This window comes from Motacilla alba, chromosome 9, assembly GCF_015832195.1.
Source record: "Motacilla alba alba isolate MOTALB_02 chromosome 9, Motacilla_alba_V1.0_pri, whole genome shotgun sequence".
Taxonomy (NCBI): domain Eukaryota; kingdom Metazoa; phylum Chordata; class Aves; order Passeriformes; family Motacillidae; genus Motacilla; species Motacilla alba.
In genome coordinates, this window is record NC_052024.1 from 22,254,305 (window position 1) to 22,397,210 (window position 142,906).

The following is a 142,906-nucleotide window of genomic DNA, read 5'->3' on the forward strand; positions in this document are numbered from 1 at the left end:
ATTGTTGAACTGACAGATCATTATACGAAATTTAACAAAGCAGTCATTCCACACAGGTTTCATTAAAACTTTATGTGCTAAGAACTGAGTTTATTACGGGGTGGGCGAGGACAGGGTATTAAGAGATTCATCAGGTCACTTGAGGAAATCATTTCTCTGTCTGCTAAGAATAAAGAAATTAATATCCAAATCAAACAAGATTGCAATTTGGGGCCTTTCTACTTACCATTTTTTCCTCTGTCTATAAAATGAAAGGTATTGGTCCCCATCACAGCCTAATGGGCTTCAGATCTTTTATGGCAAATGCATTCCTCATAAAGCCCATGAAAAATTATCTCTGTGCTATTTCAGAGGAACGACATATTTTACATGGTGTCGGCCTTCCCATTATAAACACTATTTTTCAGATCTTTACAACCTGCCCATAAAAATGTGCTTCTGACAAGAAATTCAGCAGTGTGTCCCCAGCTCTGCAAGAAAGAAATCTTTTTTTCCAACTTTATCTAATTTTGACTAGCAATTTTCTCTTTGAATTGGGTAAACACAGGGTGGGCATCAGTCTCAACCCTCACATCTTTTTTTTTGTCCCATTGGATTCCTCCCTGCATGTCCATGAAATCTGTAGAAACTGGGCAGAATCCAGCTCATCCTGAGGTCTGATTAACGACAGAAACAATCCCAATTATTCTCACTGCTGTAGGCCAGCAGAGGCCCCGTTGTTCTGGGCACCACAGAAAGTCAGGAAAACAGAGTTTGCTCCAGAGGGTTTGTGCTCTAATTGAACAGAGCAGACAGACAAAGAGTAGGAAGAAATGAAATAATATTATCCCTCCTCCTTTTATACAGAAATAACTGAGATGCTCAGACCATGAAATCCTGGCACTGTGGGAGCAGAAATTCTGTTCCTGTGCCCAGGGTCAGCATTCACACAGGATTCCCAGCCACTGGCTTTGTTAAGACCAGACTGGATGAACAATCTGGCTTTAAAGTCTGCAATTACTGGCTGAGTTTCTGAGCTGACATTTTCTAATCGTTGTTAAAGGATGCTTGAAAGAAATTTCTCCATGATAACATTTTTCTGATTCAGGGATAAATCAGTTTGTTGACATAATTTTATGTTCTTTATGTAAAATCCTTTGGTTTTTTTGGTGTTAGCTTGATACAAATTGGTGATATCAAACTATTAGGTCCATGCCACCTGTATAATCAGACTTAAACATGGAACATCACTTCAGCACCAGCAGAAAGCTAACTTTCATTGATCTTACCTGGCTTGAACATTTCCAGGAATCCAGGGCATTCATGTTGGATGAGTCAGTGAGAAAGAGAGAATTTCTTGGGGCATTTCAGTGGTGTGGTGTGCATGGCCCTGGAAAAGGATGCACAGATGCTGATCTGTGCCTCGGCAGGCAAGCAGCACGCTCGCTCACACCAGCTGGTTGTTTGGCTGAGTTACCCAGGCAACACTTTCCTTTCTGTCCTGCCCATTCAGGATTCCAGGAAAGTATTGGATTCCCGCTTGGAGAGCATTCCCAGGGAAAAGCCAAGGGCAACAGAACGCAGCCTTGGGTGGGAGGAGAGCAGAGTCAGTGAAACATTTCATCGGGGTCACCAGACAAAAAGGAACCAACAACTGGCTGCATCAATAATTAAAGTGAACACTAGATGTGCCTGCTTTTCTGAGGTGTTACAAACCCGAGGATTCCAAGGGGCTTGGGGGGGCTGTAACCAAGCAACAAGGACTGAAATTTGGTTCTCTCTTCTGGGAAAACAACGGGCTTGCAAGTCGTAATGACAATGCCTGGCACTCAAGAGTGAGCCCTTCCTTGGTTTAATAGTCTTTGGATGAAGCTATAAGAAAAGATGATTATGGAATGAAGAAAGCATTTTTATTTGGTTTAGGAGAGGCCTGTTACAGTATCAAATCTGCCTTTTTCCAAACAAAATGAAAGTCAACATTTTCTGGGTGAACCTGACCCTGAAGAAAGACTGCAAAAAAGTAACATCTCAAGATTTTCTTTCTCAAAACTTTCTTTTCAAAAGAAATAATGGACATAATTCACTGGCTCTTCATTTGCCTGTATGAAAAAGAAAATACGACTGTATCCCAAGTGGAGTTGGTGGCACACAACACTCCTGGTTGATGATTTCTCCCATTATTTACCTCACTGAAATGAGGTCTATTTTCCCTTTCACCTTAAAACATGGCTTTTGTATGGAATGAGGTCGTTGCATCCCTGACCCACAGATGCACATGAGATCCTGATTAACCCTGTAGCCCCAGGAGCAAAGCCACGGAGTTCAGCTGGAGCAGAACCCAACCTGGGTGTGAATGTGGAAAAACCCCAAAGGGAGCTGCCAGGCCTCCCCAGAGGGAATGAGCCTCACTCAGCCACGGGCTGGGGCTCGCTGGAGCCCAGGCACAAACTGCCACCCATTTTCATGAGCTCCCTGTCACTCTCCGCTTCCCCAGCTGCCCCTGCTGCCCAATCCTCAAAATTAAAAACACCTTACCCAAAGCTGCCAGAACAAACAAACCGGGCACTTGGTGGAGCCACCCAGGGGTGGAACCTGCAGCGTGAGGTCAGTCCCATTCCCTCCATCCACATCCTCACCACGGATCTCATGTCTCATCTTTTCATGGGTTAATTGTTCGTAATTCCCCGTGGAGTACAAGATTCATTAAGCACTTCCTAATTTATCAAACATGAGTCTCATCAGGTAATTTTAATCATATGGAAATCATTCTAAATTCATTTTGATAGACAATTTCCTGTTGCAGCCCAGTAAGCCTCCTTTTCCCCTGTGTGGTTGGAAGCAGCATCTCTGGTTATTCTCCTCTAACTTCCACCACCATTGCAGATGCCATTGCACTTCCATCATTTTCTTGTATTTATTTGAAACTGCTGCCAGCTGCTAAAGAGTTATGCTTCCTTTTTTTTCATTTTTTTTCTTTTTTTTTTTTTTTTTTTTTGAATTGATTACCTGAAATATATTGAAAAAAATCTGTTTATTTCATCCATCAAACCCCTGCCTTCCTGAAAATCAGATCTTGCAAATGTGGGAATACCTGGGAGTCACCAGAGCACTTCTTTATTAAAGTGGCTTCGCCAGGTTGTCAGATAGGAGATATTTGAGACAAATAGACATAATCTCTTTAAGAATGGGATGGGAAAATAATTGTATTGCTGGACCAAGGAGGTAAAAATTACCCAGATCTGCAGGAGCTTAGAAAGGAGGGAAAAAACAGGAAAAAATGGAAAACCAATGCAGTTGAATGACAAACATAACTCAGTTGCTTAGAATTCAGAGCTCCCTGAGAACTCTGAACTTGTATTTACAGGCAGAACTTGCTCCTGACATCTCCCATTTTTTTATCCCTATTATTTCCCCGAGTCTTATTGCCAAAAAAATTAAGTTCAAACGAATGCCTGGTTATTCACTGTCTGCAAGGATAACAAAGATGTTCTCCAGCTGAAAGCAGCCAGCAGGTCCTCCTGTGATGGTGGGGAAAAGAGGAGAGGAGCACGATGAGAAGAATCAAGTGTTTTTATTAAAGGTGTTGTGTTCATGCAGCTTTTGTCAGGAAATCCAAATAATTTACTCCCACTTGCTTTCATTTGGAGCAAAAGGCAGCCTTGTGTTACATGAAAAAAAGAATGAGCCTTGCTTCTCTCCAGTGCTTCTTTTCTGGGCAGGAGACAGACAGGCTGTGGCTGTCCACAATCCCTGCATTTAAAGCGAGGAGCTGGCACGGCCTGCCAGAAGAGATTAAATGCAATGAAAATGTGTTCCTGCTCAAAGTCAGGGACTGCATTTGCTGTTCCACATCCTTGTGTCCTCAGGGCTACACCACCTTCTCCTCCCAGCAGGGCAGGGGGAGCTGAGCCACTCCTGGATGGTTTTACACCGCTTTGTCCTGCAGCTGAGGGGCTCTACGTCCTGAGCAGGCATTTCTCAGCTGCAGGCACTTTCCATCCACAAGGCACAGCTGGGAATCTCCGTGTTAAATCAGGTCTGCTGGCTTCAGTGCAGAAGATATTCTGGACTTGGATACATCCAAAAGCCAAGGAGATCTTGGAGCATCTTCCCCTGCAGGGTTCACCTTGCCTGTGCTGGCTGTGCACAGGGTGCTGCACTGCAGAGCTGCTGCTGGGGCTCCCAGAGCCCAGCCTGGAGCCCCTGGGAAGGGCAGGGCTCCCTCCACGTGCACCAGCTTTTCCTGGGATTCAGTCACAGCCCAGTGAAGGCAAACCAAGGGCTGGAAGGGGAAGGACTCCAGCCAGTGCCTCACTCTGCTTCAGCTCCTTTCAGCCCCAAATCCCCTCTGCAGACAAAGCTCTGTTTTCCAGAGGTCATTCCCCACCTCACATTTTTGCTTTAACAGGGACGAGGTGATAGGAGAAGCAGCTTTTCTTTAAGGGAAAAGAAAAGGGATTAAAGCCCATACACTTCACATCCCTCCTGATCTTTGGACTTCAAGTCCACTGCTGGCCTAGAGGGGCTCTGAAGGTGCTGTTAAACTATTTTATGTCACAATATTCTCCAGCCACAGCCTGCCAGGTCACTGAACCAGTCTCAACCATTAACCACACCATCTTTCAGCTGTTTCACTTTGCTGCCAGCTCCATGCTGTACTCCCAGTTGGGAAATTAGGATTTTCTTTCTGCCTTGCACTGGGGGAAGAAGAGAGCCCTGTCTTCTTTTATTAAATGACTGAGTGACCAGGTGCTCTTTTCTTGATTAGGGCAGTTTAATAGTTCTGCTGATACCTGTACTTCAAAGTCTCCTTTCAGCCCTCATATTTTTTTTTTTTTCTTGCAGTTGAGTTGTGAAAGATCAGCAGCTGAGCTTCAGTCGTGTTCCTCCTCATTTTTCATGCTGCCTTCACTGCTTTGGAGAGCTGCTGAATACAAAATGAAGCTGCAAGAGCCTGTTTGCTCCACAGCCAGCAAGGCATGAAGCCCTTTTTTCTCCAGCTGTGGAGTAGAGCCAGAGCATTGCTAACACAGTCACTGGGGATGTGACTCAAAGGGTGACATTTCCTACTCTGCTCTGTGACACCAGATGATGAATGCTCACAGCAAAACACGGGGCTGGTTTAAATAAACAAAATTAAATCTATTTCTGTGATTACAGGAATCGTGTTACATCTCTGAGGGAGCATCAGCTGCTGCTCCCAAGTGCTGCAGATTTGTCAGCTCGTTTAGAAATGCTCTGGTTGTTCACTGGATTTTCCTGCTGCATAAATCCATTGGCACTTTGGCCCGAGCAGGGCAGTGGGTGATTTGGCCAGTGGGTGATTTGGCCAGTGGGTGATTTGGCCAGCAGGCTGATGCTCTGCACATCAGCCTTAATCTTGTTTTACACTCAGCAATTTACAGCATCATATTGTTCCCATTTTCAGCATTAGAGAGACATCATGGGAGTGTAGGAGAGCAGGGACCTCAGCCCAGAGCCAACGCTGAGGGGATTCTCCCATTCCTGATTCTCCCATTCCTGATTCTCCCACTCCTGGATTCTCCCACTCCTGGATTCTCCCACTCCTGATTCTCCCACTCCTGATTCTCCCATTCCTGATTCTCCCACTCCTGGATTCTCCCACTCCTGATTCTCCCATTCCTGATTCTCCCACTCCTGGATTCTCCCATTCCTGGATTCTCCCATTCCTGATTCTTCCATTTCTGTATTCTTCCACTCCTGGGTTCTCCCACTCCTGGGTTCTCCCATTCCTGGATTCTTACACCTCTGGATTCTCCCACTCCTGGGTTCTCCCATTCCTGGATTCTCCCATTCCTGGATTCTCCCATTTCTGGATTCTCCCAGTACTGGATTCTTCCATTTCTGGATTCTCCCACTCCTGGGTTCTCCCACTCCTGGATTTTCCCATTTCTGAATTCTCCCACTCCTGGATTCTCCCACTCTTGGGTTCTCCCATTCCTGCCACCAGGGCATCAGTCCCCCTCCCTGTTCCATGCTGTTTTCTGGGGAATGGGTGCCTTGGGATGCAGCCAAAGGGGCAGAGCAGAGCCCAGCTGTGAGCCCTGGCACTGCCCCAGCTGTGCCCTGGGGCCAAACCCCACAGCCAGCCCCCCTCCCCTCTGCAGTGCCTGCCAGGGGAAGGAAAGGCAGGCAGGCAAAGCCTGGATTGTGCCAAATTCCAGGCAGGGGTTGCAGGGGCTGGGGGAGGATGGAATTGGAGCCATCCTCACAGCAGAGGCTGAGCCAGCCCCTCCCTGGACTCCCAGATGTGCCCAGCTGGGAAAAAAAGCATTTCCCTTTCCCCAGTGAAGCAAAATTTTACCAGCAAGGTGCTGGTTCAGCTCTGAGATTGAGACCAGGAATAAATTCTGATTTTATCTGCTCTGCCAGCTGTGCTGGGGAGGGATGAGCCTTGGTCTGTGCAGGTTTAGATAGTGTTACAGCACTGAAGTCACCGTGGCTGTGACACACAAAGCACGAGGCTGTCACAGATACCCCTGGGTTTATCAGATGGTGTCTGCAGATGCCTGTGCTGAATGTGAGCACACTTGCAAAATTAATACTCTTTGTAGAGAAGCCCTGAGAAATCAGGCAGGCTTTGCAGCACTGAGGGAGATAGAAATGTAAAAGAACCTTTCCACTCGAAAACCTTTCCTGGGAAAGCAGCAAAGGCTCTGATCAGCCTTGCTCCTGAATGCTGTTCAGATTATCATGCTTGCCATGAAGGGTGGAAAAACAGGCTGCCAGCTGGTTAATGGCCCTTCTGAAAAATAGCCTTCTATGTTGCTTTTTGGAAGCCACTTCTCATGGAACTATCAAAATATAATCTCTGTGCTCTTGTCACCCACAGGAGGAAGCATATTTTAAGCAAGTGTTATCAAGGCTAAGAGAGCCTGAATTAACTTGTGCTCAAGACACTTAGTGCACTGCCAATAAATCTACCAGAAAGTTGTTCTATCAGGAAAATACAGGGTAATACCAAAGCAATTCCATCAGGAGAGCTCTGCCAGCTCCTCCCACAGGGGCTGTGGCTCCTCTTCAGGGCTCCCAGTGCTGCCAGTGGCCGGGGAGCTTTGCCACTGCCCCAGAGTCAAACCCTGGTATCCCTTTATTCCCCCAGGGCCCTCTGCCTCCGTCTGTCTGCTCCCAGTAACCTGCTGGGTTCCCTGTGCAGTGGGGGCAGGCAGAGGAATTGGCTGCCATCAGTTTCAGGAGGCCAGAATTCCTCATTTCACTTGGGGCACTGAAGGAGAGGAACCCAGCCAAGGGAGAGACTGAGAAAGGGAGGGGGGAAAGAACCTTTTCTTATTCCCTCACAGGCATCCCACACCAAGGAAAAGCCCTCCAGCCTCTAAAGCAAGAGGCACAGAGTGGCTTCATTATGTTGAATTAACTCATGGTTTCATGCAGTAATAGCTTAGGTTTTGCTCACTTTTAATAGCAAAATAATAACAGGATTTGTGGTTCCCATAATGCATCCACATTTAATGAGCACACGTGTACTCAGACAAAATGCAATTTTCTAAATTCTACATCTTGCAGGCATACAGTCTTCACCTTTTTTTTTTTTTTTCCTGTGGAAACACTGTGATTAGAAGCTCATTTCATATTTCCAGGTAAGTGTCCTAAAGTAATTTTTGCAAATTGGACAAAATTTTTCTAGTCACAAAAACCCCCAGGAGTGTCAGTTCCCAGCCAGTTCTTTGAGCTCAGGCTTCAGGGCATGGCCTGAGAGAAACCTGCACAGGCTCCAGAGCTGCCTGAAGTCATGGCAATCCTTTCATGATGGACCCCGAAGGGTTTGGAACAGGCTGCAGATGACAATGGAGCTTTTTCTGGTGATGCTCTTTGCTCTGACACTGCAAGATTGTCTGCTCAGTTGAAGCATTTAAGGTTCTGGAAGCAGACATTGCCTAATTCCTGCTCAGAGCTCACTGCATCTCTCCTCAGGATGATGTGCTGGATGTGCTCACCGGAGCTGCTGGCATCCCTGCCTTTCTCCAAGGCTGACACAAGGCTGTTCTGCTCAGGTTCCAAACCCTGTCCCACCTGTGTTCAGACTCAAAAGCTCAGTAATTAAAGAGCTCACCTCCTCAGAACACTTTTATCCATAAGTATATGCACGTTAAATGTGGAATGACACTGGAAAATAAATGAATTTAATCACTCCAGTCAGCCTGGTCACCTCGCTCCCTGTGGAACTGCAGCAGTGAGGCTGGCTCTAAAACACTGGGGTAATTCACAAATGATTTCTGATCAAAAAATCTGGAGTGAGCTTATAAACTGGAGCACACTTCCTCTGATTTTCTTTTTGTACAGACCAAGGAGAAAATTCTGTGAAGGAAAAATCAATGCAGACAGATAAAAACCAGGCAGCAGCAGCAGAGCTGGCCTCTTTTACCTCTCTGGATTTTGCTGAGGGCTTTAATAGAATCACAGAATCTCAGAATGGTTTGGGTTGGAGCAGACCTTGAAGCTGAGCTCGTTGCAGGTGTCCTGCCAAAAGCAGCTCAGCTGATGAAGACACATCCCTGCTTTGGAGCTGGCAGAGAGCTTTACACAGTCCTGCTCCTGCAAATGACAGACTGCCACTGCCCACCGCTGATCCCGGGCTGCAGCCTCACCCAAGGAGAGCATTCCCCAGCACAGACAAAGAATTTTGAGACCAATATTTGTCTTGTAATAAACTCCAGAAATGTTATTATTCCTATGTTAAGCTTTGCTGACTTTTTGGCTGTTGCCTTTAGAAACGTGCATTTAAAAAATACAGTGACAAAAGCCCCAAATAAACAGACTTGTGCCACACTGCTGGTGACCAGTGAGATTTGGCATTGCCCAGAGCATGATCCTTGCAGGTCTTAGGGCAATCTTCCTGATATCTTTAATTTCTTATCAAGTTTTAAGATATTTCATTCACTCTGTTCAGGCAAAATTGTCGCCCAATTATCACCTGCAAGGATTCCAGTTTTGGTTCAAGACATGACTTTTAACAAACAGTAAATAGAGTGAAAAACTGTGACTGGCTCCAAACTCTTTTGGTAGCATTAGAATATTTGAAGGAAAGGTTGAAGCTCATCTTTTTCCAGGGGCAATTCCAATCCCTTAATGAGAACACTAAAAACATGATTTAGACACAACCCAGATTTCCTCTGTACCTTTTCCCTTCCGTACTTAAAAGCCTTTCTACACAAACACAGAACAGTTTTTCCGTAGGAATTTTCCCTCAGTTTGTCCAAAAAGATCACTCTTCCCCAGGGAGGGTGTGTGTTTATGAGAGGCAGTAAAACACCTTGTTACCAGCAAAGCCTGGGTCCTATCTGAGACATCATTCCTGTTGTGATTCAGTGAAAAGATAAAAACCCAGGCAATGGGCTCAATTCCTGAGCTGCGGGAACAATTCCAATTCTTTCCTCAGCCAGCTCCTAGCAGACCCAGAGTTTTCCAATCAATATCTGTATCTGGGCTCACACATTTATCTTTTCCACCTTTCTCCACGAGCTGCCTGCCAGGGTGACCCCCTGAGCCTGGCATCCCTGGCAGCCCAGCCCCGAGCGCTGCCCTGTGCTGCTGTCTGTGAACTGCAATTCCAGCTGCACTGCCATCCCTCACTCCTGCCCAGCTTTCCGTGCAGCTTGCCTCATGCCCACAGCAACCGGCCCATTTCTTGGGCTTCTAATTAGTGCTGTAAAATGAAAATCTTCCTGTGGATGCTGTTGGAAGGCAGCGCCGTCTACAAGGGATGTCATTTGAGAAGCCCCTGTGGAGGGGGCCACAGACACCGAGTGTTAATGAGTTTCCAAGCATCCCCCATGTGCATTGAGGATGGTTTCTCATGTGGAACTTCGTTTCACAGCCCCTCAGCCTGCCCAGCTGGAAGCCCCAGAAGCTGCTGGAGCAGCTACCAGAGGTCCCAGCGAGCATCCGTCTGCCTGGAGCCCTGAACCTGCAGCAGCCTGATCCAAACCCTCCGGAAATCCAGACAGTTGTCCCAGCTAAACCAGCCCAGAGCCCCTCCCCAGCTGTGCCAGGGGATGCAGAGCAGCTCAGGAGGGAAGGCAGCTCCTTGTCTGAGTTAGCAAGGCACTGCTTTCCTCCTGCCTGCCCCTGGGGCTTGCGGCTGCCTCATCATCTCTCTCTAATCCATATTCCTGTTTTCCACTGCAGGGACAAGCTTTGCCCAATAAAAGGGACAGGAGCAACTCAAGAACGAGCTTGTAAACACCATTTGTTATTTTAGGGGCAATATGGTCTCCTCTCCAGGCAGGGAGAAGCTGTGACAGTGGTGGGACCTCACTGTGCCAGGGAATCTGCTCGGGCTCTGTAAGGCAGAGAGGGAAGGGGGAAATTTAGGAGACAACCAAAAGAGAACAGCACATCAATGAGTCAATCCCAGTTATTTCCCTCTTGTAGAAAAGAAATTGTGGGTCCTGTCACAGGAGTGGCTCTCTGAAATAACCCCAGCACAGCTCTGGGGCTGTCCATGGGGACAGGTTAAAGAACAACCCATTCCTGCCACTTCACTCCAAGCACACGAGGCATCATGCAGGACCAACATTCCCCTGGGAGCAATGAACTCCCTCCAGCAATCCCTCACCAAGATCAGAGTGAGGATTGCAGCACCAAGCAGGTATTTGGGGGGTTGTTCCTCCCGTCTGTGATTATTAATCCCAGGAACTGGGGCTAATGATGCTCCAAACTCAGCATCTCTCATTACCTGTGCTGAGATCTACCTGTGCCTGAGCTCTGACCAGGATATCCAGCTTTGCAACACTCCCACAGGATTCCTGTCAAGAGGAAAGTCCTTCTCAGCTCCTTAGGATAGAGTGACATCTTGTGGTTTCTTCTTTTGTCCACCACTGACAAATAAAAATTAGCCAAAAGAGCCTTGAATTAAGTTTGGGTTTGTCTCTGGTGTAACACCAAGATCTTATTTCTCTGAGGAATCCCATGTCCTTGAACAAAAGTTCACTCTGCCACTATCAAGGCTTGTGGAAAGAGAATGAAAATTCGTGCTTGGAACAGCAACAGACCCATTCTAACTCACACAAATTGGAAAATTTTGGTTGAATGCAGACTCTACAAACGCCCTCAGGTGCTCAAGGTTACACACAAGTGAGATCCCAGCAGCCAAATAAACCCATTTTCAGTAGTAGCACCGCTGCTGAAGGGATTCTTGGGGAAAACCTTTCCAAGAGCAGCTCTGGAAAGCATTCCCACCTGGGCTCCGGGATGTGTGCAAGGAAGAGAAGAGGATCCCATCAGGCAGCTCAATTCCAGCTGCACCCGGCAGGACCTCAGCACTGTCACACCTGGGTCACCCCATCAGCACAATGACAGAAGGGGCAGTGATTTGTTTGCTGATAGAGCCTCCAACACAAAACAGTTTTCAATTGAAGGCTACACACCTAAACTCATAGATGAGCTACAACTGACAAATTCCCCCTGCCAAAAAAAAAGATGCCAAAAAAAGACAAAATGATTTTGCTAGTTTTGTGGTGAAAATGCAGTGGCACCTTTGAAAGGAACATTATACAAATTCTGGAGTAAAAACCATCATGGAACAGCATCCATATACCTATGAACTGGCAACAATACTTATGATATTATTACTACTGCAAACTGTGGAAATAAATCAATTCAGGTTGTTGCAAACCAGGCAATTCTCAATTTTCAAGAAACAGAAAAAAGGTTATTTTGCATCTGTAAGGCCTGGGAGAGCAGCAAGTGAAATCACAAGTGTTTGCATTTCTGCTCCTGCTGGTTCTCCTGTGTGCTCACTCAGGCAATCCTGGGAATTTGATTTGGAGTTTGGGATTCTGCATCATTCCATTGTAGTTTTGCTCAATCCAGCTGCAGGGGCATTCAGTGCATTTGCCTGATATCCTCTATAAACCCTTCTGCCTGGCAGCTGTCCTTCCAAAATTCAAAGTTTTAGCTGCAATCTGTTTCCAGCCCTTCCCTTAGTAAGGAATATTTATGTTGCAAGGAACTGATGCAGAGAAAAGGCAAAATTGGTCAGGAAGAACTTGTGATGGACTGAAAATAAACACGACTGAAGGTTCCTCATGTCTTTCTCAGAGTGAACACCACAAAAATAGCCTGAAAAAATGTTAAAAATGTTCAAAAGCTTAAAAACCAGTTTCCCCCAAGATAACCTACAGGAGATCCTCAGTGACTTTTACAGACATGAGGGGATGTCCACAGAGTTACTTAAATGTGAACCAGCCCTTGTGTAACCCACACCAAAGCTCATTTTACCTGCAGTCAGGCAGCCCTTGGTAAAATTAGCCCCTGCTCCTTCTGAGCAGCACTCCCCTTTCCCTCCCCAGCATAACACTTTCAGCTACACAAAGCTAAAATTACCATTTTCATCTAAATTTGAATACAAAAGCTGCCTTGCCAAGTCCAGGCTACAAGACCAGCAAGGTAATAAGCACCAGCAACACACTTAGGAACCCCATTTGTGGAACAGTTCAAGGGGGCAGGGCTGGAAATGTGTTCAAAAGCCCTTTCTTCCAAGGGAGCATTCCCAGCCTGCACTGAGAACATCCCTCATGTCCTGCAGGAGCTGCAGAGTGAACCACGTGTCAGATTTTGGAAGTTCTCCTTGCATCAATAACTTAGGGAGCAGTATCTGCTGTTCTGAAGTGAGTGATGGCCAGGGAAGCCTGTAACTGCACTTCAGCCAAAATGCATTTGTTCCCAAAGAATTCCAAAGGGAAAAGTCCTATTGACTGAGAAAAACCCATTTATTATCCAAAGGTTTGTATTTATGATCTGTTTCAAAGGAGCTCCTCCCTCCTTTTCTCCTGTTCTCTCTCACCTTTTTAATAACCTCTGTTCTTTTTGTATTTTGCACAATGAGGGAGGAAATAATGATGGATCTCTCTGCTGACAGTGGGTACTGCTCCTCCTCTTCCAAATGGAAACAGCAACTAATTCCCCTGCTACTATTTCCCTGTGCTAGGTGTCATCCTCCTCTCTGTCAGCCTGTTCTCAAGGATAAGTTAGGAAATGAAAAGGATGATGTTGTTCCTTTAGATATTTATTTATGAACCGAACATTTTTAGACACTTAAGTCGGGGTTTGGTTTTCTTTTTGAGAAAGAACATTCTAGAGCCCTGAAATGAGATATCGAAGAGTAGAACTGCTGTGGGGGGGAGAAAAAATATGTCCACACAAATGGCATTACTAGTGAACTCCTTTACTTCAGTCACACACAGAGCTTTCTACACTGACAGGTCTCAAATATTCATGCGGTCGGGTTTATTGGCATCAGCACTCAGGGGGTCAGTGGCAGCCACATGCAGGAGCATCCAGAAAGCAGCACTTGAGAATCACGTGGGAGAGTTCACACAAAGTCTACCACAGGCAAGAATCAGATCCACTGGGCTCAGCTGGCTCCGTTTTCTCTGCTGGAGCAGCGCATCACAGGCTGTGATGTCCCTGCTCTGCCAGGGACAGGGTGAGATCACAGTGTCCACGTGTGCTTCCTCAGCTCTAGAGATGCCCACCAAGCTTTGCCACTGGCATTGCTCAGAGCTGCACACGTCCTGCTGCTGGCTCACTGATCAAGTCAGTCTTTGGACTGTAAAAAAATTACAAATAATGGATTTGCAGTTTTCTGCTTTACAACTCACTAGAACAAGAAACAATTGTTGACATGTACACAACTTTATTTTAAGGACACGGCAATCACAATGACAGAAACAGAACCATTACTTTAATACTGTAAGCTTTCCTCTGGGAACTGACTTGCACACAGTTAGATCCAAAAGCGTTTTGAAACAGTGTCTTGGGGGAAAACACAGCAAACCTTAAATATATTAACTTCAAACTTTATGTGCTTATCTCCTCCTTTTGGTAGCTGGTGGCAGTTAAAGCTTGTCAAAGTCGTGGCCACTGGAATTCATTGCCTCGGGGTGCATTACCCTTCCCATGAACAACACGGTGCCTGTGGAGAAAGGGAAAGGAGGGAAGGAGGGAAAGGTGTCAGAAGCAGGAGAAGCTGAGGATTTAAGATGATGAATGCCAACAATAACCTCTAGAGCCGTGCTGTGTGATTGTTGTAGGAACAAATGTCTCGGAAGGTGGTACAGGGAATGGCTCAGGAGCCCTGGGTGAAGACAGCAACCAAACCTGAGCAGCCGGGCTTGTCTGGAGAGGAAGGGCAGCCAACAGGATTTCTTCAAAAGGTTTCCAACCCCAGATTTCTGGATTAGTAACAAGCCTTGAGGCTTCAGCTACAGTTGTTGGCAGCTCCTCTTTCTACATGCAACAAGGGTTCTGCAATTTTAAGAACTGTCCCAAAGTGACCAAGTTCCACTCTGTCCTGATTTGAACTTTTCTTTTGGGGGAGATTTTTGGATGTTCAGTAGCAATAAAGGCCAGATACCCTCCTCCAGATATATTTTCTGTCTAATGTGTGTACAACAGTAATAATATCTAATTTTATTATGGTTAAAAAAACCCCTAAGAGTTGGTATCCTGCCTTGCTGGCCTGCTTTCAGCTGGGATGGAGTTTGTGGGAATGAAGTGACTCTCCCTAAGCAGACCCATAAAAACCCTGTGGGTGCACAGCAATGTTTTATCACCCAGTCACATCCACATCATTACAGCAAATTACAAATACCAGACTCAGGAATTACTTAATCCTTGCCCCTTTTGCTGGCGAGTGCTGCTTTCATCCCTCACCTGCCACAGAGCACTTGGAGAGCACAACAGAATTATTCCCAGCTCCATTATGCAAATCATTTGGTACTGGGAACATATTTCACTGGGCTGACTGCAGCCGAGCTCTCAGGGAGTGCAATGATTATGGATACTCAGGGCAGTAACACTCTGTTCTCACAACAGAAATGGGGAATTTTTCTTTTCTCTAAGTGTTTTTCAGGGTTGTGTCAGATGTTGGTGTTTTATCTGGAGAAAGATTCAGGGCCATGGAAAAGGTGAGTCTTTCAATATTGGGTATTTTAAAACAAACTAAGGGAAATTCACAATACAAGCCCAGTCCATTGGTCAAAACATGCAATCTTCCTTTGGCTGCTTGAGGATGTGCTGTGAAAAACTCCGAGAAGTCTGCAATATTCTCACCTGTTCTTCTATTTCTGACCAAAAAGAAGAAGGGATGGTCCACTATGACCTGGGGATAGAGCACTGCCATTCTGCTGATGGCAATCATTCCTAGAGGAAACAGAACACAGGCAACTCGTCAAACAGCTCTGCCCCTTCTCCTGCTCTTCTTCAGCTCTGTGCAGCCCCTGAAGTCCCACACTCAACACCAAAACCAGCAGGAGAATATTCACTGAAAAGGAAAGAGACCTGCAGAGTAATTGCCTATTCTGGCTTTAAGAATGATTAACAATGCAGAGTGCTGCAATTCCCCAGGCTGAGGGAGCAGCATATAAATTTTAAGATGCAGAAGCTTCAGAGGAGTTGAGAGTCCTGCTCACCCACAGAGAAGTTCACTGCATTAACCAGCTCTGCTGACCTGTTTTACACAGTGGAGAGGGAAAGGGAACCCTTAATAACCAGGGAAAATGCAAAAATTAACTGGGCTGATCCTGCAGCTTTTGGATGGTGTTTTTAAATATTGCAGAGCTGAAGGTGAAATTGACTGTGAATCAGGCAGAATTTGGCCCTTTGTTATTTTTATTTGGAGGTGCATGGATTTCTCCAGGATGTTATTACTAATTCCTAGTGTTTCATTTACTTCTAAACTTTCACTCCACTGTTCATAAAGACTAGAGCATGTCCATGGAGAGAGCTTGGAACAATTTAACCCAGACTTGGCAAGTAATTCTTCCTTTCCTCAAAGACTGGCAAAGAAGAGGCAACTAGAAATCATCTAATGATAAAAATGAGCAACAAATACAACTTATATTCATGTGACAATCTGTAAACCAAGCACCAGCCCCAGCATTGACAGGGGCCAGCTCTGGTTGTGCATTCAACACTTCCCATCTTGTTTTTCTGGATATGAGCTTGTTAAAATGCAGCTGCCACCCTCATCTCCTTCTAACTCTCCTGGATCAAATCCCTCTGACCATCTCAATTAGCAGGTGAAAAATGATGAATGTTCAAGTTCCACGAAGGAGACATAAATTGCAGTCTGTACTCTCCTGACAATCAGAAAACAGAGAAGAGGTTTTTTCACAGGATGCTCAAAGCTCTTGGTAAAACATGTTACAAAAATGCCAACACTTCTGATTTTCAGAATTCTCCTCTGCAAGCAGCACACTTGCTATGCTGTGTCTCCATGCTGCTATTTGGCTTTCCTGGCTGTACAGCAAATCAGTTGTAAAAAATTAATTAGCACAGAATAGCCAGACATTTGATTTAATTCTGCTTTTCAGTCAGGTACCTGAGGCGGCAGCAGCTTCTGATCCTTCCTCATTAACTTCTAGAAATGCCTTGTGAAATGCCTTTGCAAGGTAAAGTTCCTTGTTATCTGCAGAGGAAAGGGGAACACATTTCAAGTGGCTCAACAATAAGATTGAAGCATTTAAAGAACCCACCCCAAATGCTGCCAAAACCCCAACACCATTATCCACCTTCTGCAGCAGGCAGGGAAGGAGAAGAGCTTTCTTGCATTAAAACACCTTCTGCCAATACCTATTAACAGCACCATTTACCTCACTCAGATCTGTAGTGCTCTCCTACACCTTGGATATTAAAATACTCGGGACTGCCCAGAGCCCAGTACAGCAGAGAGGGTAAAAACAGCCCTTGGACACAAGATTTTAAACACAATTAGTGGGGAAAAAGATTATGACATTATAGGCAAATACTAGACACAAAAAAATTCATTTATGCACTAGGTACAACACAGGCTTCCTCCAGGAAAATGAGGTCTTTTCTTTCTTCTTCTATTATATTTTTACAAGGAGCTGAAGGGAAATATTTACTGCAAGAACCACCACAGAGCTAGCTTTTTTCAATCTTGTTTCTGTTCCATCCTTCTCTGTCAGTATTTTAATTTCAGTCCCAGCCTGCTCCTGCTGAAGTCAGTGAATGTCTCACAGGTTTTTGTGGGATGCTGAAGGATCAGCTCTATTGGAACACTCAGTAGCTGTAATACCAAAGCAAGCCAAAGGCAGGAGGAGCAGCAGCTGGAAAAGTCTTTCCCCAGCAGAGCTCATTTGCTGCTCTGTACACTCAGCACTGAATTAAACCTCCCAGTTCAGCTGCTGCACTTCAATCACACCAACAAAAGCCCCAAATCATCCCCTCAGGGACTGTGTGCAGTAAAACACAGACAAGGCTGCTAAAACTGGTACCAGGTCTAGATTTCAGTCCCAAGCCTTCACCAAGGCTGCCCTGAGAGCTGGGATTGAGTTTCCACCCTGTTCCTTTAAAACATGGCACATGCAGCACCCACTTGTCTTTAACATGAAGCAAAAAATCTTAAATCCAAATACATTTTTATGTTCAATAAAACACAATAAGGGGGGAAACACCCACTTAACCTAATCATGTATTTCAATCACCTCTTCATTACTGCAGCACTGAAGCCTGTTCCTGTGCCCTGTAATACTCACAGAAATATTCCACATATTTTTTGCTCCCAGTGCTTTATTTTGCATAGTTTGGTGGTGCTTTGGTGGTGCTGATGGAACTCCAGGGTGTATTCCTGATGAGAAATAGCACCTCAGAAGGCTGGTCTCCAGCTGGTGGGCTCAGAGCCCCTAATTCTGGGAGCACAAACACTGCTAACATTTGCCATCAGGTATAAAAGGCGAATGCTTGGGAGAGCTTTCAGGATGTGAGTATTAAACCCAACATTTTAAGTTGACAGGAACACAAAAGTGCCACTGCAGACGAGACCAGTACACCCAGTTAGCCCAGCCCACTGCACCAGCTATGGAATTGCTGCTTCACAAGAAGGTACAAAAAGCCCTGTAAATGAAAACTGCAGCAAAGAGAAAAGAGAAAAATATCCTCTCAGCCAGCATGTGCCTTGTAGCCTAACCCAAGTTTCTATCCACAGAGTGCCTTTATTCAGTGCAGTACAGAGTGCTCTGATGGCTCTGGAGCAATTTCATTTTTTCAGTCCTGCCAGTCTCAAGGAACATCCAGCAAAGATCCCTGTGGTTAAGTTTTCCATCAGAGAAGCACTTTCTATTTGTTTTCCATTTGTTGCCTTTCACTTCATTGGATATCTTTGTCCTTGGATGATGAAAAGAGCAATTCCACATCCCAAATTACCTTCTCTAGATTCTTCTCTTTATATTGCTACTATCACATCCTTCTCATTCATCTCTCCCTGCAGTGAATGAATCTATTTTCCTGTGAAAGCATAATGTTGTTCCTGAGAGTTCAGGCAGCCTTTCCTTTGCTCCAGGCTGGGACTGTCCCATCCCTGCCTCCAATGCTCCCTTCTCCTCAGGATTATCCACTTTCCCTCATGGCTTTCACAGGGGACAAGGTGGGGCTCTCCTGAGCATCTCCCATCACTTCATTCCTCTCCAGGAGCCTCTCTGAACGTGGATTTCCATAAGAAAATGTGGATTTCCTGACTTGGTTGTGAACAGCTCAGGGAAGTCCCCTGGGGATTTGGTGCCAAAGTTTCAGCTTTGTGCAGGAAGGCTGACCCCTGGGGAGTGGGAGGGAGCTGGAGCTGCCCCCTAATGAGCACGACTCTGCTGGCACCACACTTCATTTGTCACTATCTCCATATGTCTGCAAACTCCCACTCAGCTGCCAACTGGCTGCTCTGCAAATCTCATTTTTAAAAAATACCATGTGGGTTTATTGGCTCTCCTTGCTTAGGCTGTCCCAGAAAAAATTATATGGATGTCAGTCAAGACTTCCAAGAGTTATTTACTGGACTGATGCTCTTCTAACTACTTCATATTGTGGAAGGAAGTCACTGAGATCCCTTCATTGCTCACCCAGGTCACCTTGCATACAAAGCAGCTGCTTTTAAGGCTCTATAAAACAGCCAGAAATATTATAACCATCTGAAGGAGAAGGGGAGTTTTAGCATTGAAATGAGTTCAATGCTAAGTCTTCAGTGGTGTTAAAACACTCAAGCAGCAAATTTATGTGATGTGATAAAGCCACAATGGTAACATCTCAAACAGCAGAGGCTGTTTCAAGATTATTTTGGACACCTGATGGAATCAGACGCAAGTAAATTCTGTCAGTCTTTTCTGAGAGTCAGAATGCAGGAGAGCTGACAGCCCAGCGGGAATGTCCTCCCACTCACCTGTGGCAATTGTCAAAGAACCTAATTTCTGCCAGGGAGTAACATTTGCAAAGTGCAACTGCATTAACACCTTCCCTCTGGCTGCTCAGAACCCAGACACTCCAGAGGGGAAAGCTGCTCCTTCTGGGTCCATCTTGCAGATTGAGGGGAAACAGCAAAAAAAAATCTGAATATTGAAAAATAATCCTGCAATGTGGTTTATATCCACTAAAGCCACAGCGAATTTCGCTGAGCTCACCAATCTGCCTGCAGCTGATGACAGGATTTGGGTTGCTGCTGAAATTGCAGGAGACTTTTCCTGGCAGCAATGCCAGAGCAACAGGACAGCAGGGGGAGAGGATTTGTAAATGCAACCAAATTTCTCAAGAATCTCTTTAGATTCAATTTGATTTATAGCTTCCAGTTAAAGATTTTGTTGAAATATCTGCATTTAAGACCTCATGAAGTGCCAGATTTTCCAGAGGGGTGACCCTGAGATGCACATGAACTTCCAACTGCCATTTCCTGATGTCCCATTCAGGTGTCTGTAAAAGTCAGCTTTAAACAATTTGTCTTCATGACTTATTTTCCTTTCCTCCATCCGTATTTTAAAAGGATGAAAATTAGAAAGAAGGAAAGTATTCTGCATTTTAACTGCTTAAAACTCCATTTAGACAGCATCAGCTGTGGGGTTTTCATTAGGAACATTACTTCAAAACCAATTTTTCATTCCTAATTTACAAATAACCTTTTCGTACCCAGGTGGAACAACCTATTTTCAGGGAAAAGCAGGAAAGCTACAGCAAAACTCCTGAATTTTCTCTACACACTGCTCTACACTTAAATAACAAGCAAATCTTTAAATGGCAGAGGAGTTAATTCAGTCAGGCAGAACATGGTGTTTATTTTGTACAGTACAATTGTCAGAATACAAAGCTTTAAATAAATCATTCGTCACATGGATTAAGACACAAGCACGTGATTCCTTGTGCCAACCTCTTGATAAGTAGATGTCCCTGAACTATAAATGAATTTTACATGGAAATAAATAAAAGCCAGGTGCTGCCTTTGTGGTTCCCTGTGCATTTTCCATTCTCCTTGGAGCTTTCTCTCAAGTAAATAATTTCCTATAAATAGACCAGAATTTAGAGGGAAGCTGATTTTTCTTTGAGCTGGCAGAGAAATTGAAGGTGCTTTTCCTCAGAAAAATGCTATTTCTTTGAAAAAGGAGGCTTTTCATTTATTTCAACTCTTTTCATATTAGCTGAAGCCAGTTTCCCCCAGTTTCACTGGTGGCAAACCAGTGGAATAAGCTACATGACAGACTATAAAGAATATTTCAAACTTAGCAAAAAGGAAAGGCTATGAACATCACAAACATTCCTCTGTGAATGAGGGAGGAATGTTTGCATTATGAGCAGTGCTTTAAGGCACACAGGTGTGACTGTCCCAGGGTCAGACAGTGGGGAACAGGGATTTCCCACCAGCCAAGGACCTGCTGGATGGCTGGGGAACAATACATGGAGCTAAAAAACCCAAAAATCACACAGCTGCCACTTCAACACAGAGCAGCTGTGGCTGCCCCTGGATCCCTGGCAGTGTCCAGCCCAGGCTGGACAGGGCTGGGAGCAGCCTGGGACAGTGGAAGTTGTCCCTGCCACGGCAGGGGGGTGGAATGAGATGTTCTTAAAGTCTCTTCCAAACCAAACCATGCTGTGACTCCCTCAACAGCTTTAGGAGGTATTAAAAGCATAAATATCTCACTTCCACGTGGATTTTTAAAGGTATTGGATATTTCAACTTCTGTTGAATGCAGGTGGCATTGGTGACTAAATTGCTTTCACCTCCAAACTCTTCCTTCCTGTGCTGCTTCCAGGGATCTGGGGAGAGGAATTAATTGTGCCACAGCTCAGTGCTCCTCATGTTGGGAACAACGAGCACTGGAGACACAGAGTGACCCCCCTGGGGTGTGAATCCCACCTGCCACCCAGGCACTGCAGCCAATCTGCCACCCAGGCACTGCTCCAATCTGCATCTGCCCCTTGCAGGGGATCACACTTTGTCTCCATCTCTAATGAGACCCAGTTCCGAAACACTCAGAGTGAACTTTCCCAGGTGAAAAACGCATTTCCTCATCTACCTTGAGAGACAAGACAAGAAGTTCTTACCAGACATGGCAGTGAGGTCAGCACTGCTGCTGAACAGCTCTGTAATTCCCAGACCTCTCCAGACATCCTTCAGATCAATTTCCTGTTCCACTGTGAACCTGGAGAATGGAAGAGAACATTACAAAAAAGCCAGATGTAAGCACTACTTACTGTTATTAGAAGATTAAATTTTCTAGGTGAAAACACCAAGATAAATAATGCAAAGTAGGAGATCCACTGCTAGTGACACCTTCCAAAAAATGCTTATAAACAAATGAGTTTACTCACAGCTGGATTTTTTCCTAATACAGAAGCAATCAAAAATATGCTAATAGCATGTGCAGCCCCCTGCCCATAAAACTGCAGAGCAAAATTATGCAGCAGCTAATGGAAATGCTTACTTTTTACACAAGAGGTTTTCTCTAAAACCTGAAATTTAATTGTGCAGATACCAGAACGGAATATCAAATGAGGCAAAGGACAGCAGAACTTCCCAGAGAGCTGCTGGCAAAGAAGGAGTAAGATACATACTCCATTTTCACTTTGGTAATATAAGAAAGATCAGCTATGAATATGAATAGAAAGCATTGCTGATTCAGCTTCTAATTAGTGTGGCGACACAATTGTAATTGGGTTTTGATTGTGAGTAAAGAGAAGGGAAAACAAATGGTTGTTAGTGGAAATGCACTGAGTGTAACCTGGCAAAAGCCCTGCTAGTGTGCTGGAAGGACAAACTGACATCTGTCCTGAGGGCCACATTCTGGGCAACCTGGGAGAGTGGAAAACAAGCAAAAGCTTGTTCCATTCACAAGCTGATTTTCAAACATTGTAAAAGCTATGCCTGGTGTCAGTAGAACAACAACAAAAAAAGACCTTTATGCATGGCCAGACTGAGACTGGACAGCTGGAGAAACACAGAAACATGGCAGAAAAATATGAGTGATGGCAGCCCCGAGCAGAAAATAGCAGATGTGTGCAGGCTGAGACAGGAGTGACTGCAGTGCTTGTGAGGGGTGAGTTCTGGGGGCTCTGGAGAACGAGCAAGAACGATCAGTGATTTACAGTGTGCTGGCTGGAGCTGCCCAACACAAAGCATGGTCTGTAGGAGGCTGCTCTGGTTTGTTCTGGTTCCTGCAGCCACTGAGTCAGAGCCAGCCACAGCTCAGTCCTTGGTGATGGGGCACAGAAGTGCTAGAAACAAATAAATGTGCTTCTGGGCAATCTCCTTCTTTGGGAATGAACTCCCCAGCTCCATGGAAGAACAACTTGTTCTTTCCTAGTGAGAGCCTGGCCCAGAGCTGTGGGCAGGGCACAGCTGATGGAGAGCTGAGATGTCCAACACCTTGGCACGCACCAGCCTTGGCAGCTTGGAAAAGAATCATCTGGACATCAAACAGAGCTGGATAAGAGTCAAGGGGATCTTCCTCACTTACACAGACCTGAAAAAAATCCAGTACATAATCTACTTTCATAATGAACTTAGAAATGCCACTAGAAGCCAAAAATCTGTGTGGAATGGATATCATCCAGAATTATCATTATCCAGAGAATAATTTTAGGACTTAAAATAAGATCTGGAGATAGCTCAGCACTGATAAATCACTGGTGGCATCAGCAGTGTCCATGCACTCTGTCCAGACCAATTCCAGGGCACGCATGGAATAAAACCACAGGAACTGATTCTTGTGGTTTTACTGCCTTGAAAGTTCTCAAAAGAATCACGAAAATTGTGAGAATCACAAAAAGAGACCAACAAAACTTCAAGTACCAAAGAAGCTTCTCATGGTGCTCTGGCAGATCCTGCATCAGTTACTGTGGTAACAAGTCTACAAGTTGCTCATTTAATCAAATTTCCCTGACTTTTAGGCTCCAAAACTAAAACCACTTTTACTCTCACAACACACTTGTAAAACATGTCTACAACTGCTTTAGAGACTTTGGTAAAAACCTTAAAAAAGATGAGTTGAGACTTGATTCCCAATGCTAGAGTTAGTTCAGCCCAGTCCAGAGGTCCTGTCCGTGCACATTTCCACAGAAAATAAACTCAGAAATATTTCCTTCTATGTTATATTTACATTGAAACGTTTTGAAAACCACTTCCAACTGCACCTACTTTACAGAGAATGCAAATGATTGTTAAAATACTTTTTATATAAGTTTCAGAGCTGTCTGTTTCCCTTTGTGGTTTTTATTTCACCCCAATATTAAATGCATCAAGCTTTCAATATGATTTAGGTAGGAGCCAGCACTGTGGTATTTGCAAGGAATATCAGGATAAGAAAGCAGCAAGTAAAGTCTGCATGGAAGGCAAACTTTGAGGTAAAAAATAAGAAAAATAACTGCAAAAAACATCTTTTTTCCAAGTGCAGAGAAACAGAGTAAGACAGAAATGGAAATCAGGTGGGTTTAAGTCTCTGGACCATTGGACAGCAAACGCCCATCTGCTCAGAGATGCAACTGACCCAGAAAGCAGCTGTGGCACAGGATGCTCCTGCACTCTGAGCAAGGGGGAGCCTTGGGAGAGGTTCAGGGAAGAGACAAACCTGGAAGGGCTCAGTGAGCATGGATCTGAGGAAAGGAAAAGCAAACAGATGGGTTGTAACAGCAAGGAATGCCTGGGGAAAGGACAGCAGAGCCACTGGAGATGGAGGCTCCATCCCTGCCTGGAAGCTCTGGGAAGGAAAACCCTGAGCAGCTGGAGTGAGGGGCTGCCCAGCATCTTGAGAGGTGAGTTCCTGCTTTTTGTGACCAGCAAAACACACCAAAAAAACCACATCAGCTGGACAAATATCAAATGATCCCTCTATAAAAACAAACCTCATGACTTCCCTTCTTGGAGTTTTGTCTTGTGGTAAAATCCCACTCCAAAGAGATCTCCCCTCTTTCCTCACATGCTCTGAAAAGCAGGCAGAGTTACAGATCAATTATTAATGAGATTTCCAATATTTCAGCTGACATCAGGACCAGCCTTTTCTCAAAAGTAACAGGGCAGCTTCCACAGTCTGAAATTTAATTCCAGGCTCTGCAGTTCGACATAAACATTCAGCAGGAGTTACCCCTCAGTCAGATCTGGATTTCTGTGCACTCCTTACAGACAGTGAGGATGATATTCAAAAATCAAAGCTGACAACCTAGAGCACAGAACTGACACTCCAGCTCATCTCCCAGACTTTGGGAATGTTGAGCTCCACCACACTACCCCTGACACTTGGTTATTTGCACTGTTTGCTGCATATCATGAACCAGATGGCCATTTTTGATTTCCCCCACCATCTTTTAGGTGCTCCTGGTGCTAAAAATACTCTGAAAAACTGATTTAAGTACTTCAGTATCAAAAATCATGGAACACTAGCAAGTGAGAGGTTTAAAAACCACAAAGGGAAATCTGAGAAACAGACACTGAAGAGAAGATTAGGGAGAGAAACCAGCAAGTCTCTGGAGATTTTAGCAGAGAATCAGGACATTTTAATGAAATTTAAAACTTGCAAAAGCATTAGAATAAAATGATGCATTTATGTCACTGACATTCTGTAGTTAAGCATTAACATTCCACATCAGGCCATCTATCTTTCTCCTATTTTACAGCCTTTTAAGAAAGAAAAAAAGATGTGTTCATCCTCTATGGTGTCATGCAACCCTTAAAACACAGAATTTTCTGTGATTTTTAGGTGCTCAAGAGCCAAGGAGGATGAAGGTACAGGGTCTACTCATCCAGAAGGGAACTGCAGCCTGCAGTGATTCATCCCAAATGCCATCATTTCATAAATTCCTGAGGGTTCTGAGTGAGCCAAAGCAAGACAATTCCAGGTTTTCAGATTGGTTCTAAGGGATGAAATCCTGCAGGACAGGCAGAGAAAGGGCTGCAGTGCCTGACATCAATATTCCTGCTGGTGATGCCTTGTGCAGGCTGCCCTGGAGCAGGGGCTGGGCAGAGCTCCAGAATAAAGCAGGGATTTATTCAAAGCATCTCCTCCATGGATCCACCTTGGGCAGCACAAGAGCCCAGCCAGGGCTGCCCCCAAGAGGAACCCAAATGGTCCCAAAATGCACGAGCGCTCCCGGGGTCTCTGCCTTGGCTCAGCTCTGCTCCATTTGCACCTTGCAGTTCATTGTCCAGTTCCAGCTTTAGCCCAGGCACTCCCACCCTGCTTGTTTTTCTCTCTGCAGCCCACGCTGTTTGTGCTCCTGGGCTGAGCTTTGGATCATTTGTCCTTGGTGCCCAGCTGGAGCAGGAATTGTTTTGTCTCCCTGCTCTGTGCAGAGCTCAGCATCCCCTGATGTGAAGCTCAGCCCCACACACTAAAGCAGCACAGAACCTGAAGCATTAAAAAAAGCCAAAACCTGAGGCATCACTTGGAGAACAGGCCCTGGGGACTGAGGCACTGCTGGCACCCTGGCTCCAGTGCCAGCTGCTATCAGTTCCAGCATCCTGGCTGGAATTTCAGCCAGCTTGTCCCCAGGTGCTAGGAGCAGCCTCCAGGATTTAATACGCTGAAAACAAACAAGCAAGAGAACAAAAAAAACCCCCACTAACAGCAAAACCAGGCAAAAAAAACCCCGTTCAGCTGCAGGAGAAGCAAATGCTGCTGGACCCAGGTTGTGGGTTTTTCTCTGGGAAGATCTTTTCTTCCAGGGCTGGATGGGATTGTGTTCCAGGGGAGTTTTGTTCCTCTTCTGTGGTTGTGTCTCAAGGACAACCAGCACTGGCTCATTCCTCATCAAAAGGGGACTTGAGACAGCAGGTTAAAAAGTAAAACCAGAAAGCTCAAGGATTTTTTCTTCATTTTGGTTTGGATTTTTATTGGGTTTTGTGGGGCGGTTTTAGTGCTTGCTGTTTTTTTCTTTTAAAGAAAACAACCTTCAGCTACCACCACTTATCATTTTGGCACCATCTAAAGATTTTAAAGCTATTTTAAAGGTACAAAAACGCAAGAAGGTTGTTCCAGAGATTCAGGCACACTGGAACAATCCTGAAGAAGGGATCTGCAAACTGTAGCACCACTATTAGGCACCAGTTCCTCCCATGCTCTTCAAGTAATTTATGTTGGAAAGACAGCTTTGTAAATTAGATTCATGGTCTGTTTCACTCCTATGCAAAAAGTGGATTAAAATGTTGATCATTTTAGTCTGGGTTAAGCTGGAAACAATGATTTGGAAATGAAAATGAGGAAGTATAATTTAACCATTCTGTACAAATCTCTCCTTTGCCATTAAGAGGAATAATACACAATTTCATTTGCACACAGATAATGCAGACAGAAATTGCAAAGCTGTGATTAACTCTGCTTTGGCAAGTCATTCAGTCCCATTACAAATGTATAAGTTTAAAAAATGTTCACTTTATAATTGGGTAGCATCTCTCAAGATATAAAAATTTAATTTTATTCCAGTGCTGCTTTCAATTTCTCAGTGGACAGAGCCTGGAGGCCACATTTCATAACATGCCTTTCTGAGTCACAGCATCAAATATTTATGAAGTGTTTATTTAGAGCATTGACAAAATCCTGTAGATCACCTCTGAATCCCTAATGGAAATCCAACACCTTGGGAGCATGCAATTAATTTCTGGATTTTTGGTAAGGAGACTGCAGGATTCCTACACAATTCCAAACTCAGGATGGTTATCTTCTGTAATCTGAAAACACTGAAGGTGATTAGCACGTGTTTGCCTCTGTATAGCCTGAATTTGCAGGTGTTTATCCCATTTGGGGTTCTTGGATAACAACCAAGCAGTCTGAAGGCAGAATAAATAAGGACTTTTTATGATCACACAAACCCCAGGCCTCAAATTCCCATGTGAGAACCTGGCTCCAGAGAACCCTGGAGTGTCTGCAAACAAAACCCCAAATCACCAATGAAAATTGAATCCAAGTCATAAACATAATTAATTATGTTTTCAATGTCATTCATGTGTTTAGACACCCAAGATACTTCAATATGGAAACTGGGTTTTACACATTTTCTCCATATTCAATGGAGGAGTTCCATAATCTGCTGTGGACCTCCCACTCCAGAAATTCTTGGAGAGAAGATGCCCAACTTCAGCACTTGGTGCACAGGCTGCTGTCCCAGGTACAGAAGGAAAGCTTAAGGATAGAAGAATCCTCAGATTTCTCTTCTCATTCACACCTAGGTTTGCTCAGGCCTTCAGGAAAAGCAGCCTAAGTGAAAAATCCCCTCCCATGTGTCTTAGTGGACTTTCTGAGGCCTCTGGGACCTGAGGCTCCAGGAGAAAACAAACAAGAAACAAATCCCAGGAACAGAGTGCAGCAGGTTCAGTCTGTATGAAACCTGCAATGCAGCTCTTTGCTGCTCCTCCTGCTTCTCTAAAGGAACTGGGGCTTAAAATCAGAGAGAAACTCTTACTATGGGGACTGAAAAACAGCCCCAGAATGCTGCTGGACCCTCAGCACTCTGCCTTTAAGCTCTACAGAGAAGTGGATTCCATCTCAATTTGGGATCAGGGCATGCTGACAGCACCAGTCCATCTCAGCCTGATTTATCCTGGCTGGCCTTGTTTATTGTGCTCAGCTCCTGGACAGTGGTCTCTGCTCTGGAAAGGGAGCTGATGGACTGCAGGGAGCCTGAACCTGTGAAATGGAACAAGCTCAGCTCTCCGAGTCACCTGAAGTCAAAGAACTGTTTTAATGATTTAAGGATTCACTCGAGTTTATTTTTTTCTGCAGCCACGTACCCACTGCACAGCGCCACAAAAATAGAAGTGGAAGTGATTCCTTTCAGAGATGGGCTCTATTGTTACATAAACACTTCCATGAAATCATCATGAATCACTTGAAGGGCAGTGTGATCCAGCTGTACATTATTAGTGACATTTAGTAGTAAACAACTCTGCTACCAAGCCTGGCAGGGCACAGGCATGAGAAATAGCTGAAGGTGGATGAAGCAGGATTCCAGGAAAGATCCAAATGGTGTATGTGGGCAAATCTGCCCTGAGCACACAGCCTGTGTCTGCAAATGGAATGACAAATTTCAGCCCTGCTGGTACTGGTGTCTTGTTATTCTTTGTTGCTCTAAGGAGGAAAAGCAGCACTTCTTACAGCTGGGAAAAAACCAACCCAAAATTGACTGGAATTACCCCTCAACACTCAACCATTGGTATCTGCACAGACACACACCACTAGAACTCCTGAAAATAGCAGCACATGGAAACCCAATTAGCACCTAAATGAAACATTTGGTAGTTGAGGCTTCCAATATTTCTGTGGCTCCTGTCTACATGGAACTTATCCATAATGAGTTCTGCACTACTGTGAGCATCATTCCGGGTGATATACTCCTAATGAGGGAACTTTCCTTCCTGAAGAGCTCTCCTCTTTCTGAAAGGGATGCAACTGCATTTTGAGGGAAGAAACCCTCACCCTGCACTGCATCCCCAGGCCCTGCTGGCAAAGCCACCCTCCTGTGGCTGCTGCATCACTCCAGGCTTGAGCAGGACAGACCAAGTGTTCCCTACTCTGCTCCTCCGTCAACGGGGATGCAATTCCCCCTTCCATGACAGGGAGCACGCTCTCACCTTGGCAAATACACTTCCACTTTTTGCTTCTTCACAGAGTTAGCCCATTCATTGATCAAGGAGGCCTTGACCAGCGGCTCCAGGGTGGCCAGGGGAACCTCCTGCCTGGAAAGGACAATCATCATGCTGATCTCATCCCCCTCGTAGGGGATTTCCAGGACCTGGTAGATCCCTCCTGCTTCGTTGGAGCCATCACTGAACTCTCCTAGAGGAGGAAAACAACAAAAACCCTATTAGAACTATTTCTTTTGTCTTTAGTGTATTTACTAGAGACTGGAACTAAAAATGACCCTCTTTATTCTATATAAAATTTTATATAAAATTGGGTTCTTCATCACAGAACTTCAGGCTTACATTAGATTTCTTAAAGAATACAAGCTCAAGCTATCACACAGTTTGTAGATAATCACAGCTCTGGGACATAACTTTCAGTGGTTAGGCAGAGAAGAGCCTAAAATTTAATGCTGCTGAGACTTTCAGGGGAACGGGCAGAGTTTTTTATTCAGGAGAGAGCATTTTTCAGTGATGAGATTGAGCAAAATGCTGCCAGACATTGTAGAACCCTCTTGGAGCTCAAGCTCCAACTAAAAATGACCATTAGTTCTGCAGTTGAAAGAACCTCTATTATACCAGTCCAACAGTAAAGAGCAAACATTACTCATTTGAATGTTGAGCACAGCACAAGAAAAATATTTTTGTGATAAGCAGGACTAGCTCAAGAATTGCAAAGAACTTCAATCCAATGGATAAACATTCTGAAATCCATCCTGCGGCACCAAGCAAGTCATTATAAATGTTGCTACAAGTTATAATACACACATTAGGGGAAAAAAACAAACTCTGAGCCTCTTCTTTGGACAAACAGCACATTAAAAATTCTAGGTGGAAGAAGAGACAACAATACAAGTGGATATTACTGCAACAAACCCATTAAGTGAAGATTTAGTAGCTCTAAATTGCTGAAGGTCTAACTCACCGTAGTAGAACTCTCCCTGTTGGTACATCATTGGAATTTGCACTTCACTTTCATCATCTTTAGTAAAAGAAAAAGTTCTGGTATTTTCAGGCCTGAACTGTGACTTCCAGTTGCCTTTAAAGTAGATTGCGTTGATGAGAGCCAAATGAGTTAGAGCACCAAAGTCTCTTGAAGACACAAAATCTTTGATCATACCTAAAAAGAAACCCAGCTGTCAGTCTGCATGTCAAAGTGAGCATTAAATCCAAACTTAAGGCAGCTTGAAAAATGCAAGAAAATAAAAAGCAGTGTTAACGTGTAATTTCCAATTCAGATGTTTCATTAAATCTCCAATTAAAGTGCCAGTGTTTTGTAAACCTAAATCACAGTGTAGGTGTGTAAACCCTTCCATCAAATACGTGTTAGGCAACTGTTTCTTGATCACTACTAAATATACCCTACAAGGAAGCCACGAGGAGAAAGGGTCACGTTTGGAATGTTTACCCTGCTGCTATGAAACAGTTCAGCACTTCCATCTTAAGGTTAGAACTTGTACAAACTTTGGTTCCAATCCAAAGAAGCACTTAAATGGGTGCTTGATTTAAAGGGGCTAAGTGCACCCATTGCAGCTTCACCTGGGCCAGTTCTGAAGGAGCTTCAGTGATCTTCTGTTGAATTCAAAGCCTAATTCAAGGACTAAGCACCACAAATCCACATAAATTCCCAGCATTTGTTCCAGTGGCACTAGCTCTTGAAAAGCAAAAGAGGAAAACCATCTAGCATCTGCTCTATTCAGGGGAGGTGCAGCAGCTGAGCATGGCAGCTGCTTTGCTCCTACTCCTGAATAAGTCATTTACATCAGAATGCAGTCTGGTACCTGCTGCAGCTCATCTCAACCGCCTTGCATTTCACCAAAATCATTCCCACTTTGGTAAACTGGGTGCACTGACCAGATCTGTCACTGCTCTTCAGGAATTACAGCCTCCTTCAGATTGCTTTCTGGCTCACTTCTATTTTTAGCTGACATTGCAATGCAAAGTGTTTATTTTAACACATTCCTCCATCTGATTATTACTCCTTAATCCATGGTTTAAAAAACAAATTAATTCTGCTTTCTGGAGCATATGATCCTGACTAACTGGTGTGAAATTTGTGTATCCCAGGGCTGGATTTCTTCCGGGTTGCTGTTTGTACTTCATTTTATCTCGAATGTTCTAAGGAGGGAGGTGTGACCAATACTCACTTGGAGTTGGAAAAAAAAACAAAAGGAAAACATTTCCAGATTTCTATTTGGTACTCATATTTCTTTATGTTTTTTTCAGCCACATCTTGTTAATACATTAACGAAATGTTCAGAATTTTCCTGCCCAGAGGAACCTTTGATGGTTCCGTTTTCTGCTCTGAGCCTCCCAACATGCTCAACAGGCTGGAACTGAAAGCTGGCTGTGCTGTGCCCCTTTTCCAAGGGGGAAATCAGAGAAAAGGGAACCAGCTGAGGGACTGGAACCACCCCAACCTGACACCAAGAGCCCCCCAGCTGCCCTGGTGGGCCCTGCTTTTCCTTTTCCCTCAGACAGACACCACATCTGTGGAAACCCTCTGCAATCTGCTGCATCACTTCCACCCTGCTATTTCTGCAGCCTGAGAGAAAGGGCAGTTTGTCAGGAACAGAATGGCTGCTGTGTTCCCTTGGAACAAACCAGACCCTTTTCAAAAGGGAATAAAAGCATTACAGAAGGTTCTTTTCCACTTTGGAGCTGTGCTTTTCCAAAAGGAATTATGGATTCTTAAGTGCTCAGACTTCATGGGGATGTGTTAATTCCTTCCAGGTGATTCCAATCCCTTCAAATTCCCAGTGGTACAACTGTGTCAGAGCCAGACCTTCCTGAATTACTCCCAAAATATCAACCTTCAGATGGGCCAGAGGAACCAGAATGAGAACATGCTTTGATCCCTGCACCAGGAGACTCCCAGATATGGGGACTCTGCATGGATCCAGGAAATGCCACCTCTCTGGGAGCTGCCAAGCCAAGCAGCATCCTGCAGCTCTCAATGTGCATATTTACAACAGTAATTTTGTGCTTAACTCCCCTGCTGCAAATTTGTGTTGTGAAAATGTTGACAGCGTTCCTAAAATCAACTACCCTCTCAACATGCTATCTCGTTTCCTCACACTGCAAAATATTACATTACACACTCTGATTTTGTGGTTCAAAATTAGCTTTTTATTCCCCACTATTCTATTTCCCAGTACCTTGTGAGCATGAGCTCCTCAGAGGAGGAGTGATACTCCACACACGCAAAGCACGAGCCAATAACCGCTCTGCAGACAACTTTTCTGCCATTAGCAATAATACTTATGTAAAAAAAAAAATTAAAATACTATTAAAATGCCTATCATTAAAACAGTCTCATTCAATAAATGTTACAGATGGTAAGACCAGAGAAAATATTCAAATAGCTGCCACATGATTAACAATGACTAATATTACTTATGACAGATCATTCCTACACAGGAAAAAACCAGAAATACTAGAATTCTTCTCCTGGTAGGAGATATTTCAGTCTCAGACAGAACAGATAAAAGCCAAAGCACCAACCCAACACCACTGCACAAGTCTGGAAGCAGAAACACTTCCTGCAGGAAGCGCACAAAAGGATCACATGCACTTACTATTTGTGTGATTCTCCACCCATTTATTGATCTGAGTAGCAACAGCTGCACTTTGGCTGAAATCTACATTCTCTACTTCAGCTTTAAAGTATTTTTTCACCAGCTGCAGGAATTTGTCACTGACGTGGAAGCCATTCTGCACGTAGAGGGAGTTGGCGATGTCCAGCACGTAGTGACTTTCTTCAGCAGTTGCCATGTCAGAAAGCTCCTTCAGGAAGGCAAACTCTTCACCTGGGGAAGGAAAAAAACACCTTCAGGGGTTCAGAAAGGAAAATTATTCCATGGCTTTTCTGCTGAAGTTCACCAAAATGTTTTATGCAAAGGAAAGCCATCTTTATTAAACAAACTTGTTTCTAAATCTACACACACCTTCAGATCTGAAGGAGTAATCTCCAAGATCAATTACTTAGAGCCTGTTTTTATTGCTAGCTATAATTAGTCTAATTATCGAGACATTTGAGTCCCACTAGAAGCAAAGCTATCAATGGAAATCTTTTCTACACCAGAAGAGCAATTAAAAAAAATTCTTCTTACATGTTCCATTTCTAAATCTTGCCACCAGAAAGTCTTAACAGAACTTTTGTTCCATCTTAAATGCCAGTTGTTTAAGGAAAAATAAACTTCAAGTCTTGAAACTAAGGACCTGCACCGCCTCTTCTATGCCAAAGAATTTCCCAGGATCCTTAGTGGGGCAGTACAGAATCCTTGGCAGGTAATGAGGAATCCTGAACAGGATTAAAGCAGTCTGCTTTAAAATAGGAAGCTTGTACTGCTGCATGAAGGTGAAATTTTTAATTTAAAACCCTACAAAATAAACCTTAAAACTGATGGCAATGATGTATTTCAAGCAGAAATCATGGGAACACTTTCACTGAATGCCATTCATATCCCAGAATAGTGAGCAGCCCAGAAAAAATCAACTGCACAACTCCCTCCATTACAGGTAAGGGATAACTGATTATTGTTTTAGAGACAAAATGTAGAACTCAGTTGGAGCTGCAGCCTCCAAAAAGAGGCACCAGCTCTGCAGTGGCTCTGACAAACACAGTTTGATGTCTGCGTTCAGAAATTCCTCCCCAAAATCCTTTCACTGAAGACTCCGAAGTCCAGCCCATTGCACGAGTAAGAAATTTCATTCAGGTTTCAAAGCAGTTCCTTGGATTTCAATAGAAGCAATTTTGCTGGAACTACTGCTTTCCTTACCAGCTCCCACTATAATCTCTCAAAAGGATGTTCCTAAAAATCTTCTCTTTCCAGAGGCCAAGGCAAGTTTATTTTGGAGCAGAAGCCAAGGTGAGCTGCACCTGTTGAAGGTTCAGGTACCCCAGCCAGGGTTTTATGTCAGCACCTCTCAGCTCGTGCAGAACTCACACTTTTGAGCCTGCCCACCAAAAAAGCAGTGATTTATAACCCATGGACATCAGCAGGCTGTTTGCCACCCTTGCTCCTGTTTCTCTAAGACAAAAAGTAAGACGTGATGAGAAGGGCTCACCGTTTTTCAGGCTGTCAAACCCCATGGAGTGCCGGATTTCCTTCAGGGTGGTCCCATGGGCTCCCAGCTCCACCATGCCCATGGCTATGGCAATGCTCAGGGGGGAGAACAGGATGTTCTCATCCTCCCTGCTGCCTCGCAGCTGGTTGTAAACGTTCACAGACAGCTCAGCAATGGTTTCATCAGGAAAATTGGTCTTGAAGGCTTCGCTTTGCAAAGCAAGCAGAGACAGCAGTCCAAGGAAATACATGACTTGAGATTTTAAGGTCTGCAAGATAAAGTTGAGACAAAATAAGATGGTTGGATAATAAAAAATTCAACTTGAGAGAAAGAAGAGTAGTCAACCTGTTAATCTTAAATCTGTGGGGGAAGAAAATCCCTAGAGTTCAATGCACAATGCAGTTACTTGGAGGAGACACTATTAAAAGAGAAGTAATGATGTATTTTCACATAAAAATAACCTCCTCCCTTATGTAATGGCATGTTTGTGAAATCTTCCAGCCCCAGACCAACAAAACACTCACAGCTTCTACAGAAAAGACCCCAAAGACAGCAACCCCTTCCCTCCTTCCCTTTGGAACTGTGGCTGTTTAGCAGTGCTGACCTGGAACTGGTTTGTGTTTCTGCACTTTTCCACAAGAAGACCCAGAAATCTGCTATTTCTTTTATTTGACATTCTAGTAAGATGTAACTTATTTATCTAAGTCCCTTTAAGTCCCCAACAGGTAAAACTGTTTCAAACACTGTGAGAGAGCTCCCTGACACCCGTGACATAGTTACTGTTCCGTGATGTTGCTCAGTTGCAAAACATGTGGCAAGCAGCCAAAAATTCTTTGAAAGAAAAAAACAAAAATCAATCATGCCTTAGTTACCAAATAAACCCCCTTTTGATAGTAAATAACAGTGAGAAGTTGGGTAGCTCTGCTAGCTGGGAGTCAACCCCCACTCAGAGGATAAAGGTACTGTACAGTGAGGAAGTTCCACCAGTGGGAGCAAGGAAGGAAACTAAATTTAAAAAGGGTGATGCTTCTGACTAATCCATCCCCCAAGCTCTGCTGAAATGCTCTGGGGTAAGCAACAGTTCTCACTCTACCCCAGTTTAGCTCACGCAACTACTGATAGTAGAATTCCAGCTCCTGGAGCAGGGAATGTGTAACTCCATCCTTCCATTTTTATTTTCCTTTAAACTCCGTGCTACCTTGGCATGAGACCCACTACTGCTGCAAGCCTTGGGTGAGAAACAGCAACCAGCAGAGCTCTCGTTTCAACTCCTTCCCTCTGCCACTCTGTCTCCAAGGCAGAGCAGAGCAAATCCTCCTGGAGCAGGGGCTTGGACAGGACAAGGCTCAGAGCTTTATCCACAAGTGTTTACAAGCTGCTGTGCCAGGCTGCAGGGCTCGGCAGCACATCCCAGATTTGTGCGAATGCTGCTGCTCCACGGAATCAATTTGCATGCAGGCAGCCCAAGTGCCTCTCCTTATGCTTCCCAGCAATCCTGGGGCTGCATTACCAGGTTTTATAGACATGGCACCAAGTGAGCTTTATACAACATTTATATTCTGCATTTCATCTTCAAAGGCCTATGTAGCATTATCTAATTCACTCACACGGCACTGAATGATCCATAATTTAAGTGTTATTACTCGCATTTTATAGCTGAGAAAATACAAAGAACAACAGGGTACACACACGTGCCTTGGCAGCCACTGGTGCCAGCACTAGTTAAGATTCCTCCTGTCCCCCAGCCTCCATCAGCCTTTTGTTCAGTCCTGAGCTGAGAAAATTGAAGAGATGAACCAGTGCAGCAACCCCACATGGTTCAGGGGAAAAGGAGAGTCTTGCCTCTCCCTTGCCTCTGCCCCTCATCTCCTTTCCACATATGTAAGAAATTTTCCCTTCCTAAATTTCCAATAAATTATTTATGGCGGCATCACTTCACTTCTGTGGATTACTTGATCAATCTTCCTCTGATTGTTAGTAAGATAGCAAAAATGTCCACTGAAGGCTCTTATCCTATTTAGGAGCAGCACAGAAAAGTCATAGAAGCCTAAAGCACCAGCTTTAATCCTTCTGCCTGCATGTTCCAGAGCACTGACAGAGCTACCCAGCAGTGCTGCCCAGTGCAAAACACCAGTCTGACCATCATTATTTATTTCAGAAACTCTGAGACACTATTTATAACCCCAAACATTATCAACACGCCACAAACTTCCCCAACAAAACTGCTTCATAGCAGTACATTTTTTTTAACCTACCCATTTATAAATCATTGACTTAAGGATATTAAGGTTTCTACTATAGAAAATAACTGGATTTCTCTGTGATCATGGGCATTGTAGATTTCTTTATTTAAAAGCCCTGGAGCATACCTCTGCCAGTGTTACATAAGAGTTGAGCCAGCACATCACCACGATAGACGGAGCCCAGGTATTATTCTCTTATCCTAAAAGCTGCACAAGGCAAGAAAAGCTTAACGAAGCTCCAGCACACAGGTCTATCGTGGCACCAAGAACAGTACTCAGGAAATAGATAAGCAGGAGCTCATCTTGCTTTTGTCGAGGATGAGCCCAAATTTGGGAGCTCTCCCACCCTAATCTATACAAACAAGTTGCGCAGCTCAGTGTGGATGCAATTACACAGAGAGCTGAAGCTTTCCACTCCTGGATCAAGAGCAGCTTGAGCTCACTTGGAGACCTGACGTGGTTAAAACAGATGTGAAATAATCTGCAATTTTCAGAAAGGGAAGTTCCCCAGCCTTGCAGTTGCAGAGGCAGCTGCTCAGCACTCCATCACTGATCTCTGTCCTATGTACTACTGCCAGACAGGCTGAAATAATTGCACAGGGGAAGGAGGGGAGAAATTTATACATCTTAATTAAGTGTTTAACATGCAGGTCAGACTGTCTGAAAGCTAATAAAATATTTGTTATTAGACAATGCTGGAACCCCAACATTAGATACAAATCAAAATCATATTTCTTTCTGTCCACTCACCAAAAGCTCCTCATGTGAAATAATTACACTATATTACTTTTCATTATTTAGTTGGACAGAAAATAAAGTACATAGATGGAGACAAATAAAATTTATACTGAAATGCTCTTAAAAAGACACAGTACCAGACTTATGTTTTTAACTACAAGCCAAATCCCACTGATGGCAACACAAGAGGCTGAACTGTGCAGAATGGAAGTTCCCAGTAGGAATGAATTAAACCCAAACAATTTCGATTTCCTCCCCTGCCCTTCCACATCATTTCAGCCTAGAGAACTTCTAATGAAGTTCACAGTGAAGTTCCCCATACAGACACCAAGGGGAAAGGAAGATAGGGAGGTCGGAGTGAACACATGGATGCAGGCAGAGAATTTTTCAGCTCCTTGGCTGGCAATGCTCTCCAAAGTGAAAATGAAAACACAAATGAATGAGTTCAATGCAAGGAAAGGTGCTTTAAAGCAAACTAAAGATCTGTGGGTGCTGGTCAGTGGGGAGGAGGCTGTAAAACACCACAGATCAATCCTTGCCAGCCAGTGTGAAAATGGTCTCATCTCATCCATCAAACAGGAAATGTCCATGGTAAATTCCTCAGTTCAATTCCTCTCACACTTCTGGCTCGTGCTCACACTGCTCTGCTGACAACTGGGAATCCAGCTCTTGATTATCATTCCAGCCAGAGCAGTTCCTGCTCCTCTGATCCTGCCTCACTGCAGGCTGGGTTACTTTGGGGTCTGTGCTTCCTCAGGCAGGAGGGCTGTGTCCCACCAAGAGCTGGGACTGATTCAGGAGCAGCAACTTCTCAGCATCCCCCTCCAGTCAGAGCCCAGAGCACCCTGGATTGTCACTGCAGCAGCACTGAGAGCATCTTTAAATTGCCTGGACCCTACTCACAACCACACTTCAAGTGAAGGAAATGAAGCTGAACATTATGTAATGCACATCCAGGAACTTAAACAGTCCCTGGGAGTATCATCAAAATTTGACTCAGTCTTTTCTGTCTTCCTCAGACATCCCCAGTACAGTCTGTCACTGCTGATCTGCATCAATGCAATCTGGTTAAATAATCCTGCAGCAGAGGCAAAGGAGTCAATGTCCCCGCTGAACAATGTTTAAAAATCAACAATCATCAGCTTCACATGTTACTGTGTACATTTTGCTTTCAGTGGCTAAACATAAGAATAAAAAAAAAAGCTGTCAAAAATGCTTGGGCTCCTCAGCCACACAGTTATTAAGGCCAAAGGTGTGAATTTCTTATTTGAGGGTGCCTCAGACAGATTCTGAGTTTTGCTCGATTTCATCAATTGATGAATGAACACCTCTCTCCTACCAGGCAATCAAGGAATCAGTGCAAACAAATTCTTGCCGCAGCCTCTTCTTGAAAAACAGTTGTGTATCACAAATCCTCACTTGCTACAGAGGTTTGTCAGAGCATATCAGTTTTGCTCTGGCTTGCAGCTGTTCTCAGGGGAAAAAAAAGCAGTGATGGAACACTCAAACAAACAAGATTCCTGATATCCGTCCTTCAGCAGGTACTGGCGCTGAAGTCACACCTGGTTCAATTCCCAGCAAACTTTTTTTATTCAGCATTTCAGAAAACACCTGGAAAGATATCACCAGTCCGAAACTCAGCCCAGCACATTTCCCCAAGTGGCCACAACCAGCTCAGGTCTGCTGCTTGCCTGCCCAGATGTGCTCCTGTGCATGGGCACAAGGGACACCCATCCTTGTGATGGCTGAAGAAAAACATTCATCTGATAAATACAGGACTGCTTCTCCAGCTCTTGTCTTTCCCCAGCATAAGGCTGGGATGACTAAGAGGAAGCAGAACAAATTCGCCCCCTCACACCCACAAACTCTGAACTATTCGGTTCCAGTAAAATGCAGAAGGGGCAGGAGCTCTCTGTAAGCTGAGATATTTTGAGATAGCCTATCAACAAACTCCAACTGAGTTCACAGACATGAGGTACCACGGATTTTGAAACAGCGAGACCTGGACTCGGCGTAGGAAGGTGCCAAAAATTCAATTAAGGGTTGAATTCTAGTACCTTGTACTTGTCAGACAGGTTGAAAAAAATGGGTTATAATTTCCTTTTCTTTTACACCTTTACAGAGGGTTTTATAAAGAAACTAATTTATGGCTTTAAAAACCTACAAAATAAAGCTGTGATACATTGCCTTGGTTCCTCAGCACACAGAGACTAAACTAAGATTAGTTGCCTTCAATATTACTCTTGGCTACCTGCAAGCTAAACACCAAAGGTGTGGGAAGTACAAATGAGAAAAACTGCTGATTCCTGATCAGTGTGTTAAAAAAAAAAACCCTGGGAGGAAAACAAGTGTGGTAACAGCACTGATTACATTGTCTCCTGTAAAGAGCAGCTGCAGGAGCAGACAGAAGTCTGGCAGAACAATTTGATAAAGCAACAGACGGATTTGCTCAGGGACAAGACCTGCTGGGTCAGGGGAAAAACCCACTGTGGATCCAGGCAGGAACTGGGGGATTCTCCTTCTCCCCAAACCCAACCCGAACAGTGCCATGCTCGTGGCAGGTGGATCATGGAAGGATGTGAGTTTGGTGGAATTCAGCCCCTAGTGCTTTGCCAGTTAAATATGACAATTGCTGCAGGCACCTTCACTCTGAATGATTTCTTGTTGGCAATCACACCTACCAATAAATACCAGAGAGAGGCACCAGCTAACCAATAACACCAGTTTAGAGAATGAACAGGGCTTAGACAATGAACCCAACTTCCCCTCACAAAGAACCCCCTGAGCCCCAGCCCAGCACAGGGGATGCAGGAGCAGTTGGTGAGATCCTCAGCTGTTCTCCAGACCAGGAATGGTTGTCATGGCTACCCTGAAGGATGTGCAGAGGAGCCTCCCAGAGATGTCCATGATTTGCTCCCAGCTAGTTCAGGCTTGCCTCAGGCCCTACAACAACAGGAGAACGTGGCTGCTGCCACAAACCTCAAGCTGCTCACAAACCCACCTGATCCACTGCAGAACAACACAAGAATGGCCTTTTCAGTCCCTTCTGCTTCGTCCAGCAATACAAGATTTTCATTTGAAGATTGGGCAAAAATTGCACCTCCAGCCAGTACTACTGGAGCAAAAGCATTCTCCCCTCCAGAACGTTGTGGTTTTACCACAGCAAACTCCCACAGAAGTAATGTGAGACCTGCTCCCATCAGCTGCTCCCTGTGTTCATCTCCCTTCTCCTCCCCAGCGCTCAGCCCCTCTCTCCCTCCAGCACAGGAACTGGGAAATAAAGCTCAAACCTGAGCTGGCTCCACCTGAGAAATAATTTCTTTTCCACAGTCAGGACAGCAGTGCAGGGGATCAAACATCCTGCTGGGATCCAGCAGGGCTCACCCAGCTCCCTGGGATGTGTGGGGCTGCACACAGAGCCTGCCTGGAGGCAGCAAATCAAACACCAATCCTCACAGCACATACACCACTCAGGAGGTGTTACTGCTTAGAACCAGCAGAACAGAGCCAGGGAAACGGGAAAATAACTAAACAGCCATTAAATGCTTCAAGCTACAACTGAACAGATAATCAACTGGCTATTGAGGGCAGTGCAGGCAGCACATGAAGGGATCTACAAAGGACTTTGGGGATCAGTAGTGCAGTCCCTGGAAGAGGTGACAAGCCTGGGAAATTCCACATTCCTTGGACAGCAGGCAGGCACATCGCTGCTCTCTGTGACATGTGTTCCATTTAGCCAGCAAGGCAGCTCCTTCATGGTAGGGGATGTACGTACATTTTCTGTGCTGCAAAAAAATGTTTATCCCTAAAAAATGTTTACCCTTAGCCTATGTGAGCATCTGACCTTGTCAAGCAGAGACTCTACAGACACATGTGGAACCGCTGAGCTTGTTGGGATCAGTTTGTCTCAGTGCAATGACATCTCTATCTCAAGCTGCACAAACATTTATTAATAAGTTAAGGGATTTTGTCACCATCTGTCAATTATGGTGTCATTGCCCTCTGGAGCAGGAAACCTTGAGGTTAATTTCATTAGAGAGCAGCACAATAATGATATAGGAAATAGTGGGGCATTTAAATCTCCAGCATAGAGTGACTAAGACAAGGAACAGTCATTCCATAGGAAGTGTTTGGACCACACTAAAACCTTGCTCTCCAACACACAGCCAAGTCATGCCCTTCAGGATTTAGTCCTGTTTTTTTAAGTGACCCCCATGGCACCAGGAGCACTGGGAAAACCTGAAAGGCAAATGCTACACTGAAAAATTTCATATTGACAATTTCTTTTCCATTGAATCCCAAATGTTTTTAAACTTTCATGGAGCTTGGCACTGACTCACTAACCTGCTGAGGCAATTATGCAAGCCAAAGTTGTCTTAATTGCGCTTCCTCAAGCATATTCCCTCAGCTCTAATTAAAAAATAAAAAGAGATGCTGAGAAGCCATGTCCAAAATACTTAAATTTGAATAGCCTAAAGCGAACATCTAAATACATGTCTAGACAATTAAAAAAGGTGGTCTTGTTTCCAAATCTACTGCTCTAAGGCCTGCAATTGGGAGGACTCATATGCAATTTCTCTGTTTGTTTCTTCCGTCTAGGAGAAACAAATTTTTAGAAATATTTGGCAGAATGCCTTATTTTTTGACAGCTCCAGTGTGCCCCACAAAGTAAGAGCTATAAATAAGAAAACACAAAACCCACAAGCTCTGTGAAGGAGAAAATTTGAAGCATTATGGAACTTGGGGATTCTAAAAGGTTCCGAACTGGGGGTGTGCCTGTGGCTCATCTGACAAAGTCAACGCAGACTGACTGGGGAGAGCTTCAAGCTTGAGACTGAAATACTACACAGGATCTGCCTCCAGCAGTCCAAAAGGGGGTTTACCTGGCAAGCTCCACAGAATTATCTTAGTTAGGCACAGCCTGTTTGGTTTTGGTGGTTTCAGCACCCATTTCTGTCCCGGGAGGGCTGTCAGTCCTGCACAGCTCTCTGCACGAGGTCTCTCTCGGGGACATTGGTCTGCTGGTGAAGATGCTGAGCTGACTGCTGGAAGGAGGGACAATGCCCAGACACAGGAGGGGAAAGTGGCTCTCAGAGGCTCTCCAGAACCAATTCTGACACACTCTACTGTCGCCCTGATTTTTTAAGATTTTTTAAAGCTTTTTGATGTTTACATTCTTGTAACAAACTTTCTCACACAATGTCTGTAAATAACTTATTGTTTTGCATTCTTTTCTGGAGGAGGAGAAATTTGATGGACTGTTGGTTTGTCCGGTGTCATTGGAGAGGTGGCACTGTCACCCTCCAATCCACTGTCACTTCTGGAAAGCTATAAATGCTGGAGTCAGAAAATAAACTTCCCCTTTTTTTCTTCACCCTGAGAACAGCAGCGAGCGTGTCATTTTGTGTCCTATAGTGACACCCTACCTCTGCAATGGCTTGACTTTTCAGTGAAGGCCAATGCAGTACTCCACTCAGGGTGCAACCATGCAGGGAAGATACCCCAAATGAGACAGCAGCATTCCTTTTCCTCCCTCAGATTTCCTTAGGGCTATCTGGGAAAGGAAGGGTGAGATCTAATTCTGTAATAGTCTCTTTCCATCAGAAGCAGCAGAGATAGAACACTGCAATCAGTTATTTTAGACACAAGAACAACTTCTTGCCTGCTCTTGCACGTACCACAAATTTCCTGACTTACAGTAAGTCCCATTTCTCTTATTTTCCTGTGAAACTCAGCTGATCATCAAGCTCCCACTATAATTTAATTAAAAGGGCAGTAGCTAAGTTTCACCATATGCAACTGCCAGATGCAATCACTGCAGTTGGAGTCTAAAGGCGAGATCCCTGCATGTACTGGAGCGTAGTTGTATAAGTGATGAAAGCTGTCACTTATGTCACAGATATTGCTGTAATGCATGGTGATATTACAGCTTCAGCAGCACCAAAATATATTAATAATACATCCTGTGGAAGCATTTACAGCAAGTGAGTTTGGAATGCAGGGTTTCAAGCATTTTTCTTGCAACTCCCTATTTATACATAAAGTCACTTCAGATACATTACATTAGTCTGTGTACTTTGCCTGGCATTATACAAGCTCTCACAGCCAATTTTAAACCTTCCAAAGTAGGAGGACTAAAAGACACAACTAATTAAGGAGAAACAAAAACAGAACAGGAACCCTTCACTACTTAGGGTTGCTGGAACAGAGAACACTGCAGGAGAAGTAACTAGAAATTGTGCATCTCTGGAGGAGATTTTGCTGAATGTCTTTTAAAAGCCCATCAACCAACTCAGGAAAGTTTTCAAATATCTTTAAAAAACACAATGAACAATGACAATCTTTAAATCATCCCAGAATAACTAAACAGAAAAAGCACACGGTGTGAAACACCATTTCAAAAGATCAAAGTAGAAGTTAATTCTTCCTTACCTTGTCCAGCTCCCTTCACAAGGATTTCAGAAGAAAAGAGATCAGGCTATGCTATAGCTATGTCAAGATGATGAAGAAAGTTAATTAAAATGCATCAGGATTTCAGAAGAGGAGTCTGTCAGTGCATGAACTGAAAGCAAGTGTGACATACAAACCAGCTTGTTTTCCTACAAAATAATATTGGCTGCAGCCTTGCAATCAACACTGGGCTCCATTTACATTTAGGTAACGTCCCTCTTGCCAGGAGAGTTATTATTCACTTCTCTTAACACTTCTGAGATCAGAATTACTTTCTTACAGTACAGTAATAAGGCAGAGATTGCTTTAGAAAAAAAAAAAACCAAAACAATTAACCCCAGCATTCAAAGTAGATGTTCTACCCTGATTAATTACCAGCAGCAATTCCTCATCACCAGGACTGCTGTTTACAATGCACAGACACCATTCCTCCAGCGCTGCTCGGCCGCATGCTCCCCTTCTCCACGGCAAACTCAGGATTGCAGCAGGCACTGCTGAGCTTCCAGCCAGCCCCAGGCACTCCTGGGAGCAGCTGCACACCTCAGAGAACCAGTGCTGGCAGCCCCAGTGCTGAGAGCAGCACCAGCTCAGAGCTGACCCCCAGCAGCCCTGGCAGCAGTGCCCGGGACGTGGCCACCAGCTGACAGAGCTGTGCTGGCACAGCCAGGAGCCAGGCAGGGCCTGGGAAAGCCCAGGTTTAAAACCAGCTGAAAGAGCTCTCTTGGCATGGCCAGGAGCCAGGCAGGGCCTAGGAAAGCCCAGGTTTAAAACCAGCTGAAAGAGCTGTCTTGGCATGGCCAGGAGCCAGGCAGGACCTAGGAAAGCCCAGGTTTAAAACCAGCTGACAGAGCTGTCTTGGCATGGCCAGGAGCCAGGCAGGGCCTAGGAAAGCCCAGGTTTAAAACCAGCTGAAAGAGCTCTCTTGGCATGGCCAGGAGCCAGGCAGGGCCTAGGAAAGCCCAGGTTTAAAACCAGCTGAAAGAGCTGTCTTCACAGAATAATGAGGTTGGAAGAGACCTCTAAGATCAAGTCTAACACCTCAACTAGGCTACAGCACCAAGTGCCATGTCCAGTCTTTTTTTAAACACATCCAGTGATGGTGATTCTACCACCTCTCTGGGAACACAATTCCAGTACTTTACTATTCTTTTGGTGAAATTTTTTTTCTAATTTCCAACCTATACCTTCCTAGACATAGCTTAAGACTGTGTCTGTCTTGGCATGGCTGGGGGGCAGACAGGGCCTAGGAAAGCCCAGGTTTAAAACCAGCTGAAAGAGCTGTCTTGGCATGGCCAGGAGCCAGGCAGGACCTAGGAAAGCCCAGGTTTAAAACCAGCTGACAGAGCTGTCTTGGCATGGCCAGGAGCCAGGCAGGACCTAGGAAAGCCCAGGTTTAAAACCAGCTGAAAGAGCTGTCTTGGCACAGCCAGGAGCCAGGCAGGACCTAGGAAAGCCCAGGTTTAAAACCAGCTGAAAGAGCTGTCTTGGCAAGCAATCCCAGCCTGACCAGCAGAGCCACAGCTGGGGCACAAAATGAGAATGGAAAAAGGCTCTAAAGCTGGTCTAGCACAAAGTCTTCCGAGACAAAAGGGTGAGAAAGAAGAGTCACTCAGAGGGGGTTCAGCTCTGAACCAGCAAAATGAACTCACTGAGCAAGGACATTTCAGCAAAATCAGTAACTGAGGGAAAAATTCAGCATTAAGCCTCTCCAAATATTTCTCTAACATAGCAGAATAACATCTGTTACAAAGTACAGATTTTTTTTTTCTAAAAACAACAGAATAATCTCGATGCCAAATTCAGCCAGTAGCAGGATTTTTTCATTCTGTATTTTTCACAGTGGAAAACCTCAACAAGGCATTCCATAAGAATTTCTTTTTGATCTGAAGGATGTTGATCACTGATCTTCCCAAAGGAGTGAGAAGCATGGGAATTCCACATGGAGAAGAGAATTAAACTCTTCTTTCCTCCCACCCTAAGGCCATTTTCAATTCTTGCCTCTCTGCATCACTGCTATTTACTTGGCTGGTATTTTTCATATACTCTCAAATATTCTCAATTGTCTCCCTTATCTCCATGGTTTCTACAACTCCACAACTCTGGTTTTATATTGCTTGCACGTGAGAGCAGCTCTGCAAATATCTAAAAAAAAGCAAGAAACCAGGACATCTGCCCACTACAGACAAGACTCCAGACACCAATACAGACAAGTCAGATCTAGGCAGGAGGAATGAACCACCCAGTATGGCACAGTGGCCAGAAATGCCACTAAAATCCTCATGCTTTTATCTCCACATCATCATTCATGTCCTTCCTCCCTCCTGTTTCTTCACAAGCATCCATGAACTTACCAACTCAAGGAAAAAACCCAAAAGCCAACAAATGGGACAGGAGCAGCCTCATGCTGCTCCAAGTGGGAGAGCTGGCAGGGCATGAAAACAAGAAGTAAGCTTGGTGCCCTGCATGTGTTTCTGAATTGCTCAGAGAGAATATCTGGAACAGCAGCAGCTTTAAGGGATAAACTGGAAAGTTAGAAACAGAAAGGCAGGGAGGAAAAACTACTTCCTGCAGTTCAGGCAACAGAAGATACACAACCACAAAATAGTTTTCTCAATCAGAGTAAAAAAACAAGCCTCATTTTACTGGGGGGAATAAAATAGTCACAGTTTTGTTCTGATAGTTTCATTTATCCTGGCCTTGGAGGCTTGTGGCTATTGACACATCACTCTTGGCCCACCATGGACAAAACAGCTCAGTTCAGAGTCCAGCACTCAAGCTGTGCCTGGAAGGTGGAATCTGGCCTTGGAGCTCACTTCTGTGCTCACTGTTCAAGCCTCATTGGTTTGTGTTTATGGGAACTGACGCTGCTCCAAGTACCCACTCCACGATGAGCCATTTAAACACCACATGCAGGGAGCTGAATTTGTCTTAATCCTGCTTATTCTCCCACACAGAGGAGTTTGCATCACGTTAGACCCGACTGTAAATGCTGCAGCAATTCCCATGAACAAGAGCAATCACAAAGCACTGGAGGAACAGACCACTTGTGCTGTGCTCTGCTGGCTCACATCTCCACACCCTCCCTGAGGCTCCAGGAACACGCTCGTGCTGGGCTGTTCTGAGGATGTCTGGGGCTTTTTTTTTTTTTTTTGGTTGGGTGGTTTTGTTTTGGTTTTGTTTTCCATTCAGATTTTTATAATATGAAGGCTCCAATACCTTAAAGAAAGGAATGGAATAATTTCCAACACCCAGAATGAAAACTGAAGGTTGAAACCTCATTGTCTCCCCTCCCCAAACCAAACTGCCTGTTTTCCAGCAAGTCTCAGATGTTTTCTTATGGCAAGTTCATATGAATCCAACCTTGTGCTAGAAAGACTCTGACACTACTCCCAGCTTTTTTATGACGAGCTATGATTCATGTGCATCCAGTATTTTCCATTGGTGGGTAACATACACACTTATTTCAAATGAGGTTAATCTTTTTAATTAGCGTGGCTTTCAGAACTAAGTAGGTCAACCTGAATTCTTGTGACTATATATAAGAGCCTAAATTTCAAGCTTTACATGGGTTATCTGATTTTTATGTCTAAATTAAGTAGTCAAATAGGCAAGGTGGACAGCTGCACCTCAAAGCAAGGAATTCAGACCCAGTTTGTGCCAAGCATATATGGCAATATGGTCACAGAAGAAAAAATATTTTAATTTTCAGTCAGTCTGCCTCAGCACCAAACTCATTAGGCAACAAGCAGGCAGAACATTGTCACTCTGATTTTCTAAGACTTTGCTAAGCCTTCTGATGTTTGCATTCTTGTAACAAACTTTTTCACACACAGTTCTGTAAACAACTTATGTTTTGCATTCTTTCATGGAGGAGGAGAGAACTGATGGACTCTTGGTCTGTCCAGTGTCATTGGAGAGGTGGCACTGTCACCCTCCAATCCACTGTCACTTTTGGAAAACTATAAATGTTAGAGTCAGAAAAATAAAGGTCCCTCTTTTTTGTTCACCTGGAGAGCAGCAGTGTCCGTGTCGTCTTTTCGTGTCGTATTACGACAGAACACCTTGCCTCACACAGACCTCCTAGAGCTGGGGCAGCTGGATGTGAGCAGTGCCCAAATGACACACATTTCTGTAGTTAGTCACCACAGGACAGTTATTCCACTGGATCCAAATACACCCCCAGGTGTAAATGGGCAACAGCTCATCCCTAACTGCACCAACTCTGCTAGTCCTCGAGGCAGCACACAGAGATCAGCTGGGCACCTTGTGGACTGCAGCACAGCCACGTCTCTCTCATCAAAGTTTATCACTGAGACACACGAGACACTAAAATTACAGCTGGCCCACTTCAGAGCGTGGAATCATCCACCTGAAGTTACTTACAGGTTGATTTCTTCTTTGTTCAAATTCATCCATGGTAGAATATACAGAATTGTACTACCTTGAAGTGAAGAACAACACTGAGCTTTGTTGTTTGAAGCAGTGAAGTGCCTGGGTAGAGGTGACAGCAGCTCCACCGGATCAAGTGTCCAAAGCTGTGGGACATTCAGTGCCATGAATTTCTGCACTTAAAGAGCAACCAGCTGAGACATCAGTGCTTGTTCCCATAAAAATACAGGGAAGCCAACAGCAGAAGACATCCAGCCTTCACCAGGAGCCATCTCTTTTCCATCTCCCAAAGCCCACAGTAACCAAGGCTGCTAATAATGGAGCAGTAGTTCACTACATTTTTCCCCCCAGTGCTACATTAAAAAGCTTGACTTTAAACAGTCCAGTCTTCACCACACAGAGCTGTAATATTTGTGTGCTTACTGTGGCTCCCAAATACAACATCAGTGATGTCAGACACGGCCATGCACTTGCCCAGGCAAGACTCAAGTTTATGTCTCTATAGAGCCAGAAATTAATAGCCTAACACTTGTTTTCCCACGATTCAGATGTTTTCAGGAATTGTTACAATGTACTAGGAGGAGCAATGAAAGGCCAAGTAAAATAATGGATTAAGAAAACTCTTAGTACAGCAAGACTTGAAAACACACTTATCACAGCTGTAATTACAAGCCTGAATGGCCACAGCTGATCCCTAACCTCAAACACTTTTGCACTCCCATTCAGCAAGTTTGCATTAGGAAAAAATCTTTACTGGGGCCTTATTAAACAAACATTTCCTTGTTCTCATTTTAAAGGTCCTACTCGTTTAACCTGTCTCATACAGAAAGAGTCAAACCATGACATTACAAAATTGGAGCTAAACTACCTCAAAGTCCTCAGGTTGTTCAGATTTTCAGAGGTCTTTTTGCTGAATTGTTTCAGGGAGAGAAATATTTACCTTCTATTTGACACTGGCAACTCCCCACTCACTCCCTCCAGGAACTGCTGAGATTACTTTATCCAGAAATCCAGACTAGAAATTTTCCTCTGTAATGTACTGATCAAACTGGGGATTTTGCAGCATATTTATTTGGTTTATGATACTGTCAAAGAGGTCACGGTGGTTATTGTGGGGAAAAAAGCTTACATTTGGCAGGCACTCAAGCAGTGCTTTCAAAAATCAGGAGTATTCCCTATTCCTAAGGAATTTTCCCCAAGGATTGACTGTGACACAGCCTGGCTGCAAATTCTTTAGGGCGGGTGTTTATTTTTTAATTGGACTAACAATGATGCCAGCTGAGGTAGCCAAGTATGAAATTAATATGGATTTAAAAGCTCAAACTTGGCCAGTTTGGGAATGTTTTATTTCAGTCCCTCTCTTTGATATCAATCACGGAGGGAGAAGAAAAAAAGCCATTAAAATATTGTTCTGATTGTGTATGCACAGTGGATGGGACAAACCGAGTTTCAAACTGTAGAAACAATACACCAGGCTCAAACAATAGAATTTTGCTGGCAAACACAAGAAAGCTCTGGAGGAGGTTGCCTCGGGGGGTCTCTACCCATAGCCACTACACGCCATGGTTTTGGGTCAACAATTCTGGAATTCTTGGCCAAAGCAGGGTTCAAAGCTCTGTTCTGTGTCAGGGGTGGCAACACAGGAATCATCCCAGGTTTAGGAGTTTTATCGCTGGCATAGAAACCTCCTCAGGACCCCGGTTCTGTTCACTGTGCAGCTCTGATTTTATTCAAAAAACCTGAAGAATTAGAATTATTTCCCCTTGGCTTAAACGAATGCGACAAAAATAATTTGAGCTGCTCAGAAAATGTTGTGTGTTTAGCTGCTTGATCCGTAAGTGGAAAAAAGCTAATTACACAACCCATTTAGGCATTTAATGTCCCAGGGCCAAGTCACTCTGTGGCCACAGAAAACATTAATAAACATGGCTTATCTCACTTTATGAAAGTTGTGATTACCATTTTTCAATAACTGCAGCTATCAGCAGCATTTCACCTCTCCTGCCTCATGAAACTGAACCCAAACAGCAAAACCTATTTGAATTCAGCTCAAATGCGAATTTATTGGGAGCGTGGTTCTCTTTTTGCTCCTGTGTAAAATGTCAAAATTCAGGGCTGGGTTTCTCAAAGTGCAGCACATCAGGGCTCAGCTGGGAACAAACAGGAGCAGCCAAGCACATGAGATCAAATAAGCCTCTATTTTGATGCCTAAATGGGAAATAAATATTCAAGGGTAAAAAAAAAAAAAAAAAAGAGAATAACAAAATAAGCCTGCCTGCTCATTTTCAGAATTGTTACATTTTAAATCTATCTGCAGAAATGGTCCACTTTGCATTTCAGCTACAGAACACACAAGAAATATTTAGGAAATTTCCTCAATGGAATAAAAATCATCTTAGTACCATGTAGTTATAGTCCAAATCCCATTAGCAACAATGGAAAGACTTTATAATATTCTGCATATATTACATTATTACATAATATATATATATGCTTTAAGTCATATATGGGTTTTTGATATCCCACTTTTGAAATGTCACCAAGCTGTTGGCTCCCATTCAACACCAACCAACTGCCTCTTCCTTCCTCTGAAGGCAGACAAAATAATTGTAAAATTGGGAGCAAACCCTCATATTTCAATCATGAGTGAAAGTGAAGAGATTCCCAGGTAGAAAACAAAATGAGTAACTTTTCATGCCCCAGAGGCATAGAGGTTACAGTATAATGTAGCATATAGGTGAGCTTTATGAATCATGTGATAAATTATCTTCAAATGTACACATTCCAACTATATATATATGTGTGTTAAAAAAAAATATATATATACACATCACCAGCCTTTTATATGCCCAGTTTGATACAAAACATGCTGGGTAATACAGGAAGTTCTAAATATCAACTTACCTTGCAATCCCTGTCTGCATTATCAATTATGACAGGAATTTTTAAAGCATTTTTACCACATTAAAGCCACTGCTAAGACCACCATGCCAGCTCCTTTTCCTAGAAACTCCCAAAACTTCGAGTGGCTCATCCAATGTGTGCACACAAGATTAGCTCAAGGTTAAGTCTTATGATTTTAAAAGTTTTTCAGATCAAAAATATTCAGATTTTTATCAAACTCAAGAAGGAGATCCCATTCCCACAGGAACCTTAATCTCAGGTGAACCCATTCCAGAATCCACATTGCTCAGGCCTAGAAATAGTCCAAAGCAAATGAAAAAAAAAAATTAAAAAAAAAGGAACTAACAAGAAAAAAATAAGCAATTTCCCTAAGCATTTCCATAGCTTGCATAAAGACATCAATTACCATAGCTTGTCTTCTAAATTAATGATTCACAGTGATGGATTATTCATGCAAGTCGGCCAGCTGAACATTATACTTTGACTCTGGGGAGAAAGTATAGCATGTCTTAATTAACTAGATTTTGTATATGCCAAAAGATACCCAGGAAAACTTTATTTCTCTAGTCAAGCAGGTAAAATGTGAGCAAACAGAACCGATGGTAATCAAAATATGCAAAAACCTTCCACAGTCTCAGAATCCACATTTTAAGTGAACTAGCAAGAGCACACAGCCTCAAGTGAGCTCTGTAAAATAGATCCAAATTGCCATTTTGTTGAATGAACTGACTTTAGATCTGCTCCATTTAAGCGTGAAAAAGATGGAAATTTCACATTAATATGCTGCTTCCTGTCTCAGCACAAGCTTGCAAGGCTCCAGTGATGGCACAATTTCTTGTTTCTAAAGGATATCAAGTATTTTCTTGACTGAAACGCAACCCAACACTGAAATTTTCTATGAGTGAATGACAGGTTATTATTCCAAGTATTTTCCAAATGAATGCTGTGTTCTAATGGCCTCCTTGAAAATACATAACATTTATGTGCAAGTCCATTGATGCTATTTGTTACTTTGATCAGGATGGTGCAAAATACCCTTACAATTTCAACAATATCTGGGATTTGCACTTATTGGCTTTCAAAGTGTTCTTCCATCATGGTATTGAAAGATTTACAAAATAAAAATGGGAATGCCATGATAAATGTTGCAATTTATCCTTCAAGTAAGTAATAGGAACGATCCAGTGTCTCTAAAAATCTATACCAGGCTGCTCTGAGCCAGCAAAGATCACCAAGCCTGATGAATGAGATGCCCAGCCAGTTGCTTACATGGCTTGTATAGACTGAGGTTGTTAAATCACAGTCAAATACACCTTCATCTCAAACAAATTAACCCCAGATGCTTCACAGCCATTATGAGTAGGAAGAGTCAGTTTTCATTTTATACTGGAGAAACGTAGGTTAAGTGAAGATTAAGTGACTTTTCCACTACCAAAAGATGTAAAAACAAGGAATTTTTTTCCCCTTTTCCATTAAAACAACCCTATCCATTGGTGTTACCTTCTCTGAGCTCCTGGGATAATCCTAGAGCCTCTGAAAGCAAAAAAATTAATTTTGTCCTTGCTCTCTCAGTGCTTCAGCAATATTCCCAGGGATTCTTCCAAAGCCCTACACTTCCTAAGGAATTAAGAAATAACTCCAGGATAGGAGAGTTACATGGATAAGGATTAGGAAAGGATGGTGCAAATCAATTTATTTGGTCTCTGCCAATGCTGAGATGACAAATAGTGGGAACACATTTCCACACCTCTGTATCCACAGGGTCTTCACTAAAGGCAACAAAGATCCCGATGAGACCCAGCTCCTTGTAACAATTCTTAGATGCAGATTTGAATTTCTGCTGCTTTTCCTCCCTTCCAAATACAAGATGTCCTCTTGTTCTTCTTGGGAAATATGCTTCCATCACTTCAAGAACTTGTCTGCATTGTGACTGAGTGAAAGCTCGTCCCCTTGCAGCTAAAGGGTATTTTGCTGTCACTTCATATATGGGGACCTGCTATCTGTTATGTCAAATCCACAAGTGCACTGTGTTTTAATATTGCATGCACATTTTCCTCCCTCACATTTCTTCTGTATGATAAACTACTAATGGCATTCTTTGCTTCATGCATATCATCCCCTCAAAATAGATCTACTTACAGTCAATTTGATTCTTACTCACTGTCATGGGTATCTTATCTGCCCTGCTGCTCCATATCCCCTGTAATTAAATATTTCTGCTCGCTTTTTTTCTGATATTTGTTTTCCTTGGTATCTTCCCCTATATCTAATTTCCTGCTTTCTTTAGTATTTTAAGAGGCACGGTAGGAAAAACAGATGGGAACTGTCAGCTAGAGATGATGCCAAGTAGCTTCTGAGCAAGCGGAGACTCCAACAGCTCCAAAATCCCCGTGGGGTTTGGTGACACCAGGACATTGCCTGTGCCTCAGAGACGTGGGGAGGACAAATCCAAGGCACTGTCCTGCAGCCAACTCAGAGCAAGCAGAGCTGGAGCCTGCAGGGACCGCACAGGTGACAGTGAACTGGGGAGCTGCACAGGACTGCAGGAAGAACAGCCATGAACAGTGACAGCCACGAAGCACCACAAACACAGCTCTGAGTCCTGGGGCAGCGGCAGAAAGTGGGGGATGAAAGCAGCAGGGATTTGTGAGCACAGCCTGCAGGAGCACAGAGCACTGTGGGCACAGCAGAGCATGGAAGGGCAGACCCCTGGGACAGGCCTGGCTATGGAGGGAGGAGGAGGAAGCAGATCGAGAAGGAAGGGCCAGCTCAGATGCAGAGAATGACCCGGGGCAAAGGCAGAGGAGCCCTCCCAGGCTTTCACTATCACCACTTGGGGACAACACATAATCCCAATCTGTCACACTTAAATCAGCATTACTGCAGGATGGAAATGAGATCACAGCAACCACAGACCGGAGCAGTGCTGAATTAAAGGGTTCAGCTCTGAAGCTCCCAAGTTTCATTTCCAACTGCTGCATGCTGCTCTTCCTAGTCCTTGGCTCTCTTCTCTCCAGGTTCTCAGACCCTGCTGTCCTCTTCTTCCCTGCTCCCCAGCCTGCAGATCCCCCCTACAGCTCCCTTGGACACACACAGCCAGCAGAGCAGATGTGCTGATGAATCCTGTGACTGCACTAATCACAACCAGAGTCCCTTGGCACGGAAAAAAGAAGCTGCTCCATAGCACATGCAGTCATGAAACAAGATCTTGTTTGTCACTCTAGACCAAGGAGGTGTAGCAGGCACATTAAGCATTAATCTAAAACTCTTCTGTCATCTTCAACTCAAACTCAAGCTTTGTCAAGTGTCATCTGAACCCTTATTTTAGAAGTGTGGAGTCAGCTTTGGCTTTTTAGTTTGTTTTTTTTTTTTTTAAATCAAAATCCCACCCTCTGCCTGTAATGTTACTGTGAATAAACAATGTTACTTTAGGTTTTTATTTACCATATGCAATTGCACATGTTTTAAAGATAAAATAGAATTACTACAGTGTTTTAAAAGTCCATATCCATTTTAATAAGAGACTAGTTTATTCCTCTTTAGTACTTGTAAGAGTCATTAGACATCTTTCGACTCCCACTAATTACTTTGTTTTTGGCAGACATTAGTGTTTCCTCCTCCTGCTTTTTTGAATAAATCTGAAATTAACAAGTCAATAAACTGACATATTTACAGTAAAAATAACTCGGCTCCCCTGTCTTCTTCCTCCCACTTCTCATATCTCTTAGCAGATGAAAAGGTCATCATTCACCTACAGGCTTTACACACACTGGTGGGGACTTGGGCACTTTCCCTTTGCATCAACCTCATCTCACGTTGAAGACCTGATATTACAGAAGCTGTTCCTGTCATCGTAGGTTTTGATTAATTACTTTAAATAGTTTAGAAACTGGAGCAAATGCTTCTTTTGAGAAAAAGATAGCTGAGAGAGAAAACATGAGTTGCTTCAGTGAACTCCAATTGCTGTGTGAAGTACACAGTCATTAAATGCTCCAGGAGCTGCTTTAATTTAAACGTGGGGGGGAAAAAAGCATTGGAAAAGGGCAGTTTTGGTGTAGCAATTAAAAAATGATGCCTTAAATCCTTAGACCTTTCTTTCCAACTTACATAACTGAGACGTAGGGGGGAAACTAGGGCAGCAAACATCACCTCAGACATGGAGACAGTCCCCAAACCCTGGCACTTTGCTGCTGTGCCAGGGAAGGAGGCAATCTCCAGTGGCTGAGTGATGCTGAGGAGTTCCGACAGGCTGTCTTTGGCAAAGTACCCACGCTCTTAACACTACCTTGACATGCCAAGGGCAGTTAAAAAAATCACAGTGAGAAGTAGATGTCCAAGTCCTCCAGTTCACTTCAAACTTCCGCAGGAGAATCAAGGCTGGAATGGAACTGCTGCTCAAACAGTACCAGATGTAAAATGCAACTGGTGAGCAGGGTTTGGGTGTTCTGTCTTACTGCAAAGGGAATTGTCAGAGCAGAATTCTCAGAACTGCAAAAGCAAAACGAAGCCTTTAGTGTGTTATGCAGAACGGTTGAAAAGGAAATGAGAGTTCTCTCTTCTGAGATGAAGAAATTCCCCCAAACCTACTGCACACACCGAAACATGCATGACAAAATTAGAAGAAAGGAAAAGCACAGGAACTGCAGCTCTTCCACAGTCTGGGGAGATCACTGCTGGCCAACAAGTGCTTGGTTACATCTGACACCCCCCTGCACACATGGCACAGCTTCCGTTTGGATTGGGACAGAACAGATCTTTCCAGAAGCAGCACATTGCCCATCGAGCCATCAAGCCATCACGGGGCTGGAACTGTCAGACTCACACGGCAGAGCAGGAACAGAGAGCATTATTAAGCAATTATTTCTTTAGTTGTAATGATGAAAGACTTCAGGGCTGAAGTACACAAAGTTCATAAATTAGTGCAATTTATAATCAGCCTATAAATTGGAAATTAGTTGGTTAAAACTAAATACAACCACATTGCTTTAACTTTCTTCTTCTAGACAGTAAATTACTTGTCATTATTGATTCTTCCTGAAAGAAGAGTCTCAAGGTCTGCAAAAATATTTCTCAAAAATTATCATAATATTTAAACACTGAACTAAACCAAAATTCCTTTACAACACACGAGGTCAAATCTCATTAACCCAAAAGCCATACACACATTTAACTCATTAGCTTGTATGAATAAGAAATTTCCTCTTTTCCCATCTCACAGCTCCAGCTGCTCTGCAATGACTCCAAAAGCCCAAAAAGGACATGGATAACTCACACAGCTTTTATCCCATTAGCCACGGTCTGCAGTTCTCATAATCATTAGCTTTGAAGTGTATTAAACAAACCAGAACACGACCTAAGAGCTGATATTTTAATCACACCACATAAGAACAATTCTTTATCACAGATACTTCATTAAGGCCACCAAACGAGATGCTATTGAGAACCACCCAAGCCACGAGCAGGCAAGGAACTATTCTCACATTACTTTATAGCTACAGACCTTCTCCAACACAACCTTCCTAGTGACTGCACTGAGGTATTTACACCTGAAATAAACACATTCTTAATGGGATCAATACATCTGTACATCCCTGTCATTTTGTACTGCTTCAAACGCCAAGTACAGAGGGAAAATAAGGACCAAAAACTTCCCCGTTATTACTGAACTGTGGGATTAATTTTTTTGTCTTGAAGTGGTTACAGCTTTATGTCCAGGACTATTTCACAAAGAAGTTGACAGAAAATGTGTCCTCCTCACAATTCAATAATTCAAGACTCAGAAAGTACTTCCCTCCCTCCTGCAGGAATACACGGTATGTTATTTCCCCCACCTCTACGTTCTGCTAATGTTTAATCATCCAGCTCACAAGACACCAATTAAACCCAAAAAATTTTAAGGGATTCCTCAATTAAACTACTCTGTTTTTCTCATAGATACAAAGTATGTATATATTCGTAAAGACACATTTATCACTAATTACAGCTGACTATACAGACATCTTTCCCTACCATCTGCCCATTATATTGTATCAGAGACATGCAAGCGATATAAAATAGAGAAAACCAAACATTAACTTTGGAAACCAAGCTTACACACCAATTTTTAACGTTATTTTGAACATACAGCTTAATTCAGATAAGGACAGCCTGAAGACTCAGTACAGGACAGATGTACCCAATACTAATTCAGCCTGTGCTTTACACAGACAGAATAATGTATTGCCCACACAGAACAAATTGCTAGAAATTATTTTAAAAGGTATTCAGACACGCCAACAATGTGTCTTCACTGATGATGAGCAGCCCAAAAAACAAATTTGAAATTTTGAGAAGTAAAGCATTAATTGCAAAAGCCTTTAAAGAGCAGGGAGTAGTCAGCTCTTGCTGTGAAGAATTCTACCAGCACTAACCCATTTTCATCGCTACGTGCTGTGATACACAAGGTTATAAACTGAACTAAGCTACACATAAATACAACATTTACATCAACAGAACAAATTTCAAGAGAGTTGTTACAACAATAGTGCTCCTAGAACTGTTCACCCCTGAATGTGAAAGGAGACGACTGACACGTTCATGAATAACTTTCATCTACATGTGAGCAAATCTCTGACAATGGCAGCTGAAGAGACAAACTCAAAGCAAATTTTAAAATCCCAACTCAAATTGGACTAGAGGATGTGAAAATACAGGACAGGCAGTCTCATGAAGTCAAATTTTGGAGCTCATGACTGCCTTTAACAGGAAACTTTACACTGCCACAAGCCTTCACATTGCATTACATCTTAGGCTGCTCTGTGTAATTCTGTAGACAACCCACACCTTAATAAAAAAAAAACCAAAACATCACCCTTTTCTGCTCCCTCCCTTCCCTTGGCAATTATTCCTCATCACACTCAACCAAGCCAGAGTAATTCTAAAAAATACAATGGATGTAAAACAACAAAGTGTGGATCTGGTCCAAGCCTCACGGTCCAACACCAAGAACTCCAACCAAATCCTGACAGAATCTGGAAAAGTATCACAAAATTGATGGAAGAGGTAACTATCTGAAGTTTTAGCAGCTCTACGACTGCAGCTTTGTAGCTTTATTTAAAGCCTACTACTTTCACTCAGAGGATAAAATACTATTAAGCAGAGATTTGGCTCAATCTGTGCTACAACATTTTACTAAACACTCTCCCCTACACAGAAGGGCACAATTTTCCGTTAGACTAATCACCAGATCACATCAGAAATAAGGGGAAAATTGAAGAACCTGAGCTCAAAGGTGATTAACAGTACAAAACTCATACACATGATGCAGGTTTTAAGCAGCTCTTTAATACCAAGATGCGTAGAGTAGTTGATATGTGAGAGATCTGATTAAAACAAAACAAGGTGGTGTCAGAAGGAGAAAATTCACCCGTGTAACAATCCAGGTACCTTTTTTCCTATTTTTCCCCCCAGCCAGTGCCCTTGCTCATCCCGAAGGAGATGTGGATGGGTGACACACAGGGACACCTGCACATCGTCTCTCTGCTCCTACAGGCACCCAGCTCTTCCCACCCTGCCAGCAGCACTGCAAGAAGTTACAGCCAATGTCTGACAAGTTTAATGCTTCATTCCCATGCTCACATTGGGGAATTCGTGTGCCTTGCCATTAGGTAGAAGCGATCAGCATTTTTAAAAAGCGAGCGTTAACAGCGACACATCAGAAATGCAAATTCGGACCTGGAACTGAGTTCATGCTTTAATATTAATATCAAATTGTAACCGCTGAGCTCTTCCTACGATGTAATTCGGAACTCCAAACCTCAAAGCTTACTGGGCGCAGAAGCACCCCGATAAATAATGCTTAAGTTTAGTTCTTTCAATGGCCAACACTCGGGGCGCACAGCCGCTCTGCGGCGCGCCCAGCGAGCCGCCAGGACGGGGCTGCCACAGGCGGGAGAAGCCCCTCAGAGGCGGGCTCTGGAAGCCCAGCTGCGGGCTGGGAAGGGTCGGGACGGCCGCAGGGACCCGCGGGACACCGCGGTTGGGTTCTGGGGCGCGGCACCGCCTCGCCGCCTTCGCCCGAGCACAACTCCGCCGAAGGAAGCGCTCCCGCCGGGGCGCGGGCTGGGCTCCGCGGGGCCGGACGGACAGCGCGTCCCTCCCTGGCCGCCCGCAGGAGCCGAGCGAGCACCGGAGGGGCTCCTGGGCTTGCCTGCCGCTTATCCCACGTCGGAGGAGCGGCTCTGATCCCGAACGCCTCCTCTCCCGCCGCAGCGGGCGCAGCCCGTCCCTCCCTGCCTCCCTCCGGCGCTGAGGGAACGCCGGCGACCCCCGCACGGGCAGCGGCTCCCCGCACCGCCGCTACTCCGCGCGGAGCTCCGCTCGGTGGAAGAAACAAGCCGGAGCCGCCCGGTTTATCTGGTCACACAGCCCCGCGAAGGGACGGGCGCACTCACCGGCACTCCCGCCGCCGCCTCCCCGCCCGCTGCCCGGCGGTGCTGCCGCCGCTCCGCGCTCCGCCGCGGCTCTGCCGTGCAGAGCTGTGCTCGGCTCCTCCGAGCCCCGCTCCGCCCGGCCGCTGTCCCCGCCCCGGCCCGCCCCGCCGAGCGCTCCCGCCCCCGCTCCGCTCGGCATTGTGGGGCTTGTGGTCGCGGAGGGCGGACTACGAGCCCCAGGGCCCCGCGCGCGGTTCCGGACAACGCCTGGTGTGTGGTAACACCGCGGATCTTCCTCCTCCTCCTCCTCCTCCTCCTCCTGCTGCTGCTCCTCCTGCTCCTCGCGGGCGCTTCCGGCGCGGCGGCGGCGGCGGCGAAGCCCCTCGGGAGCGGCGGGGGCTCGGCGGGCCGGGGCAGGTGAGGTGCCGAGCCCTGCCCTGCCCGGCTCTGGCGGGTTGGACGCGGGCCCCGCCGCGCTCTCCGCGGCTGCGAGAGGGGCGGCCGGGCTGAGGAAGCGGCTGAGGGCGGCCTCGCCGTGCGGGGAAGGTGCGCGGGGTGTCCCTTCCCCTCCCGGCCGGGCGGTGACCTCCTTCCTCCGGCCCTGAGGCAGCGCCCTGGGCTCGTCCTTCCCCCCGCCCTTCCCGCGGCCGCGGGGTTGGGGCCTGGCCCCGCTGCGGGGCTCCCGGCCTGGTGCTGGTTCGCTCGGCCCGGGCCCGGCAGGCGCAGGCCCGGATGTGTTTTATTTTAGTGTGTATTATTTTTAGCTCGTCCTCTCGGAGCGGAGCGCTGTCAGGTGGCTGCGGCGGGCAGGGAGAAAGGGCGCCTCGGCTCCTTCCCCCTTCCTGCGCCAGGGGAGGCGTAGGTTGAAGGTTAGGGAGGAATTATTCGCAGAAAGGGTGATCGGACATCGGAATGGGCTGCCCTGGGAGGTGGTGGAGTCACCGTTCCTGGAGGTGTTTAGGGAGAGGCTGGACGTGGCATTCGGTGCCACGGTCTGGTTGACAAGGTGGTGTTTGTTCAAAGGTCGGACTCGATGATCTTGGATGTCTTTTGCAGCCTGATTGATCCTGGGGTTCCTTCTCCTCTCCCCTGGGGACTGAGCAGTCAGGGCAGGTGTTCAGGGCTGGGGTGTCCCATTAAGTTGCTCACTGAACTGGTGAGTTGGGTTGGTGTTTTTCCTGTAGCTCACACATGCTGGGTGGCTGAAACCTTCTGCTGTTCCTGTTATCAGAGGAATTAATTCTCCTCCGGTATTTGTTTGCACCTTGGAATGTGTTTTTGTCCCTTTGGAGCTGTGTCATACCTATTTGTGTTTGGTGAAGTAATGGCTTCACTTTCACATTCCCAAAGAGGTGAAAAAGAAAGAGAAACGGGGATGTGTTGTTGTGGTTATATATTCCAACATTCACGACCTCTTTCAGTTATGCTGTGTAACAGTTCTGGTGTTGCTGACTGCTGGAACTGGAGCACAGGCTGTAGGGTCTCATGTGAGACACACACTGGGTGTATTAGGACAGATTAAATCACTTCCATTTTGAAGTCCAGCAAAAGAACACAGACTAATTATAAGCCTGACTTCAGGCTAGGCTTGATTTTTGTTTTTTGAGTTGATATGGTTCTAAAAATAGACATCTTGGATTTATCACTGGTCTGTGTCATTTCTGAATTAGTCATAGAACTGCTCTTACAGTAATCAAATGCACAAGCAGTTCTGCTTTGCCAGAGTGAATTTCACTGCAGGTGACTGTTACACGTGTGTGGAGATGTTTGAAAACTGCATTTCTGTTCTGTGAGAGGCATTTGAAGACACTTTCAAAACTTCAATGCTATTTGCTGGTGACATTCCTTTTATTGGCTCTGCAGTGAAACTGTTTGGTGTAAGAATCAGCAGGATGTGGAATCAGTTCAGTAGGATGCCTTTTAAGTCTCTTGTTATTGCTGGTTTTAAAATATAGATTGTTATCCTAATACTTGATCTGTATGCTAATCCCAGTGAATCCACCCATAGTTGGTTTTAAAAAGAAGGAAAGTAATTCTGTATCTGAAACACAAAGCTTTGAAGCTTTGTATCAAATAATCTAAGTTATACAATGGGAAATAATTGCAATTGATAATTAAAATACAGTGGCAATTAAGGTAACATCTGACCAAAAAAAAAAGAAGATGTGTGTGTTAGGTTTTTTTTTTTAAATTCAAGTGACCATTAATGACAGAAACAGAGTTACGAAGCCAGGTGTGGGGTGTGTATATAGTTAAAAGAGTATATTCTGCAATTTTTTTTTTTTGCTTCCATAAACTTTACAACAGCAGTAGTAAATTATCTACGCTCCCTCCTCCCATGCACATTGCTCTTACTTTTTGATTCAAGCTCTGCCTCTGAATTCAGGTGGAATTTATGCTGTTATTTCCCTTCCCCCACTCTTTCTTCCTGCACTTGAATGAATTTTTCTGGTAACTCAGGGATCTCAGATCAGGTTAAAGGTGAAGCCTCTTCTTGAATCTCCCTGCAAAAAGTAGAGCAGAACCTCTTGGCAGTGAAGTAGTCTTTTCTAGCAGGAATGGAGCTGTGATTTTTGCTAGAAGCCAGCCACTGAAATAATAATATTTGTAATCACTGCCTTGGGCCTTGCTCCTCTGTAGTACTTTTCTGAAAAAGAATATTAATGTCTGAGCACTTCCCACATCTAGGGTAGATGGAGCCTGGAGAAGGGAATAGAGGCAACATCAGTGCAGAGGTAGATCTGATGACAGAGCTGAAACCCTGCCAATTGACACCGAATATTTCTGTTGGTTTAAAACTTGAAAAGTTGAAATCATGAGAGTCTGCTCTCTTCGCTTTAAGCGCTGCTTCAGAAGATTGTGTTACACAAACACCTTTCTTTGATGGAAACCTCTCTCCTGTTCAGCCTGGCCTAGGAGCAGGTGTGGATTTGGGGAAGCTCCTGCCTGCTGTAGTTACCTGGGGGTGGTTGTGTTCTTATTAAGCAGCTCTGCTTGATTGAAGTGCATGACCAAAAGTCTGTCAGTAAATGACACACGTTAGAGAAAGCAAATTGTCACCTTAGACACTGACAGTGGTGGTTGTACATCTAGGAAGCGTGGTGGTTTGTGCTCTTCACCATTCTTGGCAGGAGTTGGGGTTTTGGGGTTTTTTTCTGCTAAAGTTCAGTTGAATGATTTAAAATGTCATTGGGTGGCTATAGGGGAATAGGTCTGTCAAAGAACCTTTCCAGATCTATTCCTCATCTAAGATATGCCAGCTCTCCGCATGTTTGCTGACTGGCTGGGGTCATATTTTAGTGCTGAGACTTAAAGGTTAGAATGTAAGATTTATCCTGACAGTGAAAGCACGTATTCCATGTTAGTGCATCTCTTGGAGTCCAGCCTGGTGTGTTTGATGGGTCAGGACTGAGCAGTCAGGGTTGTATTAACTGATATTTTAGCACAGTTGACAAATCCAGATTCTGTTTCAGTTCCCTGTCTCATTCTGTGGGTTCTCTCCCTGGACTCCCATTGCACACCCAGAGATTTGGGGTCCCTGTAACACAAAGGAGGATCAGGCTGACACTCAGCTCAGTATCTGGCACTGTCCTGCTGTCTTCTCCTCACCTGCCCCCTCAGACCAATTATCAAGTTTGCCAGCAGAGTAACACCTTTTCCACATCTTAGAGTTTTCCAGGATTTTCTCAGCTCCACCACTCCACTGTGCTGTCCTAATAAATCACCTTCTCATGGAATCTTATTCCACCTTTTTTTTGAGAATGTAAAATAAACCAGATGACAGACGAAACTAGGGTAAACTCCTCTCGAAGAAAAGGCTCTTTGGCATTGGAGGAACTGAAGTTAAGCTGTTACAAGACACTGTCAGGAAGTCTGGCAGCTGTGCAGAGCTGCTTTTGATCACATCCTAAAATAAATGCTGAACGCTCCTCCTTGCTGCTGATAACGTGCATTAAACTTTGGCTCGAGTCAGGCCATTTTGAAGGTTATTGGACTTGCTGATAGTTGATCTAATTAGAACTGAAACTTCAGTTTTCATGAGGATTTGGTCCCTAATCAGGATTGAGACCACCTTCAAGGATATTTGGGTGTGGTTTAGTGCAGCTATGGCAAACTGACTTTCAGTAACACAGTGAACACAGAGTTTTTGTGAAGATAATTATTCTTTCTATTTAACACTAGCAAAGACTGTGTTAAAAAGTCTAAAGAAAGTGAATAAGTTGCATCCAAAAGATGTGAAGTTGACTCCTAACTGTAAAGATAAATAGCAGTCAGGTCCTCCATGACACTGTGATGCTTCCTAGTGTATCTTCTGGAAAACAGGAAGATTCAGAAAATAATGAACAAGCAGTGTGATAAATTGAATATATTTCTTTTCATACCTTGGCAACAGAAGCATTTGGTGTTCTCAAATATTTCTTGTGTGCACATATATATAAACCCACCTCTTCAGTTGCAAAATTGGTATCCTTTGTGTTAGTATAAATCCAAGTGTTGTATTTTTTTTTAGGAGTGTCAGTATCTGGAAAAGGGGTAATAGATAATGTGTAATTGTTTTTATATGAGAGTTTTAACTGTACCATGGATTAGTAACAATAGCTTATGGTTCTTCAGGAGAAAATGAGTTCTTCATGGTAGCTCACAGTGTAATAGGTTTTCATCATCATAAAAATCCATCATTTCACTTAGTATTTCCTTTTGTGTGTGTGTGGATACTGCTAACCCATAAAAACAAAGCAATTATATCTAATGGCAATTTTGTCCTTTTTTGCCCTTCTTCCTGTGATAAAAATCTTTTGGTTAGAACAATGTTCAGTGACCTGATTTAACTATTTCAAAAAGTTACTCTGAGACTACAGATAAACACGTGCTGTAAATTCATCTGTGAATGCCGGTGTGTGAGTGGACATCCACTGAACTTCCAGAAAGGAGGAATTCAACAGCGAAAACCCAGCTCTCCATCCAGCAGGGAATACACATGGATAATAAATGGGACAGCTTGTACCTGCAGTAGGGAGTGAAAACTTGTTCAGACAAGTTCCCTCCCCCCATGTGAGCAGACCTGGCATGAATTTATGTAACTGAAACAAGTTCTTGGGAAAACACTCAACTTTTTGAGGAATGATGAATATTCACTTGTATTCCTCCATGTTCTTGACAGCTGTTGAATACCAGGGGTGGGTGATAAAGTCGTGAGACCCCTGATTATTGCAGTTCCATCCCTGTGGATGCATTTCATCCATCCAGACCCTATTCTAAAGTCTCAGGAATACTTTTCTGAGGAGGAATCAGCTCATCAGTGACACTTTGAGGCTGGAACAGCAAGAGAAACAAAGTGAGGTTTTGCAGTAAGCAGTCCATGTTAGAAGACTTGTATAAAGTTTTTACTGTAGTCATGTTGAATTTTTCTTCAGCTTTTACTGTTCCCAAAAGAGACATGCACATGATTTGTAGTCATCCAGTTTTTTCTCTGTGCTGACTGTAATCAGTACCAAATTTCACTTGTATAATTATGGCTAAACAATTATAGATCTGCTCTGGACAAAAAATACCTGTTCTTCTGTTTAAACAGCCTGAAGATCTTCAGCCAGTGCAGAGCATAATGAGGAATATGGCTTGAAGAAATGTCTTGGCATGTTCTTAACCTGTTCATACTCTCAGGAAGTGATATTGATTGCTGGAGTAGTTTCTGCTGTTTCTTATCATTTCACTCTTTTCACTTCTTACTAAAATGTCAGTAAATTACACAGACATGCAAATGCCAGGTGTCTGGAGCTTGCTAGGAGGAAAAATCCCTCCTCTAGTGCATTAAATCCTCCAAGCAAATCTAAAAATTAAAAAGCTTAATATCTTTCTTTTTATCTTTATTTCTGACTTGGACTTCAGGTCTTTAAACTTAATTATGTCATATAAAATATTTTTTAAAGAATCTGATTAAGAGAAAATACAGCAGGCTGGAACAAGGGCTTTTTATCAACTGTAAGGTGACCTTTTTTCTTTTCCACATAATTTCTGGGTCTGAGCAGTGATCCTTCCATGTTGGATATGATGAGCTGGGCTGGGTGGAGGACTTCCAAAACAGAGGTTCAGTTACTGGAACAATAATTTTCCATTGAGTTAACATAGCTGGTGGCACACCCTGAGTGGAAACATGACTTCAGCTTATATAAAACCAAAGATGTAGTGTTCACGTTCAGATGGGTGGAAAGTAGGCACTGATCTCCAGCAGAATCACAGCTTGATGCATGTGCCAAAATCTGGAGTATTTATAGGTAGTTTTAATAGTCACAATGCATCTGGATGAGGTTTGGGCTGCAGCATGTAGTGCTTTCCAAGTTTTTCCTGGATGGGAGTTGTCAGGAACCTTATGCTGCTGCCTATGAGTGGTGGCAAGATTTTTGTAAATAGCACATAAAATCCCTGCTTTAAGGAGAATTGATTCCATAAGAACTTGAAGGGAAAAACACTTGGGGTAGCACCTTTGCTATAAAATATTCATTTAATAGATTTAAGTTCGGCTTTTGAACCACCAAGTGGTCATTCCATGTTTACTTGACTCATGTAATAAGAAATCCCTGGTTTCTACACAGTAGAACTCACATTGATCCGTGCCTTGTCATTTTCAGAACCTGTCCCTCTCGAGCATTTGTAATCGTGTGTTTGTTTTCTCTTTTCTCACACACCCTAAGGACAATAGATTTCCCAAGTTCTTCAAGTATTCTTGCACAACGAGGAAAAAGAAGAGACATTTCAGTGAATGAGGAGTTTTTTGCTTCTATAGTGTTTTCCCTGAGAAGTGGCTCTTTGAATGAGGATGACAATGGAAGAGATGAAGAATGAAGCAGAGACCACTTCTATGGTTTCCATGCCTCTCTATGCTGTCATGTACCCTGTCTTTAATGAGGTGAGCTCAGTTTACCTTGGAATGCAGTAATCCCCTTTATCTTGGGAAATGAGGCCACAGTAACACGTTGTTCATCTTGGGAAAGCTTTGTCTAACACATCTTCTCTCTCTGCATTGTTTCACCCTTGCCATCAGTAGCTTCATGCTCATCAAAGCTTGCTGGTTGCCTTGGTCCTGAGCTTTTCTCTTACCTTTAACACAGGATTTTCCCCAAAATGCCAGCTCTGGTATTCTCTGGCAGGAAATAGCACACAGTCAAACCTGTGGACAGCTTGATGTGTTTTAATTTTACTGCTAATGGTTGTAATTTAATATTTGTTTTTCTCTGAATATCAGAGATTGCCAAGGTGTTCTCACAATCTTCTGTCAGACTTCTGCTGCAAAATACATCCAGTGATTTTTGTTTTCATTTGTGGGGGGAACTTTTTCCTTTGGGATTAACTTTATAGTATCCCTGAAGTGAGACCAGCAATTTGAAAGCTTCTGTCAATCCCTGTTTCCATTGTCATTTATGGAGCAAGGTGTGATTACTTGACTTGTTTTGTTCTGATAACAACAGAATGCTAATAATTGATTCTAAACTTTTATTGCAGCTAGAAAGAGTAAATCTGTCTGCAGCTCAGACACTGAGAGCAGCTTTTATTAAGGTGAGAAGTAACTTGCATTGAAAAATGGTTGTTTCAAATGTGAGCTGTGTAAGATGAAGCTAAAAGGTCAGCTCTCTTGTTTCCTTGTCTTTTTATCTGAGACTTCATCCTTGATCCAGTAGTCTAAAAATAAAGTGGACAATGGCATGAACTGGAAGTTTGAGATGTCTGCAGATGCCATGAGTAGAAATCTGAATGAGCAATTTTAAACAGACTCTTCTCTTGTCCATATAGAACAAAAGCTTAAATGAGGGAGCAGTCAGTGAATAAATAATAAACTTAGTCTAAAACCCACAAGATTTGTAGAATGGGCTCTCATGAGCAATAGGCACGTAGCAGACTTTGAAATTGGTTTACAGAGTGAGTGGTAATGGGATTTTTTTTGTGGAGGAATTTCAGTGTTTGTGTAGAAATCCAGCAGTAAATGGAAAGAAAAGATTCCTCTGACTTTTCCATTGTATTCCTAAGGAGTGAAAATACAGATATTCCTTTACATTGCTTTATTGAAGTGGTGATCTTTTCAAATATTGAAACAAAGTAATGGCAGGCATGACATATCTGAGCTGTGCAAGTCTGGGATACTTCCCTGTTCCTGCACTTAAATCTAAATGTTCCTTGATGGGCTGAAGTCTCAAAGGGAGCTCCTACAAGTGTGGGCTGGTTTTGTGTGTTTTCACAATTGCTGGGAAGGAGCTGAGCTGGATGCAAATAACGTTGAACTGGGATGTTGGTAAAAATGGTAATTCCAGCTAAAAAACCCACAGAGGCTCATTTTTCTTCCACGCAGAGCAGTTTTTTGGGAGCAGCACAGGTGATGTGAACAGCTCCACTGTTAATCCAGCTCTGTACTTAGATATGTCATCAATCAAAAGCTGGGTTTTTTTTCTGAAAGAGCAATTCCCAGATGATGTCTGAGCATATGATGTGATTCATGAGAGGCACATTTATAAATGTCACGGGGAAGGTGGGGGAGTAGCACCTGTGTTGGAGTGAATTAAATTCCAGGGGATACAATATCTTTGTCTCAAAGCTTAGTGTTTATGAAAACATAACAGGAGAGAGACATTTATTAAAACCTTTCTTACTCAAATTAAAATGAGTGCAAGGGCTTATTAGACAAGTTGCTTATATAAAATCAGTGATGTAATCCAAGAAAAATGAATTTTGTAGTGGAAAAAATGTTTTTAATTTAATCTACTGGTCTAAAGCCATTAGACATTCAAAGTTCCTAGCAAACTCCTGCAGTATTTGAAGCAATTTACATGAGAATCTTGATGCTTGCAATGTCCAGGTCTTGCATATTTAAAAATATAAAACTTCTCTGCTTTACAGGCTGAAAAAGAAAATCCAGGTCTTACACAGGACATCATCATGAAAATTCTGGAGAAGAAAAGCGTGGATGTGAATTTCACAGAGTCTCTTCTGCGTATGGCAGCTGATGATGTAGAAGGTAACAAAGCCTGTGTTGGATAGCTGTGTTTTTAATTACACTGTTAAGTAGGAACATGCAATTCTGTATTTCTGTGGTTTTTTTCAGAGAATATTATTTGTTTCTTAGTAGAATTTTCTCAGCATGGTAGAAGAAAATTTGTATTTTTGAATGCTGCTATTGGAGAAATTAAATCTCCCTGAAAACCACACTTGACTAATAAGAGAGGGAAAGAAAGAAAATGAATGTTTAGAACTATGTTTTTATGGGTGCATAGTTCACCTTTTGCAACGCTAACAACCAGGAAAAGGCAAATATGGAGTATAACATCCTCTTTTTTTTTCCTACTTCAAGTTAAAAGCAGCAGTTACACTGTCACAGAAGGAGAATATACTGCAGGCTTTAAGTTATTTTAATACTGAATTTGATGACTTTAATGTCTCAAATAAAGTAAGATGGGCTCTTTTTCCACCGTGCAGTAATGAAGGTGCACTGTCCTGATTCACACAGGGGTTATTCACTGCAGTTCTCTGCTCGTGGCTGTTTCTGTGCTGTTCACCTTCAAATTCACCCTGGCAATCCTGCTGCATTTTGTGTTGTGTTTTTAGCTGTCACTACAGACCTGAGGACAAACTAATGGTGCTTTTGAATATGTTCTTTTTGCCAGAGTATATGATTGAAAGACCTGAACCTGAATTCCAAGATCTTAATGAAAAGGCACGAGCACTTAAACAGATTCTTAGTAAGATTCCAGATGAGATCAATGACAGAGTGAGGTTTCTTCAGACAATCAAGTAAGTACAATATGATGGATTTTGCTGCAGATGGAGAGGTCAGACTTCTTGTATTTAGGTCTGAATGTTGAAATTCTGTAGATGCAGCAGCTTTGTTCCCATTGCCAGAGAGCCTGATCCCACTTAGAGATGATGAGGATGTTACTTGACCAAACTTGCTGGCTCCAAGGCTGAATATTCCAATACCAGAATATTCCCAGGACGCTGCTGTGCTCTCTGCATTTGGTCTCCTCCATCATGTCTGACACTTCCTTTGTGGAGACTGCCCTGAGAAAGACTTGACTGCTAGAAAGGGATTCAATTCCAGCATTGCATGGGATCTCCTGAGGATACTGAAATTCTCTTTTTCTTGCCCAACAGGGACATTGCAAGTGCAATAAAGGAGCTCCTTGACACAGTAAATAATGTCTTCAAGAAATACCAGTACCAGAACCGGCGGGTATGTGCACCAGCTCTTCATCCAATATTTCTAATAGCAACACAGGAGGCATCCTTTGCATCCAAGGATGAACAGCAGAGCTTAGCTGGTCAATGAAACCATGCTTTAACAACTGAATGGTTGTATGATAGGTTTCAGGAATTCTAGAGAAAAAAAATTCTTCCTTTTTATTCTTCTAAAGAAAAAAAAAAACAAACTTTTTATTCCTGATGAATACATTAATTAATTTTCTGATTAGTTTAACCTCAAGGTTCTCACTGTACCCAGAAATATGTGAACTAAGACTCTGCTCCTGGTGTTTTTGCTTTTGTAGGCACTTGAGCACCAAAAGAAAGAGTTTGTAAAATACTCCAAAAGTTTCAGTGATACTCTGAAAACCTATTTTAAAGATGGAAAGTAAGTATGCTTTTGTCCTGTTGTTTCAACGATTTACATAATGACTAACAGGAAAATAGGACAGGCTTTGGGGTGTAAGCTGCCTTTTTTAGGAGTTGCCTAATTATTTCCTTACCTATGTCCTCTCATTACCATGGCTGCTTTAAAATGCTGTTTCTTTGCCTTTGAGGAAAGGGAAAATTGTTAAATTCACCACCACGTAACACCCATGTGTGGTGTTAGTTTTGAATTTGAATGAGAAGTTAAATTTCCTGGCCCTGTGTGGGTTTTCTCAGTGCATACACAAGGACAAAGAAATCACGGATGTTTTTGTTGAGAAAAGTAATTTACCTATTTGAAGTATCATTTGCAAATACAAAACATCTGTGCAGGGTTCTCTTTGATTTACATTTTTATCGGCCTTTCTTTATAGACCCTCACAGTATCTGGAATGATTCAGCTGAATCTTTTTCTAGCTGAGCATTTTAGCCCTCAAAATGAGGCTTTTTCCAGGTCTTCACCTCGGGTTTTGCAGTTACTATTCCTGTATAATTCACTGCAGTGATTCTTTGGGAGGATGAGTGGATCCCCCTCAGATTCTGACCGTCCAAAGCGTTCTGTTTTAAAGATGGAACCAACTTTGATGTCAGCTCTTGTTGAGCTGGGCAAAGGCAGGAGATGCTGCATTAATAAAGGAGAGAAAAGTCTTGAGACCAGCTGGGAGAACGATCCTGCTCTCATCAAAGCATTCTTGGTTTTCTCTCCTTTTCCTGAAACTGAGGCTAAATTTGATACCAAAATGAAAAGTTTAGGCTTTAGTAGCTTTGGTTCCTGGATAGAAGTACTGTGTGGGATTGAGCTTAAAGTGTGTTAATTATTTGCAGTAGTGTAAGAAATTCCATCATGTATTTCCCATCCTTGGGGAGTCAGGAGGAATTTCAGTCTGAGCTGCACATTGGGTGAGATCCCTGCTCCCCCCAGGACTAAACACAAGCCATGCTCAGACGTCATTCCTGAGCTGAAATATTCTGTGACCCCACACCTTGCTGTGCAGAAAGGTAACTAAAATAGTGTGTTGCTGTCACATGTGGGCACGTTTAGTATTCCTTGAGGGAAGAGCTGCCAATTCTGGAGTTCCTGGGGGGATGAAGAGCCCAGCTTTGGATTGTTAAACACAATCACAGAGTCAGAAAATGGCTGTGACCTTAAAGATCATCTGGTTCCAAACCCCCGTCATCTGCTCCATGGTTTTCCCTTGGTTATCTGAATCCCAAAAGGAAAGGATTGAGATGTCAGCAATGATAGAGAGCCAAATTCTTTTTAAATTCCTGCCAAATCAACCCAGCCTTCCTGGGATTAGCCATGCAAACGAGGCTGGCTGGCTGCCAGCAGGGAGCTTCAGGTAGGTCAGCACAGGGTGGAACATCCCTGTGCTTCCAATTCTCCAAGCCTAGATGCCAGTCACGCTGGGTTTCTCCACTGCCGTGTTTCTAGAAGTGTCTGAAGCAATATTCTTCTCTTTCCACAGGGCAATAAATGTGTTCATAAGTGCCAACCGACTAATTCATCAAACCAACTTGATACTCCAGACCTTCAAAACTGTGGCCTGAAAACTGTATATGTTGAGAGTTGTACTTTTCAATGGTGGATAGGGTACCTTTATATGTAAATTTTAAAGTTTTGACTGTATAAATTATCAGCCCCTCTCGAGGGGCCTAATGCAGGATTTTGAATGGGATTATTGCCATCTTACACCATATTTTTGTAAAACATTGTAGCTTAATCATAATCTCACGAGAAAGATTTTGCATCACTTTTTTGCTATTATCATTCTTTTCAGAATTATAAGCCAAAAGAATTTACGCCTTAATGTGTCATTATGTAACATTCCTTACAAGAATTGTAAATATTTGGTGTTCTGTTTCTGACATTTTAACTTGAAAGCGGAAAACTGCAAGATTATGTATTTAACAATATTGGTGGCAAATATTCAATAAATAGTTTACATCTGTTAGACTGTCTTTTTGTATGTGAACAAAAGTGCATAACTCATCTTTCTAGAACTGCAGAACATTCATTCAATAGAAAAAGAAATTAAAATTATTTGGGTGCTTAAAGCTACCGGGAGTTCAAATCAGTGTAAAATGAGGGGTTTTCCTTAAAACTGAGATTTTGGCTGTTACGTAGACCAGAATATCAGAATAATTACATTAAAATGTGTTTGAGGAATAATAAATAAACCCAGAAGTGAGATGTGCTTTTGTTTTTGATAGAAACTAGATCTCACTTCTTTCTTAGTCTTCTGTTAGTGGCGAGTTAACAGGTTTTTTTACTCCTAGGCTATTCCAAGGTTTGGAGCACAGGTTTATTTGAAATATATGCAGCAAAGATTGAATTTAAAACTATTCAGATAAGTGGGTTTGAATTAGTCCCCTTTGGGAGGGAGGAGGATTGGAGCTAGAACTCTTCCAGGTAGCACTAGTGATATCTATACTATGCATGCCATAAGGCAACTTTGTTTTTTCAGGGAATTGAAATCATGTGAGACCTCGACTGACAAACCTTGGCTGTGTAGATGGTTAAGAGCTGCTGCTGGACAGGTGGAAATTTTCTCTTTGTGATTTCCTGGTGATGTTTCACAAGTTCTGACGAATCCCTTGGAAGTGCACCTCGAGCTGATTTGGAAAATAGAATAAACCTCTGGAAGTTTGCAAAATCTGTGGCCATTACTAGGAAGTTTAGGGAAGAATGTGAAGCAGCTGCTGAAAGCTGCACAAGCTGTTGCAGGAGGAGCACTCCAGGCTGAAAGAGCACAATTGCTCCAGAGCTATTCCTTGTTTGGCTGTAAACGGTGACGAAAAGCTCCCTGCAGATTGTCTGGCACACTGGCCTGGTGCTGTACTGCTCATCTGGGGCAAGTGCCTTATCCCAGGTACAACAGCTGGGTCCTTGCATTTGCTGATCTGAAAGGATCAAAAAGGGGGGAAGTGCAAACTGCAGCCTCCCAAATAGCACTGGATGTTCTGCTGTCTATTTGTGCATGGAATTGTATCCTCGATGAGAGCACTGACTGTAGTCAAATAGAACAATGTGAAGGAGAGTATTGTGTAAAAATGAGTTCTTTGGGAATGTATGTTGTGCAATTTTTGGTTACACATAGAGCTATAAGCAGGACGTGGTCCTTAAAGCTTGCTGGTCAGCCTGTTCTCTGTTCTGACAGTGGTGTCTTGTGTCCTTAGCAAAGTGAGCTTAGTAAAGGGATGCAGAATCAATTTATAGTTCAAACTTTCTGGTGTTTCTTAAAGCTTGGCCTGCTGAACTGTCATTTTTTGGCAAGTGGTAGAAGAACAGCAATGTTCGAGCTGACAAAATTAGAGTGATACTTAATTTGCATCTTTGCATTCTGTAACTAAAAGCGTTGAGTAGTCTCCTTGTGGGTGATTCTCAATTAAGTCATAGCTCCTAAGGGCTTCATGAAGATCCATGAGTCAGGGAGAAGGAAGGGAAAGGCCTCTGGAGTTTGTGATACTTCATCTGTCTTGGAAAGAGTGTTTGGTACTGGAGAGACTGCAGAGAGAGAAACAAAAGATTGGGTTGTGTTTTATGAATTGGACCTGATTCCCATAATATTCTGAGATTTCTCTATTTTCTGGACTTGAGCAGGACAGTAATTAGTGCTGGCAATCATAAGTTGAATGAGACCATGTCTATGGGTGGTAAAAAATACATACAAAAAAATCCACTTACGACTTGTGTCCCACACAAGCTGCTGCTTTACGTCCTGCCAGTTGGTTCCTTGTCAAATCAGAGGCTACTTCATCTAGAAATGAACTGTTCCTGTTCATCAGTTCTTCCCAAAACCTTTATTGGGCAAAAGGTACCAAATACAGGGCTAAGCTTCAGGTTGTCTGGCCAATGTGTTCTGTTTTATTTATAACCTCATTGTGATTTCTATATGTTACCCTCAAAAGTAATGGAAAATTATTCATTGTAATCAATGTCTGGTAATGGGAAAACTTGAAAACTTGTCTTCAGGTCACACTCTTCCGTTGTGTGCAGTGAATCCATATCTAGTGGTCTTATAAACCTTTCTTTTCCACTGAATATGAGCTGGGACATATGTCTGTCAAATTTTATTGTGGTTTTGCACTTTATTATTCAAGTTACCTGAGTAGCTAAAAGATAAGTTTCTCTTAAGGATTTCTGATACAGCAGTTAGTGTTGCAAAATGCTCTTAGAAAATTTCTGCTGTGAATGTGGGTTATAACTGCTATGATAATGTTAACGTACAGAAAACCAATCTAATAAACAAAATAAAACTTTGTATATTTGTTAATGAAGCAAAGAACCGTCTTAATCACTTGTTTTGATTTTCCTCAGCCTATAAAGAAGTGAAGAAAAGCTTAGGCTGGCTTGTTTTTGGCTGGAAGCTTTAATCCTGATCCCCAGATCTGTGTCCAAGTCTGTGAGATGTGCCAGGTACCCAGCTCAGAGCAAGGTTTATCTTGAGCTGAGGGGAAGTGGTGAGTATGAAATCTCACAGTGTCCTGGTGTCAGACCTTCCTTGGCTCCAGCCAGCACGAGCAGATAGTGTCAGTCTGGATCAAACATTATCTTTTCATATGATCTTCTCTAGATCACCACCAAAGTGCTCCTTTTAAAGTGCTGTTCACATCTCACACTGCGTGTCCAGGGCAGCCTTGTTTGTTCTGCAGGTGTTACCTCCTCATTTTACAGAGGCTCTGCCTCTCTCACTCGGGTGGGGAAGGAAAGGAAGGTTGTAAAGACAAACTCGCCACAAATCTAAGCTTTAGATTTCTACATTTATTTGATTTCCCCTTCAGACTGGAGTGATGTGTGCAATGGCAATAACTGGATTGGGCACAGCAGTGATTATCCCTCGCCCTTGGAGGAGGCCCTGGCAGTTGTGCCTGAGAATGTTGCTGTGCCAAGCTCGGCCTGGCTCACCTTCCCCCAGCACTGCCCTTCTGGGGAAGCATTGCAGGCAGAGTGCTGGGAGCTGGGGGAGCCCCCTGAGCTGTGCCAGATCATCCTGGGCATTGGTGCTGTTCACTCCACTCCCGTGCTTTTCCTCATACACATCTGGGCTGATGTTGCTTTTGAAAGAGAACAGTAGGGAATGTGGTTCCCTAGCAGCAGCTAAAAAACAGGACTGAAAAGATGCTCCTGGGTCATTTGGCTTCTCTTACAGAAGTTAAAAGGTACTGGAGAATGTTGGTCCTAAATCTGCCCAGCTCTGTTTTAAAGCCAGCTTTTTTGTCCTCATTCCTTTTGTTAGATGTCATTTTAGAACAGTCTGAAAGGATAAAAAAACCCTTCAAAGACTGAAGTTTAATATGCTGCATAAATTTAATTTATGATGAGGAATTCACTAACCTTGGCCACAACCAACTGTTCTTTTCCCCTCTTCTTCACTTAGTCCTGGAGTGAATTTTGTACCACCACGGGCTTCACTTCTTACAGATGCACAATCCCAAGGGTTTGGACCTCTAAACAGAACAAGGTGTTGGGCAATGCTAAATTTGCTCCTTTGAGGCTGAGACAAAACAGTTTTTTCCTCATGCTGTAACACAAGCTTGAATTTTGATACAAAACTCCTCAGTGCTGTTGTCTCCAAGGCAGAGGAGGAGGGTTTGGCTCTCCTGGAGATGTCTGTGGAGGGGATGTCCCTGGCCTTCTCTGTGCCTCCCCTGCCCCACAGCCTGGCTGTGACACAGACTTAATGTCTGAGACAACGCAGGATGCAAAGCCCTGGGTGTGCTTGCTGGATTTCCTGAGCATTTTCTCCCTGACTTCTGGTTTTGCACCTTGTCCCCTCTGCCCCACCCAGGCCTGGCTGCTGTGACAGCCTGGGGAGCAGCAGGGCTGGGGCAGCACATTGTCACACCAAGGACTCCCACAGTGCAGGGAACAGCACCTGGACTGACTCCTTGCTGGTCACCTGGCATCTCTTCCCAGTCTAGCTTGGCATCCTCACAACTATTTTTGCCAGATTAGGGCAAGTTCATGGCTTTAATGTTCATTTTAGGTCAAGATTGAGGGGTTTTTAGGGTTAGAGGCTGTTCCTGGAGGAGAGTGTTGGAGTGTGGGGAGATCTGCTCTGGTTTGCTGGGGCTGGGACTGCTGCTCTTGCTTACCCACAGCAATTCCTTCCTAGCAAGGAAGGCTTTAATGTTCATTTTAGGGTCAGGAGCTCAGCAGCACTTGAGGTGCAAGGCTGTGAATTTGGGCTGCACTGCCGCACCTGGGCACTATCTGAGTGTGATTAATTGATAAAGGGTTTTATCTCTTCCCTCTCTCTGCCACCTTGCAGTGCCGTTTATCACCACGTGAAGATCACAAAGGCTTTCCCTGGCAGCACAGAGCCACAATTTGCAGTTCAGGAGTTGAGCATCCCAGGGAACCTTGTGGCGTTGGGCAAAGATCGCTGTGCTCAGACAACTTCAGTGAAGAGTTTGGTTACACTCTGCTACTGCTGCTCCTTTGGAATTTGTTCCTTGCTGTTAAAGGTTTATAAATCATGAGGATTCCTTTCTTGAGCAGTGACCAGAGGTGGCCATGGGGGAAGGTGGAGTTGTTTTTGTTGGGACTGTCAGTGACACTTCAAGCACTGAGAGGGAGAGACATTAAATTCCTCCAAGAACCAAGAGGAAGGGAAATTGAGTTCTACCCTTTCTGGAGACAGAACTGTTCTACTTAGTGTATCCAGAAGGAAAAGTGGTTTTTTTAGTGCTGTAATCCCATTATTGGTGACAAGGTAAGCAAAATAGATTTTCAATTGCTGATTTCTAATGCACGCTCAGATCTGCTGTATAAACACTTGTGGATTTGCATTTGGTATCACAGTCAAAGGAGTGATTCCACCTGATGGATAGAGAAATTTCAGAGAATATTTTGTACTGTTTCACTAAGCTGAGTATAAAACCCTATATCTAAATTAGACGTGTCTTTGACATTTTATTATTTCATAATTGTAACTCCTAGGCTTTCCATAGTAGGTAATTGCTTTTTTCCCTGAAGCTGCCTTAGTCTCCAAGGATAAATGATGGGTGAAATAGATGCCTGAGTTCCTGAAGTTTTAAAGTAAAGAGAATAAAGTATGAGCTAAAAGTATAATTCACTTAGTTTCCCTTCTTGCTGCTGGGTATCTAACCTCCAATAAAGCCACAGTGAAAAATGCTGTGAAAAAAATTAAAAGCCTGAGCTTTAAGAAAAGGCACGGTGAGTGAATTTCCTAACTAAAATGTTAATTGGAAGGATTTTACCTTGCTCGTTGAGGAAAATGTGGTAACCAATTTTTCCCTGCTGTTTGCACAGCCGTGTGTTATTAATAATTTTGTGTGGTTCTCTACAGCTGCTTAACGAGTGACAAACAGAATTTCCTTAAGTGGCTTGGAATGGGAGAGCAGAAATTCCTTTCAAGGCTGTAATGCAGTAAGGATAATAAATATTGCCTGTGAAGGTTAAGAAGAAAACCTCTCAGGTGATGAGGTTGGAAAAGAGCTCCAAGGTTGGGCTCAATCTTTGAGTGATCCCCACCAGCCCAGGGCACTGAGTGCCACCTCCAGGCCCTCCCTGGACACCTCCAGGGATGGAGACTCCCCTCAGTCCTCTGGATCTGCACAAACTCTGCAATAACCATATCTAAATAAAATCCCCCTGTGATCCTTTAGCCAGCCCCAGTATTTAGGGAGCCTGGGTAGACTCTTGTCAGACACAAATTTAATGCACTCTGAAGCCCCACAAAGAGCCATGGTTGCTGCAGGTAATGGGAGAAAAAAAAAATCCCACCTTATTTCTATTCCGTAAGAATTACAAAGTGTAAGGAGCAAAGAAAATGTAATTCAGCTGAGTTTTGCCTGCCCTTTTTACATGACTTTAAATATAAACCCAAAGCAAACGTTTAACAGCAAGGCCTTGTGCAAGTCAGTATTTTTTATCTGAATGAGAACTGAGCTGTTCTTTTCAAAACCAAATGTCTGCATTACCAAGACATAAAAGCAAAGTACGGGTGTTTTTTTTTTTTTCCCTTACAGCATAAGGAGAGACTTTTTTGTCATGAAACACGAGCAGTGCCAACTGCTGACAGCGCCAAAGTAAGTGAAGCTCAACCTGTTGACCTCTTGCTATCTGGAGCTTTTTCTCATGAACATGCAATAATGGTTCTGTAATTCCCTGCCAATAGAAGGCAGCAAGTTGCATTAGCAGAGTAATGCACGAGGAGAAGAGAGCTGAGGTGTGAAAGCTCCTGTTGTACTCTGTCTGGCAGACAGGAGTTAAACAGCAAGGCTGGCACCTGCAGCAATTAAGGAGCTGAGCTGCTCCTTGGCCAGTTCTCCTTTCCTGAGGTGTCAGGTGTGATGTGTAACCTCGTCCCAGGGTGTGCTCCACGAGATGTGGAGCCCAGGGGGACATTCCTGGTGTCCCAGTGACACCATATCAAAGTATTCCTGGTGTCCCAGTGGGGGAGGAAAGCAAAAGCCCCCAGTGTGAGCTGGTGCTGCTCTGTTTACCCCGTTCTTGGGCCAAAACAATCAGCACCCACATCCTCCTCCACATTATGTGGCTGCAACTCTAAGTGGTAGAGAAGGATCAGGTGCAAAACCCCCTCCTGACAGTTTATTTAATGAATTTGGTACAAAATCATTCTTTCTTTCTACAGGCTGCAAAGTGAAGCTGTGGGGTCACTGGGTTTGGGGCTGGAGAGTGCCCTGTGTCCCTCTCTGCCCTCAGCCTTAGCTCAGGGGACAACTTCCAGCCCCCACTTTGTGTTTATTTCCAAACCCTTTGAGGCTGCTGAGGATGGATGGGGCTGCTTTGCACGGGGACACCTCCACACACATTTGTTTCCACTGCAGCAGCCACTGGGCTGTGTTCTGTGCTCAGCTCCCATTCCAGCTCTTCCCCAAGCCATCAGTCACTGTCCTTCCAGCCCAACTTCAGGAGCAAGTGGAAAAGTTCATCATCAAAAGTGCCTAAAGTAAATGGATTTTGCTAGGAACAGTTCATCTGCAAACTGCTCTTGCTCCTGTTCATCTCTGGATTGTCTGTCTCTCCGAATTGAGGACCCAGAACTAAATTTTACCAGCTGGCAGCTTTGTGGGTTTCCTGACTCCTTAAAAGCCAATTCAAAACCTGCACCTCCTGCTGCTTGCCTGCCTTGCAGGCAAGACTTGTTACTCCTCTCTTCCCAAAATCCATTTGGAGGAGAATTATGTGGTAGAAATTAATTAAAAACATGGACTTAACATTTATTTTCTTGATCTCTGAAAACTATCCCAAGTGGTGAGCATTAGTCTTGTGGGTTTGGTTTGTTTTTTTGGGGTTTTTTTTGGTTTTTTTTTTTTTTTTTTTGCTGGGAGGCTAGGGGATGATGATTACAAATTAGTTAAACATTTAAATAATGTCTCAAGATGTTTCCATATTAATTCATAAGTGTGGGGTCACTCACCACAGGGGGAGCTGGGTAAGAATTTTGGTTTTATATATACTATATATGGTTCCTGTTGTTGGGATGATATTGCTGCCCTTCTGACTGCCACTGCTTTGCTGAAATCTCCCCTTCCATGGAGCAAAGGAGTTGTAAAAGCTGCTGCATCTCTCAGTAGCTGAATTAGCAGCAGAAAGCAGAGAGATCATTCTGAATGAATTTTATCCCTGAGCTATTAAAGCTGGAAAAGCCAGCCCTCGATCTACATCTCTCACATGTGACACACCTACAATTCTCTTTCAGTCTCCATGGTAAAAAGCTGCTTCTAGGCTGATTTATCTCAGTGAAATAACTTCAAACTGGACACAAGAACTCACACCGTGGGCAGTGGAGCATGAAAACTAGAAGGACAGTGCTGGAAATTGTCTAATTAAATACTAAAATGAGGTTTGACATTTTCCTTAGACCAAGTGTGGCAGTGGAACATCATTCCTGAGAGCTGCTGCTGTTGGTATGGAAAGATTGAGGGGTTTTTAGGGTTAGAGGCTGTTCCTGGAGGAGAGTGTTGGAGTGTGGGGAGATCTCTGGTTTGCTGGGGCTGGGACTGCTGCTCTTGCTTGCCCACAGCAATTCCTTCCTAGCAAGGAGCTCAAAAAGCTGTGTCTTTGCTTTGCCAGCACTGCCTCCACCCCTCCCCAACGTTTGGAACATCCCTCAAAAGGCAACTCTACACACAAAAATAAAAATTTAAAAAAAAAAAATCTGTAATTTGCAGTTTTGGGGAGGACTCATTTTCCTTTTCTCATGGATCGCCTCACTGTGAAAAATCCATCCTCTGTGCTCCAGTGTTCATCAGTGTGGCACTTCAGAAATAAACACCCAGCCCCTTCCACATCACGGGCAGAGGACAAAGGTGGCCTTGTCCCAAACTGGAATGTGGTTCCAGCCAGCCCAAACTTCACCTGACCTCCACCACCTGCTGGGTTTTCTGTGTCTCAACTTCCCTGTGCCTCAGGTAAGGACTGCACTCAACAGGGCCCTGATTTCAGCTGCATTGCTGTCATAATAATAATATTATTAAAATAATAATAATAATAATAATAATAATAATAATAATAATAATAATAATAATAATAATAATAATAATAATAATAATAATAATAATAATGGCATTTCCCAGCTGCAAAGGAAAGCTTTGCAGGCAGGGAATGTCACGTTTTAAGAGTGCTGCAGTGTTTGGAATGAGAACCAATTTAATGAGAGCAAAGGCAAGTCACTTACAGTGTGGGCACACTCCAAAATTAGATGGTATCCTCTAAATATTTCAGAATTGAGATGAAATAAATAAGTCAGTATCTTTTTAGCTAAAGAGCTCAGATAATTTTCAGCATGGATTATATTGCCAGGAGAAAATGGGAGAAGCAAATACTGGGGGGAAATAGTCATAATTTGTAGAAAATGATTGTGTGGAAGGTGAAAATATTAATTGTTTCACTCATCTGGCTGCTGAGTATTTTCTTCCTGGAGCAGGAAGATGCTCAGGTTCCTTAAGCTGCTCCGTCCCCTCCTGGGCTAGAGCAGTGGCATCATCCCTGGACACAAATCCTTCTCCAGGCCATGCTGGCTCAGGTGCTGCTTCATTCCAGCTGAAACTCTGGGGTGTTTTAGCTCCCTTTCACCTGAGAGAGGAATGGAAACCCAAAAAGGGTTTTACCCACCCTCTCTATATGGTTAAATAAGTTTGATTTACCCCACAGACAGAACTTCTGAGCTATTGAACATAAAAAATGAAACTGTGGTGCCCATCTTGGCAAATCATTGCCCTAATATGTAATAATTAACCTCAAGATGGGACTTGGAAGGTCCCATGCTGGAAAAGGGGCTGATTTTTCTCCATACCTGGTACACACAGAACATCTCAGGGATGTATTGATCAAAGAACCACCGTGGTCACTGCTGTGAGAAAGAAGAAAACCACGGGAGGCTGAAACAGAGCGGATGAAGCACCCTCAGCAGAGTCAGGGGAGTGTTTTATGGCAACAGGGGACAGTGGCAGGACAAGCTGGGACAGTGGATGTGTGGAAAAGGGGATTGTCACAGTTGTGTTTTCTGGAAAAATCCCTTTGCTCAGGATTCTTCTCCTGGGAAGCTGAGAAGCCTCAGAGAAAAAGGAAAACAATATTATCTCATTTGCTTCTCCTGTGTTTTGCTGCTCTGGAATGTGGTTGGAGATTGTTCATCCAACTGGTCATTGTTTCATTGGTTTCATGTGAGTTGTTTTGACTTTAGGACCAATCAGTGCCAAGCTGTGTTGAGACTCTGGAGAGAGTCACAAGTTTCATTATTATCTTTTCAGCCTTCTGTCTGTATCCTTTCTGTATTCTTTAGTATAGTTCAGTATAGCATTCTTTAATATAACAGAGTATCATAAAATAATAAATTAGCATTCTGAGAACATGGGGGCAGATTCATCACTCCTCCCTTTGTCTGGGAACCCTGCAAATACAATAAGCTGGGACAGGGGATGTGTGGAAAGGTGGAGCTGTGGGACAGTGGGTGTGTGGTTCTCCCCCTGCTCCTCAGCACTGTCGTGAGAGGGGGAGCCAGAGCAGTGCTGCTAAGGAGATCAAGGACCTTGATTAATCTTTTCTTGATGAGAGATTAAGTCCTTGGCTCGTTCAAAATCTATTCAAGGTTAGAAGAGAGATTCTGAATCTCTCCTCTAATATTTGGGGTGGATAGAAGGAGAACTGCTGGGGCCAGGAGCTGATGGGATTGTGGGGTCAAGCTGTGGTGGCCAGGCCATGCCCACAGCTCCTGGCACAGGAGAGCCTCCTTTTCCTCTCCTTTTCCTCTCCTTTTCCTCTCCTTTTCCTCTCCTTTTCCTCTCCTTTTCCTCTCCTTTTCCTCTCCTTTTCCTCTCCTTTTCCTGGAAGAATTCTGTGTTCTGCTGGACACCTGACAGGTGAAAGGACAGCTCCTTTGGGAAAAGGAGCCCAAATGGCTGGAAGGTGGGATGGGAGTCCTGGGAACCATTGTGTAACTCAGGACAGGAGATGAGATCAGGTCTATAAATACCTGGGGCTTATCTCCACCTCAGGCAGGAGGTTTAAAGGCTGCTGAGCCACTGGAAATGTTTTCTCTGTGCCCCTCACACGACTCAGCTGGGCACTGGCTGGGCCCAGCCATCTTCCTCTTCCCCCCTTGACTGCTGTAATTCATTTTTTATTTATTTTAGGGCTCTGTGTGTGTGGCAGGGGGGATGTCTGGGCTTTTCTCACTTTTTCTGAGTGACAGATTTGGCTGCACGAGTCAGGGCTGGGGGGCAAAGTGGAGCAAATGCTTAAGCACCTGGGTAGAATAAACTCATTTTGTGTGTGTGCATTACAGCAGCAATTCCCTTCCTCCCCCTACAGAGGTGCTGGAAATTGTGAATTGCTTGGAAGGGAGCTGGGACCTGGGGGAGGGCTGGTATAATGTAGGGATCAATTGAAGCTCCACTCTAAGGGAGCTTCTTCAGCACAAAATTCTTTTGGAATAAAAAAAATGTCACTTTGGACAGATTGCATCTAGCTCTAAAAATGGATCAAAGCTTGTCGCTAACTAGAAAAATAGAAGTGTGTGTGTGAGGAGAAAATTATTAAAAAATCAAGATTACTTAGCTCAACATTTGCAAAAGAAGATTAAAACCAATTAAATTTTAGGCATTGGTTTTTATTTCTTTAAATCTGAATTAAAACATCTCTAGCAGAGGAAAACTCCTGATTCAGCTTGAAGATTATATAATATAATATAATATAATTAATATAATATAATTAATATAATATAATATAATTAATATAATAATATACAATATAATACAATATATAACATATAAATTATTTCCTTGCCCTTTTTTCTTGTATCATTTGTAAAAACAGAGGGGTTTTTTTTGGTAAGTCTTTCTTAAGCTGAGGGAGGTCTTGATGGCATTCATTTATATTTTTGGGTAATAAAGAGTGTGGGGAAAATGTACCCAGGTAAGAGTCCAGCACTAGTACAGTTATAAAATTATAAAATTATATATATATATAAAATTATAAATTGGCCCTGAATAATTTAGGTGTGCAGTTCTTATTAGAGCAGCTTGTCAGTGGTACAGCTGCCCAGTGGGAACTGTAAGAAGAAAATAGAAATTACCAAACAGCAAGGAAAAATCCAATTGATGCTGGGGCAAAGTGAGAGATGATTAAGTTTTGGGGAAGACTCTGTATTTTGTTGCTCACAGCATCAGAGGCTTTGGAGGTTTGTTCTGGTGCTGGATCTGTGCATGACCTGCATGAAATGCAGAGGTGGGAAGGGAATTTATCATGAATTTATCACTGAATCATGAGGTGATGGGAATTACAGGAGGAAAAGGGACTCTCTCCTGTCACTCAGTCCTTTCCCCTGGCACATGAAAATGAATTCAGTCTCACTGTTTGAGCTGTTTCTAATATTCAGGATGAATTGCTCCCATCCTTGCTGCACGCCGTTCCTCACATTTAGAACCATTGCACCACACTAAACAGGGATTTTCTGTCTTTCTTGGCTGCCTCCAGTGACCCCCGCCCTTTGTCACCCCCTTGTTTGTGCCACCCAAGCTGGGCACACTGAGGCCTTGCCGCCTCCTCTGCCTCCTTAGGGAAAACAACCACAGCAGTGGTGTTGGAATTTAGAATGCAGAGATCTGCTGGGTGAGGACTGGTATCAGATGGGATCTCGGTGCTGCAGCTGCTACCTGCAGCTTGATAAACGCCCTGATGGAAATTCCAAGGCTGGCAAGTTCTGGGTTTCCTCTTCAAGTCCAAAGCAGCATGGGCAGGTGAGGGAGGGGATTCTGCCCCCCTGCTCTGCTCAGGTGGGAGCCCACCTGGAGCTGCTGGAATGAGCCCAGAGGAGGGCACAGAGCTGCTCCTGGAGCTGGAGCCAGGCTGGGAGAGCTGGGGGTGCTCACCTGGAGAGGAGAAGCTCCAGGGAGAGCTCAGAGCCCTGCCAGGGCCTGAAGGGGCTCCAGGAGAGCTGGAGAGGGACTGGGGACAAGGATGGAGGGACAGGACACAGGGAATGGCTCCCACTGCCAGAGGGCAGGGATGGATGGGAGATTGGGAACTGGGAATTCCTGGCTGGGAAGGTGGGGAAGGGATAGGACAGAATTCCCAGAGCAGCTGTGGCTGCCCCTGGATCCCTGGCAGTGCCCAAGGCCAGGCTGGACAGGGCTTGGAGCACCTGGGACAGTGGAGATGTCCCTGCCATGGCAGGGGTGGCACTGGGTGATCTTTAAGGTCCCTCCCCACCCAAACCATCCTGGGATCCCAAATCAGCTGTTGCTGTGTCAGGTCTGAGCTGTGCTCGCTGCTGGGGTTCCCTTTTTGGAGAGCACAGCTGCTCTGGATCAAAGGCTCCTTCCCCTCAGAGTATCCCAGTGCTCAGGAGCAGTTCTGCTTGCTGGAGCCCGGGCAGGTTCAATCCTGGCCCTTGAGATTTGCCTTTTGCCTTGTTTAAGATGAGAAACCTTTGGGGGCAGATCCCCCCAGGGAAATGCCCAAGCAGGGGCTGAGCTGCTGTCCCTGCCAGCAGTCTCCTGCTTGGAGAAGGCTTTGCAGGGCGTCTGGATGGTGTGAGAAATGGTTTCAAGGATGAAGTTAGTCACTGTCAAACAGCTGAGAACCCAAGGCTGTGCTTCAGCACTGCAGTTTCACAGCTTTATCTGAGTTCTCCCAGTTCCCAGCACTACCATGAAGAAATTTGTTCCATCTCAGCTCCTGCTCCTTTCCCCCACTTTTCTCCTCTATGAAGTTTATAATTTGCCTCATAGTTTGATGTTATGGAAATTACTTTAACATCACCTTTTAGTCAGATGTTCCCTGAGGAGCCTGACTTACAATACAATTTAGTCAGAAACGAATTTGTCTTTGTAACAAACTGCAAATTACCAAGCTCATGAAACACCACTTCTCATAAATGCCTCTTACAGCCTTGCAGATTTGAGTCCTAGAGCAACAATCAGGCTCCAACCTTTCCTTATTTGTCTTTCTGTACTGACTGCAGAGCAAAAATTACAAAGGCACTTGGGTTTGAAGTGGAAAGTTGTGCATTTTGAACCTGTTGTGATCATCCACAGAACAGCTGTGCCTTTGTGGGAGGATAAGAAATGTTTGTAAACACTGGTACCAGGTTTGCTGTGCTGAGGGAAGTGAGCAGCAGCATGGACAAAGTCCAGGTCGTTGAGGAGAAATCCCTGCAGAGCTGGATTTGTCATGAAATGGGGGTGGCATTGATCAGGAATGGTTTGAAGTGGTGGTTCCCAGACACTGACTCTTGATCCCAGCTCCAGAAGCTGTGTCCCACGGGGCAGGGCAGTGTTTCCCCTCCCTGGATCCCTTCTTGGTCCATTCTGAAACAGAGGAGCTCCCCCACCCTGGAGTGCTGGTGCCACAGGACTGCCCCCAGGACTGAGCCCCCATCACCCAGTGCTTTGTCAGGTTCATGTCCTTGCACCCAACACATGCAGAAATCCCTGGCAGGTCTCCAGGAACAGATTTCAGCCCGTGAGCAGCCTGGCATTGCAGCATGAGCACTGGGGAACTCCCAGGATCCAACATCTCCAGCTCTAATGCACTTCATCGTGGGCAAATTCCTCCATGGCCTTGCTGCCAGCCTGCAGGTGAAGTTTAATATCTTCTAAAGTTATGTGCCTGCTTCTGCATGGATCAATTTCTTGAACTGCTTCATAGCTGCATGTGGCTCTTCCTTAAATGCCTTTATTTCAGGTGCAGCCAGTAGCATCAATGTACTCCTGCCGGTGTGGAGAGAACCTTCTGTACAAGAGTTGTTTTTCAGGAATTCCCAGGGAGTTCCAAAGAATCACAGAATGGATTGGGTTGGAAAGGGCTTAATTATCACCTCCTTTCACCCCACCATGGGCAGGGACCTCTTCCACCAGCCCAGGCTGTTCAGAGCTCCATCAACCTGGCCCTGAGCTCTTCCTTTTCACTCTCATCTATCTCATCTTAATTGTTATGCTAAAAGCTTGAAAATGAGTTCTCCCTACTAATTTACCATGATTTATTGAGATGACTTTGTGTGTTGTGCCAATATTTTTTCACCTGTGTGCGTGTCAGCCATCAGAGTGAATTATGGCATCAGTTAGAGGGTGGCTGTGATTTCATCTGATAAATCAGCTTGAAAGAAAAGAGAAGATGGAGTCTGGAAAGCAAGCTGGGTGAAATTACACATAAATGAAGGTGGAATTAAAAGAAAAAAAATTATATATATTGTTACCACTGTAAAAAAAATGGTTGCATTTATATAATAGATGAAAAATGTCTCATTTCCTGGGAAATGGGATATCCCAGAAGGTTAATAAATATCCCATTATATAATAAATATAATAATGGTTATAAATATCCCATTTATATAATAAATATCCCATTTATATAATAAATATAATAATGGTTATAAATATCCCATTTATATAATAAATATCCCATTTATATAATAAATATAATAATGGTTATAAATATCCCACTTATATAATAGATGAAAGATATCTCATTTCCTGGGAAATGGGATATCCCACAAGGTAAAATCTGTCTCTTCACAGCAGAATGTGACCCAGGAAAGGTGAGTGGCAAACCCTGTGTGATTTCTGTGATTACAGGTTTATTCCTGGTCTGCACGCAGTCATTGATCCCTGCCAGCCAAGGGAATGCTGCAGGAATGTTCCAGGAGTGCTGCAGAGATCCCAGCCCAGCCCTGCAGAGCAGGACCCTTCCTCGGATCCATCACTGAGAGCTGCTCACAGCACACCCAGGAAATACCAGTTCAGAGCCTGCCTGCCCCTGCATGTGCTCACAGACCGTGATGTTCCCCCCTGAGCCCCCTGCACCAGCCCCTGGGTGATCCCACAGGGGATTTCTCCTGGATCTCTTCCTAAGGGGCCTCAGTGGCTGCACAGCTCCTGCCTGACACTCCCAGGTCTTTGGAGACCCTTGCAAAATGCAGGTCTGCCAGTGCTTCTCCCTGATAATTCTGATTTCATTCTGAGTGTATCAGCCGGAGACATCAGACACAATAGAGGCTCTGCTGCCTCTGATTCACCTGATTATAAAAGAGATGGGTTTTAATGCAGACACATCGAGTGAGAAAGGCACAGACTGTGGGGAAGGAAATGAGTGTGATTGATGAGCTGAGATGCACAAGCACAAGTGTTGCAAGCCACAAACATCTCTGCAGCTCCTTTCTTCTTTTGTAAAGGAATCTGAAAGCCAGGGAATAAAATGTGCTGGAGCAGGAGCAGGATACTGCTGGAATAAATGTGTGTTTATGCAGTGAATAATAGTACAGCAGGACCCTGACTGTTGACACAAAACAAATAACAACTCTTTATAGAGCCAACCAAAACGTGTTTAGTTGCAAATGAGGAAAATAATAAGCAAGGCAGACCTTCTGCTGTGTGAGCTATTTGTTCCTGAGTCCCATTCTGAGGCGAGACCTGGAGATAATTGGGGATTTCTTTGCCATGTTCACAGGTGTTGAGGATCGGGGGCACTCAGCATCAGCTGTGCACACAGAAGATTGCTGGTTTCCTCCCGGAGATCTGAAATCCCATTCTTCTCTCTATCCTAATGAAGCTCAGAGGTGCCCCTTTATCTCCCCTCATAATGAGCTGATGTTCCTGCAGCTGGAGCAGGGAACTTGCAGCAGGGTCAGAGGCGCAGCTCTGGCTGGATCCTGGGGAACTTGGTCTTGAAGCAGCCAAGGGAAAAAAAAACTGATCTTCCTGCATTCCCCTGAAAAAAAAATAAATAGACTTTGAAAGTGTGTTACTGGAAAGGATTTCAGAAATGTCAGAGGGGTGAAAAGAAACCAACTCTTACTTTAACAGGAAATTATCTCATAATCGTAAATCATGGAATGGATTGGGTTCAAAGGGACTTTAAAGCCCATCCAGTGCCACCCCTGCCATGGCAGGGACACCTTCCACTGTCCCAGGCTGCTCCAAGCCCTGTCACCTGGCTGAGAGCATCACTGGGAATCTGCTCCCTCTGCACAGAGTGCTCTCAGGTTAGAGAAAAGAATGGTTCTGGAACAGGTCTCTCAAAACGATAATAAAAGATTACTTTAAACTCTGATGATGAGGAGTTCTGTTGTTGCTTCATCAGTGGGGGGTCCCAGGGCTGGAGCCCCTCTGCTCTGGAGCCAGGCTGGGAGAGCTGGGGGTGCTCACCTGGACAGGAGAAGGCTCCAGGGAGAGCTCAGAGCCCCTGCCAGTGCCTAAGGGGGCTCCAGGAGAGCTGGAGAGGGACTGGGAACAAGGGATAGAGGAACAGGGTAAGGGGGAGTGGCTGTAAGCTGCAGGATGGTAGATTTAGATTGGATTTTGGGAAGGAATTGTTCCCTGGGAGGGTGGGCAGGCCCTGGCACAGGGTGCCCAGAGCAGCTGTGGCTGCCCCTGGATCCCTGGCAGTGCCCAAGGCCAGGCTGGACAGGGCTTGGAGCACCTGGGACAGTGGAAGATGTCCCTGCCATGGCAGGGGTGGCACTGGGTTATCTTTAAGGTCCCTTCCAACCAAACCATTCCATGACCCCATGATTCACAGGGGAACAAGGGGAGATGCTGCTTCATGGTGGTTTGGGAAGAGATGCCTAAATACCACAGCTAATCCTGGCTGGAATGAACATCCTGGGTTTGACATGAAATGTTGGACTTTCAGTTCATTTTTCTGAAATGAAATATTGCTCCAAGAAAGCTGGTAATAAAGTAATACCCACGTGAAGGAGAACAGAGTCATCTCAGTAGAGCTGTAAATACAAGCCTGGTAGTTTATTTAGATGAATCAGCTCCTTCTATAGAGCAAATCTGTCTCCCATCTATAAATGGATGTGATTTAGATTACAGATTTATTTCCCTCAGAGGTTTATGGCTCTTAGTATCTAGATTTAAACCTATTTTCTTGCCCTGTGGCCTGTGTTTTTTTATTACTAAAGCTATTTTTGCTTTTTAGTATCTGGAACCATGGTTGTGAAGATGATAAATACATCTAGGGCAGGTACCTGTGAAACTTGTGTTTTCTGGGCTGCAAACGTGCAATTTTCACCCTCACTGCTCCACTGGGTTTGATATCCCCTGTCCTGTGTTTTATCTTCCCCTCTGCTATTTCACATTCCAATTTGAGACGCTGGTTTTCTTGAACTGGGCGGTGTCTGTTGTCCTTCCGTTGAGTTGGGCACGTTCACCACCACCCATTGGTAGCTGGATTTCATCCAGAGTTGGATTTTATCAGATTTTATCATTCCCTTTCTGGCAATGCCACCACACTCAGAGCCCAGCAGAGCTGGGGGATGTGCTCCCTTTCCATGGGCTGCAAAATCTGAGTTTTCCTCTTGGGATGCTCCCTGCAGGGTTTGAAAGGCCAGCTTTAACTGTGCAGCTGGACACTGAAAATGGGTGGCGACTGCCAATCAATGTGTTACTAAAAACACCTCTAAAAGGGGGGAAAAGCCTTGTGTAACCTCTGATCCAGAAAACTGGGGTTTGCACCAGCTGGGAAGAAGAGCTTGAGTTCAGGGCTCAAATCAAAGCTGCCTTCAGCATCCTGAGTGGGAGCTTGGGTGGGAGAACCTTCCCAGGAGTAACCAGCCTGGTCACTTGGCTAGGAAATGCTTGTAAGGGCAAGTAAATCTTGAATTTTACTGCTTTGGTAATTAAATCTCATCAGAGCAACAATGAAACTTCGGCTTCTAGAAGTTATCTGGGGCTGTGACCATAACTGTCCATTCCTGAATAAATTTCCCCACCTCTCTGACTTTTATATTGGGGTACAACCATACAACCACATTTTCTGATTTATTGTACCTTTTACTGCAACAGCACCTTCCATTTCTCAATGTCCGTTCTTATAATTTATATTTTTTGCTTATTTTTCCCCATTTCTTCATCGCTAGAGGTGAACTTCCCTCTCACACTGCTTGTTCAGATTACCTTGGGTGAGCTGCTCCTCAGCCTCAGAGGGGCCACAGAGGACAAGTGGCTCTCAGGAGGCAGCCCTGGGCCACCAGAAGTTGTTCTAAAATATCAGAAACTTCAGGTAATGGAGTCTTCATTAATTCCTCGAATAATTTCTTTTAGACTTATGTTCTTAAAAAAAAAAAAAAAAGAAAAAAAAAGGAGTTTTAAAAAGCTTCTTCAGGTCTCTAATTAGAATTTTCTTTCCTGCAGTTTGAGGTCACCACCAAAGTTTTCTGGACTCAGATGAAGGGGAGTTCCCTCCTTGCAGTGCAGGAGGTACTTGGGGATTGTTGTCACAGCTTCCCCCAGTCCCCTCTGAGCTAAAATAACCACACAGCTCTGCCTTGTTGTCTCCTTCACCCACAGATTTGCTGGACCTCTTTCCAGCACTGTAAAGATGCATAAATGTGTGTATAAATATTTATATATTTAAATAGATCCTTAACTCCTGCGTTTTGTGAAAGAACAGCACTGAAAACAATCCTGATCTCTAACTTTGCTGGCAGGTGGTGCCTCCCAAATCTGTGTCACCAGACCACTGCCATCACCCAGGTGGCACCTGGAGCTGCCTGGCACCAGGGTGTTTGTTGTTATTATTCTTGAAAACATCAAAAACCAGCAGGGGCTGAGCTCACCCTCCCATGGGGGTGAACCCCGAGCACCCCCTGCTTTGCTGCTCTCCTGACTGGGTTTAATCTTCACAATTGATGCCTTGTGCAGGCTGCCCTGGAGCAGAGGCTGGACAGAGCTCCAGAATAAAGCAGGGATTTATTCAAAGCATCTCCTCCATGGATCCACCTTGGGCAGCACAAGAGCCCAGCCAGGGCTGCCCCCAAGAGGAACCCAAATGGTCCCAAAATGCACGAGCGCTCCCGGGGTCTCTGCCTTGGCTCAGCTCTGCTCCATTTGCACCTTGCAGTTCATTGTCCAGTTCCAGCTTTAGCCCAGGCACTCCCACCCTGCTTGTTTTCCTCTCTGCAGCCCACGCTGTTTGTGCTCCTGGGCTGAGCTTTGGATCATTTGTCCTTGGTGCCCAGCTGGAGCAGGAATTGTTTTGTCTCCCTGCTCTGTGCAGAGCTCAGCATCCCCTGATATGGAGCTCAGACCCACACACTAAAGCAGCACAGAACCTGAAAAGTAAAAAACTAAACCCTGAGGCATCACAATAATGAGGAGAACACCTGTCTAGAGCCCGGATTTCTGAAGTGCCCTGTGCTGCTCTGGCTGTGGCTGTGGCAGGAGCTTTGTCCTTGCTCAGGGTGTCCTGGCCACTGCTCACCTCCTCTGCTGGCAGCCCACGAACATCATTATGTTATTCCTGATTACTTTTTTTTTTTCCTGGATGGAAATAATGCTGTCATGTTGTTCTGTCCTCCCTTTGCTGGCAGGCAGGGAGAACAATTGCCTTTTCCAATTTCCTGCTCCTGGGCTGTTTTCCACGGTGCCTCCACGAGAGCTGCTGGGGTTTGAGGTTCAGTGCTCAGACTCTGCAAACATCTGTCTGCTCCCATTATGGTCCAGCCCATTCCAGGGACAGCCCTCACCCTCCTGTCCTTGGGGTTAACTCCCTGCTTGACATCTTTAATAAGACTAATTAAATAATGGATTGAACATTCTGGCCTTGGCGTTGCTGAAATCTTTCTCCAAAGAACCAGCATTTCCCCCTGGTTTCCCTCTTGTCTTTGCTCCTGCTTTACTTTGCCTTGGAATACATTTTTTATTCTTTTTATATATATTTTAAATAAATATATAATTTTATTTATATGATATAAATATAATGTATAATATATAATATATATATTTATATATATTATATATTATATATTTTTAATTATAATTTAAAAAACCCTTTTTTATCCTTTCATGTTTGTGCCATTGTACTTTTCAATGCCCTTGATTCTGATAGTTGCTCATAAAAATTTATATCTATAGAGATATATGTATTAAACCTTCTGAAATTAGTGGTAATATGATAGCTCCCGTCATTTCTAAAAATGAATTTCCCCCCATAACTTTCCTGGCATATTTTAGCAAAAGTGCATGATTCCTTAGTAGATCAAATCATATTTTCTCTTTTTTTTCATCTTCCTTTTGCTTTTGAGCACCCTGTACCCTCTCAGTATCCTTCAATAATCAGCAGAGAGCTCAGAATGCATAAGAAAATACCAACATTCATGTAAAAAGGGAATTTAATTATAATCAGAGCTTAGTTTTGGCTCTGCTTGAGTTTTTTTTTTTTTTAAGGGCAGAAGCAGACTTTGTAATTGGGGAAGTATGAAGTGTATTGCTTCTCAAATGGGCTTCAGTAATTAAATAAGAATTTCTAAAGGGCAGCATCACGCTGCCTCACTTCAATGATTTTTTTCCAAGGATACAAGAAGAGATTTCTGATGGCTTTGACCAGATTTTGCTAGAATAGATCAGTGTCATATTTGCAGCTTTCAATGGTAGGAGCAAATGTTGGTTTGTGCTGTGAGGCCTCAGCAGTTTTGTTCTGTGCGCTGGCTGCAAACCTCGGGATAAGTTCTCAGGTTTCACTGGCACTGGGAAGAAATACAACATTTAAACTTGGTTTTTAAAGCCCCCAGTGAGAAGCTTTTGGGAAGAGAATTTGGAAGATAATGGCAGAGCCACGGGAGGTGTGGATTGGGAGGGACCTTGAAGCTCATCCAGTGCCACCCCTCAATGGACAGGGGCATTTCCACTGTCCCAGGCTGCTCCAAGCCCCATCCAGCCTGGATTTGGGCACTTCCAGGAATGCTCTTGAGCACCAGGTGCCTGTCAGTTCTAATTCATAAACCCAGGGTCACGGCTGTGATGGTGCAGCCAAAAATGCCACGTTCTGCTGGTGATTCCTTGGCTTTGCACTGAAGGCCAGCAGCAAACCCAGCTCTGTGAGGGGAGCTTGCAGCAAACAACAGGAGTTTGTTGTCCTGGGGCCAAAACATGGGGAAAAAAACAGAATGTTGGTGGATTTTAAAGGAAACTTCTGATTTTTAACGGTGATCTTATCAATGAATTCTCAATTCAGCTGCTGTCTCCCCAGCCTTCTTAAATTCAGTTTTCCCGGGGTTGTACTTGTGGTGCTGCCCTGCTTTGCCCCTGCTGCTGCTCCAAAGGGGTGACCCAGCTGCCCCCTTGGAAGCTCCACCACTGTGGGATCAGAAATCTTTCCAATGAATTGAAAAGGTGGGGGGAAAAACAAAAAATCAATGCTGAGCGCTCCGTGACGTGCACTTCAGCTTTTAGCCTTTGCCAGGCTCAGAGCACACATGTATGGGATGGTTTTAATGAAGATGTATCAAGGCAGAGTCACTGTTTGAGCAGTTCCTGCTGTCCCCAGGTAATGAGCTCAGACTCAGAGCTGCTGCTGCTGCTGCCTCTGCTGCAAATCCAAGTTGTTGTCATGGGGATGCTGGGGGTCAGCACTCCCCAGCGGAGCTGCAAAGGTGTGGGAAAGCCCATCCTTCCCCTTTACCAAGGCATTTTCCTGTCTCACAGTTTCATCCACACAGGTACAAAATGGCCAGAGCACAGGGAATTGTTTTCCCCTGCCTCGCTCAGGAAAATGCTGAAGCTGTCATGCTGGTGGGGAAATGGAGGTGGATTTTACCTCTCACCTAAACCTCAAGTCACTCCCAAAAACCACGACCTGTAATCCTTGATTGAAGGACTGGGCAACATACGGTAGAAACCCTGCTGGTTTTAACTCAATTATTTCCAGCTAAATGAGAGAGGCTGTGTCAGAAACCTGACCAAAGCTCTGTGGGTCTTCTGCCCTTTTCGACGGTCCCCACAAAACCCCACATTGTTTGAGGCTCTTGGAAACCCCAGCAGGAGATTTAGGGGGAGAATCCTCAGTTAGAGACCCGGCATCAGACATTTGTCCCTGCCAGAGGAAGGTTTTGCAGTGGGATCTGTGGTGGTGCCTCCCCTGCCCGTGTGCAGCCAGGTGCTGCTGTGTTAAAAGGTAAAAACAGTTTTGTAATTGTGCATTTCTGCTTCCGGATGTGCCTCACGGCAGAAACTTCTCTCCCTAATGAAAATTCTTTAAAAATGTTCTGTTCTTGTTGCTTTGCTGTACTAAGATCCAGCCTGAGCCCTTCTGCCTTTCCCCATTATCCAGGAGGCTGCAGCTGAGGTTAATGTGAATTAAGCTCTGGGCTTTGTCTAATTAGAAGTGCTCTCACAGGAAGGTTATTTCAGAGAAGCCCTAATAAATGGTAATAATAATATGCATTTCCTGGAAAAGAGGCTTCTCTTAGTGCTCCATTAGGGCCTGTCTAAATACAAAAGTTCTGCCTTAGAACATTAGGTCTCATCAGGTCTTCTGAGTATTGTACCTGCTTTCCATTTCCACTTTGAAAAAGCTCATTACAAAACCACAGCCCTGCTTTAAATAATGATGAAAAAGCAGGTGCAATGGTGAGGCTCTTCAAAGAATAATCTGGAAGTTCAAATCTTAAGAACAGTCAGAATTTTACATTTCTGTCCAGAAGCTGAGGTTGAGTGAATCCAGCAGGGATGCTGCAGCAAGGGAATTCTTTATCTCAGTTTTCCTGTCCTGTAAATAAAACTTGGAGATGGAGCCTCCCTGAACCTCACAGACATAAAACAAGCACATGCAACACCTTTGAAATCGATTCATGCCATGAAATATGCATATGTTGGAATTCCAGCAGGTGAAATGCATTCCAGCTTATAATGGCAAACACCTCCTATCTCCAAGTCCTGTCAATTTAAATTATCACTGCATGAATTAGACTGCATTTAAATGAGATGTGCTAGCAGTGTTTCCCCCAAACTGCATCTTTTCAAAAGCTGTTTTAATCTGCAGGAGCCAGACTGTAAATGAACCAAAAACAGCCTAGGAAGAGCAAATATTGGTGCAGAGCAAGGTACAGACTTTATTTTTATTGGGTTTCAGCTTGATGTTGGACTAGTGCTGGGAAAACTGTTATACAGATAAAAAATCCATAGTGAGAGGCCCACAGCAGTTACTGATTTGTCACCTCATTCTTATTTGCTTATATATATTTTTTCCTTTATTTTTTTATTTGCTATATTGACTCTGAATACAACAGAGCATTTTTCTGCTCCACCTGTGCTAATTTCTTCTTTTTTTTGGTTTCTTAATTAGCAGTTTGATTTCACTGTCACCATAAAGTTGGTGCTGGAAAGAGCAGATCCACTGGCAGTAAAGAGGATGAAAAGTGTGATGTGCTGGTAAAGGTACATGCTATAAGAAAAATCAGGCAAAGACAGATTGCTGAAATGTATTTTTTGCTTCAGGGTTTTTTTTTAAGATATAAAAATCTATCAAAGCCTGATTTCCTCCAAGCTGAGTAACTCCCTTGGCTGGTTGGCAACTTGGTGCAGGAAGAAGATTGGGGTCTGGCTGCACATCACGAAATTGCTTTAAAAGCTGCAGCACCATGAAGAAATGCCTTCCCAGATCTCCTGCAAATTAAGGCAACAGCTGTCCTCAATAAATCCTGTTTCAATCCATGGCTCTGTCCATGTTCAGGTGTTTACTGCACTGAATTGACCCAATATTGGCTTCCAGTGGCTTCGTTCTCTCTGCTTTGCAGTAGACAAGAAAGGGCAGTTTAAAATGGCTCAGGCTCATCTGAAATGATAAAGGACACTTCTCTGCTAGGTTTTTAGGCCATTATTATGAAAAACATTGAGGCGTAATTTCCAAACATTGTATTTGTAAACTTAGGATTTCCAAGAACGCAGATGTTGCTCTGGCTAAGGAGAAGACTTGCACTGCAGTTGTTCATTGTGAGAGGAGGAATGAAAAGGGATAAATTGCTTTTGTGTCCTTGTCTATTTCCAAACCCTCCAAACCAAACATCTTTGCCTTTTAGGACTGAAATTCAGGAAGAAAAACACCAGGTATTGGGAGGGAAATGCCTTTAGTGCCAGAGGTGTGTGCTGCCTCTCTCTGTGCTTTGTAGTGTGTATTTAGAGTATTTACTGGGTTTATGGAATAACTCCCAGCTGCTCCCAGGGATGGGAACAAACTGCTGCTGTCCACGTGTGCCTGCACAGGAATTACGGCTCCTAAGCAGCCAAAACTCCCTCTGAACCGCTGGATCAGGGATGTTTGCACTGAACCAAGAATAAAGCTCATCATTATGTTGTTTTCAGCAGAGAGCTGGGTCTAAGCTTCACCTCATTCAAACTGCAGCATCCAAATGCTTGCTTTGATATATTTTTTCTTTATTTTTGGACTCTTAAAGTGCAGCTTTATTTGGCATGGTGAGTAGAAAGTCAGTGATAATCTGCAGACACCAAAACACTGTTGCACTCTGTAAAATATTGATGCCGACGGACTAAATTCTGTTTGTATTCTGCTCATGAAGCAGGAATAAAGGTCTCTATTTTGGTGAAGATCAATGTATTTTCCTTCCTACCAAGCCATTGAACACTGCCACTTTTCAGCTGGGATCACTCCACTGGCTCACCCTTTTTTCTCCCTAAAAGCAAATGGGGAAATTAAAGATAAGGGTTTTGTTAGTGATTATTTCTGCTTCCTATTTCTATCAGGCAAAGTCTCATTAAATTCCCATTGGTGAAAAGGCAGCCATCTGTTTTCCCTGACTGGAGCTGGGCCATGTCCACCTGTATCTGATCCAATCCTGCCATTGGGACTCCTTGGGGAGATACAAATTTTGCTGTCTGGTTCCGTTTGCCTCTTTCCAATCAATAGATAAACAGCAGTGGAAAGAATTTCAGCACTGAAAGGCTTCACTGGAGATTCCTTGGCTTTCACAGAATTCCGTGTGAGTGCTGACATCCTGCTGGGCATGGATCACTGGGAAAGCATCCACCCCTCTTCAGGGGGGAGGATTTCTGTCCCACAGATGAAGATCTGAGTCGCTCTGAGATCAGGGTGTCATTGTGCTTTGCTGGTAATAGCTGTTCTGAGATATTTCTTTGATTTTTGTACCTGTTTGAGTCCCTGTGGCCATGATCTGATACGAACGTGCTGGGAGGCTGCTCGGTGCTGGCTTTGCAGCAGTTCCTGCTTTAGCTTTGATTTGGCAGCAGGCAGCACTTTCATGGCAGCTCTGCTCAAAATCCAGCTCGACCCATTAGAAATAATAATCGTGTTTAAGCCAGTGCAGATAAAACACTCCCGTGAAGTAGTAAGGTGTGACTGGATTCATTTGTTTGAGACTGGCTTATTTGTGCATCTTTTATGAGGGTCATTACAGCCTTCCACCTGAGTAATGGGAAGCAATTGTCTGTTCAGGCTGGAGGAGGGGAAGGGGGTGGGGATCCCTGTCCTGCCCTAAAATTTGTGCTGCATTTTGCTGCCACAGGCTCCACTCACAGAGAGCAGGATGGCCATTGTCCCATGGATCAGTGGGAATCCGTCCCTGTTTTCACACCATCCCGAGGTCCTGGCTGGGGCCCAGGTGGGACTGGCCAGGTGTGACCAAATCCCAGAATCCCAGATGGGTTTGGTTGGGAGGGACCTTCGAGATCACCCCATTCCACCCTCTGCTGTGGGCAGGGACACTTCCACTGTCCCATGTTTCTCCAAGTTCTGGCCTTGAACCCTTCCAGGGATGGAGCAGCCCCAGCTTCTCTGGGCACCCCGTGCCAGGGCTGCCCACCCTCCCAGGGAACAATTCCTTCCCTATATTCAGCCTGAATCTCCCTTCCTTTAGCTTAAAACCACTGCCCCTTGTCCTGTGGCCACAAGCCCTGATAAAAAGTCCCTCTCCAGCTCTCCTGGAGCCCACTTGGGCACTGGAAGGGGCTCTGAGGTCTCTCTGGAGCCTTCTCCTGTCCAGGTGAGCATTCCCAGCGCTCCCAGCAGAGCTGCTCCATCCCTCTGCTCATCCTGGAGCCTCCTCTGGGCTCTCTCCAGCAGCTCCAGGTCCCTCCTGTGCTGGAGCAGCTCTGCAGGTGGGCTCTCACCTGCAGCAAAATCTCCTTTTTCCTGCTGCCCACACTGGGGTCAGCCCAGGGCAGGGGGTTTGGGCTGCCAGGCCACGTCATGTCCAGCTTTCCATCCTCCAGCATCCCAAATTCCTCCTGCTCAGGGCCACTCCCAACCCTTCCACTTCCCATCCTGCATTTGGATCATTTTGAGCATCAAGCACAAATGTACATTGATATTGAGTTTGTGCACTGTGAACACATTTTTTTCCCCCCAGTATAAACATTTTTTCCCCAGAGGCGTGTGGGATGTGTGTGATTTACAGTGCAGGGACTAACAGGGACACTTGGTGCCTATCACTGTGCAGCCATCACAATTTTTGTGTAGCACGTTGTGCATGAAGGTACAATGCACACACACAAATAACTAAAAACATTTCAAACGTAGAGCTCTGTGTAATACTTCCCCTCTCTGACTTCGCTTTGAATGGGGGTGTTTTAGGTATTTCAGGGGGTGTTTTAGGTATTTCAGTGGCCTCCTGGCTCAGCAGCTCCTTGCAGCACAGACAGCAGCTGAAGCATTCCATCCTTTCATGCAGGTGCTTTGTGATCCTGACGACTGCGAGTTCCATTTTTGCTAATAAAGCTGGCAATCCCACAGGCACTGAGAGGAGCCAAAGCTGCTGTCCTGGCTTTAAGGAGCCCTTGGAATTGTCCCTTATTCCAGGTCTAACAGAGCAGTGGGGAATGGCCCCAACAGTGGGACTTGCTGCTGATGTACAGGATGGAAAAGCCTTTAACACGCATTTCCCACTTCCTTGGAAAACTTTTAGCAATATTTTAATAATCTTATCTTTATACAAATCACATTACCTCCCCTTTTCTTCTTCTCAGTGACCAGCATCAAACCCATGTGGACCTGCAAGTTCTGTTTGCCTTCAAAAGGGGAACTTTCATAGAGCATGTGTATATGATAAAAACTTATTTATTTCTTTATTTATTTCTGTAATTTTGGCTCAAGACCGGCTGATTCATTGAAACTTCATGCTGTTCCTAGGAGCTATGGTGGGAAAGCTTCTTGGAACAGCAGCCTGGAAAATGCCAACCTTAAGCTGTGCTTCAACCCTCCAAAGCCCCTGCAGTCCAGACCAGGTGAGAAAACAACTCACCCCAGAGATTTTGTTGAGAACCCGAGGTGAGTGCTGTGTTTTCCTGTGCATATCCTGGGTTTAATCCTAAATTATTGATAATTGAGTGCAGAGTGTGGGGGGGTTATTTACAACTTTGCCCTGTCAGAGTGACAAAAAGCAGCCTTGAGGTGCTGCTTGCTCTGCTCGGCTCCACACTTTCAATATTTCCTCAAGGCTATTGCTGCTGTCTGCTGTCACAGACCTACATCAGCGTTTCCATACCATTACCTTCAGCGAGGAGCATTCCCTTAATTCCTGCCTTGTTTAGTCCTGGACTATAAATAAAACTAACGGCTCGGGAAAGCAAGCCTTGCAGAGCCCTGCCCTGGAGGCTACTCAAAACCTGAAAATTTCATTGGTTTGACAGTCTTTACAGACGAACATCTAATCTATAATAACCATAATGCCAGTTGGAAATCCATAATTAGGGCCCACTCTGAGCTGTGGCACAGCAGATGAGGAATAATGTCGAGCACTCCGCTGGAGGAAGTGCACTCAGGCCATTTTCTCTGTATGATTCTTATTCTGCCTCTCTCTCTCTCTCCCCAACTCCCCAGCCAGTATGATGAGAAAATAAATACAGATATTTATGCCCATTTCTGGGAATGCAGTTGTCTCAGCACATACAGCACCCAGGAGGGCTGTAAGAAATAAATTAGTGCTCTACGGTGCGGATGTGCCAGGCAGGATGCATGTCTGTTTGACTGCTGCTAAGGAGCTGAATATTTCACATGAGGAAGGTTTATGGTGCTGTGAATGTCACTGATATGTCAAAGGAACAATAAGCTTGTGGAGCTTTTAGGGTTTTATTCTTCACCCTGCTGCTGGGAGCAGTTGGACTGCCAGCGCCGTGGGTTCTGCAGGCCCTCAGAACCTCTCCAGAAGTCATGAATGCAACACTTAGGTGATAGAAATTTGTCAAATTCTAAAATATCAACATCCAAACCAGCGTGGGCAGTAGGTGAGGAAGGGAATTCTGCCCCTGGGCCCAGGTGAGACCCCATCTGCAGAGCTGCTCCAGCACAGGAAGGACCTGGAGCTGCCGGAGAGAGCCCAGGGCAGGCACCAGGATGAGCAGAGGGATGGAGCAGCTCTGCTGGGAGAGCTGGGATTGTTCACCTGGACAGGAGAAGGCTCCAGGGTGACCTAATTGTGGCCTTTCAGTGTCTAAATGTACCAACAAGAAAGACAGGAAAGAGTCTGGAGTGACAGGACAAGGGGAAATGGCTTCACACTGACAAAATAGGTTTAGGTTGGATGTTGGGAAGGAATGGTTCCCTGTGAGGCTGGTGAGGCCCTGGCACATAGCAGCTGTGGCTTCCCCTGGATCCCTGGAAGTGTCCAAGGCCAGGCTGGACAGGGCTTGGAGCACCCTGGCACAGTGGAAGGTGTCCCTGCCCATGGCAAGGGGTGGAACTGGATGATCTTTAAATTCCCTTCCAAACCCTTCCATGAATATCCTGAGCTGGAATGGACCTACAAGGATCACAGGGTTCCCAAGCATCCCTTCATGTGCCGGGGAGTGTTTTCCAAACTCTCCTTGAATTCTCCATCTCCGGGCCTCCAAAACCAGCCAGGCCAGGAGCTGAGGTCCTGCAATCAGGCACCGCTTCCAGCTGGTGTGGAGACAGCTCCTGGGTGTCGTGGCTGGGACGGGCAAAGGAGGCAGAGCCGGTGCTGTGCTCGTCAGAGAAGGGCCTGGAAGCCTCCCCTGGCCACCATCTGCTGCCTTGTTTGTGCAGTTTGATCATCCCTCAATGAATGGCTCTGCTGAAACTCCGTGATTAATCTCCGGGATCCGAATCCCTTTAGCAGCCTGAGGGATGGCAGGATTTAGCTCGTTAAAATAAAACCGTGTGAATGTGCAAATTCTCCTCAAAAGAGATTGGGATTCATGAGGCAGCTCAGTACAAAAGTGGGGAAATGAGCTGTGGCTTTTTGTGCTGCCTATTTACAAACACAAGGTCCTTGATAAAAGCTGGGAATATCTCTCGGAGATGAGCGGTGACTAAAGCAGCCCCGTGATCCTGCTTAGAGGACTTGTGTGGAAGGCACACAATGTCTGAAGATGATTTTAATGAGTGACAACAATTTCAGGGAGCTGTTAGGAGGCTTTTCTCTCTAGATGGTGGAAGGAACGTTTCACTGACAGGTGTTTTAAAGGATTTCCTGTACAATGAGTCGGTTCAATTTGTCCATAATGAATAAAACGAAATTTAGGGATCATTTAGGGTTATTAATGGCTGTGATGTATTAATTATGCAGCAAAATTTAATTGTCTCCTCCTTAAAAAAACAGTTCAATTAAAGTTCTTGGAGTTTTTAATAGTGTGTTGAAATAGTTTTTCAAACAACAGAGCATTAAGTCTCGTTACGGATCCATTTCTCTTTTTATGGGAAATGATTTGACCATAGCTGATCCTGACAGGGAATTTAAATAGTCTAAACCCAGCCTGGCAACAAACATAGAATCCTAATGTGTGCAGCCTCCAGCCCATGGAATAGTCCTAAAGTCACTGAGGTTGCACAGGATATTTGTGACAGCACACTCTGGGTTTGTGTGGGATCTTCAGCTGATTCCTGTCTGGAGAAAGTGAAATATATTCTCTGTTGTTTCTCCTGGCCATTCTTTGAACCTGCACCATGTGTCTTTTTCAATTGTGAAACAATTTGAAAACATGCAGATTTATTTACTATGCTCAAAGAAATCTGTCCATTGGGCTGTTGATTTACAGTTTTCCCCCCTCTCCATCTACATTCAGTTCCACCAGGTACTTTCAGTCCCATAAAGAAAACTGTTTACAAAGTGAGATTTACATTGGAGCACTGTATTCATGAATAGGAAATAAAGGTACAGCTCTGAAAGAAGCTTGTTTTTCTGCTGTAACTCTTTCTCATTTTGCACTGTGCAGGGAAATGAATCCTTCCAGCAGCCACCTGCAGGATGTATTTCCTGTGGAGGGAATTGATTTGCAGGTTTGTCCCAGACAGTGTTAAAGGAATGAATGGAAGAATGAGGTTGTGCACAGCAGAGGCTGCTTCAGTGCAGAACTGCTCTGATGCCTTGTGAATCTGCCCTAGAACAGAGACTGGGCAATGCTGAAGAATAAAGCAGGGATTTATTCAAAGCACCTCCTCCATGGATCCACCTTGGGCAGCACAAGAGCCCAGCCAGGGCTGCCCCCAAGAGGAACCCAAATGGTCCCAAAATGCACGAGCGCTCCCGGGGTCTCTGCCTTGGCTCAGCTCTGCTCCATTTGCACCTTGCAGTTCATTGTCCCGTTCCAGCTTTAGCCCAGGCACTCCCACCCTGCTTGTTTTTCTCTCTGCAGCCCACGCTGTTTGTGCTCCTGGGCTGAGCTTTGGATCATTTGTCCTTGGTGCCCAGCTGGAGCAGGAATTGTTTTGTCTCCCTGCTCTGTGCAGAGCTCAGCATCCCCTGATGTGAATCACACACTAAAGCAGCACAGAATCTGACAAATATAAAAGCCAAAACCTGAGGAATCAGCTCAGCCCTTTGGTGTTGGAGGAGAAATCTGGAGCAAACTGTGCTCCCATGGAAGCTGTGCAATCCTGGGAGGGGGCTGAGGGCAGGGTGGGATGCTCAGGCTGGAGCTCCAGGCTGGCCACTGCTCAAGGCAGTCAGGACCTCCTGAGAGATCAGGCGAGTGAAATGATGGAAAATACAGCCAGAGTGCAAGGAAACCAGCCCACTGATTTTTGCTCCCTAGAGGGCAAGGGCAAACCAATCAAGTTTTGCTTGTGGCTTTAATTTTTTGGTGTGGTTTGGTTTGGTTTTAGCAAAGGGAAAAATGGAGCAAAACTTCAAACTCTGTGTCTGAGCTGTTGAGGGAAGTCAGGGATCCTTTTCAATCCACGGAGTGCCCAGCAGGCAGCTCAACAAAAACTATTTGATAAATAAGATGAAGAGTAGAAGGCTTTCCCTTATCAATCCTCCATGCCCAGGATTACAAACAGCAAGTCATGGGCCTTGGGAAGCTTCCAAACTTTTCTGGGTATTTCTTTCCTGAAAAATGTTTTTTTCCAATGCTGGGTCCCTGGCCCACTCTCTGTACAACTCGTGTGGAAGGCTGGAGTATCTTAGGGACAACTTCTCCCTCTTTAGCAGCAGTTGGGCAGAAAGATGAACTATAAATAAAAAGCAGCTGTGGTCTGGGAGTTATCCTGACTTCTAAAAACAACAGTTTTAAGAACCTCTCTGGTAGAAATAAATACTATGGCTCTGCAGATGTCCCAGGGGAGAGATGTGCTTTCCCCCTCTCTTTTTTTCTTCTAGGAAAAGAATGACAACTGATATATTTATTTGTAGGAGAGCCTGCCGATTCTATTTGAACACTACAAGTAATTATTCAAGCTTCAAGCAAACGTTTCCTCTGGTTTTTGGTTTTTGGGTTTTTTTTTTTTTTTTGGAAGAAAAATCAGCAAATTGAGAATCTTGCTTGTCTTTCACAGGAGGGATGTTGCAAAAAACAAGTACAAGAACAAAGGCTGATGAGGATGAAGACAAGAAGAAAAGCAGCTCCTTTTTTTCAAAGAGGAATCTCCAAATTTTGGAGATAAACAGTTATTTTACTTGTAAGTAACTTATACAAGGGGGGTATGCTTTGACACATCAAAATTAGGTAAAAAGCCCAAAAAATAGGATGTTTCAGAATAAATTTTTTTAAGGACGATGGAAGACAAGATTTGATGTTAAAAGAAAACACTTAAACTGCCTCCAAATTGAACCATTTGTCTGTTAACATGAGAGAAATTAGAGTTTGAGTAAATTCTTGCTTTCTCAAGTTTACTTTCAGTCAGGAACTGAACCATCATGTGATGGGCAGAGAGGAAATGGGGTTTCCCAGCTCCATCATCTGAATCACAAAATGAATTAGAATTGAAGGGGATTTTGCTTTATGTGGGGTTAATTCTGTATGGGATATTAGTTGAATGCTGAGCAGAAGTAAAAGGAGCATGGAGTGAAAAGCACTTTTCATACAATTTCAATCCAGAATCCAATTCCAGAGCATTCTCCCTTGATTTCCTTCTATAAAGCTGTCAGAAATCACACCTGAACTGGGCCCAGCACTGTAGGTTTTATTATTCTGATATGAAAACAGAAAATGGCCCAATAGGTGCATTTTTTGGAAGGAATTTTTTGGAAGGAATTGCTATTTTCTGCCCATTCCCAGCCATGCCAGCCAGGAACAGAGGTGTGATCCCCTTCTCCCACCTCCCAGCCCAGTGGGGGTCTTGGCAGAAGGTTCCTTCTCTGAGTTTTCAGAGTGCCTGGAAGAGAAACAGATGAACTTGTTCCACTTTTGGTACATTTTTACCAAAAGCACACGGAGATGAAACTGGCTTCTGGGTGTTCTTGTAAATATTTTACTAGGAAGTGGCTTCGCGAGGGATTCTCTCTTTTGTTGGAGCCAGATTCCTCAGAAATAGTGCTTTTAGTAAAAATTGCTTTGGGATCCCATCAACATGTCCTACTTTCCAGCTCTGCAGCAATGTGAGGTATTTCTCAGAGTATGTGCTTTTTTTGGAGGCATTTATGGTAACGCAGAAACCTCTAGACCGGTTACTAATTTTTTCATAATTAAAATTTCATTAAAAAAAAGATGATTAGAAGCCTTATTATGTAAGTTGGATTTCTGGCTGACTTGCTAAACATCTTGTATTTGTACGAGTAGGCCGTGTCACATCTGATTTGCAGATTGCTCCTTACCTGGCCTGAAACCCTCCAAAATGGTGAAGAAACTTTCTCTTGGATTCAAAAGGTTCTTGGTGCGACCTTAAATTGCTGCAAGTGGATCTGCTGCTTGTGTTTGATGGTGTCCTGGGTTGTAAAATGTGTGTGTTCTATTCCCATCTGTCAGAGCTGGGGCAGTTCTCTGCTGTCCATGGGGCAGTTTTCTTTATCTCTCCCACAGCCAATCCTCACTTTTTGCCTGTAGCTACATTATCTGCCTGGTAGAGCAGTGTTGCAAAGATGAGATAAGAAAAGTTAACTCAGAGAGGCACAATTCCATTTGGTGTTCCAGTAAACCTGGATTTGAAGGGTGCGTTTGGGTCACTGAGTGTTGGAGCCCTCAAGGAGACTGATGGCATGAATGAGTCTGACTTTGCTCCTCTCCCTGAGAAATACTTTGGGGAAAAGACAGCAGAGCAGTGCTGGGAAAATCTGTGTCCTCCCAGGCTGCTGGAAAATAGAGAGACCTTCATTATATTCTCATTACTCCAGCTCTCAGCACAGAAAGACAAAAAAAATATAAAGGTCACTAGCTTTTACCATCTGTGCTAAAAAGAGATGAAGGTAATAGAGAACTCCAAGATTTATTGCTTAGCAGCTGATTTGAGGCTCCAAGTAAGTGGTGAGACTCTTAATCCTATCTCAACACTTTCTTATTTTGTAAAGGCATGTTCCAGAGCCCCCTGAATTTGATGGGAACTCAGAACTTCCTTCATCAGGCACTGGATCAGACTTCACAGGTTAATTGAAAACACGAGTCTGGAATACTGGCTCCTGAATGGGTTTGATCGAAGAAAAAGGATTTTAATTTGTGAAATACATGGGAGTATGAGAGGAAAATTCCATCTGGGGATTGCACCAGGTGATTTCTGTTTAATAAGATGAGAGACTTCCCTCGGTCCATTTGGAAACCACTTGACAGGGTCTGTGCAGCTGCTTAATTGGATGCATTAAAGCATCTGACTGATGCATTCATCAGTGTCCTTCCATCCTCCAGGAGGCTTTCTGGTGGCTTTGGAATGTTGCTTGGCACTTCCTTGTCCTTAGAAAAGCTCCTCTCCAAAGCTGGCAGCTCCCAGCCTGCCCGTGGTGGGAAGGATGAAGGATATGGGCACATCCAGCCCTGCAGGCTGGAGCTGATCATGGGCTGTAGATCCCAGGATCAGGAATCTGGAGGTGAGAGTTTGGAGCTTTGCTCTGAGACACCTTCCCTCTGGCTGAGATGGATCTCAGAGGTCGATAGCTCAACCCCCAGAAAGAAATGAGGTGAAAGAACCTGATTGTGTTGGACACCCTGCAGCTGACTCAGCAAGGCCAAGTCTGCAGCCTCTAAATTAAAGACTTTGATGCTGATTTAATTGTTACATCGGCTGTGAATTTTTTAATCAGGTGCCTGTTTCTATCTGACCAGGGGATGTTATTTCTGTGTAAGGATGATAGCAGCAATGCTGTCTCTGCTTTTCTGTGGAAGGCCAGGTGTAAGCATGGCATAATTTTTATACAGACAATCCCAGCATTTCAGAGCTTCCTCACTAATTTAGTTTTAATTGTCCAAACCTTGCCCTCATCAAGCAAAAGAAAAATGATTCTGGCACTTCCACGTTACCATGAGCTGCTCAAAATGAGAGATAAATGAGGGATAAAGCCATTAAAATCATGTGGGCAGTGTGCTGGTTGTGTGTGAATATCCCCATTATCAAAGTAAATAAGCCCAGCTGTTGGCAAATCTGAATTTCAGCTCTAAATGGCCTTGGCTTCTCAGTGACCTCTACAGAGAGGGAACAGCTGGATTGTTCACACAAATCCCTGCCACGTCGGGCCAGTTTTTATTTGACTGAATATTGAGGTTTTGCCTGCTCTGGCTGTGCTGCAGATGTGGGCACTGGGAGCTGATTTGCTGTTTGAGGCTCTGAACCATCACTCATTAAAGCCACTCTGCTGCCTTTAGGATCAGGCTAGCAGTAAATCTGTATCACATTCTTTTCTGCTGCCAACTTTAACAACTCCCAGTCAAAAGTTTTCTCATTTGAGGGTGTGTTTAAATGGCTATCTTGTATCTGAAATTAGGTCCTGGTAATGTATTAATTAGCCTTTATTTTTGGAGTTTAATGTACCTTTTAATTAACTGAAGCCAGAAACACAGTTTACACATTTAAAATCCTAATCCTTTAAATCATTGCAAATTTTGTCCTAAACTTACAGAAATCAATAGATAAAGTCCTGCAGCTTTCCCACGAGCTAAATGCCTGTAATTAGAGCTGGAAGGTGAGACTCCAGAGTGTGGACAAAAGTTGTCTGGGATGCTTTGCTGTTTCTGCCCCCAGCACTCAGGGCATTCCTGCCTGGCCAGTAATGAGCAGGGCTCCAGGAGCGTTGTGTACTTTTGATTTGGTTTGATTTAATGCTCTCTGCAGTGAGAACAATCACTGGGGCATCAAACCCAGCCTTTGCCTGCTGCTTTCCTGCCTTGTTAAATGCAAGTGCTCTCTCAGCTGAAGTGGCTGCAGCAATTTGAGATCTGTGCCCGTTCTGTGCTCATCATCTCGTTAACAATATCCGAAATTCCCAGCCAGGAAACTCCTCAGGCTCCTTTCCCCAAGAAAGCAGCACAGCCCTGCCTCCCACACTGCTCCTGAGATACTATCAGGTGTCATAGTAACAGCTCAGTGAATATCATTTAATTCTTATTCATGAATTAGTCTGGCTTTAGCAGGAGGGAGTGATGCACGTGAGGAGAAGGAATCTTGTCCGGGACTGGAGGAATCCTTGGAGATCATCCCTCTGTATCCATGTAAATAAATGGCTGCAGGCTAAACCTGCTCAGTCATGCAGGCCTTTAGGGAACAGTTTTAGAGCTCTTGTTTCAGCAGAGGATAATTTGATTTTTTTTTTCAGTTCTTAATGGCAGGATGGGAGTTCTAATAAATTAAAGGAATGGAGACTTGGAGGAGGAGGGGGGGATAAAAAAAGCCAGGGATTAATTTGCCCCCGTGCAAAAGTCAAAAGCAAAGTTCTGCTTGATGCAGGGAAGGTTTTGGAAGGGGTGGCACATGAAGGTGGGAGGCCTCTCCCTTTGGATGTTTCAGGATCTGCAGCTGATTTTCAGTCCAAAGGGGAAGGAATAAAACGGAATGAGCAGTTACAAAAGCACTGCTGAAGGCACACTGCCAGGGATTTCTCCCTTGAGATGGACTGGTTTGATTTTGGTGCCCAAAGAGGAGCTGGCTCTGGGTGAAGATTGCCCAGGATGGGATGTCCCTCATCCATCCAATCTCTGCATTTCTGTTCTCTAGGAATTCTGCTCCCTGAGATCTTCACCCTTCCATCTAATGGTGAGCAGGGGGATGGTTCTGTATTGACCACCATGACCTGAAAGGTATTTTCCAACCTCAACAATTCTATCCCATCAGATGTGCTAGCCCTGCCCAATGAACTCAAAGGGTGTGAGGAAGATGGATATACTGTGGCCTTCAGGGCTCAACAAGTCTCAGTTCCCTAACTGAGAGAAAAATCCCCAAAAATCTAAACCTGTCAGCAGAAGTGGAAGCAGAAAATCCAGTGTTTCCCTTGGAGCAGGGCAGTGCTTGAGCTCTGCCTCTCTCATTTTTCAAAATTCTTCCTGCAGCCTGATTTTCACAGTGCACCTCACCAAATGTTCCCCTGGTTTTGATGTGGAATTCACTCTTGTTTCGTAGCCTTGAAAGCAATATTTGATGAGAAGAGCCTGTTCCCAAAAGAAATTCATGATCCTGAACAAAACAAGCGAAGCAACTCTGTCAGCGAGTGCGGAGGAAAAAATAAAAAGAAATAAGCAACAAGCAAAGCTGGCAGAAAAATAAACCTCCTCTTCCAACGGAAGGTGTGTACACAGAATGCAGATCCAGGGAAATTATCTTTGCTTTGTGCCATTAGTTTTTTTCCAACATGCTCCATTTTTTCTTAGGAACAGCGTTTCCAGCCATGACTTGGGATCTCATCCTTACAGAGCCCTAGGGATCCCCTCCCTCCAGCTCATCCTGGGTTTTACATCAAAGAAACCAAAATCAGGGAGGTCACTTTTCTACTTTATTTCTTGTGGTTTGAGTAATTTCCCTGATTGAAATCCAGCTGAAGTTTCCAGGCATTCAGATGCTCTTGGAATGTTTTAAAACCGCGAGGGATCAAATCCTCATCTGATTTAAACCAAATAGTTGGAGTGCAGTGAAGTTACTTGTTATTCACTTCCAAATTTATGGTTTCACCTGATTTCCCCGTTCTAACCCTAAGAAACAAATGCCAGTGTGAGCCCAGAGAAGAACCTGGTGTTTGTAGGGAGGTTCTTCCCTGGATTGTCCCCAAGGTTTGATATCATTAATTCAGAGTAAGGAAGTGCTCACCCCCAGCCCACTTGTACCAACCCAGCCCTGTGTACCAGGGAAGCCACATGAAAATGCAATTAGCAGCTGAGCAGGATGCTTGATTGGATTAGGTGATGGCAAAACATTAATCATGGCAATCATGGATCTTTTCAGCTAAAAAAAAAAAAGAAAAATATTTTGTGTGTCGTTGAATATGAAAAAAACCACTATTCTGGCACTGCTTTACTCTAATTTCCTCTTTGAATCTGAAGGGCAAGAAATCTCTGTAGACAACCTCATTTCCTCCATTTTCCAGCTTAATACCTGTTCTGGATAAATTTGAGGAAAGTATTTGAGGATTCAGCACTTGCCTAAACTGACAGCAATGTTTTAAGAGGTACTTTCTCTAAAAACTCCAGCTTTAATTCTTTCTCTGCCAGGAACTTTGCTGTTCATTAAGGAGCAAGGTCAGACTGTAGGAAGAAAACAATGAGCTGCTTTGCTACCTCAGAGGCAGCTTTTGCTCAGGAGATGCTGCTCTCTGCAGTATCTGGTTGAGTGTTTGTCATCTCATTTCTCCTGGAAAATATTTTGTTACTAGAAAATGGGCTTTTTTCAAAGCAATTTACATATCTTTCTGCAATAGTTACTATATTGGCTCATCCTCAAGTTTAAGTCAATCTGCAAAATATCCTCTTGTAGAATAATTTGCATGTGTAATTTGCCAGACCAAATCCTGCAGAGATTTGAGTCACGCTGAATTCAGGAGGACTATTCAGGTTTACATATGCTTTTGAAAAAATAAATCCCAAGTTCAGAGTTGTTTACAAGGTCAAAGCCTGTTTTTTTTTCCCAGTATCACGTAAACTTCAAAGCAAATAAAATCTCCTCCTGCAAGGACACATTTGCAGAGTAACGTGATAATGGGTAATATCAAATATGTGTTCATTAATTCCCAGCCATTTTAGCATCAGTGCTGTGGATAAGAGAGCCATGGAAGGGTTTGCATTGGAAGGGATCCTCAAGTCCATCTCATTCCAAATCCCTTCCACTATCCCAGGCTGGTCCAAGCCCTGTCCAACCTGGCCTTGGACACTCCCAGGCACGGGGAGTTTCTATGAAGCCAAGCAAGCTGAGGAGAGTTAATTAATTAAGCCCAAGACTCGAAGAATAGAACTTTAAAGTACTTTTGTTCCTTTTCCCAGAGCTGCATCTTATCTCTCCCGTCTGTATTTTCTCTGATGATTTTTTACAGCTCTCCTGTGTTATTGCCTTAACGACTTTAGGACCTCAATTACACGCAGAGTAGATGCTTGATGCTTTCTAAGTGGTGAAAAATTATCCTTGCTCTGAGAAACTCTGAGTCAGATAATTAAAATAATCCGAGGGCACGGGGAAATGAAAGAAGCAGTTCCTCCCCCCAGGTGTGTGGCTGGGGTGGCAGGGTGGGAGCACGGGGGGTTTGGCTGAGCTCTGTGGGGTCGCAGGGCGCGGGCAGGCAGTGATGGCTGCTCTGGAGGGGACAGAAAGCTGTGTCTGCCACTGCTGCAGGAGCACAGGCACCTTCCCTTCTGGCTGCCTGATGCTTGCACTGAATGCTTTCTTCTTCATATCAGTTAAAGTTAATTTCAAACCTGAGGAGTTTCAGGCGGAGGCCAGTTTTTAAAAATGGATCTGCTGCAGCCATGGCCTTTCATGCCTGGTGGGAATGGAAAGCCAGCGTTGCACACCTGCCCCAGATCTGCTGGGCAGGGCTGAGGTGAAAATGGGACACAGCTTTGCTTGGCCCTGGGACTTAGGCCTGATAATTTCTGCGCTCAGGGCTCAAAATGAAACATTTATACTCTTGAAGAAAGAAAATTCCCAGCCTCCCACAACTTCTAGTCCGAGGTGATGGCAATATATCGGACTTTAAACCAGTGCCACCTTTGTGCACAGAAAAGCCTTTTTGCTCAATATCAGAAGTTTCTAAGCCGTTATTTATGGCATTCTCTTCCTTGAGCAGACTCAGATTTAAAACAGGCAGAGTGACAATGAATGTTTGTAAGAAGGCCACAAATAATGTTTTTGTACAGACCCAGCGCTCCCAGGCTGGGTCATCCATCACTGAGTCACACCCAGCTTGTCATGCCTCCTGCAAGTGACAACAGCCTTATCTCCAACCCATCCAGATTAAAAGCTTTCGAGATGTTCTATCATCTGTTTCCAGTGCTTTTAATGTCACAGTATTTCTCTGGTTTAGATTAGATGGCTTTTAGCCTAAAGCTGTTTTGTTCACGTTCAGCTGGTGATGGAGTGAGGGACGGGTTTGCATTTGCAGGGTAAAGGCTGGGCTGAGCCACAGCCCTGTGCTGACTAAGGGGGATTTCTCAGGCTGCTTCTGACTCCTTTTCTATGAGAAGGAAGGAAGGAAAAGGGCACAGGACAGAGCAATTCCTTGTGGGAGCCACGCAGGACAAGATTATCACGAGCCCTATGTAATGTAATAGTTACAAATGCAGAGCTCTGAACTCTGTTTCAGAAGAGGTTGCAGAGTAAACGAAAATGTCAGGTAAATTGAGACAGAAATGAGCATTTCTTAAGGTCTGGTAAGCCCATTAAACTGAAACCTTGTTCCCTCCATTAATTTCTTCCAAAGGCAGCCCTGACAGCCCAGCGTTCTCTGCTCGCCTGTGGTGGCCCTTGGTGCATTAATCAAATTGTTTTCATGTTAGGCTTATCTGTGTCCTTGTTTTAGGCTTTCTTTTTCAAGGCAAACCTGCTTTAACACCGACCAGTGGAGAGGTGTGACACTGTTTTCCAGGTAGTTGTGCATGTCAATCCTTCCCAAGGCTTTTGGGAACAGTTAATGTGTCACTGATGGGATTCACAGGGGACAGAGTTGCAACAGCAGCCACAGACAGCCATTAAGAGAGGAAAGTTAAATATTTTAAGTGGTGTTTGGTATTCCCAGTGCCTAAATCTGGGTAACTTTTGCTTAAGCTTTAGGAGAAGGCAGAGCTGTGTGTGGGCTTCTGCTCTTTCCCACAAGACCACAGAGTTCCCGATTGATCTCAACAGAAACTTTAGAAAACTTGATTGAATTAAAAATATATTTATCTCTGAAACTTAATGTGCTTGGGCACTGATCCAAAGTCCATTAAAGCAAATGGGAAGAGTCCCTCTGGCTTTATCCCTTTTCAGCTGATGCCTTTAGGACAGTGCAGGTGATAAACAGCAGGATGGATTTGAGGCAGGATTCTCCCAAGAGCTGCTGAGATGCTTTTAAAATCCCCTTTTCAGCTCCCTGATGTGATTGACGTTTATACTCTGGGTTAAGGCATTACAGAGATCCTATTTCTTTGTATCCTGCTTGTCCAGCAATAAATAAGATCCCCATGAAAGAAAATAAATATGTTGTGGCAGTTCTTTGAATGGAAGGAAAGGGGGTGTGGGTGTTGGTGATCCTTTTGAAGTGGAATTCTAAGTCAATATCTGAATGCCTTTCTAAAGAAAAGTTTGACTTGGCTTCACAAGGATCAGAAAAAAAAAAAAAAAAAAAAAATAATTCTTATTCTTTTTTTTTTTTTTTGCCAGGATTTTAGTCATCTTGACTTAAAAATTCTGAAGGGAAGCACTACAGAATTGAAAGTCCAGGTTTGCATTTGCCATGAGAGCCACCCTCTACTTGCTACAGAGTGTTCCTCAGTAGTATTTCTCAAGATCTGAAATAATGTATGGGCTTGGTTTTGTGTGTAAGACTGATACAACACTTGTGGATATAACATTTGCTGCTCAGATCAGGGAAATGAGACAATCACTGAACTTGTTTCTCAGGAGGAAAGGAACTCTCATATTGCGTCTGTGAGTGGGGCATTTAAAGGAATGTGTTCCTTATCCAAATAATACTGATAAGAAAGCCCTAAATAGGAATTTTAACTCTCCTTGACATGAATTTTTGTGGGATTAGATCTGGCACCCACTCAGATACAGGAGTTTTCATTAGAGGGCTGATTTACACCCAGTCCTGCTCCAGGTCAGAGATAACTCTCCCAAAAGATGCAGGCAACTTCCTTCCAGGAGTAAAGACAGGGAGCAATAAAACTTCAGAAAATTCAGTAGTTTTATCTAATTTTCTCAGGCAAGAGCAGTACTTTGAAGATAAATCACTTCCCTGGTTCCAATAATTTAATTGGTTTCAATCATCTGGCAGGGAAAAAGTGCAATAAAACAGTGTGATAATGCCAAGGGGGTGATAGCAGAGCTCTGCTTTCGCTGGGATGTCCCCGCTGGGACACTGCCTCTGTCCCTGTGCTGCCAGTGCTGGGGCTGGCTCTCCATGGGGCTCTGCACCCCCTTGGTGCTGCTCCAGTGCCTGAAATGGGGTAGTGGGACAAAGGACAAGCATTTAAAAGCAGCTTTGAGATGAAGGTGAGTGTCTCCTGTCTTGCTGCTGGCTGTTCTCTGGGAGGGATTTCCTGCTGCTGCCATAAATTGCAGCAGATTATTATTTAAAAGTTTTTTTTTCACGTGGTGACAACTACAAATCAATGTAGTAAATAACTCTAAAAAAGGCAACCTGTGATGGGAAACGACCTCAAGCAGCAGGGCAGGGTCAGGATGGACACCAGGAGGAATTTCTTCATGGGAAAGGTGGTCATTGGAGGGCAGGAGCTCAATTCCAGCTTGCACAGGGAGTGTGGAGCTCCCCTGAGCATCCCAAACCACCTTGGTCCCCAGGGAGCTGTTCTGTGGCCAGGCTCAGCCAGGCAGGGGAGGATCTGAGCCCAGGGCTGCTGTGTGTACAAACTGAACCCATGAGCTCCTCGCTCAGATTCCTAGGAGGATTTGTTCCTACCACAGGAGATTTCTGGTGTCAGATTCTGGTCCCATGTCTGAAATTTGCTGTAGCTCCATTTTCTTCTCAGCTTTCCCTAAAAAGTGTTCTCTACTGACTTGCTTCAGCCAAGTAAGGCAGGCAGTGAAAGATTAAAAAATTGCTTCAAAAGGCAATCCCAAGGTTTTTGATAATACTTTTTCAATGTCTGCAACCTTTATGGAACAAATGAATTCATGTTTTAAAAGCAGGACTATTTCCATCCCAAAAGGGGACCTTAGAAAGGCAATAAATCTCTTTTAATTGGTTTTATCATTCTAATACAATCTCAACAGGTACAGTCACAGATTTGCACTTGGAATAAAAAGTATTCAGCACATTGAATGCTGCTTTGAACTGTTTCTTTCCACAGACCTTTCTAAACTCTCAAAAAAAAAATTAACTTACCAAGGGACCACTTGGCTTTCCTCAAGTATTGATTGAGCAAAGGTTTGTGATGCAAGTCTGGTCACTCTGGCAGGTGATTTGTAGCTGATCGAATTTGTTTCCCCCACCATTAGAGATATTTGAACAGACAGGTTGCAGGAAGCAGCAGGGCTGTGAGTGCTGCCAGGTGTCCCTGGCACTGAGGGCTCTCCTCAGGCTGCCTGGAGGTACAAGATGGTCTGAGCAGAGCTCTCTCTGCAGGGAGCCAAAAACACTGAATGAATCCATGCTGAAAAGGTTGTAAAAAGGAGTCTCAGAAGAATGGAGTAAGATGAGCAGGCAGCTGAAGAGAGGGGAAAATAAGCTGTAATAAACTGAGCTGATGGAGTGGCATAAAGCAGCTTAGCTGTAATGCTGGTGACATCAGTGGGAGTGCTCTGGAACTGCAGCTGGCTCGGGCTTCCCAAGTAAAAAACTACAATCAAATAGTTGAAGATTTCAAAACAGGAGTGTTCTCGATAAAAACAGCCAAATGTGCAAGTGATTTAAAAACCCCACCTGTGTCCCAGCATGCTGCCCACACTGCTGCTGCCCCTCGGCTCAGGTGAGACCCCACCTGCAGAGCTGCCTCCAGCTCTGGGTCCCAGCACAGGGAAGAGGCACCAGGATGATCAGAGGCATGAGCAGCTCTGCTCTAAGGCTGGGAGAATTGGGATTGCTCAGCCTGGAGAGGAGAAATCTTTGAGGTGACTTTATCACAGCCTTTCAGAACCTGAAAGGAGCTGAGAGGAGATGGAAAAAGAAGGTTTACAAGGGCCTGGATGATAGGAGCAGGGGGAATGGCTTCCCACTGACAGAGAGCAGGTTTAGATTGGATATTGGGGAAAAATTCTTCTCTGTGAGGTTGGCAGGCCCTGTGGCTGCCCCTGGATCCCTGGCAGTGCCCAAGGCCAGGCTGGACATCGGGGCTTGGAGCGCCTGGGAGAGTGGAAGGTGTCCTGCCCATGGCAGGGGTGGAGCTGTATTATCCTAAATGTCCCAACCCAAACCATTCTGGGATTCTGTGAACATTTCAGCTCCTGACATCAATTTACTGGAGAACCAAAAGATCTCACTGGCACACCATCTTTAAATTGCTTTTTTCCCGTGTGTTGCTTTTGAAATGACTTTCATTGGGTATTACCCTTTGAAGAAACTCATGAGGTTAAAAGACAGATTTGCCATGCTTACGCTGAGCTGCTTTTTAATTTTTTTGAGTGGTCCCTGAGCCTGTTTGTGATGGTGAGTGCATCATAGGGGAGGGAGGAATTCGGTCATAAATCATTGCACAAGTCTGAGCTGCAGGAGGATGGATTAGGCCTTAATTCTGAAGGGGTGGCTTCGTTTTATTTCCCACTCAACTCCTGCAGGGTCGATAGCATCCTCAGCAGCCATCAGGTTGTGTTTATGGGAGGGCTCTGAGTGGGGGAAGCATTTGAACAGCACCAGGTCTGTCAATCTGGCTGGCTGCTCATCTTGAGGGTCACACCTGGGGAAATTTCACTTGGGGGTTGCTGGGATGCAGGCAGAGAGAAAAAACAAGGGGGAGGAAGGGGAAAGGGGGAAAAAAGAGAGGTTTTCTCTCATGTTCTTTTCACACACTCTTGTCTTTCATTCTGTTCTCTATCCCCCTGCTGAGGTTTGCCACGGAATGACAAGGCAGCCTCCGTGGTGTGAACCTGACAGGAATGTTGCCAGTTCTCACAGACATCCAATTTCCTTCCCCATCACCTTCCCAAAGCTTGCTCTGAGGGGCTCTTAGGGAGGGGTGAGCGTTATTGATCCCTCTCAACTTTGTGTTTCATTAAAACAGAGCTCTGGGCACGGAGCCAGCCCTCAGCTCTCCACAGCAGCTCTGCCAGGAGCTCCAGGGCACTTGGGATGTGTTTGGGGGTGGATAACGTGGAGATGGAGAGTGTTTTGGGCACTCTGGATGTGTTTTGGGGTGGATAATGTGGAGATGGAGAGTGTTTTGGGCACTCTGGATGTGTTTTGGGGATAGACAGTTGGGCACTCTGGATGCGGTTTGGGGATGGAGAGTGTTTTGGGCACTCTGGATGTGTTTTGGGGTGGATAACGTGGGGATGGAGAGTATTTTGGGCACTCTGGATGTGTTTTGGGATGGAGAGTGTTTTGGGCACTGTGGATGTGTTTTGGGATGGATAACATGGGGATGGATAGTTGGGCACCCTGGATGTGGTTTGGGGATGGATAATGTGGGGATGGAGAGTGTTTTGGGCACTCTGGATGTGTTTTGGGGATGGACAATGACCCCACCACAGCTATTTCATGTTCCTCCCATGCAGGTGGTGATGCCACGAGTGTTTTTTGGGGGGTGAGGAATTCTCCCTGCTCCAGCCACTTCTGTCTGACACATCATTTAAAAAAAAACCCAAAAAGTTTACATTTACTCTTGCCAATGTCCTCCACCTTCAAGAAGGATTCATCGGGAAGGGATGGTATTTCCATGGCAACAAGGGATTTTTTTCAGAGAACTGGTGAATTTCCAAGGCACAAAAGCTTGTTCAGAGCCCAGAAGTACCTGGATGGAAAGCAAAACAGATGGTAAATCCTTTACAGTTTTTTTCTTTTTTTTCAGAATAATTTTTTTGCCAGTTATTCTCCACTTTCCCCCATGTCCTAAATGTTTGCTTAGCAATGAATTTCTGATCTGTGATGGATCCAAGGCACTGCCCAGTGGAAATGGAAGTCAGCAGCACCAACAGCTGATCTGGGAGGGACAGGGACTCCAAACTGCTCGGAAAACATCTGGGATTGTCCTTAGATTCCCAACCCTAAGAAACATTTCTTAATATTGTCATGCGGAATGATGTTGGATAAAGCCTGGGGAACTGGGACATTGGGAATTCACCAAGCAAAAAGTCCCTGTCTTGGAAAAGTGCTCTAAGGATGGACTTGAAATGTTTTTTCCTGAGATGCTGCATTTTTCCCCCAAAAAACAAGAACGAGTGTTTTAATATAAATGCGGGTTCTCCACATTTATCAAATATTAGTTATTGCCTTCATCATCATCAATTACTGGGCAAACCTTTTTGCCTCTATTCGAGCCATTTTTCTCACAGTCATGGGAATGATCAGATTTTGCAGCAGTCCCAAAAAGAGCAGGAGCTCAGCTTAGGCCAAACAGCTCAGCTGTGGGAATGGTAGGACAAAGGAATTGCAGCCCAGCTGAGCCTGGCTTAATGAAGTTCAGGAGGAAGAAGAGAAAAAAGTCTTAAGTAATATATATTTTTCAATTTTAATTCTTTCCATTGTCTTTTGTTGTTTGTCAGTGTAGAAATACAAGGCTTGACAAAGAAATTGTGAGGATGTCCATGGTTGTTTCTCATTATTTAATTAAAAACAAAGAAATGGAAGAACCTCCAACTCCAGGACACTCAGGACTGCTGCCTCCATCTTTCTGTTACACCTTGGAAATGTAAATTTTCCCTTTAAGTTAATTTCTGGTTTAGTTTTCTGGTCCTTAATCTGCTTTTCAACCTGTTTTAAAGCCAAACAATGGCTTATTACATCCAGCAAGGATGCTGGGAGGGAACTGGAGGTAATTTAACTTTGTTTTTATGATGGAGTTTGCCAGTATCAAATTTTCATTTGTAACCAGCACATTTTCAGTTGTGAACCCCTTTCCTTGAGCATCTCCACTGTCATTTAGATGTCCATTATTTTATGCCATTTTTTGTTTTCCATTTGCCAAAGGAGTGCTAAGAGGCACAGAAAATTCCCCACACCCTTCCACACTACCATTATTGAGAAAATGACTTTAATGAAAAAAAAAAAGATGTTTTCTGATGTGAAAACTGAGCTAGTTCTTAAATTAAGGGCTTGGATAAATGGCAGATCATTTGTAGGATATGGGGAAGGGAAGGGAAGGGAAGGGAAGGGAAGGGAAGGGAAGGGAAGGGAAGGGAAGGGAAGGGAAGGAAAGGAAAGGAAAGGAAAGGAAAGGAAAGGAAAGGAAAGGAAAGGAAAGGAAAGGAAAGGAAAGGAAAGGAAAGGAAAGGAAAGGAAAGGAAAGGAAAGGAAAGGAAAGGAAAGGAAAGGAAAGGAAAGGAAAGGAAAGGAAAGGAAAGGAAAGGAAAGGAAAGGAAAGGAAAGGAAAGGAGAATTCCTGCTTTTACTGATTATATAATTGCTGTTTTATTAGTGTCTTCAGAGATGAATTATGGAAAGCCTTAGGTAAGGAAAAGCATTTAGAGAACCCTGTGGTAGCTGGACTGTAATATCCATGATGTGTTTAGGTTTCTCATGTTCAAATAAATAATAAGTGTAGATAAGGTCAGCTTAATTGATAAGAAAAATGGAATTGTTAATGTTCTGTGACATTACCTATCACTGTGATATTTTTGAATGCCAAGGCCATTTAGCAACTGATGAAAACCCAAAGTTCACAGTAATGATTAGCATTAAATAAATTTCCCTTTCCTTTGAATATGGAGGCCCCATGGTTTTTTGGGAGTGCTGGAAAAGATCACTGGCTTTAAAAAATATAAAACTTATCAGGTCTAATTTCTGAAATTAAAATCTCATTATTAATAGTTAAGTACAATTTTTACTCATTAAGTGGTAAAAAAGATGAGGAACTTAAATGTCAGAATAAGAATTCTGTTTCTGTAGCAGCTTGGTTTTGGCCATGCAATAATTGTCTGCTTCTCTTATTGCAGCTCTCAGGGAGATGCATTAGAAATCCATATTGATTAATTCATGCACGCTGTGACTTGGTATCTAATTCTTTCCTTTGTCAGCTTGCTGGAACTGGAAGAAAATATCTGATCTTATTCCTCTGCTGGAATGATTTTTACATGAATTTTTAACAGCAAGACCTTCGCTTGTATTTACTTGCAGGAGCAATGTTTTAGTCTCTAACTCTGGCATGCCAGCAGAGATGATTAATTCCTATTGCTTTTTGGGACAAAAAAAAAGGACTCCAGTGAAGCTCTTCTAAATTGGAAGCATTTTTTTTTCTCTTCATTTTTGTTCTTAATCCAGCAGATGCTTTGTATTTTGGGGTTTTTTTGTTTTTTTTTTTTTTTTTTTTTTTTTTTTTTTTTTTTTGTGGTCACAAGGTGAATCCTTTCCTCCCTTATTTGCAGGATTATCAGCAACTTCCTGCTGGAAATTTCTGCCTATGCCTGATAATGACCCAACAACCAGACTACAACACTTGCACTCTGAAGGCATTTTTGTTCAAACTTTGACCATGTCCTACTTTCTCCCCTAATATTCTGGTGGAGCCATGAGCAAGGGTGTAATTTAAATACTCCTTATGTAGCTGTGAGACAGGGAGTGCATTTTTTTGTGGGATTTTACATGGAGAGAGGGCTCACCTGTGGGGTACCAGTGTTTACAATGATTACATTCAATGATGGCATCCTGTCAGGAGTGTTCTGTGAAAAGCACAGCAGGAATTCCAGCTGGGAAAGGACTCTGGCATTGCCAGCAGGATTCAGACAGAACTGAGATACCTTAGAGCCAAAATCACAGTGTAAAATCACAAAATCACAATGTAAAATAACAGAATCCCACCACTGCTGGGAGGTCAAAAATGCTGGAGATTCCTTCCATTGAGATGATCCAGGGATAAAGTTTCCCCCCTTTTTGGAGGGACATGGAGCAGACTATGTGAGAGGTGGACATATTGACAGTTGTAGTTCTTAAAATTAAAGCAAGAAAGGAATTCTTGCATGGAATGAAAGAATTTGCAGTCAATGCTTCAGGTGAGTTCCCTGAGATGTTCTCCTCTCCCTTCCACTGCCCTTAAATGGCTTATCCAGAGCTCCAGGTTCCACCCAAGGAGTTCTGTGCTTACATGAAATTAGCATTTCTGTCACTAAATTCATGGAGGAGAAAAAGCTTTTCAAAGCTTACATCTTGCAAACTTGCACAGAACTGATAAAAGACATTTGGAATTCTGATGGCCTGCTGCAAGAAACTCCAGAATTTCATAGAATCCCAGAGTGGTTTAGAAGGGACATTAAAAACCATCTCATTCCAACCCTGCCATGGCAGGGACACCTTCCACTGTCCCAGGCTGCTCCAAGCCCTGTCCAGCCTGGCCTTGGGCACTGCCAGGGATCCAGGGGCAGCCACAGCTGCTCTGGGCACCCTGTGCCAGGGCCTGCCCACCCTCAGAGAAAAGAATTTTCCCCAATATCCCCTCTCACCCTCCTCTCTTTACCACTTGCAAAGAATGTTTCATAACAGAAAGTTTCCCAGCAACTTAAACCAGAAATGAGGCAAGTCCTTTTTTTTTAACATCATTAGGATTTTTGAGGATGCACTAATCAATTTTGCTTCCACCCATTTTCTGTCCCTCCTTCATCCCAATGCCCCCATTAGGGTTTGCCTGTTGATCACAGTTATTCAGCAAATCACAAATGACAGCAATGTGACCTCTAGGGGCTGATATCCCTGCCAGCCTAGAAAAGCAGGACCTGAGTTTTTGATTTTTTATGTTTCAATAAACCACTGCAGTGGTTTAGCTACAAAAAGGAATTTAGTACAAGCAGACCAAACCATCCATGTTTCATACTCAGTCTACTAAAGCTGCAAACTTTTGCAAGACAGAATTATTTTAATGACTATATTAAAAAGCTCTTCTCTAGGGAAGCATCCTTCTCTCTCCTACAAATGTGCTAAATAAGCAACATTTCCTCATATTTGTAAGCAATTCCAGTGAAAGTTCTTGAAAAGATGATCTGTTGGCATTCTGGCTGTAAAGCTGGGCTGTGATCTGCATTCTTTTTTTGTGTCTTCCCCTCTTTTATAGATGTGGAGTCATTGAACTATTTCTACCAGAGCTATGGGAAATGATTTGGTATTGCTGCTCAAACTAATCATTATTCACATATAAACTGCCCATTTACTGTTTCTCATATCCAATTTTTGAAGAAAATATTGATGATGACACCCGAAATAACTTGGCAAGGCTTTGAAGAAGCTCTGCAAATCTGTTACAGAGATGAATTGCAAAAGTGAGGTGCACTCACTAACCATGCCAAGTGAATGCCAATAGATAAAGTTCAGTTGAGGATTTCTCAGTTTGAATCTTTCTAGGCAGTTTGTGCGTGTTATTGTAAGCAAATTCCTGATTCCTGGTTTTTCTCATTGCGGAATGGAAAGAAACTGAGGTGCTGGAGTTGTGAAAATGGAAGGAAAAGATTACTAACCACTTCAAACAACAGAATTCTCTGCTGACTTTAGGTAAAAGCTGCCCTAAACCAACCAGGAGCTTCTTTGAGCCCTGTATTAACAGCAAATATTGGAAAGAGAGCAAAAGTCTTGCAGTGGCTGTGAAAAGCAGCACGGAGGAATTTGGGATATCAGGAAAGAACAGCAGGGCTGTGAGCCCGAGCAGCAGAAGGAAGGATGCAAGGTGAGTTCAGGCTCACATCTGTATAACCCTGGGCATTTCAAATGTGTCATCACGGATCAGGTGAGAAGCAAAGCAAATTCAGCCCAGCCTTCCACAAAAACCCAGCTGCCCATTCCCTGCACGCCCAGGAAAAATCCTTCTCTTTGGGATCTGTGCTGCCATGGTGATCTCAGCCTGATGGGGACATCTCCTGGTGGGCACACCTGGAAAAAGGCAGCGCTGGAAAAAGGCTGTGACCCTGCTGGCAAAGCCCTCTCAGCTCTGGAGATCCCTGCACTTATCTGGCTTCCTGCTTGTCTCAGGTTTAGCTGGGTGTGCATTCAATTCCCATCTGCCAGAGCTGGGGCAGTTCTCTGCTGTCCATGGGGCAGTTTTCTTTATCTCCCACAGCCAATCCTCCCTCCAGGAGATCTCTGCTGTCCATGGCCACTGAGTGTCCCTGCAGGGCTGATCAAATTCCATCATCCCATGGAATGATGCTCTGCCCAGGGGAGGAGCCAAGCATTCCCACCTGGATACAATCTGAGCCTGGGAACAGCACAGCAGCCTTTGCCCCCTGCATTGCCAGAGGAGCAGCTTTCTCCTGCCCTGCATTCCCAGAGGAGCAGCTTTCTTCTCCCCTGCATTCCCAGAGGAAGCCCAGGCCCATCTCCAGCAGCCCTGGAGCTCCAGAGGAAAACTCCCCCCTTGTGCAGGATCCCTGCTCCAGCAGAGCCACAGCTGGCACTGCAGGAGGGCTGAGCCACCATGGAATGGCACTGCTGCCACCACCCTGACCCACAGGGGTCAGCTCCTCTTCTGACTCTGGCAGTATTTGGTTTTGTTTATACTACTACATTCATATTTTTCGTTTTCCTAGTAAAGAACTGTTTTTCCTACTCCCTACTTTGCCTGAGAGCCCTTAATTTCCAAATTATAATAATTCAGAGAGAGGAGCTTTATATTTTCCTTTTTAAGGGAGGCTCCTGCCTTCCTTAGCAGACACCTGTCTTTTCAAACCAAGACACTGCTCTTCACACCCATCCTCCACTGAAAACCTTCAGGAAAAGGCTTTTCATAGCCAGGCTCCTCCGAGGTTTGGGCATAAAACACCATTTCCCTCACGATGGGGAAGTTTTTGAGTCAAAGGGAAAGATGATCCTGGGCAGAGGTGGAAATTTCAGTGTGGAATGTCTGCAAGGCTGTGCTTGTAACCTGCCTCACCCTGTGATCAGCCAGGAACTCCCCTGCTGCTTCACTACAATATCTGCACACAAACAAGAGTTTGTGTTCTCCCTTTCCTACAGTTTGGGGGGAAAAAAAACCCAAAACCATTTCTCTTTTTAAAACCTGAAAATGCCTCAATGCATTAAGACTCTCCTCTGTATGGAAAGCAAAGACTGTCTAAAGATTCAGAAAAACAAGACTAGACAAAGGCAAACAGTTGTGATGTCTTTGGCTAAGAAACAGCAGCTAAATGGTTACATTTTTGTAATTTCTTAAGCCATTTTACCACACCTATAACTTAATTTGCCTTGTACAGACACAGCAAAAGATTCTGTTTTCCTTCTCCTGTTATTTTCTTTCATTTTCCTAGGGTTTTTCCATTAAAGCTGCTTTAATCTTTGCAGATAAATCTTCAGGTTTTCAAATTTTTCTTTTCTCTCTAAAGACTTCAGCTGTCTTAAGTCTTTACATTTCACCGTGTTTAAATATTTCAGACAATTTGAAGCCTTATTTATAAATGGGTATCATTAAGATCAGGCTCTAATAAGTGCTAATCTTTCCCTCCAACCAGGGAGATAATGCCTGTCTTAAACCTGAATGGCTTAAAACGAGTTCATTTTTTTTTTTTTATCCTCATAAAGGGAACAAATAAAACACCACCCAGCAGCTGCATTCACTGGAAATAATCCTCCCATTTGTTACAGCAAAGTGCTTTTCCTTGGAGGTATCAGCCTGCTTTACCTTCAGATGTGCAGGCTGCAGGTCACAGAGCCTGAAACGTGGTCATGGAACCTGAAAATCACCTGGCCTCACAGAAAACCCCCAATTTGGCTCCAATTTTGGATATTTTTGATTGAGTTTTGGGTCAAGCAGGGCCAATAAAGGCGCTGTGTGTGTTTTTAGTTCAAGGCACAAATTGATGGCCTGGTCTGCACTGCACACCTCGAGGTGAACACTTCTCTTTTCATCAGGGAAATTCCGATGCTTGGAGGTGTTGAGTTCATTTCTGCCCGTGCTTGGCTGAGCCCGAGGTTTGTGATCAAACCAGGAGCTGTGGCTGAGCAAGGAAATATTTTTTTTATGAAGAATGCTAAAAAATGACTGAACATGGCAATTTCATGTGTTGTTCTGGGAAGTGTGATGGAAAATTTTGGCAGTAAATCAAACCCTGCTTGGGTTTTGCTCCCCAGTGGACTTAATTAGCCCTCTCCTATGAAGCAAAAGGGATGGAGCTGTCTGGGGTTTCCCTGAATTTAAATAGCTTTAATACGCCAGACCATCTTAAATGGGATCTGATGTGACTAAAGGTAAAAGATCTTCATCTGATTGGTAGCTGTCATTCCAAGCATGCCTCTGCAGCCAAAAACAGGGCAGGAAGAGGGAAAACAAGGTTCTTGCTGTATGGACAAAATGGAGCAAGTAATTCACAACTAATAAGTAACACAATCTCCTCCTGAGGACTAAAAATACCCTGCTTTTATTGAAAGTGTATTTATTGAAAGCCATCAGGTAAGTAAAATGATGTTGCTTCTATTTCTTGCCTGGCCATAAGAACAGGCAGTTCCAGAGCAAACTGAAAGTTCATTTCCTGCAGATCCTGGTTCACGAGATTCTAAAACTGGCCTTTGGTAAATGGTCATGAAAGTGGAATTTGAACTGCATGAAAGTTTGTGAAAAGTGGTCAAAGGCAGCTTGGAAAAAATTAAATTCTATTTCCTGATCATTCTTCATGTTCAGTATTAATGTAACTCATAGCCCTGCAAGCTCAGAAATTTTGATCTGGAACCTCACCTAAAGCCTCAAACAAATGTGAGGGATCGCAAATCCAAGCAGGAATGTGGGTTGGTACAACCCCTAAAAGCTACTCTTGGTCAGCCCCTCAGTCACCTCTGTGCTCAGGAGTTCTCTCTAACAGTGGCTGTAAATACAGAGCTTCAAAAACAGTTAAAAATCTTTTAATATGGATGAAAAGCCCCACAAAGTTAATAAATCTGGTTCATTTTTTGTCAAGAGCAGTGTGAGAACAAAGGAAGAGAATGGCAACAGAAGGTTTATAACTTATAGCACAACTCCACCAGATGGATCTGAGTTGAATTTCAGCTTTTATTTTCTTTATAAACTTTATGTTTACTTCTAATTAAAGTGACTCTGGGAGAAATCAGGAAAGCACTGACTTATTTGCGTGATCTCCATTTGTAAAAGCTGATTGCAAAAAATAGGGAATTACATTTATGAAAATCAGATCTTGGTAAACGAAACAAAAAATACAACGGAGCATTGGAGGAGACACATAAAATGGCTGGAAGTTAAATAATCTAATTATAAATAAGATTATGTAGAGGATGCCAGCATCAAATCCTGCATTACTTCATCTCTCATGCATATAAATCTAAAGGGACAAACCTCAACAAAACAGGCTCTTGATGCTCTTCCAACTGAGGTCCTCTCATACTGCTCACAAAGGCAGTATGAATCATTTAAGTTTGGGATGCTGAGCGCCAGGTTTTCTGCAGGAAATTACCTTACATCTAAAATTGCATTTTTTTCCTAGAGGAAATGTCACAATTAAAAGTAGTCTTGAGTATTGTAACATAATTTATGTAGAATAGTGTATTGCTTCTACTTTCTTTGAAAAGAACAGATAAGTATCCCATGTACAATGGGATGCCTTTCAGTAAGGCATTATTATAAAATATTAAAAACTGTATTCATCTGGCTACTAAGAACATGATCTTCCTACAGGGAAGAACATTTTATAATGCTACAAAAGAACACTCCAGGCAAGGTCCAGAATACAGAATATTTTCAGGTTGATTACACATTATGCAAACTACTTGAGTTCCTGCTCAAGATCAAAAAATCCATAAATCCATATGTGTTTCCACAGGCTCTCCACTCAAATTGCCTGTCAGAGTAAAAAAATCTTGAAAACTGTGCTGTAACCAGGATGATGAAGGAAAATTACTGCCAGACAGATTATATAGTGAAGAAAAACGGTGTAAGTTACTGTGTGCCTCCTAGCCTGAATACACATGGGACAAATGTAAATTTGCCAAATGAAATACAGCTTAGAGTGCATAAGTTTCATACAGATAATACTTTGTCCTTATTAAATCCTGGCTTGGATAATGGACTGCTTTTTTCCTGAAACTCCAGCTTTTCTGCGGAGGCTGTTTATCCTCTAAAGGAGCATCAATTATAAATAATGGTCAAGCCACCAAAACCGGAAGGACAAGACTCGAAGCAAATAAACTACAACAATATCACCGATAAAAACTCAAATATTGCCACGCACTCCAGGTATCCATTGAGGGGGAGGCATGGGAATTATCATTTATTGGCAGAGACATAAATACCTGGGCTGAAGAGCCGAGGTGTGATGCACGGATCTGCAACTGCACAAATCTACAGGGTGGGCAGAAATAGAGCTTTCGCAAAAAATTAAACATCGCAAGGATGTTCAGCTCTGTGGGTCCTGAACACTATAGTGTGGATAATGGGATAACTTGTAAAAAAAGCCATTTGAAGCCTCCTTGCGCTCAGCGAGGTTGATTTAGATTTTACCTATTTAAAGCACGGCACTAAATGAGCAGGAAGAGCAGATTGCTTCCTCCTGAGCGGCGAATAAATAATATGCTAAAGCGAAACCACAGAAAAGCCTGCATTCAAAGACAAACGGGGATGTTTTGAGAAGTTCGGGAACAAAGGTTGGAATGAGACGGGAGGGGGCTCGTTAAAAGGAGGGAGAGGGACTTTTAATAGTTTCAAACTGACGGAAGGCAGGTTTGGATTAAGAAGGAGCTGTTCCCTGTGAGGGCGGCGAGGCCCTGGCACAGCGCGCCCACAGCGGCCATGGCTGCCCCATCCCTGGGAGCGTCCAAGGCCAGGCTGGCAGCAACAAGTGGAAAGTGTCCCCGCCACGGCAGGATGATCTTTAATGTCCCTGCCAAGCCAGCCTATTCCGCGATAGTTCTTTGATAAATGGAGCTCTGCCCTCAGCCCAGCTCCGCGGCCCCGGCACGAATCGTCTCTCCCCTTGTCCCCCCCCACGGCAGCGCTCAATGGCCGCTCCCGCGCTGCCATGGCAACGGCGCCGCGCTCGGGGACCGAGGGCAGCCAGGCCGCCACGGGGACCGGGACGGGGACAGCGACAGCTCCCGGGACAGCGACAGCCCTGCGACAGCGACAGTCCCCGGGACAGCGACAGCCCCCCCGGGGTGAGCCCTCAGCTGCCCCCCAGCCCCCGCCGGGGTGAGCCCTGCGCGTTCCCCTCAGAGCCGCGGCTCCCTGCGCGCAGCCCGTGCCCCAGGAGGGCTGAGAGCGCCCGGGGCAGGTGTGAGTGGTGCGAGTGTCCCCAGAGTGTGCCTGTGCCCGGCAGCGCAGCTGCGGTGGTGCTGGCCCTGTTCTCTTCATCGCCTCTCTCACGCCTTTCTGGTTTTAGGTTGCGGTTCCAGGCAGTTCCTTCTTCCCTGCCCCGCAAAGTTTTCATCAGCCTTGAAGACACTGGTAATGAAAGGAAAACCCACCCCCCCCCAAAAAAACACCCCAAAAAAGCCCCAACCAACCTCACACCTTACTACAGGGCTTTTTACACATTTATTTTCTGTTTCTCCTTGTGCTCTGCTGTTTCCCAGAGCGACCATCAGGTCCGAGTACAACCCTCAAACCCATCCCACATCGGGCCTCGAGCAGAGCTTTAAAGGCACGCTCTGACTCTGCTGCCATCATCCCCCTGTTGTTTATCACCCCACCTGTTGTTTATCACTTTATCTGTTATTTACCACCCCATCTGCTATTTATTACCTCACCTGCTTTTTTACCCTCTGTTTGGGGCAGAACAGCTTGGTGAGTGTAGCTCCATGGTGTGGGTAAGAAGGTTTTTCTCTTAAGAAACATGCCTTGTAATGGGTGGTTGGGGTTTTTTTGTTTGTTTGTTTTGTTTTTTTGTTTGTTTGGTTGATTTTTTTATTTCTTTTTTAGTAGACTGTGTGGAAAGGCTTAGACCCTCCTGCTCATGGCCTTGTGTTTGAAGTTATTTGCAATACAGCTGAAATTACAATTCTTGGTTAAACAATTGCAGTGGGTTGACTATGGTTTGTTTGTTTGGTTTTTTCCCTTAACTGCTGTATTTTTTCCCTTAATTAAAAACTAAGCTGTTTCAAACCCCCACAACAGTGAAGATATGCAAACCATAGAAAGAGGTCTTGAGTTTTCAGAGTTACCAAGATAATGCATCTTCCCAAAGTGTGGTGAAATTGGAAAATATGGTAAAAGGACTTAGGGAAAGTGGCATTTAGTAAGTTTCAAGTTGTTTTCCTGATCTGACTTTATGTGTGTTGTAGAGTGTTACACATAGAAATGGGTAATTGGTTTAAAAATAGAAAGTAGAGTTTGAAATGGTGTCGCAGATGTTGGGGCATGGAGAATATGAATTTATTCTAAAAGGCTGGAATTATTTCAGCATACCTGAATTAAAGTTTATGTGTAATTTTTTTCTTTCTTCTATTTTTTAATGTCATTCTTTTTCCTCTTGCTTTAAAGTAGTTAGCCTAATATTAAATGTTTGGAAGGACCAGAGGTCTCAGTTGTTGTAATTAACAGCAAATGGGTGAGGAGTGATGATAGGCAAACTCTTCATTGCACTTGGAATAATTCTTCAAAGGAAATAATTTAGTTTGAAGTATTGGTAAGTGGATGGAGCTTAGTGTAGCATGAAATCCACATTCATGGTGTTGATAATGGCATGTGAACTATTGCATAGACAGCAGCATCTCTCTGGATTTGATGGGTTTATTGATGTGAACAAGCTGTTGGAATTTGCCTTGGTTAAATTCTCGTAATGTGAAATAAACTACACCCACCTTCAGCTGTCTGTAAGTCACAAACCTGTCTTTAAGGTGATTAGGAAGAGACTTGAGCTGAGCTGGGGTACAGACTATGTGGAATTTGGGTTTATTTAGATATCTAGTCTTTCAAGTTGACTCAAACTTTGTTCAGCCCAAACAGCAGGTTTTGGTTTGTTACTTTTAGCTGTACATCCATTATCAGCACAGAGGAACCTGCTGGAGTGATGAAATTTGAGTACAGGGTGGCAGAGGAGCAGGCAGAAAGGATGTGGCTAATTAGTGCTTGATTTATTTATGTTGATGAGTCGCTTCAGTGTTTGCCTCATTGGCAAATTGTGCTGCCTAGTAGAGAGAAGAGGGATTCATTACAGAAAAGCCAGACAGAAAGAGGGAACTCCTCTGTGGATTTAAATTCCAAGTCTGTTTCTGAGGAGTTTGGGGTTGCCTTTGCTGCACTTCCCTGGCACCCTGAGGGCTCAGCTCAGGGGTGTTTCAGGGTGTGCATTTCCCCATGGGGGTTGTTTAACTTTGTCTCTTCCAGTCTCAGTGTTTAACCGTTGTTTTTACCCACACAGGACTATGCTGTTCAATGATTCCTGTGTTTTCTCAGAATAATCCAGGAGGTTGATCACTGTCTATCCCCTGTTACCTACAATTTGATGCTGTTTTTTCCCACCCAGTCTTCCTGAAACTTTGCAGGGCTTTTTATCTCTGATATTCTCACCCAGCATCTCTGATATTTATCTCTGATATTACCACATTTTTAAGTTATCCCTTTAAATATTTGCTTTCAGTGGAATATGTTAAAGTTAACTTGTATAAATGGTATTTTTTTATTAACTACTTTCCCTCCTTGAGCTTGCTTGGCTGACCTGTGTCATTTCTCTCTGTTTTTACTATTAAATAGCCTTTGGGCCCCTCAAATCCAGTGTGTGACCTCCTCCTGTCCAGCCGTGCTGGTCCTGCCAGCTCACATTTGCCAAGAGAAAAACTTTCTTCTGTTCAAAAGTAATAAAATCTTCTTTTATCTTGGAAAGTGATAGAAGAATAACTGTTTTGAAATGGTGTTTGAATTGAGTGCATGGTTTTCTGACACAGTAAGAAATATGTTTTGTGCCCAAATCTGATGCTTTGTCAGCACTGTAATGTTGCATTTCAGGTTGTGTGGCACCAGGTGTTTTAACTTCCACATGCCATTGAGGTGTTCGGCCCCATGGGTGGAGATTTTGGACATTTTATCTGTATTACTGCTGAATTTCAGGCTTACCTGTGAAGAGGCATTTTTCCATTTGGGATATTTCCATTCCTTGTCATTTCCTAGGTCCTGCTTTCCCCAGGAAGCTGAGATCCACGAGCTGCAGAAGAGTTTCCAAGCACCCTGGCAGCTGGAAGTCTGCACTGTCAAATTTGTTTCTTTTTTCCATTAGCCATTATTCCATTCTTTTCCCATTATTTCCAGCAGCAGCAGGAAATGCCCAGTTTTGCACTGAGCTGCAGTTATCCCACAAACATTCCAGCCCAGCAAGGCTCTGGATGTTCACCTTCAATTTAAACCCCCTGCTGTATGAATTTGCTTTTTGGAAGAGTATTTGATTTTACAACCTGGATTAAAAAAAAAAAAGAATATCTTCTCACTCAAGTCTTGAGAAGAGTGATTAACTCTGCCCTGTGAGTTATTGTGTTCCTCTCTATCAATCTGTCTGTGACAGAAGGAATTTGTCTTCCCAAATCAGGTGAGATGGTTTGACTTCACAGCCATTGGTACCGTTTTCTCCTCCTTGGTGCTTTCTATGGGTTTGGTTCAAGAAAGCTGTGTTTTAGTTAATATGAATCTGCTTGCACATGAACTTTAGGGAATTGCCCAAATGAAACAGCCAAGGAAATCTTTTCCCTGGTAGGATAAATGTAATAAAAAGGGTTTTTTCCCCAGTTAAATTTAATTTTGAGTTGCTCTAGGATTTTATTGGCACTTCATATAAACAAGTTTTGTGCTCCATTTCCCTCTCTATATGAATGTTTTTGGATGTGTAATGAGTTTTTTACTGTTTTAATTTCAATCAAATTCCCATTTCAACAGGTTCCTAACTCTAAATCATTGAAATTCTCTTTTTTTAGGAGAAGTTATACTGGGCATCATGAATGTCAATGATTTTGTAATTCTCCCAGGCTCAAAAACTGGAACCTCAGTGAGATTAAAAACAAAGTAAGTGCATTCAGTCTGATTGGGATTGAGATATGTTTTCATAATTTTTAATAAAAGTTTTAATGCAACATTAACTAGAAGAGTGGAAGAACAAGAAAGAATCATGATGTGTTTCTTTTCTAGCATTTTCCCTATGCTTTTATCCACCAGCCTTTCTTTTCTCAGACTTTAATCTGCTTCCTGATTAAGTTATAGGTTTTATAACCCTGTGTATCCACTGGATAATGCAAGCATACTAAAGAAATCAGTGGAGTGTTTATTTAAGTGTAATGAAACTCCAAACCTTTGTGAGTACAGACACAGTTGTATCAGTTTTTTGTTGGAATTTGCACTTGACCTGTCCTAAATTTTCCAGAGCTGTTTTCAGTCCTGCTGGGAGATAAAGGAGGGACATGGCTATAATGACAAATTTTCCAGCTTCTGTTTTTCTGCTTTAAACTTCTTCAGGTATCTTACTCACTTCCAGGTGACTTCTAACAAATATTTCACTCTTTCTTCCAGAACTGTCAAGGAATTGCAGTTGGAGAAAGCTCAGTTAGAAACAGAAAACAAAGAGATGGAGAGAAGATTATTGCAGCTGCAGTCAAACATGAGCAGAGAAAAAGAGGAGAGGAGGTAGGGTTCAGTTTCCCTTTGGAAAATAGGTTCAGTTTCTCTTTGGAAAAAAGGAATCCAATGAGATGCTCCCTCCACACTTCCAACTCCCCTCATGGGATCTCTTGTAAAGTTTGGAATTCACAATTATATTCAGTCTCCTCTCTCCAACCTTTCTTCCCAATGTTAAACGTGCTTCCTTGTGACTTTGTTAATTTGAAACTCCTATATGAGATGTGATCTGTTTTCCTCATTTATTCCCTGTTCTCCCTTTTTCCTCTGTCTGGCTGGATTTGTCACTTTGGTTTGCAAGCAGGAGAGAGAGTAGTTTCTCCCGCACCCTTGTTTATTTCTGAGGTTTCTGCAGAGGATGCTGCTGTTATTTTTGATCCCCTTTGACATTTGTGTGGCCTCCCAGGGCAGCATCTCCTGAATTATGGCAAACAGGCCCTGGAACCAAGCACAGTGTAATGAGGCAAATGCTGGGGTGAGCTTTAAATCTGAGTCACTCTGAGTGTTGGCATATTCCTGCAACATCTGCTTCCTTATCCTTGAGTTTCTGCCTGCTGTTTGTCCCTGGGAATGCAAATGCCTTGGATTTGGATCCCTTGGTGCTGCTGAGCTCTTGGCAGCTCTGTGAGCGTTGCCCTGAGCTGCTGGGGCAGTGTTTTCCAGGTGGTGTGTGGCACTTTTGTCTCCGTGGTATTGTTGTTTTGTTCTCAAGGCCTTGTACCTGCATCCCCTGACAGGGTTGCAGTGCTGAGCTCTAAGGACAGGAGACTTTGGCATTGCACCCCTGGAATCATGGAGTGGTTTGGGCTGGAAAGGATCTGAGAGTTCCTGCATTTTTAGCAGTGCTGGATGAAGCCCTGCAGTAAACTGGGACAATGGAAGCTCACACAAAATGTACTTTTGTTTGAATTCTTCTGAAACCAACCTTTGAGAATTGATAAGATTTTAAGTGTAAAAACTTGGACCAATTTAATGGTTTAAAAATAAGTACTTTCTCCCACATTTGTTGTATTTACTGCTTTCAAAGGAGACTTGGAGCAGGTTTCAGTGGAAAGGAGTATTTGTGCTTTGGGAAATTGATTGCCCTATAGAGAAGAATTTTGTTTTTGTGATGTTTTGCTCATATTTAACAAGATAAAGGAAAAAAAATATGCTTGTCTTGCTTGCAGAAGGACAAATTTTAAGGTTTTTTCTTGCCTTGGTTTGTAGGAAGTTAGGTGCTTATCACTGGAAATCTGGGCAGGCAGGACCAAGGACCCCTCAAACCCGAGTTGTGGCACAAAATAATGAAAACAGGAAGAAGGTAGGAAACCATATTTGCAAGTAAAGCTATCTAAAGTAAAACAAGATTTAGAACTGGAATAATGCTGCAGAGCAGGAAAATTTTAAATACTGTAAAACCAAAAGGTTGAGCCCCCTCTGAGTAAAATTCCTGACTGCTTATGTTTCCATGCCAAGCTTCTGATTCCCTTTGAGCTGGACGAACATCAAGTCTTGTTGGGTGATCTGTTGGGATTTTAGTTGTAATAAACAGCAAATTATCCCTGCTCCTACAGATTTAATCCTGTAAGAGCAGCACTGGTAGTGGTGGAAGTGATCAGGAGCCTGGCTTTGGCTGGCTGGTGCCCATGATGGATCTGAACTACTGAAAGGCTTTGGGTGAAACTTTGAGTGCAAATTCTCTGCCTTCCCAGATAAAATACACCACGCTTCAAGTCTTTAACTCACTTATATTGACTCTTCTTCTATGACATCCTTGCTCAGACCTAAAAGAAGGGATGTAGAACTCTCCTGCTAAATATTTGAAAGATCTGCTTTCTTTTCAGTATGTACAAATGGGGTACTTATCTTCTTTTGGAAAAAGTCTGTGGCAATTTTTTTTTAAACTGGCAGAAAATGAGAACTCAAGAAAATTGCCTCCTTGTCTGTGAGAGGAGAGGATCAGAATGAAAAGGTTTTCTTTAGCCACCTCTTTCCCTTCCCCCTTCTCTGAGACAAGGGACTCAGAGCTGTTGCTGCCTCAAAGGCTTGAGGTTTCAGCTGGGGTGGCTGAAGAGATAAATGGACAGAATCTCAAAAACAGCAAAATTAGAATAAAGGGTGAGTGAGGGGCAGTGAGGCTGTGGGGTGAACTCCGTTTGCAGGGGAAAACTGAGGAACAAAAATGCTGGCAATCATGAATTACTGGGATGTTAGATCATGGAAGGGTCACGTGGACAAGGTTTCATGTGTGGGGAGGGAAACTGGTCCTGGGCTTCATGGCTGTCATGAGCAATACATGGAGTTTTCTCTTTAAATGCATGCCCTATTTCCCAAAAATCATTTTCATTCTGTAGAACTTACTGTTTATTCGTTAGCATTAGAACTTTATACAGATATATGTAAATATTCTTTCCTCTAGGTTTCTCCACAAAAAGTGAAGTTACAAGTACTCAAACACAGTCAAGGTAAAGACATCTTTCTTAACCACATAAAACTTAAGCTTCTGACAGATTATTGCTTTGTAGAGGTTGCTGCAATTAAACACTGAAGAAATCAAGAGTGGAACACTGGATTAGTTGAGTTTTTTTTGTTTTGTTTCAGAGCCAGTGAAAAAAACAGTTAAGCCTGAAAGAGGAAATGTAGCTCATGAAAAATTGGGAGTGAAGGGGATGGCCTATGGACCACCTAAAATAAAGGGTGGGCTGCTGGTAAGTAAATGGTTAAAAATAACTCTCAAGCCACACAATTTAATGTGTGTAGATTTTTTTTTTTGTGTCAGTATCTAGACACACATTTTCCTTTTTCTCTGATAATTACTTAGTGCCCATAAAGTAAAGAGAATTTTTACAGACTGTTCTCCCTGAATGTAAGGAAACAGATTAAATGGTTCTCTTGTCAGAACTGTGACCGCTTCTTTAACTGGTAACAGCTAAAGAATTTATTTAAACTGTGTTTTTATTAACTTGCCCAGCATGTGGCCATGGCTGAAGGAGGCTGATCTCATCCTTAACTAAAGAGCACTTCTCTATGATTAAAGGAAAATGTGTGGTTGCAGGCAAGGGGCCAAAATTAAGTGGTCCACGAATGTTTTGTAATTTTAAATCCTTACATAAAGCCCAGGGCACGTGTTGAATTCTGACTGATTTCCAAGCTGGCACCTTGTTGGCTGTGTTGGAGTGGAAATTTCTATTATCAAGTATGAGGTGATTTCTATTTAATTAAGCGTATTTTTGCCTTTTAGCAAGTAGGAAATAGGAAACAAATAAATAGGAAACCCAGCCTCTAAAGTGTGGTGTAGCCTCATACATCTCGATTTTAATTTATGTGAATTTCCAGTGTTGAATAAGAAAATAAACTTTTTAGGATAAAAGTTATCATCTCTTAGAGAAATCCCCCTCCATACCCTGAAATATGCGATGTGATTTATTTCCATTGTTTTATTAAACCGGTTGGAGCTGCTGACCTTCAAAATTAACTGATATTTTGTGTGCATCTTTGTCATGCTTTTCCTTTGGGAAAAATACGTGCGGATTTGGAATTTAAGAGGCCTCGCCAACAAAACCGCGGGGATTTTGCTTCCGTTCTCCCAATTTCATTACCGCTCGCGGAACAAAGACCTCCGCACACTCCCAGCAGCGCAGATCGTGCGTGTTTTGCTTTTCCCAGCGGTTTTTAGGGAGCGCTCCCGGCCCCGCAGCGATCCCATCCCCGCTGCAGTGCCGGGGATGGCCGCCCGAGGGCGCTGCGCCCCCGCGGGACGCTGCAGCCGCTCCGCATCCCGCGGGGTCCCCGCGCTCGCAGGGACGGAGCCGGAGCGAGAGCGGCGCTGGAAAGCCGAGCTCCTGCGAGCAGCTCAGCTGATCCCTGCGGCTTTTCAGAGCAGCCAGGATGAGGGAAGAGACGAGAATCTTGACTCCGTGTTTCAGAAGGCTGATTTAGTATATTATGATATCTATTATATTAAAAATGCTAAACTAAAACTGTACTAAAAGAAGAGAGAGAAAGGATTTGTCAGAAGGCAAAACAGGAATAGAATGGAATGAATAACAAAGTCTTGTGGCTGACCGAGACAGTCTGAACAGCTGGATTGTGATTGGTCTCATGTGGTTGTTTCTGATTAATAACCAATCACAGATCCACCTGTTGCGTTCCACAGCAGCAGACAGACATTATTTACATTTTGTTCCTTAGGCCTCTCCGCTTCCCAGGAGAACAAAATCCTGGCAAAAGGGTTTTTATAAAATATGTCTGTGACAATTCCCTGCTGGTCCCATGTTCACACAGTGAACTTCGTGCCGTGCTCACCCCGCACTGCAGCGAGAGGATTGGGGAATGCCCTGGAAGTGCAGACACTGACACCTTTAACAGCCAACATTTATTGCTTTTGCAAGTCACAAGTGCCATTGGATGTGCCACCAGTCCCTGGATCAGTTAAAGCATAGGGCACCTGGAAAGAAGGGGTTGGGAAAACATCCTGGCTGTGTAGGGGCTGCTGATGTTTGACTCTCATCTTTCTGCCTGTACCTTTGCTGCTTTGTTATGGTAAGAATAGGTCCTTCACTTGGAGAATGTGTAGACAAAAGAGCTTTCCCATAAATACATAAATTATTTAGTAGTTTTGCTTGATAATCATCCAAGAGTTGACAATGAAACCCTTCCACAGTAATTTTCTTTGTTCCAATAAAGGTTGGAAAATCACTCAAGTCCCAGTGTAAGACTGTTTATCTCCTTTTGTAGCTGCTTTCAATCAGTCTCATCAATTCAGTTTGGACTTCCTGGACTGCTGTATTGATGGCTATCCCAGTTAGCCCCTTAAATGACCATTTTCCTCTTGTTGACCTCTCCAGGTGTGCCCCTGTCCACTGGGAAGCTTCAATAAGCAGCTCTTCATTAGTAAAGCACATAGCTCATAAATTCCTTTCAGTGAGACATGCTGCATTAAATGCCTCATTTAATCCCCTTGTACATGGGATGTGGTGTCCATGGCTTTATATCCAAAACATGGCATGTGGGGGTCCATGGCCACTGCTCTCTGGTACCAGAAACCTTCAGAAACAGGAGTTTTGTGTGCCTGGTAATAAGAACTTGTCTTTCTTATGTAGCTCTTGATAGATCTTTGCAGTTAATTGTGAGCAAGATCACATGAAATGGCAGCGATCTTGATTACCAGGTAGCTCGGCTGAGCCCAGGAAAGTGAGTGCTGCACTTCCACAGCTGCCACTAAAAATGTTGCTGCTCCTCAGAAATGCTTTATCAGTAATGTTGTTGGAACTGATTTAGGAACCAGCCTCAGCATCAGCCTGTGCAAGCCCTGGAAAGCAGGACAAAGGATTGCTGCTGAGTGGTGCCTTTGATGAGAAGGCATCTGCAAAGTCTTTTCAGGAAGCTTTGCTTCAGTGGAGAAAAGGTGAAAGTGATCCTGGAAGAGATCCATGTACCAGCGAGGTCCCATCAGGTATTGTTTGTTCTGTTTAAATGACATTTTAAATGGAATAGGAGCCATTTGGGGGAGTTAGATTTTAGATTAATGAAGGCAGATATTATGTGAAGCTAAGAAAACTCACTTTATTCTTTCTCAGTGTGCCTTTATTAGTAACAATCATCTCTGAAGGATTTTTTAATGATCTGCAGAGTGTTTAGCTCAGTTTTTGTAATGCTCTCTGGCAGTGACCAGGATGTCCAGCCATGTCCCTGAATCTTCCCATGGCTTTGTGTCTCACGTGGCACTTCAGCACGAGCTGCAATGCTCAAACATAAAACCAGTTTTAAACTGAGGCAAGGAATGTGCAGGGCTCAGGATTTTGTGTGTTCTATCCAAGTACATTTTCTGCTTGCCTTCCACAGGCTCTTAATATTTCTTTGTCCCAATGAAAAGCTGCAATCAGCTGAAGTATGCATGGAAAAAATATGGAAAATTCCTCTGGTCTGATTGGATTTGTGTAAATCCAATCTGTGTCTTGTTCCTCTAGTCTATGGGTGGTGGTTTTTCTCTGTGCCTTTTTGTACAAAATAATATTATACTGATTTTTTTTCCCTTTTTTTCTTCTTTTCTGTGGCATTTTGATCTGTGGAATCACGGATTTCCATCCCCCCCACTCTTTCTATGGCTCCAGTGTGTAATCTGTAATACATGAGTTTTTATGGCTGCCTGTGTTCTGTAAATATAATATTGCTAGCCATTTAAATTTTGGAGTTGTGCAAAGACTGAACTAAGCACAGACTCAATGTGATGTTCATTCAAGAATAATGTAAGTAAAGAGCACATTTATAAGCCTAAACAGCTGTGTTTTATTTTTTTTAATAATTCTGACAGAAGCTGTGGGGAATTGTGAGGTACAGACCAATGTGAGTGCTCTGAAGGAGCCCATCCATGTGGAATTCCAGAAGGATGGCCTGAGCTACATGGAGAAGCTCCTGCTGAAGAAATACAGAAGGTATTGTTGAATTTGCTGCTCCTAATGAAAGAATTCAGAAATACTGAATTAACAAAAATCCAAATGAAACTTTTTAAATATTAGATATATTATTGAGAGTCAAGGGGAGTGTATATAGGGATCTTTATTTTAATAAAGTAATGATTATAACCAGACTTGATGACTTCATAGTTCAGAATTCCTGCAGAGGAAGTATGTAGAGGGTTTCTCTTTGCTATCAGTTAATTGTAGAATTTGAAGACTGGTAATGATATTTGGCTACTTGATTTTGGGGCATTTGATACAGGAGTTTTATAGAGAAAAGGAGTTTTCAGGGTTCTTTTGTGGACATTACAAAGTTGTTTTATGAGTTCTTGAGGAGCAAAGTCATCTCCATGAAGTTAGGAGGAGTTAGTTAATGCTGCAGCAGTAAATTGGCTGGTATTTTTTTTTGTGATATACTTAAAAATATGACTTTTTAAGATTGATTTTTATTTCTTTTCCTTTTTCAGAACTCCTGTTGATCAATTTTTTGCAAGTTGCGTGAAAGATTCAAGGCCTGTGCAAGCCCTGAGTGTCCAACAGGCTGGGGCTGGAGGAGGGGGACAAAGAGGAGATGATGATGATGATGACATTGAGGAGTTAACAGGTGTAGCAGCTTTCTGTTTATTCAATCTAAAATACCTTTTCCTTGAGATTTTTCTGTGATTGCTGAGCATTTCCACTCTTTTTATTGCAAAAGCAGCAATAAAAAAAGGAGAAATTTGTGGGTTTTCCATAACGAATAAAAATGTTGCATTTTTGCAAATGTTTTGAACAGGAAAAACTAAAATGCATGAAATTATTTATATTTCACAGATGAAGAGGTGAAGAAATACTGGGCATCTATTTATAGAGCTGAAGAATCCAACACTGTTTCTGAAAATGCAGAGTCCTCTTTGAAAATTGAGTTCCTTGATGATGTGAGTACTGACAAAGGACTTGATGAGTCTCAACAATGAACTGATTTGTTCAGGTTTTGATCTGTTACATGTTTAAAGCAGCAACAGTTAAATAACTTCCCATCAGGAAGAATACTGGTGCAGTGTTTGTTTTCCATACAAATGTGGAAAACTGATTGTTCCGAAAGTTCCCTGTACTTTTTTTTCCTGTTGTTTTCAGGGACCTGCACTGTATGGGATTTATACACAAATAGAGTCTGGCAGCTTTTCAGCACTCTTAATTTTTTTTAAATTTCTTTTAAAAATTTTAATCTGTTGCTGAGTGTGGGTATCTTTATTTTTGTTCTTTAATCAGTCTCAGAGCGAGGACTTGGAAGAATCTTCAGACTCTTCAGAGGAGGAATCTGAAGATGTGGGGATGAATAAGCAAGGAAAAACTGACCCACTGGAGTGTGGAAGGTATCAGAAATGCAGAGATTGTGGGAGAGGAAAGGAAATAATCCCAAATCTGTGCTAGTTCCTAAGAAATGGGGACTTTTCTTTGCAGGCAGTTAGATTTGAGTTATTATGTGTACAGAGTTTCAAAGGAATATTAATTGCCTGTAACTAGAGAAGTATCACTTTGAAAACCTAACCCATATGGGTAAGATGCATTTCTTTGCACTTGCCTGTCCTGAATATTAGTGAAATTCTCTTTTCTGAGCTCTTACCTCAGCAGGAGCTCACAGACAGATTTTACCATGGGTCAGTGCTGTACACAATGAAGACACTCTTATTTAACTAACCTTGTAATTCCAGACAAAAACAATACATCTGCAATTCTTCTGATCTCCCAACATTTATTGGATTAACTGTGACCTGGTTTGCTTTTTGTGTCCTTCTGATCTTTTCCCTTCCTCTATCAAAGCTCAGCATTTGCAGACCAGAAAAAAACAGAAAAAATGTGTATAATGGGAAAGTCTTCTTTCCATTTAGCTTCCTCAGCTGAAACTTTATAGTTTTTACTTTTTTCTCTCAACAGAAATCCTGTTTCTCCTAAAGAAACTTCTAAAGGTAAATGTGAAAAGTTAAGTTCTTTGTTGAAAATACATAAATGTGTTCAGTTTGTCATTCTCATATAGGATGGGGTAGTCAACTACAGCGGGCTGAAAAATAATTAAAGGTCATTAAATTATGTCCCATTCTCTGGGCCATCACAATTTGATTTGGTTACAGTTTGATGGGCTGCGTGAGCACTGTGATAAATACCTATAACAAAGAAAACTAACTTACAGATTCATTCATAGCCTGATAGGATGGATTTCAAACCTTATAATGCTTTTAAGGAAATTTTATTAAATTTCCATTATTGCCTTTCTTTATTTTAGTGGAGATTTTTTAAGGTCATGAAGAAAAGATAGTGGTCTTGCAAGTTATAATTAATACTCATTACAAGTATTGCTATTTTTGCATGATTTTGTTGTACTCCTATAGAAAAACTGATTGGCTGCAGTGATCTTGAAATAAATGCAGTGCAGGAGGAGAGTGTCGAACCACAGGCTGGGAGAAGCTCACTGAGCTCTTGTGAACTTCCTGAGGAGATCTCTGACCCCGCTGAAGGAGTGAGCAAAGATCTCATTGAGGCTGAACTGAGCAGCAGCAGAGATCTCCTGGAGACAGAACTGCAGGAGAGCAGGAGAGAGCCACAAGAACTGGGCAGGGTCTGCAACAGTCAGAGCTTGGTCTTGCCTGTAACTACAAAATCTTCAGCTGTAAGTTATGGGGTCTTTAATTGCTACATTGATTAAGGATGTTGCTTGATCTGCTGTAGGTTTAGGAGATTGTCATTGCCTGCCATATTTGATATGTAGGAGATGAAAGGCTTCACTTTGTGGTGCTAGTTTTCTGTTCATGTTCAAAAAAAGGAAAAGAGAACAAACTGTCTCAGACATGAAAGGTGTTGGAGGAGCAGCTCTTTCTATGTTTGTATTAACAGTACTTCACCTCTTGTCTGAATGACCAAAAAAGAGTGCTCTGTCTTATCTAACAAATTATTCAGATCCTCATTTGCTGAAAATAAAATCAAAGCAAAAAATAATAGCAAAGGTTGGGACATTGATTTGAAGTCATTGGTAAGCAGTGGTCACCTTCCTTTATGTACCCAAAAGTGAACACAGAAAATCTGCTTTTCATGTCCCTGGTGAAAGAACAGACTCAAGCTCTTACCACATGAGAATTTTTTAGGATTTTAAAGCATATCTTGAGCAAAAACATCATCCTCGTGAATATCTTTTACAGCTGGCTGTCAAAATCAGTCTGTGCTCTATGAAAAGAGCATTTTATTAATCTAAACTTGCAGGGGAAATTTATAAAGTTTCCAGATTCCTGTTTATAATCTCTCTGTTTTATTCAAGTTACAGGATGTAGCCAAAAGACAGAAATGTGGTTCTGCATCATATCAGGGACTTGAAGGTTTCTTTGTTGTAGGTGCAAACCCTAAACAAGAAAAGCTGGAGGCACCTTCTTCCCTGGCTGCTGCCTCCAGCCCTAGGGACAGGAGAATCCTTTTTCCAGGTACTGTTATGTGAATAAATCCTCAAAAATATACATTCTTTCAGTCTTTTTTCAGTTCCCTTCCATCCAGCTTGCTTTAGGAGTCACTTCAGGGTGACAGCCATGCCACACAAGTGGTGCTGGGCAAGGATAAAATAAACTCCCTACTTTGAGGCCATCTAGTGCCATAAATTTAATCTTTATAATTATGATTAAACTGCATATGATTATATATATATATTCTAGTATGTATTATGTATAATATATAAATATACATTATATTAGGTTATTATAATATAAATATAATTATTTATATAAATATATTCCCTGAGAATAGAGTCCCTGTTGCTTTTCATGGTGTATATGAGGCAACAAGTGAAAATCATTAATCTGATTAAATATATCACTTTAAACCAGGCTTTTAGTCTGTTACATATCTGTAAAAAGTTTGTTGCCTGTCTTCTTTGATTCACACATTAAATGCAGCAAAAATAGGAAGAGTAAATGCATATTAACACAAAACCTGCAAATAATTTCTTCTAATAATGTTGGGTTTCAGGAGATGAGCAGTGGGTTTCTGAGAGGAGCCTCAGAGAATATGCTGATGACTCTGTAGTTCAAGGTGTCTTGGAAAGTCACCTGAACAGAGCTGCAAATGCTTTCCAGGCTCAGAAGCAACTTTCTCATCTGATGGCAGCATGGATGCCATGGCCAGGTAGGGACAGCCACAGCTCTGAGCTCCTAATTAGGTTAATTTTAATTGTGTAAGATGGAGACACTCTGAATTTGTCATTTCTATATCTTCATTTGTGTATTTGTATTTTGGATTTTTTAATAGGCTTTTTATTTTAGTGGGATTTTTTTTTAATAGGCTTTGGAGTTAAAAATTACCTCTCTTCAGCTGTCACCAAGAATTCTTTTTATTTAGCTTAGTTTCTACTTCTGCTGCTGCCCTTTTACTCCCCTCTTACCCTGAATATTTAGAGAATAAACCCTCTAGAAGAAGTTTCTGTATCTGTGTGTTGGTAGTCTCTGGTACAATTTGGGAGTGATCTAATAAAGGATTTCTTCTGCTACAGAAGCAAGTCTGATTATATGAACTCTAAGAAACAGGGACACAAGTAATAACTGTATCTGCACTTTT

At 43.6% G+C, this 142,906-nt stretch overlaps 3 protein-coding genes across 10 annotated transcripts in view; 2 read left to right on the forward strand and 1 right to left on the reverse strand.

The window, feature by feature from the left end:
* Window positions 1-13,637: 13,637 nt before the first annotated feature.
* Window positions 13,638-59,267, reverse strand: LOC119704349 (neuroserpin). The gene is made up of 9 exons (XM_038145430.1): window positions 59,130-59,267; window positions 33,974-34,241; window positions 32,482-32,712; window positions 29,829-30,023; window positions 28,853-29,057; window positions 21,340-21,437; window positions 16,346-16,432; window positions 15,076-15,165; window positions 13,638-13,936 (listed from the first exon to the last, which is right to left on the reverse strand). The coding sequence occupies exons 2-9, from the start codon at window positions 34,221-34,223 to the stop codon at window positions 13,860-13,862; spliced, it is 1,233 nt and encodes a 410-aa protein (XP_038001358.1). The 5' UTR covers window positions 34,224-34,241; window positions 59,130-59,267; the 3' UTR covers window positions 13,638-13,859.
* Window positions 59,268-59,310: 43 nt separating this feature from the next.
* On the forward strand, window positions 59,311-74,041 carry PDCD10 (programmed cell death 10). 6 transcript variants are annotated; one of them, XM_038145436.1, is made up of 8 exons: window positions 59,311-59,525; window positions 65,798-66,012; window positions 66,606-66,659; window positions 67,992-68,109; window positions 68,756-68,882; window positions 69,243-69,321; window positions 69,635-69,717; window positions 71,225-74,041. In XM_038145436.1, exons 2-8 carry the CDS (start codon window positions 65,917-65,919, stop codon window positions 71,304-71,306), a joined length of 639 nt encoding a protein of 212 aa, XP_038001364.1. In that variant the 5' UTR covers window positions 59,311-59,525; window positions 65,798-65,916; the 3' UTR covers window positions 71,307-74,041. The 6 variants fall into 6 exon arrangements, with proteins under 6 accessions (XP_038001364.1, XP_038001363.1, XP_038001360.1 ...); XM_038145435.1 differs by having other exon boundaries at window positions 59,313-59,378; window positions 65,806-66,012; XM_038145432.1 differs by having other exon boundaries at window positions 59,315-59,378.
* A 52,928-nt stretch (window positions 74,042-126,969) lies between these two features.
* ZBBX (zinc finger B-box domain containing) overlaps window positions 126,970-142,906 on the forward strand; it is an 18,438-nt gene continuing 2,501 nt past the window's right edge. The window contains exons 1-16 of one of the 3 annotated variants that reach the window (XM_038145878.1): window positions 127,410-127,456; window positions 127,681-127,745; window positions 131,201-131,288; window positions 131,790-131,903; window positions 133,104-133,197; window positions 134,296-134,341; window positions 134,478-134,584; window positions 137,157-137,331; window positions 138,190-138,310; window positions 138,802-138,938; window positions 139,148-139,251; window positions 139,586-139,689; window positions 140,252-140,283; window positions 140,704-140,981; window positions 141,624-141,783; window positions 142,322-142,477. In XM_038145878.1, coding sequence (XP_038001806.1) covers window positions 131,221-131,288; window positions 131,790-131,903; window positions 133,104-133,197; window positions 134,296-134,341; window positions 134,478-134,584; window positions 137,157-137,331; window positions 138,190-138,310; window positions 138,802-138,938; window positions 139,148-139,251; window positions 139,586-139,689; window positions 140,252-140,283; window positions 140,704-140,981; window positions 141,624-141,783; window positions 142,322-142,477 — 1,696 coding nt within the window. In that variant the 5' untranslated portion in view covers window positions 127,410-127,456; window positions 127,681-127,745; window positions 131,201-131,220. Of the gene's footprint in view, window positions 127,457-127,680; window positions 127,746-131,200; window positions 131,289-131,789; window positions 131,904-133,103; window positions 133,198-134,295; window positions 134,342-134,477; window positions 134,585-137,156; window positions 137,332-138,189; window positions 138,311-138,801; window positions 138,939-139,147; window positions 139,252-139,585; window positions 139,690-140,251; window positions 140,284-140,703; window positions 140,982-141,623; window positions 141,784-142,321; window positions 142,478-142,906 lie in introns of all 3 variants that reach the window. The other 2 variants (XM_038145876.1, XM_038145877.1) reach the window with 2 other exon arrangements.

Excerpts from the sequence above, each read along its gene's own strand:
- PDCD10 (XM_038145436.1), top strand. The coding sequence starts at position 65,917 with ATGAGGATGACAATGGAAGAGATGAAGAATGAAGCAGAGACCACTTCT. Across the intron at positions 66,660-67,991 it reads TGAGAGCAGCTTTTATTAAG|GCTGAAAAAGAAAATCCAGG; the intron begins GTGAGAAGTAAC and ends TCTGCTTTACAG. Across the intron at positions 69,322-69,634 it reads ACCAGTACCAGAACCGGCGG|GCACTTGAGCACCAAAAGAA; the intron begins GTATGTGCACCA and ends TTGCTTTTGTAG.
- LOC119704349 (XM_038145430.1), bottom strand. The coding sequence starts at position 34,223 with ATGTATTTCCTTGGACTGCTGTCTCTGCTTGCTTTGCAAAGCGAAGCC. Across the intron at positions 30,024-32,481 it reads GGTGGAGAATCACACAAATA|GTATGATCAAAGATTTTGTG; the intron begins GTAAGTGCATGT and ends GTTTCTTTTTAG. Across the intron at positions 29,058-29,828 it reads ACAGGGAGAGTTCTACTACG|GAGAGTTCAGTGATGGCTCC; the intron begins GTGAGTTAGACC and ends TTCCTCCTCTAG.